This window comes from Barbus barbus (assembly GCF_936440315.1).
Source record: "Barbus barbus genome assembly, chromosome: 26".
Taxonomy (NCBI): domain Eukaryota; kingdom Metazoa; phylum Chordata; class Actinopteri; order Cypriniformes; family Cyprinidae; genus Barbus; species Barbus barbus.
This window is the reverse complement of record NC_136754.1, coordinates 977,033-1,121,211: the sequence shown is the minus strand read 5'-3', so window position 1 is coordinate 1,121,211 and position 144,179 is coordinate 977,033. Positions and strand designations below refer to the sequence as shown.

At 34.6% G+C, this 144,179-nt stretch overlaps 5 protein-coding genes and 1 pseudogene across 14 annotated transcripts in view; 2 read left to right on the top strand and 4 right to left on the bottom strand.

Annotated features, from left to right (window-relative positions):
- The window catches only part of LOC306845555 (phospholipid hydroperoxide glutathione peroxidase-like), a 6,556-nt pseudogene extending 80 nt beyond the window's left edge, over positions 1-6,476 (bottom strand). Inside the window, exons 1-8 of the transcript XR_013785999.1 lie at positions 6,357-6,476; positions 4,864-4,958; positions 3,859-4,003; positions 1,828-1,979; positions 1,665-1,689; positions 1,494-1,553; positions 795-1,018; positions 1-172 (exon numbers count right to left, since the gene is read on the bottom strand). The exon at positions 1-172 is cut by the window's left edge and continues 80 nt beyond it. The product of XR_013785999.1 is annotated as a phospholipid hydroperoxide glutathione peroxidase-like (transcript). The remainder of the gene's footprint in view (positions 173-794; positions 1,019-1,493; positions 1,554-1,664; positions 1,690-1,827; positions 1,980-3,858; positions 4,004-4,863; positions 4,959-6,356) is intronic.
- A 1,440-nt stretch (positions 6,477-7,916) lies between these two features.
- Positions 7,917-10,486, top strand: LOC306845761 (DNA-directed RNA polymerases I, II, and III subunit RPABC1-like; the record flags this gene model as incomplete). The annotated part of the gene is made up of 5 exons (XM_079378740.1): positions 7,917-8,045; positions 8,969-9,143; positions 9,219-9,352; positions 9,447-9,527; positions 10,427-10,486. Exons 1-5 carry the CDS (start codon positions 7,989-7,991, stop codon positions 10,484-10,486), a joined length of 507 nt encoding a protein of 168 aa, XP_079234866.1. The 5' UTR covers positions 7,917-7,988.
- Positions 10,487-11,612: 1,126 nt separating this feature from the next.
- LOC306846687 (rho GTPase-activating protein 45-like) lies at positions 11,613-38,599 on the bottom strand. 2 transcript variants are annotated; one of them, XM_079380239.1, is made up of 23 exons: positions 38,379-38,599; positions 35,839-36,202; positions 30,135-30,281; positions 29,731-29,815; positions 27,707-27,779; positions 26,159-26,231; positions 25,383-25,514; positions 25,149-25,210; positions 24,529-24,639; positions 23,818-23,898; positions 23,520-23,699; positions 22,762-22,899; positions 20,515-20,705; positions 20,238-20,362; positions 19,933-20,034; positions 19,750-19,848; positions 18,751-18,914; positions 18,376-18,564; positions 17,396-17,533; positions 17,082-17,308; positions 14,635-14,854; positions 14,429-14,480; positions 11,613-13,221 (listed from the first exon to the last, which is right to left on the bottom strand). In XM_079380239.1, the coding sequence occupies exons 1-23, from the start codon at positions 38,457-38,459 to the stop codon at positions 12,968-12,970; spliced, it is 3,288 nt and encodes a 1,095-aa protein (XP_079236365.1). In that variant the 5' UTR covers positions 38,460-38,599; the 3' UTR covers positions 11,613-12,967. The 2 variants fall into 2 exon arrangements, with proteins under 2 accessions (XP_079236365.1, XP_079236364.1); XM_079380238.1 differs by having other exon boundaries at positions 35,839-36,217; positions 38,379-38,597.
- Positions 38,600-41,222: 2,623 nt separating this feature from the next.
- Positions 41,223-92,716, bottom strand: LOC306846058 (protein strawberry notch homolog 2-like). Of its 8 annotated transcripts, none has more exons than XM_079379146.1 (32): positions 92,665-92,716; positions 91,474-91,650; positions 90,065-90,144; positions 88,791-88,863; positions 83,996-84,169; positions 69,049-69,120; positions 68,844-68,952; positions 67,783-67,943; positions 66,154-66,287; positions 65,963-66,053; positions 64,731-64,874; positions 64,314-64,431; positions 63,176-63,281; positions 62,929-63,082; positions 62,668-62,844; positions 61,790-61,887; positions 61,375-61,457; positions 61,080-61,262; positions 60,050-60,171; positions 59,150-59,281; positions 58,937-59,072; positions 58,746-58,858; positions 57,813-57,884; positions 57,130-57,238; positions 54,999-55,070; positions 54,618-54,761; positions 54,408-54,502; positions 48,932-49,024; positions 48,661-48,792; positions 46,798-46,874; positions 45,194-45,384; positions 41,223-44,112 (listed from the first exon to the last, which is right to left on the bottom strand). In XM_079379146.1, exons 2-32 carry the CDS (start codon positions 91,591-91,593, stop codon positions 42,914-42,916), a joined length of 4,764 nt encoding a protein of 1,587 aa, XP_079235272.1. In that variant the 5' UTR covers positions 91,594-91,650; positions 92,665-92,716; the 3' UTR covers positions 41,223-42,913. The 8 variants fall into 8 exon arrangements, with proteins under 8 accessions (XP_079235272.1, XP_079235267.1, XP_079235268.1 ...); XM_079379141.1 differs by having other exon boundaries at positions 69,049-69,123; positions 92,528-92,708; XM_079379142.1 differs by having other exon boundaries at positions 69,049-69,123; positions 92,669-92,703.
- Positions 92,717-93,574: 858 nt separating this feature from the next.
- Positions 93,575-105,057, top strand: LOC306845624 (transmembrane 6 superfamily member 2-like). Its single transcript, XM_079378530.1, has 10 exons — positions 93,575-93,860; positions 94,985-95,088; positions 96,037-96,134; positions 97,447-97,550; positions 97,868-97,950; positions 98,081-98,205; positions 99,527-99,628; positions 100,150-100,242; positions 100,407-100,526; positions 102,917-105,057. Exons 1-10 carry the CDS (start codon positions 93,769-93,771, stop codon positions 103,124-103,126), a joined length of 1,131 nt encoding a protein of 376 aa, XP_079234656.1. The 5' UTR covers positions 93,575-93,768; the 3' UTR covers positions 103,127-105,057.
- A 3,555-nt stretch (positions 105,058-108,612) lies between these two features.
- The window catches only part of LOC306845760 (neurocan core protein-like), a gene marked incomplete at its 5' end in the record, with an annotated part of 67,765 nt that continues 32,198 nt past the window's right edge, over positions 108,613-144,179 (bottom strand). The window contains 8 exons of the mRNA XM_079378739.1: positions 108,613-111,953; positions 113,117-113,299; positions 115,930-116,074; positions 116,309-116,391; positions 117,090-117,248; positions 123,049-123,162; positions 129,611-129,715; positions 139,745-140,386. Coding sequence (XP_079234865.1) covers positions 111,856-111,953; positions 113,117-113,299; positions 115,930-116,074; positions 116,309-116,391; positions 117,090-117,248; positions 123,049-123,162; positions 129,611-129,715; positions 139,745-140,386 — 1,529 coding nt within the window. The 3' untranslated portion in view covers positions 108,613-111,855. The remainder of the gene's footprint in view (positions 111,954-113,116; positions 113,300-115,929; positions 116,075-116,308; positions 116,392-117,089; positions 117,249-123,048; positions 123,163-129,610; positions 129,716-139,744; positions 140,387-144,179) is intronic.

Genomic DNA, 144,179 nt, shown 5'->3' with positions numbered 1-144,179 from the left:
GTCTATATTATATATTGCGTTTTTGCACATTGCCTATTTGGATTTGTATATATTATTTTATTATCTGTGTCCTGTCCTGTTGCTGTCTCTCTGTTGCGCTGTGGAGCTTCTGTCACTACAACACATTCCTCGTATGTGTAAACATACCCGTCCAATAAAACTCATTCTCATTCTGAAATATAAAGGGAAAAAAGTCATTTCCTTCTTTTATCTCGTTATTTGCCATCAGCCACTCAAATCATTTTTAATGTAAAATGCATGTTATGTCAAGTCTTGTGCATTACGGCTATTTTTGTATTTAATGCTGATTTTTAGCATTCATGATTCCACTTGATTAATGTAAATACATTTCAATTGATTTATTAAGTTATTTCAGGGTTTCCCAAAATGTAATTTGCAAGGGAGGTAATAATAATAATAATAATAATACAAAATTAAATAATTTTAATAACTACAATAAAACATTTACTGAAAAAATAATAAATAATTAAAAACAACAACTGGACTTTTAACTACTACATCTGACTAATAGTGCTGTTATGAATTATTGATGTGGATTGGGTCACATTTCCACATTTATATGACGGTCAAAAAGCAGCGCAATTGACCTGCACTCCCATATATGACATGATTTCATCTGAAAATTCTGAATCTCTAAACATCACTCAGTAAAGGAAAACATTCACACACAGGAAGTTCTGACACTACTCTTTAATCATTAAAGCCGTTCATTAGAAAAGCTTCTTCAGATACATGAGTGTGATTTCAGTGCAGTTCAGCTCCTCTCTGCTCACCCGGCTGGACATCGCAGGGTTTTCCCAGAGAATATGCACGCCGGAGGACATCAGGCCGTCCCCACCTGAGCACAGGCTTGAGGAACGGCCGTCACAGATCTGGGCTTCACCCCGCAACATCCAGCCATCGACCAGAGAGGAGACGGAGAGCTACAAACACATGGGACGGAGATCGGGTTCCATCCAAATGGCTACAGGTACTTGGGAAGATCCTTTTCAATAACCTGATGGAAAAACATTGGACTTTATTTTTTATTAAATATCGAAATGTTAAATTTTATAAAAATTCAAACAAATACAAATAAATGTAATTAATTTTTAAATACAAAACATTTTATGCATATTTCATTTTATAAACTTTTAAACAGACACATTATACAAATTGTATACAATTTTAATAAATTCATATGTTATGCGTATTATAATTATGGTATAAATCCATAATTTAAAATATTTAATCAATGTAATTATACATTTAAAAATTTTTTTTTGTTTTTAATAAAATGTAAAACATACATTAGAAAATTAATGTATTTGTTTAAATGTATTTAGAGCAAATTTTTCTCAGAGTCTATATATTAAAGGACTATTTATTCACCCTTATGCCGCGTCAAACCTATATGACTTTGAATGACATTAGGGTGATTAAATGACGACAAAATTTCATTTTTGGGGTGAAATTCATTTTTATTGACTTACGCTTGGATCGTCCATTGGTCCGTACCTCTTCACAACCTGACCTTCTCTGTCAATGAGGAACTACAATAAAAACAACAGTTATGAGGTCACAATATTACAGCAGAGAATTACCATCTATTAACACACTATTATTGAGAAAAAAAAAAAAGAAAAAAAAAAAAACAGTGTTACCTTAGTGAAATTCCACTTGATGTTTCTGTGAAAAGAAAAAGTTTCATGCCAAATGATCAGTGCATTACAGAATACTTTCATCAAATTCAAAATAAATACATTTGTCTTCAAGTAAAAACGTCATACTCAGAGAAATAAGAATAAACAAACCAGTCAGACTCACTTTCCCAGAGTGCCTCTGCCTTTGGGCTGCTCCTTCATCCATTTCCAGAGCGGATGAGCTCCGTCGCCGTTCACATCGATCTTACTGAAGAGGTCAAACTCTGCCTTGTAGCCTTTGGCAAACTCCTTGATCTCCGTCTCTGTTCCAGGCTCCTGAAGAACACACAACACCTCGCTGGATTACAAAACTGAACCCTTCATCTGATGAGTCTTAAAGCTGAAGAACATGAGCATATGACCACTGTAAGACGATCAAGATCAAGAGGCTGGAAATGGTTAATAACATGCAGCGAAGATCAGAGTCATTCACAGTTCCGTATGCAAATATTGTGATGACATCATCGCCGCTGGTTACATTGTGACAAGCTGAACATTCTGTGGGAGATTTCCTTTGAACTTAAATCTGAATGTTTGAAGAACACTGTAATAGGGCTGTCAAATTGGCTGAAAACCTAAGTTCGAATTTTGTACTAAAATATTATATTCAAATTTAAAAGGCATAATTTCTGTTGGGGGGGGGGGGGGGGGGGGGATTTTGGCTTCTCTCCTGAGGTCACAAGAGAGCGCATCAAGCTAAATATGACCGTACTAATGCATGTTTCCTCAAAGCAATAAAAAACAAGACTAAAACTATTAAAAACATGCTTGGCAATTTAAATAAAGCTGAAATAAAATTACATGAATCAAATACATATTAAATAAACAAACAAATACACATACACACAACACATATATAATCACATGCATATATACACACACACATACACGCACATATACAGTGCCCTCCATAAGTATTGGAACAGTAAAGACAAAATTGCTCTGTTGGCTGTGGAGTCAAGACATTTACAAATATGATTAAAAGATGAATATGACACAAAACTACAGAATGTCACATTTTATTATTAGCCGTTTCAACACACACGTTTTACCAAATAAAAAGAACAGCACTTTTAGAGTTCATCCCACTCAAACGAGCTACTGTGCCCCTCCCTTCCATCCTCTCCCCTCCTTGCTGAATGCGATCGATTTTGAAAGTGAAAGTACCGATAAAACAGCGCACGTAAGAAAGCGATTGCACGATTTAGCGAGCGTCAGCAACTGCACGAGATCACAGATTGCAGACCCTCGATTTAAAAACTGCATGTTGTGTTTACTTGTGTTATCTTTGATTAATATTTAAATTTGTTTGATGATCTGAAACAATAAAGTGTGACAAACATGCAAAAAAATAAACAATCAGGAAGGAGGCCAACACTTTTTCACACCACTGTATATATACACACACACGCATATATGTACACACACACACACACATATATTATATATATAAAATATGAATTATAATAATATTAAATACTAAAAATAATATTAAAACCCCCCCAAAACCCATTTAAATTGACAAAAGCACATATTAAATTACAAAATAATTAAAATTGAAATGAAAACTGATAATAATAAATAAATGTTATAAATAATGCAAATAAATGAATCTTGTATCTCTTGTTGCCAGATTAAATCTCACCCAACACCACAAAATAATCCACTTACAGCTTCACTCGTGTGACCTGCTTACAGTCATGACAGCGAACGCTCTTACAGTCTGGTACATTTAATCAAAGAACAAATGTTCAGGACTGAAAGTGTTTTAATTCACGATATAATGCCACAGTCTACCTTCTTCTGCAGGAATGTGTGCATTGCATAGAATGCTTATTTTCTGTATGCATGGAATACAGTATCCCATAATTCAACATGCTTGAATTGACCGTCCTTTTTCAGTGACAAATGAACCTGAAGCAATGTTAAAGATTTCAATATTTACTGTTTCTTGACAACAATTTTCACACAAAACTGGAACAAATCACTTCTGAGATGCAAACTGAACACCAGTCACTGGATTAAACGTAATCAGGTCATGAGGAGTCACTATATCATACAATACCACTGTTTAAAATACTGCATAGCGTACTATTTAGTACACAGAATAAAGTATATAATGCACTACAAACTGGCATTCCATACCCGTACATACCTGCTTTCCAAACTGGTTGCAGGGGAAGCCCAGGATGCGTAAACCTTTCTCAGCGTACGTGGCGTGCATTGCCGCTAACTGAGTGTAGTTTACGGGAGTCTTACCTCATTTAGAGGCTACGTTAGTGATGATGCACACATAACCCCTGAAACACACACAAACACACTTCAGACACCACGACCCAGATTCACAGAGCAAGATATTTGTTTAGAGCTGTTTTGTCTTGTAAACGCTGCTTGATCTGTGCAGATTTCTCTCCTGATTCAGACCAGAACACTTTTTCACTGGAGGAAGTGTTATGGATTATAGACTCTTATTTTAGTTAAAGGGGTAATATGATGTTGCTAAAAAGAACATTATTTTGTGTATTTGGTGTAATGCAATGTGTTTATGCGGTTTAAGGTTAAAAAACACATTATTTTCCACATACTGTACATTATTGTTGCTCCTCTATGCCCCGCCTTTCTGAAACGCGTAAATTTTTACAAAGCCCATCGTTCTGAGAAGCAAGGCGTGCTCTGATTGGCCAGCTATCCAGTGCGTTGTGATTGGTCGAATACCTCAAGCGCGAGACAGAAATGTTACGCCCCTCACCGTATTGTGATGCCATGTCCCGGTGCGACGACACAAAAACAATAAAACCCATTATAAACAAGGCATTTGTTGCATCCAGTGGGGACATAATTACTGATTATAATGACTTATACCATGTCTGCATTTGTGATCGGAGAAATGACAAACTGTTTAGACTCTCATTCTGACGGCACCCATTCACTGCAGAGCATCCATTGCTGAGACACTGATGCAATGCTACATTTCTCCAAATCTGATAAGAAATCACTCATCTACATCTTGGTCTTTTTTAATATTTAAAGAAACAAGTTAGTTTAATACTTCATATTAAGGGTTTGTTCAGATCACTAGCCCCAAATATGAGCATTAATATAGTAATAAAGATGCTTGAGCAAACTAAATCAAAGTTTCTGAATGTACTCATCTGTTGACCTGTATTTCTCCAGAGACACTTCATTTCCATCGATGTCTTTGGCTGAGAACTCGTATATGGATTTGGCCGTCTGCCAGTCGTTGGCTTGGGCACACTGCGATAAACAGAGAGAGGTCAGAGGTCACAGAGTATGAGGAGTATCTGCCAATCCCATCAAATACTGAGCACAAGAACAATGATAAACAATCATGTGCTATAAATCAGTTATGCAACTTCCTCATGTGACAGCATAACTGATGAAATCTCATATTAAAAGTCATCTTTGCCCTCTGATACAGTTGCTTACGCAAACAACACAAGCTCTGCAAAGCACAATAAATTATGTATTACTTTACAGGCAGGGGTTTCAGCAAAAAGTTGAGCATTAAAATTACATTGACACTTTATATAGTGATAATGTGTAGAGCTCCTAAACAAAGCAGTTTTTTCATCTGTGGGATTGTGTACAGGAAACACTTTAACATCCTACAGCTGACACTAGTCAAAGCTAACCAGATTTAAGAGTAATCCATTACAAGCTTATCTGAGAGCTAAGACTATATAACAGTCCACTCATGGTTTATAATATGTGTGAAATTAACAATTTTAGATATATATATATATATATATATATATATATATATATATATATATATATATATATATATATATATATATATATATATATATATATATATATATACATACATATAGATATATAAAGATCATGCAGTGTGGGTTTATTTATTAGTATAGTTTTTAGGCCTCAAATAGGACACAATCAAGTCACATGGCGTGTGGTTGAATGGGTTTTTATCTCTATTTTAGATAATTCAACACTGATTTTACTATAGATTTGGGACAGGCAAACGAAACTGTGCGATTGTGCCTATGGAGGCACTTTATAATAGTCAACATAATTCATTTATTTCAATAATAACATTGCAAATTTATCCGGAGTGATTTTTATGTTGCATACTAATATTAAGATATCAAATCATATTAATGCATCTGCAGCACCCTACAATAAACCCTTATAAACAAAGAAGTGCTGTATTTTAGGAAACATGCAGTGAGATTTAATGAAACCTTATAGAATACGACTGATAATACCAAATAGTGAATTTATAATCGATAACTCTTAATAAAATCAACATTATCACTGCTTAGTCTTAACAATAAACCCACATCGTAACTGATGACATTATCATGTATCATTTTTCTCCATGTGATTGATTTCGAAAGCCTAACGCTAAAAGTACACTAACAAAACGAATAGAAATAGATTTTAAGGCATAAATAAATCCACAGAGACATGATTACATCATTGAAGCTAACATGCTAATGTTCCTCCATCGGAGTGAATTAACGGAGACACACAGGTGCCACAAATAAACACACCGGACTTTGACCTACTTCCAGCAACTACAATAACTAGCGGTTAAGACAACACAAACTAGTCTAAACACGCTCTTAGACGCGTTAAACAGCAGGTAAAGGTGTGGTATCTTACCATGGCTCTAGCAAAGCTCTTGCTCCCCAGAGCCCCGATCAACAGCGCGCGCTGAAACAACCACATAGTGCTGCGGCACAAAACCACGCCCACCTACGAGAAAGACACGCCTCTTCTGTCAGCCGCAGCCAATCAGAGACGGTGCTTATGCAACTAGTGGAAAGTTTTTTTTATTATTATTGCAAAAACACAAATACAATAAGGCAGAGCAAGATCACAATAGAGCACCAAACAAAATGAAAAATAAATAAATAAACTACAAAAAACACAAAAGAAAAAAAAAATTGAGAATTAATTACACAATAGGGTCTTCTAAAAGTTTAAATTTCTGCAATAAACTAAACAGTTTTCTTCCACTTTTATATTTTAACAATCTTTCCGACTTACAGTACATCCAAAATGTAAAGCACTTACATTTATGATAAAATTTGCCCAAAATGAGAATGATATTCAGTATAAATTGAGTACATCTTCCGTTAATGAACCAAAAATTACATAATTTTTAGAAAACTGAGAAGACAGCTTGACTGAATCTTTAAGCCACTCGAATGCATCATACCAAAAGGCTCTACTGAATGAACAGTCAAAGAATAAATATACAGTCGTTTCAATATCAACATCATAAAAGGTACAATTATTGTGATCAATATTCAATCTATATCTAAGAAACGCTAAAGATGGATAGATATCATTAAAGTGCACGTCCTTGGCTTTGGAGGGTATGGGAAAGGAGAGATACATGGTTCTTAAGTTAAAAATGAACTCTTGAGTCAGGTTATTTCGACTAGCTTGATTAGGAAACTTATCTTGGGTCAATCAATTTCTTATCAATACACCTAATAAAATCTTGCCCATTTATTATTAAAGAAGGTAAATGAAGAGCACTGTATTACTAACCAACAGGACAAAGGCCTTTGGAATACAGTTCAACACCTTACTATATTGCTTGTAATCACAATGCATATTATATTTTCTACAAAAATACTGTGATCCATAAAATAACCATCTTTCCCTAACAGGTGAACAACAGACCAAACACCTCTCTCCCCCCAATCTCTATTAAAGAGTGACTTATTTCTAAATAAAATGTACCTATTATTCCACACTGGTCAATTATGCGGGGGGAAATTATGTTTATGAATCAATTTCCAATATAAAAGAACCTGCTTATGAAATTCTGACAATTTGAGAGGAAGTTTTTGTATTGAAAATATTGTCTTATCCTAACAAACCATACATCAATGGAAAGATTAGTTATCCAGCTTTCAGGTGATGCAAATCTCAATTTCAATTCAAAATTGACCCAGGGTCACATATATATGACTTTAAACAAGACTTTGGAAATTAATAAAAAATATATTATTTTATTACAATTGCAAAACGTATAAGTAACAATACGTAGTAGTAATACGTATGATATTTAGATATTGAATGAATATAAAACTTACTAAAATTAAAAATATGTGCATATGCTCCCTGTAAAGCGAAGACTGCGGTAAAACTGTATTTTGTGCCTGGCAATGAATTCGACAGCAACCAGGGGTCCTTAACCTCCTCTGTGAGCACGTGACTGAGTTTAAAAGCAGATTGTTTTAGGAGTTAGGAAGGTATTATTATCAGTTTAATGCGCTAATGGATGATGAGGAGGAGACTTATCGATTATGGAAAATCCGTAAGACCATAATGCAGGTGTGAACGTGCATTGAGCTGCGTTTAGTTCATTGTTTACATTAAACACGTGATCATAACTAGACAGAACTGTGTGTGTAAACAGAACAAAACAGTTCATAGAAGTCAGATCGTTCACACAGGCATTGAAATGAACAAGACAAGAAACAAAGGTAATATACAGCAATTAAAACAGCAATCTAAAAGAAAACAAAGGATTTAAGGGAGGTTAAATGGTAGGAAATAATGGTGAGTTTCAGTAACAGACAATAACTAGTAGGAGACCTCAAATATAAAACCTGAATCCATAAAAAAATCACACATTTTAGATCTGGGTTTTTAAAGGTGTGTAAAAGAAAGTAAATAAAAAAAAATAAATGATAATAAAACAAATTAAATATTATTAAAATTATTATTTTTTTAAAATAAATAATACATAACAGTGCTGTACTATAATGGATAGAAAACAGTAACGATGCAAACTAAACATTTTCCAAATAATACTTTACGCATGTTAATAATATGATTTTTTTTCACAGTATTAATTGGGTCTTTATACGTTTAAAAAGGTGAATGCACAAAATCTAGAGAATATAAACATCAGTATAAATTTCACACATTTTAGATCAGAGGTTTTTGGGAAAAGAAGAGAAAAAGAGTGTAAACATAAATAATACAAAGAAAGACCTAACCAATTTAATATAAAGTAAATGTTAAAAAAATCTTAAATAAAATTGTTAATAATTATAATAATAATAATAATATATAAAATCAATACATAACAGTACAGCACTTTTAGAAAAACAATTTTTTTTAAATTATATTTTACACATTTATCATATTAATTTTTCACATAAATTACATATAGCTGCCTTTTAAATTCCAGGATGCTTAGCTGCATTTATAATCAACCCTCACATGAATGTTGTCTTGTGTTGCTGTAGCTCTGCCACGATCGAGGATATCTGGTGACCCAAGACGAGCTGGACCAGACCTTGGATGAGTTTAAAGGTCAGTTTGGAGACAGACCCAGCGAGGGTGGACCCAGACGGACAGACCTCACCGTGCTGGTGGCCCACAATGACGACCCCACCGACCAGATGTTTGTGTTCTTTCCAGGTGAGATGTGACGCAGGAGTCCGTGTGACGCCGAACGATTCATGTGTGCTTATCTGAGTGTTTTGTGTCCACCAGAGGAGATGAAAGTGGGCATCAAGACCATTAAGATGTACTGCCAGCGGATGCAGGAAGAGAACATCGCTCGGGCCATTATCGTAGTCCTAAACAGGTACGACACTCAGATCTCTCACCTGAAACATCAAACACAGGTAATTAGGTGCCAGGCAAGCAGAAGGATATATATTTAATGGTTTGATACCTATATCAGTTGACCTCTTTTTCCTGATGATGATTCTTTTGCAGTCTTTGGTTGATATGGCACCAAAATACATCCTGGAACAGTTTCTACAGCAAGAGCTGCTCATAAACATCACAGAGCACGAGGTGAGACGCTTTCCACTGATTGTGACGTTATGTGCAAAAAAATAATAATAATAATTTTTTCTTAATTAAAAAAAAATTTAAACAAAAATAACCCTATTATATTATTTGAATTGTATTATAAGCTTGATTTATTTAAAAAAAAAAGATATATATTGAGAATTGTTATATTAAGAAATATTTTGATTTAAACTGTGATGATAAACATTTAACTGCTGTTAAAATAACAAAACTTACTAAATTATAATGTTATAATTAGTATAATGTTAACCCAAGCTCAAAAATATTTTAGATATATTTAAAATATGAATTAAAATGTTATTAAAAACAATAATATAAATATTATTAATAAACAAAAAATGACATTTAAATTAAAAAATAAAATAAAAATCATATTGGACTTGTTAAATTAACAAAAATTGCAGTTTGAACTGATGATTGAAGATGATGAAGAAAAATTGCTAAATTTTGTCACTCAATCTAATTATGAGTATAATTCTAACCCAAGCACGAAAATATTTTATATTTATTATATTTAGAAAAATAATAAATATAATATAAATATTATTTACAAAAAACATTGAGATGTTATATTAACAAACATTGCATTCTGTTAAAAGAACAGAAACTACTTAATTATCATTTTGTCTTTCATTCTAATTATTAGCACAAAAATATATAAAACTTTAAAATATTGATTAAAATATTTATTTTTTAAAACCTTAATATTATAAATATATTAGAATTTATTTTAAAAGCATATAGAGATGTTATATTAACAAATATTGTAATCTGTTAAAAGAACAAAAACGACTGAATTTTGCATGCATTATTACATTAAAAAAACAACAAAACAGAAAATCTTTAATTTATTCCTAATTGTTTTTTTCTTTGTCCTTCAGTTGGTTCCTGAACACATCGTTATGACAAGAGAAGAAGTGACAGAGCTGCTGGCCAGATAGTATCCATAGCAACAGCTGTGTGAAAAGCAAAAGTGATTTTGTCCAAACAGGTTTCCCAAAATTGAGTTCATTCTGCTCCAAACTCACTCACTGTTGACTATATAGTAAACTAGGTTAAGAGGAAGCATGCTCTCTGTGACGTCAAAACAGCTTTTCTTGACTGTAATCAGTAAACTCAAGGAGACACAGTTACCCAGAATTCAGTGTGGAGATCCCGTGGCACGATATTTCGGGCTGAAACGAGGGCAGGTGAGTCTGAAAACGTTCATTAACTCATTCTTTGTGTTACTTTAAGTGCTTTACGAGCATAGATTGAGATGATTTAGTTTGAAGAGTATCAGCATTGAGAAGCAAACAGTGGTGGAGCAGTATTTTTGGTGAAGATCGACTCGTACAGTGAGGACCAGCGTCTTTGTTTTTATTTGATGTCAAACTCAAGAGCTACAGATGTTTTGCTTTGTGTTTGTCTTGTGACGGGCTTTTCATTGCTGTCTGTTAATTTCTTTTCTTTTTTTTTTTTATAATGGAGGACTGAGATTCTTGTGATCGAAGACAACAATTATGAATTTAGATTTACCTTTAATTTCCATTAAAAAATTTGCTTACTGAATGGTTTTGTTACTATTATTTTTTAGGCATTTTTAATGCATTAATGGCAAAAAGCAAAAGTTAAATCCCAATTTATATTGTAACTTGTGTATATACATGTGTGTATATATATATATATACTGCCCTACAAAGGCAAAAAGCCGTAACTTGCTAGAGTGTGAAACTGAGAAAAATGACTTTTTTATTTGTCCAACCAAATTAATTATAGATAGGACACTGGAAATTTGGCATTCAGATGTTTTAGTAATGAAAATGATCTACATTAAAAAATTGTGTGCTCAAACTAGTTTTTTACCCCTATTTTGAAGTTACTGTACTCTGCAAAAAGTGAGAAGTCACACCAATGCAAAAGGCAGTAACTTCCACATTATCAATATTTGGTTGCTGATCACCATTTACAAAAACGTTATAGTAACACCTGTATAAAAGCTAGTGATCATGGGCTAACTCATATAGGGCATTGCATTGTAATGTGACTGTATTAAACCGTAACAAGCAGACTAAAAGTAAAACATGTGACCGTTTTGCAAACTATTTATTTGCTATGCTCAGTAACATAAGAGAATGCTAGACATAGCATAATTGCTTTTATATTGACTTGAATGAAATAGCCTAACGAACGACTTGTGGATTGATGAGAACGCCTGCAAGCAGGAATAATGCTTGTGGATTAAACATCTCTGACGACGTTCCTCTCCATGGATTGATTTTATCTGGTTACAAGAAAAGGTAGGATAGATCACCACATTTCAGATCCTCTTAATTCAAAAATAACATGAATATTTAAATATATGCTAATTCTAATTATATTATTCCTAATATATATTCCACCACATTACAGATCTGATTAATTCACAAACCCAAGCGCACACAAGTTCACAAACTAAATGATTCATCGCAAATATAGTAGAAATTACAGTTTTATTGCATATAGATGTTTTCTAAAAATATATACAGTTTCAGAATATACAAAAAGGGTTTTGAATGCACTCACAAATGTCTTTTATTTCTATGGTGTTATGCATTTATCAGTCAAGTTAAATGGTTAAAGGCTTTAGTTAGCATGGTTGAGATGAAGCTACAGTCCCAGCATGGTTTAAACTTTAAACCATATTTAGTTTAGTAAGACAGTACAGTGCTGCTGGAACAACACCGGTAATGAAATATAAACACTATTATAAACAAAGCAAATGTTGAGAAGAGAAATATGCATAAACATTTTATAATGCATTACATAAGCATTAAAACCAGCACCGACCAGCAGTCCGGCTGTTGTTAGACCATTTTAACCGTAACATCATTTTCCGCTTATTTGCCCATAAACTCCGGTGCATAGATGAAACTATAATAAATATTGTAAAATACAACGTTACAAGCTCCTAAAAGAGACACTTCTAAACAAAAATGTATCAAAAACTTTAAACAAAGCACTATTAATATCTACAACACACTGACTCCTCTTGAGATCCTATTAAATAATAATAATATTGATGTTTATGTTTGTTTTTGAAAGACAGTAATTATTGTATTCCAGTAGCAGGTTATGAATGAGGTGGTTTATACAGACTAGTGCGCAAACGTATTATAATTGAGGGAATATAACCACCATCATCTGAATACAGAGACCAACATTATATAAACATCCAGTGCATATCGGCTAATACGTGAAACGACATTGATCTCAGTTCTAGAAAAAAACGGCATGAGAGGTCGCTGAGAGGTCATATGAGTTCGCCTGTCAGTCAAAACCTACTTATTCTTAATGTGACTTTTAGGAATTTATGTATATAAAAATAACACTTGTTCTCCTGTTGTACATCTCTAATAGTTGAAATGTATATTGACCTGTTTATATTCCTAATACATCTCGTCTTACTCATCTGAGACCTCTTCTGCGCTGGTTTCCTGTGGGTCTGCACTGACGGTCTGCTCCGGGATGGTCTCTGGAACCAGTCCGCTCAGGTCCAGACTCACTCGGGGACTCATCTGGTCTTCCTCGGTGCTGGTCTCACTCTCCTGACTCACCAGAGGAGGGCGCTGCGGTCGGCTCCCTCTGCCCAGATCCTCCACGTCAGAGTCAGAGTCCAGCGAACGCTCCTGAGAACCAGAGGAACCCACGGAATCACCTGAAGAATGAGAATAACAATTTATAAAAAATCACAGAGAATATTTCAACAAATATTGTGATTGGATACATTATATTATTTTATAATATTCATATGTAAAACATAAAAAAAATATATATTTATTTTTTTTATATATTTTAGTATTAACATTATTTAATATTTTTTTATTCAGTTTTTCTAATATATATGAATACTAACATATTTAAAATATTCCAAATCCTCTTATTTCACAAATGCAAGCAAAATAAAAACATAATAATATTTAAATTAACAAAGATAAAAATATTATTTAACATAATATTTAAAAATATAACAATAGTTAAAAAATAAAAATATTGAAATATTTTCTAGTTAAATATTTCTAATATATATGCCACCAAACTTCACAAACTCAAGCACAGAAAACATTTTATAATATTAATATTTGAAATATTACAAATCACCTGGGGCCTCATTTATAAAGCATGCGTACGCTCAGATTTGATCTTAGATCGTGTGTATGCTTAAATCCACATATTTGTAAAAACGGTCTTTGACGTGGAAACGTGCTTAGCGTCACGTCAAGGTCTAAACAGACGTACACACGTTTTCTTGTTCGAGTGCTGCACGTTTTTGATAATGTAAGCTGTTCTTGCAGCTCGCTGTTCTAAATGAAAGAATATGGCTGATGACTGGTGATCTTTTACATGTTAATGACATTAATTAGGAGTCGTTTACAAGGCAGAGAGCTGAAACCATTCATTAGCGCAAGTTCAAGATCATTTGTGATTCATAGATTTCACATCTGAAAGAGAGGCGTACTCTGTGCGTTTTCTGTACGTACGTTCATTTTATGAATCACACGTAAGCATATTTGAGAAATGATCGTAAGATCAATTTTAGGATGGTTTCTGCGCAACATTTTATATATGAGGACCCTGATCCACTCTGTTTGACTCTTCATGATAAAACCACCCCCAAGCATTAAAAAAATTATATTAATATTTAAATGTTAATTATAATATAAAAAAAATTGTGTCAAACTAATTTAATAAATTAATTTAAATATTTCAAAACATTTTAACTAATTTAATAAATTAATTTAAATATTTCAAAACATTTTATAAAGATACAAAATCAAACACATTTTTAATAATATCAATATTTTAATTAATGTATAAAATAATAAAAACATTATTTAATATTTCTAATATATTTTTTATCTTACCACATTCCAGATCTGCTCTGTTTGGCTCTTCATGAGTTTCAGTCTCACAGTCCTGTGTGAAGGAATATATTACAATCAGAGCTGTACACAAAAACACACACGCACACACACACGCACACACAACATCAGAAATGGGCTGTGATGAAACCCTGTCAATCACTGACACCCTGCATACTACATCAGAGCAGATATGATTCTGTGCAGACCTGGCTCTGGCCTGGAGAGCTGACCAAGGAAGAGGACGAGATGAAGATGTTCTGCTGGAAGACGATCAGAGCTTCTGCGATGCGTGCCTGATGAGGGTAATCCACCAGAGACGACAGGGACACAGTGGCTCCGGTGGGTTTGGGTCTCATCAGGGTCGGGCCGAACACGATGCCTAAATTACTGGCGCTCATTTTATTATCTTGCTCCAACTCAGACACTCTGACGAGAGAAAAAGAAGAATCTTTCATTAACATCATACAAAATTCAGAGTTCGTACAGAAACTGCAAAATGAAATTCCAGGACTTTCAAGGACTTTTCAAGCATTACTTTTTTGGTTTTCAAGGACTAAAATCAGAGATCTCCCTTATCAAACAATATCGTTATTATCTTTCAAATTCTAATAAACTAATAAAACTAATTGGTACAAATAAAGTGCAGCACAAAAGCATGCAATGACTGTGGCAACTTTTACATTTGAAAGGATAGTATGGCAAACTTATCACTTCCTTATTCAAACTCTTTTTTTTAATGAATATATGACTGACCTGAAGAATGAAAGTTATAATCACACACTTGGAAAATTATGAGCTATATCACTGCTTAGCAACACTAGGGGCGTGACAATCCACTTAGCTCACGAGATGAGACAAAATACAGATACTTGATTCACTAGAACGAGACAATATTTTAATGCTATTTTTAAGAATTTTTTATGACAAAATATTTGTCTTTTAATCACACAAAGCAAAACAACGCAGTAGTATTTTGTAACTTAATCTAGGGCTAAAAGTCTAAAAGTCAAGAGATTATTTTATCGAAAAAAATTAATACTAATTTCATATATACTGCCTTTTAAAAATTAAAGTACTTTTCAAGTACCTTCTCAAAAATATAGCTGTTTTCCAGGACTTAAATTTCAAAAAGTCAAATTCAAGTACTTTAAGCACCTTATACGAACCCTGAAAAATGTTTTGTGTTCTCTGATAAACTTCAGAAAATCTAGAAAACTTCAGTTGATATTTCAAGCAGTCACTATTTTAAACAACATTTATATTCATACAGTTAAATGCAACTTGAAAAGGTATATATATATATATATATATATATATATATATATATATATATATATATATATATATATATATACAATCTGAAAATCTTGACATTGAAAATAAAAGTTCATGTTTTATCAACTACCAAATTTTATTGCACACCTTGTTTTTAAATTTGTTTTTGTCTGCTGAACTCTGATGATTTAAATTATTAAAAATGGACTTAAATTAAAATCTAAATACTATTAGATTATTAGACTTAAATTATTAAAATATTAAACGTAAATACATAAACTATCAAATTATTATTAGCTTATTAGAGATAAATAATTAAAATATTAAAACCTTAAAATATAAAAAAAACGTAAAATATTAAATTATTAATTACTTTTATAAATATGCATTTTAGAATATCATTATTAAAACTGTGTTTTAAATTGTTTATGTCTGCTGAACTCCTACGGCTTAAATGTTTACATTTTTAAAACTTAAATACTTAAACTATTAAATTATTATTACATTATTAGACAAATAACAAAAATATTTCAATTGAAATACTTAAACTATTAAATTATTTTTAGATTATTATGCAAATGGCAAAAATATTAAAACAAACTATTACATTATTATTTAAAACATTATTAATAATTAATATTATGATTTGCTTTTATAATGATTAAAATAGTAATATTATTAAATAAAGTACCTCCTAAGGGTTAGTACAGTTATAGACTTTCTATAAATATTTTATGACAAATTTAAAAAATATTTTTTGTAAGGTTCAGAGCAAAAAGTTACAATATTTTGATTTAATATTAATATTATTAATAATTATAATTAACTTAGTATTAATATGCACCTTAGGTTTACCTATACCTTTAATAAAAAAAAATATATATATTAGTGCTGTCAAACGATTAATCGCAATTAATCGCATCCAAAATAAAAGTTTTTGTTTACATAATATATGTGTCTATACTGTGTATATTAACACATACATGTATATATTTATGAAAAATATGCTATGTTTATATGTTAAATATATTTATATATAATATAAAATATAAGAATATAAATATATACATTTAAATACATGTCAGTATTTTCAAAATATTTACTGTGTGTATTTATATATACATAATAAATATACACAGTACACATACATATATTATGTAAACAAAAACTTTTATTTTGGATGCGATTAATCGCAATTAATCATTTGAAAGCACTATAAAATATACATAATTTAATATGGCATAATTAAATATTAATCATAATTTAACATATCTCAAAGAAACATCTTCAGTTCCTCTGTGAATCACTATGGGTTTATAAACCTTGCTGTACATCATAAATGTTTTAAGTTGTTTTGTTTGTTTTTGTAGAATCTCACCTGCACAGGTGCTGCACGATGTACTTGAGTGTGGCGATGTTAGCAGGCGGCAAATGCTTGAGCAGCTCTCTGAGTTTCGCCACTAAGACCAGCACTTCAGGCTCGGTTTCTGACCCGTGATCCACCAGCTCTGGGCCCTTCACGCCCTCGCCGGCCGAGTTCAGGCTTTCCTTCGACAGTCCCATCAGAGCGTTATACATGCGGAAGGGCATGATGGGCTCCGGGAGCTGAGGAGGAGACGGAGATGATGACACCGTAAACACGCCACAACACTGCTTCATTACAGGAACATTTCCTTGCTTTAGGAGACTCACCTGTCTGAGGTAGAGCTTCAGCACGTTGCTGATGTCATGTGGAGATGCCTGAGAGAGCTCCACCAGCTCTTTACCGTTCTCAAACGCCTGGCACAACTTTTCCACACGTGTCTTCACTCCATTCACACGATAGATTCCCTGGAGACATGCAAAGAAAAGCTTTAACCCTATAATGCCTACTGTATCATATGTGACCCACTAAACCAGTCATAAGGGTCATAAGGGTTATATATGAATAAATAAGCTTTTAATTGATGTATGGTTTTTGTTAGAATCGTACAATATTTGGCTGAGATTGATTTACATTACAGGCATCAGAATTTCATCTTTTTGTCCATATAAATATCAGCATCGGCACCAAATTGCATATTTTTGCCCAGTTTGATGCTGAGTTTTCAGTTCCCTTTTAGTCAGTCACGTTCGACTTTACGTCATAGTGACTGACGTAAATGGGATCCCATATATCAGACTATATGAGCCATAAAAGCCTGATGTACAGTATCAAATATTATACTCAACAAAAACACACATGCAAACTTTTTTAAAGATTTGTTTTCATATATTATCTAAAGGTTTAATAAACTGTTCCATTTAAAAAAAAAAAAAAAATTTCCTGACTATTATTTCATGTCTGGCTTAAAAATGTTAAAAACTGTTTTGGGAATAGTGTTCAAATCTGCTAAATGAATAAAAAACAAGTATATAAGGAAGTGATGCAATTAATCAATAATTTATGTGCATATCTCACATGCATATGATGTATAAATATGTTTATTTGCTATTTTACTTAAATTTTTTTGGTAGCCTGCGTGAGAATTAGGAAGTTGGCATCATGTATAGCAGAGGTTAACTGACCAATCAGAATGAATGTGCAAATAACAATACATTTACAATACATTTATCAGACATAAACATTCAAACCAATCAGATTGATTGGTTATAAGAACAGCTTGATTGTTTTCAAAGCTTTCCTCTCGCACCTTCATTTTGAGCGCTCTCCTCTCGATCTCTGTGATGCATTTCTTGATAATGAAGGGAACGCCCTCCATGTCGCCCTGCAGGACCTGAGAGAAATCACGGCCGAAGAGCTGCAGACGGCCCTGGAGCTTCTTATGACCACACTGGATGGCCAGAGACTCCAGACACTTCTTATGGCACGCCAGAAAACACTAAAACACAAACACACATTACACTGACACTATCAGATGATAACTAAAATAATAACACTATTCTAATACATAACACATGTATTCTGTAGACTATTGAAGTTGTTTCGTACGATCAACTTGTTGTATCATAAATCTACAGTTTCATATGATTAAGTCAACAAAATAAATCCACTGAAATGCTCTCACCTCCTCACATTCTGCTCCCTGGAAATAAACGTAGCTGTCACATTCCCTGCACTTTGATGGCGTGCGCAGTTTGCGCAGCCGATGGGTTTTTGCAGCTTTGGACAATCCCACGTTTCTGAAAGGTCCAGTGGGCACCGCGCTTTCCGGTTCAATTCCATTTATACCTAAAACACAACCAACGCCCAGACACACTCAACATATATCACTATGTACAATGTACTACACATTCAAGATTAGGATGAGTTTGTTTCTTCATCAGATTTGGAGAAACGTAGCATTTCATCACTTGCTCAGTAATGGATGCTCTGCAGTGAATGGGTGCCGTCAGAATGAGAGTCCAAGCAGCTGATAAAAACATCACAATAATCCACACCACTCCAGTCCATCAATTAACATCTGGAGAAGCTGTGAAAAGCTGTGTTTATAAGAAACAAATCCATCAAGATGTTTTTAACTTCAAACCGTTGCTTCCAGCTAAAATACAAGTCCATAATCCATAATAACGATTCCTCCAGTGAAAAAGTCTTACTCCTGTTGTCTCTCACATCAAAATCATGCAGCCACATATTTGTTTAGAGCGGTTTTGGCTTGTAAACAGTGCTTGATCTGTGCAGATTTCTCTTCTGATTCAGGCCAGACCACTTTTTCACTGGAGGAAGCGTTATTATGGATTATGGTTTGAAGTTAAAAACATCTTGATGGATTTGTTTTTTACAAACACGCAGCTTTTCCAGATGTTAACTGATGGACTGGAGTGGTGTGGATTATTGTGATGTTTTTATCAGCTGTTTGGACTCTCATTCTGACGGCACCCATTCACTGCAGAGCATCCATTGCTGAGCAAGTAATGCAATGCTACATTTCTCCAAATCTGATGAAGAAGCAAACTCATCTTGGGTGGCTTGAGGGTGAGTCGATTTTCAGCTAATTTTAATTTTGACTGAACTGATTCCTTTAAGTCTGCTGCTTCTCAGATGTTCTCTGAAATCGGTCACTCACTTTGTTCAAACGGGGTCATGGCACAGTCTCGCTCCTCTAAATCTTCATTGGATGACAATGTGGCTGCAGAAACTGGCCTTGAAGGTTTTGAGATATCACCTGAGACCGAAACATTACGCAACATTATTGTTTATAAAAACAATTTATTACCGTATACCAGACTGCTCTGGATTTGTTTCATACCTGTGCTGGAGGTCGGGGATCCCAGTCCACTTCCCGGACCAACACTGTCAGTGTCACTCAGGGTGGATGGCCAGGACTTATGAGCTTGATGATGGTCTCTACCTGCAAAAACAACACATAACCACTCTATTCATTTTAAAATTGCAATACAGACAAAATTACATAAAATATTGTAACTGCAATAATAAAAACAAAGATCTGCAGCCACAAGGGGCTTTTAAACTGACAGCATGTATAAAGTACATGTCCTGTGTATTCGTCCCCTAAAAGCTGATTTCTGTTCATTTATTGTCTATTAAACTGACCTTGACCTCGTCTTTGTTTAACTACAGTTCCTTCCCCAAATCCCGCCTCCTCCACAGTGGGCGGAGTATCATAGCTGTTCTGCCGCTGGTCATTACCGAGACTGTTGTTACATGTCCGAACGTGCCTGATTAAAAAAAACAACTTCATTTCCTCCTGAATTCAAAACACCATGTTACTTCAATATTTTATTAAATTCCTGAAGCACTTAAGTTCCCATTATGCTTTGACCACTGATCTTTAAAGCAAATGATGTGTTCTAATTGGATGTTGTCTTACTGGTGGCTGGACGCGGAGTATGGCTCAAACTGGAACTGGACGGGCAGCTCTGTGCGGAGCTGCAGGTTTTTGACGTATGCGGCGTACTGCTGACCCAGGTCGTACAGCTTACAGCTCTCACAGAGCGTCTGGAAATGCACCGGCAGTGCTGCTGTCTGCACATGCATCGTCTGATAGTACGAGATGGTGCACTGGACAGAGAGGAAGAGGGTGCATCAAACACACAACCGGAGCATAAAATGACAAAATCTCTCTGTCCAGTTGGCTCAAGCTTGAAAACCGTAAGCACACAATCATCTCCATTCCCCATTCCAGCTGTTCTGAGTAGTATGAGAGATTACTTGACTTTGGAAAGAAGTTACTTATGTCACTTTTTCATATGAAAACGATAGGAAGAGATATTTTCTTCTTTTTCATTACGATGAAAAAAAAAAAGTCATGAAAATAATGTTAAAATCCTAAAATGATCCTAGAATATTCTATATGCAATTAAAAAAAAAATAATAAATAAATATACAAAAAATAAAAAAGCAATAATATTAATAAATTATATTATAATATTAATAAATTCATAAATATAAATAAATCCAATAATAATATTATTAAAATTATAGATAAATGTCTATGCAAAAAACAACATAAATAAATGAAATAAAATAATTATTATTATTATAGGAAATAAATATAGAATAGACAAATATACAAAAAAATGAAAATAAAAAAGCAATAATAAAATTATTAACTGAAAAATTAACAATAATAATAGTATAAATAATATATATACACACATACTAGGGGTGGCACGGTACACAGATGTCACGGTTCGGTACGTACCTCGGTTCGGGGGTCACGGTTCGATACAATTTCGGTACAACAGGGGAAAAAAAAGACATCTACTTTGCTCAGTTTCTTTTATTTTGATGTGAAAATGCTAAATATTATTACATGTTATATATATAAAATCTGTTTTGTTTTCATTGTGAGTGTACACAAATAAAAGCAGACCTTTAACTACAAGCAACAGCACAAATAAAAATACAATAGAGTAAAGATACAAATAAAATAATCAGTGATTTTCAGGGGGTTTTTTAGGTACAGAAATTGAAGTACGATTAAAGTAATCAAAGGTAAAACAGCATTGCATATTTGACTGTATAAATTAAAGATTACTCTTTATTAAAGTTACAAAAGCGATTCAATCAAGAGCAGTGAGTGATTTCTTTGTTGTTGCTGTTTATTTAATATTAACTGTCACTTTAAGAGAAAGCACTGATACTGTACGCCCAGCCGGCTATGTCTGCTATAGGATACTTACCAAGACGGGCATTTTGACAGAATTTTGTGTGAATTTATCCATTAAAACACAATACTTCAGAGAGAGCTTCATATTTGCGCGCGTTCTGAGGCGCAGGTTTGTGCGCTTCTGATGAACGCATGCACTAATCTTCTCACTGCGCGCGCGAGCTCGCGTCCTCTGGCTCTTAAATATTTGAGCTTACATGACTTTAGTCTAAACACCGATATCAACGTGTGCTGTTCAGGTCTCACCTGTGCGCGCGCTATCAGCACCCGGGTGATGACGGAATAAATGCTCATATTCCAGCATACGGCACTCGCATTGAACAAGAGTGAATGATTTGTCCACTTATTTTTTTTTTCCTTTCTCATCGCTGTTGTTATAATGTACTGGGAAGCCAGAATGCGCATCCATTAACAGAAACATACATTAGCCGAACCCTATTTGTTTTACGTGTTATTTATAACAAACCACATGCGTTGTCAGAATTCAGTTGAACCGCGGTCCTAGCGCGTGCCGAACCGTGTGTGGAGAACCGTGCGGTTCGGTTTTTTTCCGCGAACCGTGCCACCCCTAACACATACATACATAATATACAATGAGAAAAGTTGTTCAGCATTACAATAAAAATGTCTTAATTGTCATGAAAATATCCTACAAATCCTAAAATGATCCATCCTAAAATATTGTATATGCAAAAAATATATAACATAAATAAATAAAATGCAAATAATAAATAAATATACAAAAAATTAAATAGAAAATAATATTATTGATAATTTATAATAAAAATATATAAAATATAAAAATAATATTTTATACACACACACAAACATATATATATATATATATATATATATATATTATTAGAGAAAGTAAATAAAATGTTAAAATAATTAAATTTATATATATAATAAATATAAAAACAAAAATATATATATGACTCTCACCGCCCGCAGGATCTGGTCCGTCTGTCTAATGAGTTCCTGGATCTGTTTGAGCACGTTCACCTTCATGTCCTCCAGCTCCTGCTGCTGTGTCGTGGCGTCTGCGATGCAGGTGCGATACGTCGCCTCGGCCTCCTCCGCCTGTGAACACAAACCATCATATATCATGAAAATGAATTAATCAACTTGACTGTTTTGTAGACACAATACTGTTATTGAAGGATGGTGCAGTTAAAAACTGCAAAGCCACAGCCCATAAGTACTTGTAACTCAGAATTGTTGCATAAATATTATAAAATCACCCCGACATCAAGTAAAATAAATGATATGATATCTTGCTTGAAGAAAATGAAGCCTATTTTAAATCCATTCAGATGTTTTGCATTGTGACATTATTTTCATGACAGAAATATCCAAAATTCTCATTACTGTTATGCATACTATTGCATTGAAAATGTCTTCAATTGTCATGAAAATCATCTCAAAATCCTGTAATCCTAAAAAAAAAAAAAATATGCAAATTTCTTTATGCAAAAAAAAAAGACAGATAAGAAGAAAATTATATATTGAATAAATTCTGAATGAAAATATTGCAGGGGAAAAAAATTTAATAAAATGTAGTAAATGATAGTGTAATGTTAATCTATTCATCAAAATTTTTGTTCCCTGCACGTGTCCGCAAAAGCAGTCAGAATGAACACTTCACACAAAATGTGTGAAATTTGCTCATGTTAGGCCATTTCCTGCTTGAGCTGGCTGACCTTGTTGCGCGCTTCCTCTTCTAGTCTTCTCTTCTTGTCCAGAGCTTTAGTGGTTGAGCCACTTCCTGTTCCGCTTTGTTCCTCTTCAACCTTATTGGCCACTGTCCTAGCTCTCTCGTACTCCTCACAGCGGCTCATGTACAGGTGACGTGCCTTACGGAGGTTACTCTCGGCATCGGCCTGATGAACACAAACACACACATCTCTAAATGCATGAACACAAATACACATGTTTAACTTTGATTTAGCAGGGTTTAGTTGAGTTGTGTAGTTAGTTCAGGGTGGACTGAATCTCTACCAGTTTTCTCTTGGCCCTCTGCCACTGCTCTTTAATGTCTCTGCGCTTCTTCTCATGTTCCTGTCTGCGCTGCGTCATGGGCTGAACAAGAAAAAGAGAGAAAGAAAGGTTTAATTTTATTTGTTTCTTTCATTAGACCTGCTTGGGTAAATCTCACAAAAGCTGTCAAGAACACACCCAGGTCACCCAAAATGCCAAAGAAATCAATGAAAAATTAAAATGTCATAAGAGAAACTGTATTAGAAATAATGCAAAAAAATTCTTAATGATCCAAAAATTAGGCTTTAATTTTTTTAATTAAATTACATTAAGTATATTAAAAAATATAATATAATACAATAAATGTATAATATAATAATACATTTAAATACAATATTTATTGTATTATTATAAAAATAAAAATGTATTATTTATTTTATCTAGATAATTAAAAACAAAATGATTAATGATCCAAAAATTAGGCATTCATTTTTTTATTGAAATTAAATGTATTACATTAAAAAATATAATATCATACATTTATGATATAATATAATATTATATAATACATTTAAATATAATATTGTGTTACAAAAATATTTTAAATATATATTTTATAAAATATTTATTTCCTTTTTTTCCTCTATTTTAGGTATTTTGAGATGAAACGTGCAAAACTATTTCCACACTGTCATCCTGCTGTGGTGTGTGTTGTCAGATCAGGTGTGGTACCTGTAGAAATGAGTGTGTGTAGATGTTGTTTGTGGCTTGTTGTAAACCGCAGCTCTGCTCTGAGTCCTGCTCGAGAGCCAGAGAGAAGATCGACAGCAACGGCATGTGTTCCTGAGAGAGCGAGAGAGAGAGATAAGATTCAGAAACCTGCTCTACTGTATGTACAGTAAGCACAACAGATTCAGTATCAAAGGTATAGTTGATTTGATAATGATAATTCTGTATTTAAATAAAAATTGTTCTGTCATGATCCATGCACACTCATGGGATTCAAACTCTGATATTTTCAGGAGACTTTTTTATGGATGTTGACGCTGCTTTTTTCAATAAAACAAGAGTCAACAGTAATTGGGCCTGATAGGGTGCAAAAATGGCTAAAAACAGTTTGAAAATACTCTATATGACTTGTACGTTACATTAAATGTGCTTAAAATATACTGTGCAAGTTGTATATTAATATATTTATATTATTGTTTTAATGACTTTTAAGGTGTCTTTTAAGATGTTTTTGACCTTGACGACAGTAATATTTTTTGGAGACTATTTTACAACATAAACACTAGTGTTATTTCAATCTGCAAAAAACAAACAAACAAGCACAAGGGAAGCACACTGATTACCTGTATGATGTTTTGTTTGCAGGACTGGTAGAGTCTCTGAAGACCTTTTGAAAACTCATTCTCTGTTGACAATATGATGGAAAATAGAGTCGTAAAGAACAAATAAAATGACCCAGTCCACGTGGATGAGTTTGAAATGCATTTATATTAAGAGTATATTACCGGGATCCATTTAAAGAGAGACAGACACATGCATTTCAAAAATCACCAAACAGATGAAGGAAATGTCATTACCGAGAGTGATTCTCTTGTCTACGTAGATGATGATGTCCTTCATGTATTTGGCGATAGATTTGGCGTAATTCAGAGCCGAGTCCACGCCACCTTCACTGTGCTGCAGGAGTATATCAACTTCCTGTGGACTCACTGCGGACACACACGGTAAACATCAGCCATCCCATATATGAACAAACAACACTTCAAATTTAAATGAAAAATATACAGCAGCTGTGTTCAGAATGGAATACTGAGCAGTATATACTGTTTTACTCTGAATAAATTCTATGCAAGTATGCAGATGTAAAAAGAAATGTTTCACAATAAATAGTAGTACACTACATTGTTGTCACATGACCATATTATAATTCATTTCAGTGATGTCCGGTTATTATCACAGAAATAAATAATAATTTCGTGATTTTTAAAAATATGGATGGATGGATGGATGGATGGATGGATAGATAGATAGATGGATAGATGATAGATAGATAGATAGATAGATAGATAGATAGATAGATAGATAGATAGATAGATAGATAGATAGATAGATAGATAGATAGATAGATAGATAGATAGATAGATAGATAGATAGATAGATAGATAGATAGATAGATAGATGCCGATAGAGCCGTGTGCTCTCCTGTACACTGCACACTCTGTATGTATTGTGTTCTGTGCATAGAGAAAAATTTGCCTATGGGCCACTCTATGCATACTATGTACTTTCAAAAATAGTAGTCTGTATGCCATTCTATGCATTACTAAAGACAATAAAAGAGGGATTCACTCACTGCAGTCCTGATGGTCGTATTTTCCTCCTTCAGGACCTTGACCTGACGACACCCTGTACAGGTCCTCCATCGACTAAACACACACAGCAAAGAGACAGAGCAAGATATGACATTTTTAAGGAACAAATATGGTAATAATGTGCATTATGAAATTAAATGGTGTGGATTTTGAGGAAGAGGTTAGAGTCAGATACATGTGGTGAGATTGTAGTATATATCACTTCCTTCTCTGAGGGCTGTTGGGTAGATTTGGCTCTTCCATTGTAGTATTCCTTCACCTTATAGCGGCTGAAAGTACTACTGAGGAGGCAGTAGCTGAACACACTCCCCAAAAATACTCTTGCCATTATATGCAACAGCAGAAAATCACATGTCAGCCAAATCCCTTTGACCTAAAATACTTTCTTGAAGTCGTCCTGAGATTTTAAAGTTAATCTTTCAATAATATAACAACATATCTGATTCTGTGATGTTGGTCACATGACATGTAGGTAAACAAATAAAACATTTAATCTTTTTTCTTTGTTTTATTTTGACTGCTTTTATTTTAAATTGTTCATTTATTTTAATTTTACATTTTTATGATAAATTAATTAGCTTTTCATCAACTCAAAATCCCAGTCCAGGAAACCCTGAGCTAGAATGTAAAAAAATATTATATATTTGCATAAGTATTTATTATATTATTATACATTTATTATAAATATTAAATATTTTATTAAATCCTGATGTACATTTCTATGTTTTAGTTAGGATATATTTTAGTAAATAATTCAACTCTTTTATTCAACTGTTTATTAATTTATTATTTTACGACATCAGAATCAAAGGCAGATTAAAAAATAATAAGATTTTTAAAAATTGTCTTAATAACAATACTTCAATAAATTGTATACAATAATTTAACAATATTTTTTACAAACAAACAATAAATAAATACAAATTAGATATTATATTTAATAATATATTATTAAAAACATTCTAATATTTTCACACAAATTATTTTTTATATTTAACTGTTTATCTGTTCAAATTTATGTTGTCAATCTGTTTATTTACTCCAAAACCCTCACTGTTTTTGCACCAAAAATAAATGTATTATATCATTTACATTAAAATAACATCTTCCAGTACTAAGCTACTTTTGTTAGTAGCTTATAGTGTAGCCCTTCTTTAAAAAAGTTTCTTGACTAAAACTGAACTGCTTTAAATAATGAGTAACGCTTGGTAAACTACAGACTCAGAGTAGCATGACAAACACTGTTCAACAACTAAATTGCATTTTAATGAAGGAAGTGAGACTTCTAGTTGTTGTAGTTCTGGGAAATGATTTAAGTGTCTGTTCTGGACATTAAGATGATTAATTTGTCATCAGTGTCATTCTAAGAAGTGTTTCTCGAAGACTCACGTCATCAGGGACTCTGTTGAGTCTGTATAGAGGTGCGGAGGAAACAATATGCTTGCAAGACAACGCAGGAAGCAACCCACACACACGCTTCCAACAACATCCGCACACACACACACACACACACACACACACACACTCACCCTGCTCTTTTCTGTCGGCGGCAGGGACAGAAGAGTAGTGCTGTCAATCTCTCCCATCAACAACTCTGAAACACTGACACAGAGAAAATACTGCTCAGATATCACAATAATAAACAATAAATTGACAATATTTCTCATCTAGTAAAAGCTATAAAATGAATGTGGAGAGTGAATGTTGATGAGAAATATTCAAGTTCATACTGAAAATCACTGACTACTGATTGCCTAATATATTGGTAAATCTGAGCACAGCTTGAGGCACTGTTGAGATCTCTTCTGAAACTCTAGAGCATATATATATATTATAAAAATAAATCATACATCTACAATTCTATAATAATATTAAAAGTAAAATTTATATCTTAATTAAAGATAACTTATATATTTATAGAATTCAAATATAATTATATTACATATAATTACTTACATTATAAGTAGCCTTTAAGGAAATATATACGTACATATATAATATATACACAATTTTACATAAAATAATTTTAATAAAATATATTTTAAAATTAAATTATATATATAATTTAATCATAATAATATATTAGAATTAAAAGATACATTTGAATAATAGATATATTATATTTATATAGAATTAAAATATAATTTATTTACCTGCATTATAAGTGGCCTTCAGGGAAATATGTGTAATATATTAATTAATATATTGATATATTAAGAGAAATAGATATATTTTAATTAATATTAAACGAAACAAATTTAATGTAATATATAGAATAATATTAATATAATGTATAATATATATACATATATACATAATAAAAAATTTCAAACAATATTATATTAGAATTAAAAGTTATATTTGAATAACAGATTTTTACATAAAATTATTTTAATAAAATGTAACTTAATTTAATTATTTTATGTATATATATATATATATATATATATATATATATATATATATATATATATATATGTATATATATATATATAATCCTAATATAATATTATTTTAGGATTAAAAGTTAATATACATATAAAGAGTAATACATAATATTGTATTAGATATATTAGATAAATATATATATTTATTTTATTTTTATTTAACCTTTATTTAACCAGAAGAGACTCTCTGAGATTAAAAATCTCTTTCGCAGGAGTGTCCTGGCCAAAATGGGCAGCAATACATCAATTACATCACAGAATGTTACAACACAAACAAGCTAGAGACACTTAAAAACAGTTACATATCGTTGAGTCGATTTCCATTTGCCGAATGACGGCTTTAAAATTATCCAAAGACAGCAAATTCTGTAATTTCAAGATTCCAGTCAGTCGGAGCTGCGTACATAAAAGCCTTTTTACCTAATTCAGATCGAACAAAAGGAACAGAAAGAGTATAACAATTTCGTGAGCGAAGAAAGTATTTCTCAACGATTTTCTGTTTTACAAGACAGCAGAGATATGAGGGAAACAACCCCAAAATGGCTTTATAACCTGTTATACAATATACAGTGATGAGTTGAAGGTTTACAGTCTGATATAAATCTTAAAGCACCATGATAAACGGCGTCTAAAGAGGAAAGAAGACATGATGGAGCGAACCATAATCAAGCACGGGTAAAAAAGTAGTAGTAACCAATTTCTTTCGTACATTAAATGAAAAACAAAACTTGTTCCTAAAATAAAACCCAAGCTTAATTTTCAATTTTTTTTTTCAGTTGAGTAATGTGAGAGCTAAAAGATAATACATCATCCACAATAATGCCAAGATATTTGTACTCTTTCACTAATTCGATCACGGTACCTTGTAGGGTCTGAAGAGAAGATAAATTATTGTCAGATTTTTTAGAACCTGAGAACAACATGGTTTTATCAACATTCAGGACAAGTTTTAGACTGTAAATCCGTGACTGATACTATATATATATAATTGAATTTAAATGCATATAATTATTATTTATTGACATTTTATTTAATACAATTATATTTTAATTTATAAATAATAAATGAGCAGGTATTCTGTGTGAAAGCAGAGCAGCGGGTCTTACTTGCTGCTGAAGGCCACAGCAATGGTCTCAATGGCCTTCTCAAAGTCTTTCTTCTGAGCGTCAGTGGTGCCTTCGTAACTGAACCCTGACAAACACAGAGAACAAAACAACTTCACGGTCACAAACACGTGCTTCTGCTTTGATAACACATAAAACTAGAAGTGACATCACATTGAGATGCAAAATTAGAAACACCTGTATTTCATGTTTGCATATTACACATGTTTTTCCTTTATAAGATCAGATGCTGCTTCTGTGGTATCTGCTCATATCTAATGTGGGTTTGCTCTTCTGATGCTTGCGCTGCATTATTTGCTTCATGTCATTGCATACATAGGTGAGAGTGAGGAGAAGGACCCAGTGACAGTTGAAGAAGATGAGTTTATCATGGCAGCTGAACTGACCTTTGACCTTTGAGATAAGAGTTCCTGCTGCGGTGAGTGTTTCCACAGTGTTCAGCAGAGGGTACGTGCTGATTACCTGCCGCAAAACACGTAGAACCTCCCCTAAGCACTCGTGAACGGCCAGCCTGCTGCGTGGCTCCTCTTTCACTGCGGAGACATGAGGAAACATCTTGATTCAGTCATTTACGGAGACATCTGGAAGCATTTGGACATAAATAATACCCAACCCAAGTAAATACTATGTGTAGGGACTGTAAATCACTCCAAAACAGCTCTAACACTGTCTTGCCACATGTTAGGAAGTAGTTCTGCCTCTTATTTTCACTAAAACATGTCAGTTATTTATCCACTTCCTACCCACCCAATACCACAATGCACCTCATTCTGCTCAATACCACAAGAGGGAAGTTACATCCGTACACATGCACTGATACTACGTGTGTGATATTACGATCATCTAATGAGTTCATCGGGTTTATCAGATGGAAATGCTCACTGCAACTATTTGACAAACTCAAGCCATGGTCTACAAATTAAATGTTTAATAAATGCATAAATCACAGATCTAGATGAACAACTAGTTGCCACAGTTTGTAAAGAATCTTTAAAAAATAATCATATTGAGCAACTCATTAATGAGTGAATGTGAGAAACTTTTGAACGTTACCATGATTTTACTCCTTTTTGAATAATAATAAAAAAAAATTACTTTTCTTTTATTCAACAAAGAATCCTGAAAAAAGTATCACAGGTGCCAAAAAATAATAAGCACAGCTGATAGTAAATCAGTATATTATAATGATTTCTGAAGATCATGTGACACTGAAGACTGGAGTAATGATGCTGATAATACAGCCTTGCATCACTGGAATAAATGAAGAGTTTATTTGCCAAAACAGATAACTCAGTTTTTTTTTAATTTTCAAAAATCATGTTTTTTATTGTTATCATGTCTTTATTGTGTTTTATCGTGTTAGTTATCTGTATTTTTTTGTTATTTTTTAGCCTAATCAAAATAACTCAACTGCAGTTTAATTGAGATTGGAGGATTTTTTTAAATTATTAAAAACTTATATAACTTATATAAAACAGATAACTTAGAGTTATCTGTTTTTGCAAATGAACTCTTTATTTCTTTACTTTAAAGTATATACAAATAGAAAACTATTATTTTAGATTGCAATAATATTTCAAAATTTTTTCACAATTTTTTTGTATTTTTGATACAGCAAAAAAAATCCTATATGAATGTATCATTGTATGAAATTTATAAGAATGACCCATTGGAATGAATGGAAATTTATAACTCGTGATTGCTCAAAAACTTTATGAAACCTACATATTTATTTCTTAGAAAACTTAATCTGATTTTCACTTTCAGATGAAAAAAGTGAGCAATTTTTCATGCTGCAGTAGTTGGTCAACAGGCGTACATATTCAAGTTTATTAACAAAATTCAGTCCTAAAAGTGTGTGAGATATGGGGAAAAGGCTAAATATATTTTGCAAAAGTTTTTAACACTAATATAACGTCATAGATAATTTAATAAACAAACAAAAATGTGACCTCTAATGGGTCTCGATACAGAAACGGTCCCAAACATGAACCGTTTAACTCTCTTAAAATCCCTTAAAATTTATTTTATCAGGAAAAAAAGTGAATTTTGCGAGTCTTAACGTCCTTGCAAAGTTGCATTCCCTTACTAAAAATTAAACAGTTTTGAGATTTTTTAAAGTATTTCTTACAGGTCAAAACAGACCCGAATGTGTTAATGAATGTCATTTATTTCTGTGATCAAAGCTGTATTTTCAGCATCATTACTCCAGTCTTCAGTGTCACATGATCTTCAGAAATCATTCTAATATACTGATTTACTGCTCAAGAAACATGTCTGATTATCATCACAACTGAAAACGGTTTGCTGCTTCAAATTTTTGTAAATCAACAATGAGAAACCTGGCGTTATCCCATAACGGTTGGGGAAAAGAGCAGGAGTCTGGCTGCTGGAACCGTATCCTTTTTAGCAGGACAATGAAAGCTGTTGTTGTGCATGACAAAAGTCCTTGTGTGTGCGTCTGCATGCCTAAATGCATGTTCAGAGTGTGGGTGTTCTTAAAAATGCAAAAAACACAAAGCAAAACACAAGAGTGTAACATTTCAAACAGTCGTTCCTCTTTGATGCAGCACTGGACTCCTACACACATGTGTAACTCAGACTATTTAATATGTTGTGAAGAAAACACGAGCGTGTAAAACTCCCTGTCACGATGCCAGAGCTTTCTGGGTGGTTGCAAATGCAATGGTGATGTGTTTTACAGGGGAAAGTGAGGGGAATGTTTTATGCACGTACATGTTGATGCATGCATGTCGTGCAGATCTGAACAGATTCCCTCAAGCACATTACTCAAGACTGTCCATCTGAAACTAACTTGTCACTGTCCGGCTCTTCTCAAATCAATCTGCAGGTCATGAGATGATGACAATGACAACCATCATGCCATCTGCCCAAAAAAGCCCCCACTTCTCACTGGCATCATCTTGAGCGTGATTAATAGCTGACTGCTGTTTAAGGAGAAACTGTGAGGACCTGTACAGGCCTGCATGCTGCAGTCGTTTTGTGGCATTGAGCTGTGAATGAATCACCTTCTGTGGCTTTTACAGCTCTGGCACGGCTGACAGTAGCTCCACTGCTAAGGAAACGTGATGAACTCCTATACCTGTGCATCTCAGACAAATCAACATGCTGTGTTTGTCCTGGTATAACTCCCTAAGACCACACCAGAGCGTTCTGGGAGGTTGCAAAATGGTAATAGATATGCAAGTCACTGTGTATAAATTCGAAGACAAACATGATAACACTATGTGACTTCCCACAGAAAGATGTTATCGCTCAGAGTTTGCTTTCATCGCTCATTTCTCAGTTACGCTCTATTTAATATCAACCTCGTCTCAGATGCCTCTCCTGAAATTGATGAGGAAACATCTGAATATTCTAATATACTACATTTTCTTTTGTTTGGGTTTCCCAAACTTCTCGAGTTGATGAAAAGCTATAGTTAACTAAATCACAAAAATAAAATAATTTTAAAATAAAACAATGAAAAAAAAGCCTTTATAAAAAAAGAATATCCACGAATGTGTTGTTAGTGTTATTTTAGTATTATTTATATACTGTAATAACTGTATTAGTATTTTGAATACATGTTTTTTAATTTTAGTTAATTTCTTTGCAATTATGTTATGTGCTTGCCATTTTTTCTTTATTGTCACTATTTATGTTTCTTTTTTCCAGTCAGTAATTTTAATACTTACTTCAGTTAGTTGCCAAGCCAACATTTCTCATTTTCATTTATTATGTTTTTAAATCTAACATTTATATTTTATTTTATTTTCAACAAAAATGTTTGTAATTGTTTTAGTTAACTATAATAACCCTGTTGTTAAATTATTGATATTATATCTTAAAATCTCAGGGAGTCTTCAAGAAAATAGTTTCGGCTGACAAAAAGGTTTGGGAATCCCTGAGTTGTTGAAATAAAGAATTGCCTTGAGATGACATTGGAAACATCACTATTGCAACTCTACAAGCAGGGCAGATATAAACAGGAAGTAGAGCTGATGAAAATAGCGACACTTTAAGGAAGTCCACAAGGCCTGAGGAGACTCAAATGACTTCTGCTCTTTATAAAGCAGACAGTGCTGACGTGATTCATCTCTGTCCTGCCCTCTGAGCTGAATAAAGTCAGACATGGACAAGGTGCACTGCGCTCAGTTTACCAGACATGCAAGACCCATGCTCATTATCTGAAGTCGAACAAGATTTGAGATCTGATCTGAGTTGAGAGGAATACGTTTAGCAAGTGTATTGTATGGTTCAGAAGACTTGAAACTGACTACTTTTATGATGCTGACTTTGTCAACAGTTCCTCTTAAATTTGTGCACCACCTATATCTGATCACATTTCATGAAGTGAGTGTACATGAAGTCTAAAAGAGGAATATCAAAGCCTCACTATTACACCACATCACCACATTTCTGCCTGAGGTGAGCAGCAGCATCGTGAGAAAAGTGCTCAGTAGGTATCTGGCCTTCTCTCTGTAGGGCTCTGCCCGTGAAACACTCTTTTAAGGGAAGGTGGAGGGCTGCAGCTCAGGGGACGTGTGTAATCTCAAACTGAAGGCTGCAAAGAAAACATCTGACGCACGGTTCCTCTTCCTTCCTCTTTCACCATGGAAACCCAATGAAAAAACACACGTTACAAATGGCCATTCCTTAACATGACTCCAGGGGAGTCTGAAGACTTTGTGCCAGTTACATCTGATATAATCTAATGCTAGTTTTCATTTATGTCACACACGGCTTTGAATTGACTTATTCCTTCTACAAACTGAAATATGTTCAAATAACAAAACAATGAACATGACAGTGAATAAATAGTTCAATTAACTAACCAACAATTCTTGACAAGAAATATAATAAACGGTCAGTTTTTGTTGTTGAAAAGCAATATTGTGTGGGGTCACAGGTGTGCATTTACTTGCATTTTACAACAGCTTTAAACACCAAATAAAGCTACAATTTCGAGCCACATTTCTTTAAAACATTTTTAATAAAAAGAAAATATATTTTTTTAAACTTGTATTTATTTAAATATTAAATACTGTAAATATTGTGTATAATAAATTATGAATTATGTTTATTATTACAAAATAATATTTAATTTTTATTTAAATTACAAAAACATTAATTGCAATTTGAGTAGATACTGTATACAGTAAATTCTTCAATACAATATTCACTGATATTACAATGAAAAGTACTATAATTATTTTAATATTAAATATTGCAGTATTTTCAATTGCAATTTAAGTAAATATTGTGTACAAATAAATATTTACCAATATTACAGCCAAACGTATTACATTTAATTTTTGTCTATTTATTTAAATATTAAATATTTTAATTGCAATGCGAGTCCCATTATTGTACACAATATTTACTATTACAATACAATCTTTGTTTATTTAAATATCAAAATGTTAAATATTTGCAATTTGAGTTATTACAACAAATATTTGACAATATTTACTAATATTACAAAAGTACTGTCTTAAAGTTTTATTTAAATATTTAATCTTAATCTCTTTAATCTTAATTATTTATTCATTTATTTGCTTAAATATTAAATATTTAAATTTTTTAATTGCAATATTAAATCTATATTATACTTGTATTATATTTAATTCTTATTTATTTAAATAATTAAATATTGTCTGCAATGAAATATTTACTTAGCAAAAGTACTTGAAAACAGAAAATATATAATATCATTATTTTGGCCAACAGACTTCATTTACAAAACACACAAAAACCAACCAGACTCTTAAATATAAAGGTTCTAAAAGGGTGTTTTTGCAGTGATGCCATAGAAGAACCATTTTTGGTTCCCCAAAGAACCTTTCAGTGAACACTTCATAAAAGAAACATTTTGAAGATTTAAAAAAAAAAATCTAAAGAACCTTTTTCGACTATAAAGAACCTTTTCTGCATTTGAAAGGTTCCATGGATGTTGAAGGTTCTTCATAGAACCATTGATGCCAATAAAGAACCTTTATTTTTAAGAGTGCATCCAAACGTATTTTATCAACTCAAAATGATTTCTGAAAATCCTTCTCGAACCAAATCAACTCACAAATGTCCTACCTTCTCCGAGCACCATGTCCTTCAGCTTCTCCACAGCCTCTGCGAAGCGGGCGACGTCTCGCAGCAGCGAGGGAATGTCATCCACCTCGATGACCGATGTTTCCGCAGCCTCCGCAGCATGTCCGTAGTTGAGAGCGGCCCGTACGTAACCCTTATGGTAGCCCCAGGTCCCAGACGTCTGGAAGGCGAAGCCGGCAGCGCTAGCGTGACGACTGAGACCCGAGGGCCGCTTGAGGGGCCCCACAGGTGAACTGCACACTGTTAGCTTGGAGTGGGAAGACGGTGTTCCTGGGCAGGATAAGGGGCTCGAATCAGGAAGGGCCAGCATGCAGGGGCCATCGATAGTGTCATTGGGAGAGTGTTCCTGAAGGATGGACAACTGGGTTTAACATGGAATGGAAAGGGGTGGAGTGTGAATGATGGATGATTATCGAGATGAATATTATGAACCGGGTTAAAATAAAAACCGGGTAAAAATTTTCAAAGATCATGTTTATTTAATCTGCATTCCAATTAATATCAATCAAACTGCAGTTGGGTTGTTTTGATTAAATAATAATAACTAAATAAATACAGCTAACTAAAACAATAAAACAATAAAAACATGATTTATGAGAATTAATAAAAACTGAGTTTTTACAAATAAACTCTTCAAATCTAGTCTGATTATTTGTTTATTATTTAACGCCATATCAGCAGCAAAGGCTATTTGCTGACAAACATAATCAATTCAAATCATTAGAATAACAACAAAAAACCTACAGTAAGTGAATCAGTGTTATTTTAGTACCTATTCACAAGTTTTGATTAATATTTTGAATAGGTTTTAAAATTTAATTAATACTATTTTTATATTTAATTTTAAAGATTTAAGTTTTAATTTTGTGTTTGTCATTTTTAATAGTTTGTCTATTTAGCTTTTATTAATTTATTTTAGATTTATTATTTATTTATCTATTTTTACTTTTTAATATTTCCTACTTTATTTATCTGTTTAAAACCCATTCTGTGATGATTATATAAATAAATAAATGTGTAACACCTGGAGTTATATAAATTTATTTATAAATTAAAGTATTCATTAAATAAATTAATAAATGTATGAAATGTAATTTAATTTTATTATTATTATTGTGCACTTTTTAATATTACCTATTTATCTGTTTATCATTCAGTGGTGATTATATTTTAGTACATTATTAAACTTAATGAAACCAGTTGAACTTGTTTTTTATATTTTATTTAAATTATATTTTTATGGTTTTAGTTTCAGTTTCAACTATAAAAAACACTGCAATAAATATATAAATTACACAAAAAAGCTCTTTCAGTTTCTTACGTAGTCTGATTACACTCTTAAAAATAAAGGTTCAGCATTGAACCGTTTTACCTCTTTCTTCAGCGAAACACAAAATAAATGAATAAAACATTGTATTTTTTTTTTTAAACCAGTAGCAGTTCGTACAATTTATGCAACATATTCCAAGTCTTCTCAGCTATATAAAATGTCATTATTCACTGAAAATAAGAGTGAACATTATTCAGAATTTCCGCACAAAAGAAAAAGTAAATCATGCAGGTTTGAAACAATGTAAATGACAGACTTTTCAATTCTTTACCGCATTTTAAAGTGACGATATTTCACCCAAAAATGATAATTCTGTCATTTTACTCATGTGTCATGTGCTTCCCAACCTGTATGACCTTCTGTCGTCTGTGTAATATTAAATATGATTTGAATCATTTGATAAAGTGTTTTATTTGGCCGTACAGTGGAGGTCAATGACTTCATTGTATGGACAAATAAAAAATGGTTTCCAATGATATTTGGACCCCAGTGTTTTTCAAAATATCTTCTTTCTTCATTTTCTGTGTACTATCCCTTTAAGTTCTCTCAAGAACCATTTTGACTGTTCAGGTTTCTTGAGTTATAATGTTTCACAGGCTCTTCAGATCATTGAATAGCATCATCTGTTAACAGTAGAAGTGTTCACTTCTATTCTTGAACTGCTCAACTAAACTGCGGCTTGAATAAATGGCTCTTGCATGACTTCCTCTCAGTGTATTTCTGGTATTGTTTGCGAAACAAAGAGCAAGACGTACTTCTTAAGTGTTCTTCAGCAGGCATTGTTCACCACTGACAGTTTTACAGCAATGAGCACACTTGAATCAACTCGCTCTCTCGAGCCGATTCTTTTAAATGATTCAGTCGAACCCAATGCGCCTGAGTGAACCGGTTCACTGAAATGAATCATCCGAACAAATGAATCGTACCTCCAACACATGTCCAATATCTATAAACAATAGAGTACATTTACTCTTTCACACATAATTCTGTTGTGAACTACTAGAGGAAATGAATAGGATAAATGTGAACCCATTTATTAAGCGTTTAAAATAAAGCAGATGTTGTAAACGCGCCAGTTTTCTGGAAGATTAAATATGTTTCTCTTTTAAAACATGTTTACAGTATTAGAATCAACCTAAAGCACTAAAATAAACTCGGTTTTAATTTCCCTCAGAAGTGTTGTTGGTCTTACCGAAGGGTTTTGCGCAGAGTTGCTCTTTTTGGAGGCTGAAGGCGCTTTATTCGTCGTCTCCTTCTTCTTTCGAGAGAACATTGTTTGCACGTTTGCTCCAGATCACTGAAATCTCACCACAAAGTTTTAGGAATAAGCCAAATACTTGTGAAAATGTCTCCTCAGGCTCTTCTGCGACTGACTGACAGTTACTTCCCCATCATGATAGTTCAGTTACTCGTGCACGCGCACGCTCTTCCTGCTGCAGCCTCGCGCGCAAGTCGCAAGACGCTGCTGGCACCTGCTGGAGAGCCACTAAACAAACATCACCTGAGACAACATGACAAATATTCAAATTCAGATATTATATTCAGATATACTCACGCAGGTTTCTTCAGTTCTTTGTGTGAAGGAAGAGCTGGAGTTTCATGCCTTAGACCGGCCTACTTCAGTTCATTGCTGACTATTAAAATAACGCATGAAACGATTAATCGCATCCAAAATAAAAGTTTTTGTTTACATAATATGTGTGTGTACTATGTATATTTATTATGCATATATAAAAAAAACACACATACAGTATATATTTTGAAAATATTTACATGCATAATTTATATTCATATAATTAATATTAAATATAAATATATTTATATAAACATACAATTTTTTCTTAAATATATACTTTCATGTGTGTGTATTTATATATACATAATAAATATATACAGTACACGCATATATAATGTAAACCAAAACTTTTATTTTGGATGCGATTGACTAAAATAATGTAATTAAAACCTCTCTACAGCCTTGTAATTCATTTTATTTTTCTATAGCTTTTTATATATATATATATATATATATATATATATATATATATATATATATATATATATATATATATATATATATATATATATATATATATATATATATATACACACAGGCAGGCACAGAGCAGGCTTAACTCAGCATGTCCATATTCTAAGGTATTAGCATGGCATTTCTTATGCCAAATTTACACTATAAAAGTGGCACAGAAGTGCTTCTGAAGTGGCATTTAGGCGTTTTTGCATTTGTTTAATGCTGCTCAGAGGTAGCATTAATGCATTTAAACAGCAAAGGTAACTATATAATTTGATGCTGGGGCTACGGTGGGTCAGAGCAGGCATAATTTAGTCTGGCTTTTACGCTTCGCACACAATTTTGAGCAGGCACAGAGCAGCCTTAACTCAGATGCTTCTAGGAATAAAACTGACTGACACAGACAAGAAGCATTTTGAACAACGTCTTAAAATTTTATTGTTTGTTAAAAATTATATTGCAGTACAATATATTCCTTCTGTTAAATGTAGAAAACGTTCAGAATGAGTCAAAAGGCACATTTTGTTTACACTATTTACAGTTCCATCTAAACTCATAAATATTGGGATAAAACAAAGAAGCCCAAAGTAAAAGTGCTGAACAGAATTCTAACGGGAAACATTAATAATATAACAATAATAATATCAACAACAGCAACAACAACACATACAATCAGTAGCAGTTTTAATAAAGGTTTTGTTTTTTTATTATTAAAGTGTTCATTTGTGATTTCTTTGTACTTTCTGTATATTCTGGCAAGTTGTCAGGACAAAAGGAGCAGGTAAAACACAAAACAGTGCTTAACCCTTGTGCCCTGTTCGTTTGGGGGAGACACTCGTGCTGTTTGCAGGCAACAAATTGTAATTGTGTAACAAAATAATAGTTTTTTTTGTTTTAAAACAAATGTAATTTTACTCAGTTTATTAATGTTTTTACTCCACATTTGTGCAGTTTTTGGAGGAGTTATGATATTTTTAAAATTTATATAAATAAATTAAATTTATTCAAACACATTTTATGTAAAATTCACTTTATAAAAACTCACATTCCTCATTTTAATCAATAAGGATAACATGGACAGTGTGCCATAGTTAAATAGTTTCCATCTATTTGAAAATAAACAAATTTAAAATAAAAAAACAAACATGAAATTTTAACTACAGCCACCAGATGGCTCTATAGAGCATTACTCAATGGCTCATTTACCATTTCCACATAGGTATACATCTTTTCACAAGTTTTTTATTTAGATTTATGTTAAGAGATTTTAAAATCATTATTGTATTAATATAAAATTAATCTGTCAAAGTTTAGCATTTTTTTTCAATTATGACAAGCCTGTATGTGTGTATATATGTTTGTATTAATTCTCCATCGTGGATGTGCTGTGGTGTCCCATCATTTCTGTGTGTGTTCTTCGTTGTAGCTGATTTTTATTTGACAAATTATGTAAGAAAGAGCCACTCGCGTCAAGTCAGTTTTTCATTTCTTATGAGTGGGTTTTATGGGTTTGGGGGGCATCGGGGGATGAGGTGGGGGTCGTGTGTGTTGCATGTGCTGTGGTGTCACCCCTTCAGTTTTTGTGTGTTGTCTGCATTGTTGACAAATTATGTAACAAAAAAGAAATCAATATATTTTTAGTCTTCTATTGATGTCTATGGGGGGGGGGGGGGGGGGTGTATGTATGTGTGTGAGCGTAATCGTTCTGCATTGTGAACGTGTGCCTCTTCATTTTCGTGTATTTTGTGGTCTGCATTGTGGTGGATTTATTGATTTTATGTGATAAATTAAAAAGAAGAATTGATTTTATCGTTTCCCCATTCATTTCAATTCTCCAGAGACCCCAAACATGACAAGTGTGACTTTTTTTTCCCCCACACTAACATACAACCAGATATCAATCCAATTTAATTTTTTATTTGAAGCGCTACCAAGTGTTGACAATGACAACCGTGCAAAGTCATATAGATAAAGGGAACTTTTTCTTTGTATTTTTTATTATTTCAGCAAACGTCACCCAAACAGTGCACAAGGGTTAAACTGAGTAACTGGAGCCAATCACAGCCTCATGGGAACTGGATTGTTTTTTTGTTCATTACCAATCCAGTTTTGAAACTGTTTGCATAATTATCTAAAAAAATCATATCAGAGACGCAAGTAATACAGAGTAGTAATACTCGAGCAATATTCCTAAATTCGCATTTTCTCTCATATACTTCAAGTCTAGAATACGGCAGCCAGGCGTGTAGAATACAGTAGTCAGTATCACGCGTCTTTATCTGCGACGACGCATTCTTTCCCTCGACTTTTCCTGAGATTAAGCACGGCCGTACGGAGCCTGCAGAAACTGCACAGAAAACTTTGGTGCGATGGGAATCTAGACGCCCGACCCGAAACAGAAAACTGAAATTTCGAGTGAAGGAATAAGTAACACGCAGATGCCAGACAGCAGCGCAGGGCAGTGCAGTTTGATTTGGTGGCAGGTTGCAGGCTTTGATTCTGTGTTTTGGGAGAAGGAGAAATCAAATAAAACCCTGACAAGGCATTGGAAAAGTGTTTCAACTTCTACATGTGATTATAACAAAGACTAACCTCTACTAATAATGTCCCTTGGATATAAATAGCAACAATAATAATAATAGTATTAATAACAATAATAATAATACGAACAGCAATAGCAAAGACGTCAATACATTTGCATCCATTCCAACTACACGAGAATACAAGACCAAAAGGAAAAAAACATTGACCTCATACATACAAACTAACAAACAAATCCATTTCGTTCTCGTAACAAATATAATATTCTTCCAACACAATTAAAAAATATCACTTCTGAACAGATACAAAGAGAATCGCGAGTTGTTTGTGGGGCAGTATTTGATTTTTAGAATAATCGTTTGGTTTTTATTGCCAAGTCTCACTTCCGCGCGATAGAAAGTCGATGTGAGGTCCAGTGGTTCAGCGCTCGTTCACAACTAAGTCTGCTAATATATAATTTGGTTCTCGATTCCCAAAGCTCACGACGACCCATCCGCGATCTATTATATTTTATAAAATAATCTTTCGTTTGGACAGTGATGAGTCTATACGATACCTGAGAAAGTATTCTGCAGAAAGCGATCTGCTCTTGAGCGGCGCCATCGCTATATCATGAACGAATCTGTCCCTGTGTTCGGATTATTGAAATACAGAATATGAGAAATTCACAGGGTTATGGGGTCAAACAGCAGTTTCAGAATCATGCAATCGGGTCCGAACACCCTCTACGAAGAAGCCCATGTAGAGAAGACCGACACCGGAGGAAATAAATAATATAGCACTACTCTGTCTAGAAATATATATATACACACACACGCACACACACAAGACTGCATCTGAAGGAGATAAAGGCACCGATTTAACAGAAGGCATTCATTCGAAAAGATAAACTCCCTTGGACAGGAAACAGTATACACCAATATCTTAATAAATAACATCTCTTTTACCTCAATGTCTGCTGCGATGAAATGGTGGGAGGAAAAGCCCTATTGCTTCAAATAAGGCAAACAAAAACCAAATTGATTTCAAGTGCCAATGTACTTTTAAAATGGTCTTAATTGATCATCAACGAACTGAACGCAACTCTTAGCTTATGGACTGAGAATGACTGGGAAAGAACTAAAAAAAACTTTTGACTGTGCATGTTTGAGCCTCTAGGTGGCATCCCAGTCTGTTGATTTGAACTGGATGACGGACTGGCGGTGATCCGAGGGCGGTCCATGGATCATGTGATCCAGCGTCTCCAGGGCATCCATACTGCTGTGGCCGTTTGGTAACAGATGCGTCTGTTCGGAGGAAGAGGATGACGGCGTGAAGTGTGAGGAGGAGGAGCTAGAGTCCGAGAGGGAGGAGTTTGTAGGTGCTAATGCAAATAAGGAGGAGGAGTAAGGAGCAGGAGGCGGAGTCAAGGATGGCAGGGCTTGTGAGGTGAACGGGTACTGAAGTTGCGAATCGGGGGAGGGGTAACCGAAGTCCAAGTCTTCTAAATCATACTCATCATTCGTTCTTTCTGTAGTAGGCTGAGTGGCATACGATTGCATGGCTTGGGGTTGCGACGGCAGGGATTGCGACTGCAAGGATTGCGACCGAAGAGGTTGCGACCGTGCATGTTCGCTCGCGTGTTGTTTTGACAGCAAGTGCGCATTCGAAGTGTGCATCATGCGTTGACTGTTTGGGTGCAGCGCAGTGTGCGAGGATTGCGGTGACACGCCGGTTTGCATGAAAAGCTGCAGCATGAGCGACGTGTCTTGGCCTCGTTGCATCTGCGACAAAATTGCGCGCGAGCTGCTCTGTTGCTGCTGTGTTAGCACCCCAAACGACGAATGATTCTGCTTTAGTGTGTGAACGTGCTGTTGCGAAACGTTCAAAGCGCCATGCGACAATGACGACGAAATGCGCATGTTCGGGGTTAACGCCACCTGCCTGTTTTTCTGCTGCTCCTTGGAAATCAGATTTTCCAGGTCGAACGTTTCTGGGACAGCCGCGCATGGCCGTCCTCTTCCGCCTAGCATGCCTCTGGTTATCGACACGCCGTTTAGGTCTGGCGTGGGCGTTTTGATGTCCGGTGATGGGCAGGGGCTGATGGTCAGATCCAGGACTTCGCTGATGGCTTCGCTCTTTGGCTTCACTGCAGGCGGCAGAAGGGATCGTGGGTAGTGAAGGTGGTTCTGAAGCGAGTGGGGAGGGTTTGCGATGAGCTTGCGGGCGTTGATCATTTTGGCCAGCATCTCTTGGCGCAGACGCTGTTCATTTGCTAAATGCTCTCTCTCCCGTCGTGCTTTCTTCACCTCCTCATCCATCCGAGAGAGCTCAGCGCGCACATGGGATACGCAGTTCTCTGGGATCTTTATACCTGAGACACACACACACACAAGATTGTTATTTTTTAAAGAACGTGGGTAACCAAACAGATGCTGGTCCACATCGAATTTAATAGCAGGAAAAAAAATAAAAATACTACGGAAGTCACTGTGGACCAGCAACTGTTTGGTTTTCCACATTCTTCAAAATTGCATTTATGTTTATAAACTCATTCAGGTTTAAAACTAATTTTGAGTAAGTCAATGGTGGTATAAATATAAAACACTACAACAGAATCGACAAACAGATGACAGAATTTTTATTCTTTAATGTTAAAACAACAAAACGCAAAGAGAAAAAAAATAACCCACTACTCTTGACTGAAAAAATTAATAGTTGCTTTAATAGGAATCAGTCTATATAGAGTTTTATTTTTATATTTGTTCATTCAATTTCTTGAATGCTCCTGCTAAATATGCCTATTGTACCTGAAAATAAAGCACTGTTTGTTTTACTTGTATATTATGTGTATTTGTAATGTGTATCTGTGTTCTTATTTTTAATAACAAAGATAGAATAATGACACAGATTTTTATCTTTGCCCACTTTGGCCTAAATATCCACCATTCTTTTTTTAATGTTTTGTAACCTTGAAAGGCTTTGTCTTTATAATAAGGAAATTATTTTGGCTGTACTGCTCAGACCAACATGACAAAGAATCATGATAAAAAATTTTTTGATATTTTTGCCATAAGGCCCACCCCTATTTGCCAGTATTTTCAGCTCATGAGCACTTTTTTCATAATGTAGACAGAGTGCATGCCCACAGTTACCAGGTTGAGAACATTTAGCGAACCACTGGGCAGAAAATGTATCAGAAAAATACAGAAATGACAGAAAAAAGCTCTTGTTACCAATATAATACTGAAAATGCCAAATTACAATGAAATGTTTTCAGGATAAATAACCGACAGGCAGGTGTATTAATATTGCAGGTGATTATGTTAAATCGAGAGACGCAGAAATCGTGATGGTGATTAAAATACAATTTATCATGCAGCCCTTTTCATTGCAATAATTATTTTGCTAGGAAACAGGATTGAGAAGTAACAGATAACAAAACGTCAACTCACCAACTTGCTTGCTGTTCTGTTTGGTTTTGAGCCGTACGATCTGCAGGATGCTGGAGTTGGTGATGTCCGAGACGATGTCAGACACTCGTTTCCAGACCCTCAACAGCGCTCCGCACAGCATGTGATACTGCCTGAGACGCATCCCCTTAAAACACTCCTGGCCCTCCTCGATCAGCTTACACTTACCATTCCTACCACAGACACACAGACACACAACACTGTTAAAGCTGCGGTTACATTTAATGTTACTGTGTGAAATTCTGTGAGTGAAATTCAATCATTTCAATGGGAATTTCATCTGATGGTCTTCCATTAGCGAAGAAATTTCCCTATGAGATTTTTGCATTGGGTTCAGGTTCATTAAACTGTGAAACACAAATTTGCAGCAAAGTTGAAGATTCACAATGGACAAGGCGCTCATTCTCGCAGTGTTAACTAAATATAAATTGTTAACTAAAACTAAATCACTTTTGGTTACTGAATTAAAGCTTAAATACATGAAATCTAAAAATACTTCATATAAAGATGTGAAAAAAATAAACCTAAAAAAACTTCAAGTTGAAGTTCTAACTAAATAATAAGTTTAGGTTATTAATTATATTATTAACTTACAAATACCAAAACATAGATATAAATTAAAGAAATCTAAATATTAAAAAACAAATAAAAATGACTAAAGCACATAACAAAATGACTAAAACTCACTTATTGTAAAAAAAAAAAACAAACAAAAAAAAAAAACACTGAAATTTGTTTTCAATAACTGAACAAAATTGCTTAAGTATAACAAAATAAAATTATATGAAATATAAAAATACAGTACATTTACTACAATTACTAAAACTAAATATAAATTAAAGCTAAATATCATAAAAAAATCATAAAATTACTAAAATTAAAACTGAAAATTTGAAAAAACAATTCAAAATATTAATAAACATTATAATAGTATATGAATAATACTAAGACACACTGTTTTGAATCACACTACACATCAATATTATAAAATCATCCATAAAAAAGAAGCTGTTTGGAAAGCAAACAGGGTTGTGGTTCATTTGCTACCTGGCAGAATAGCATCATCATCACCTGTGAAATCTTGCAAGCAACAGTAAATGTAATCACACCTTTAAAGCTGCAGTCCGTAAATTTAGCCTCTTCAGATGCACATTTAAAACTAGAATATAATCACATGTATTTCATAAACACATAATCCTTTCTGGATTACAATCCACCATCAAAATGATACGTTTAATTATTCCAGCTGCTGTAAGAAAAGGCTATAAACGATCAGCCACCTGCAGGATCCTCACATGCGATATAGATTATTATACGGAACAACTTCTTTATGTTTACAGACATGACATAATTGCTCAAATACTGATTTTGGATCATTTGTAACCAAAAAAAAGTTACGGACTGCAGCTTTAAACACATACCCTTCATCAGTTTACAGAGTTGTATTATAGTTGTTAATTAGCTATTAGTGCAAATTACAACAAAAACCTAGCAAAGAAAAATTGTGAGGGTTTTTTCTGGCACATATTGAAATACATTGTCAAAAACAAAAAGTATCAGGGTCAGAGTCTCTAAGTGTCACTCACCAGTTGGCATGCGTGCAGTTGGTGAAAGAAAAGTCAAACTGACTCTTCCAGAAATCCTTTGCTTCATCGGAGGTCACCTTCAGAGTGGGAAGAAAAACACTTGTAGAACATGCTTTGCATTTAGTGTAAACCTGGTCCTGAACCACTAAAAGTGGCAAAAAGTGGCTTTTTTAAATGCTGTTCATCATAACACTTGATATCTTTACAATATTGTATTTTAGGGCTAGTTATGTGTTTAATGCTAGAGGTCGACTGATACGGGTTTTTCTCTGGGTCGATGGCGATATTTAGAAATCAGGGCAGCCGATGGCTGGTATGTCATGCCGATTTTTTGACCGATTTTCTTTTTTTCCCCCTTCATCTCATAAAAGAGAGTTTGAGTAAATGATTATTGCAAGGTACAAGATAGTAAAAGTAGTAGCAGTCTAATTCATAGTAATAATACATGGCTCAAAACTTGTTCTGAAGCATGCTTTTCGTTTATGCTTGTTGACAGACACCAGTGTTTCCTACAGACTTGCAAATGCAAATTCATGCCAGCAGGAGGCGCTGTTGGAGCAGGAGATATAGCGGTTTCCCCGGTAGCGGCTATAATCAAATCAGAGCTGCGCTCAGAAACGCTACTTTATCAGGCATTACAGTAAAGACGAAATGAAAATGACAAATTTTTTGAAGACAGTAGGTTCTTTTCAAAGATACATTCATATAAAAACACCTGAGCTGCATTTTAATTTTCAAACGTGCAGTGCTCAGTTTATTCAACGAAGTATAAGCCTTTTGGAAAATCTATAATGCAAATAACAAATAACTCAATGCATGGGAAACACTGGACACTGCTATAAGTCAAATGGCCATAATCTAAGTGTTAACAAAAATAAAAGAGTTCACACATATTAGACAGCCTGCTGCAAATAACTGTGTGCACTGATGACTTTCTGGCATCAATTATAATGGGGTAAAACGTAATTACGTTTTCAAAACGGTCTGTTTTCCCCTGCGGCTGCAGAGTGCGAGCTGCTCCATCTGACGCAGCCAGTGAGAGATTCTCCGGTACCGCATCCTACAACAATGCTTAGCCGCACGCAGAAGCGCCCACCTATAAATCAGCCTAATTTGCAGCACAATCGGTCTATGCCGATTAATTAAAAAATGCCAAAAATCAATCGGTCGACCTCTATTTAATGCTGCCAGTCAGACATCTGTATTCACAGTCTCAGAGGAGAATGAGATATAAATAATTTTTTTTATTGTTTTAATAGAAAAGTAATCAGTAATCTCTATAATCCTGCCAGCAACTCTGATCTTAATTGTTTTAAACTACAATCTCGATTGTACTCCGGTTTGGACCAAACAATCAAAGCGACTTTTAAATTCAAACATACATGTGTGTTCGTGACAGACCCGGTCTCTACCACTGGATGTCACTGTGCAACAAGAGCTCTGATCTAACATTATATTCAGGGGTGCACATCAGTTTTTCAGCCTGGTTCTTATAAGAGCAAGAGATTTGGCTTGGTCCTCACACTGCACAAAGTGTGACCCATTAATAATAGTGATAATAATATTATTGCACTTTATTATTTAGTTTAAAATAAATTAATAAACATAATAATGAAGTGTGATAATACAATTATATTTTCAAATAAAATTTATTTTATTATTTTATAGTAAACTTAAAAATAAAATGCTAATATATACACATACACATATTAAAAGCAGGGAATGTGTCGTATCAGTTATATCCATTACTTCTGTATTCTGAATCTTGCATTCGATGATGACACACACAAACCAGCTGTAGGGACGGGTTTAAAGGAACTGTAGTAAAGACTGACAGTGTCTGATGGCTTTTGCATGTTATACCTTATAGTATCTAAGGAGCAGGTTGTCCAGTTTCTCAGGATGACCCTGTTTACCGATGTTGGGCTTATACAGAATGAGATTGCGACCCCGACCCTGTTCGGCAAGCAGGACACACGGCTGACTCCCACGCAGCTGAACACACAAACACACATATATGGTGTTAAAATACTCAAAGATGGCTGGTAATTTGACATTTGAATGATTCCGACTGCATAAACATAGGAAGCATGATTTATTGTCAGACATCAGTGTGTGATGATGTGTCATGTACCTTGTTTGAGAGGTAAAAGCCTTCATAGTCCCCAGTGAGTTTCTCTGCTTTACTGCAGGCCTCTTCCCAGGGCATCCCACGATCCACACTGATCTGAAAAACAACACAAAGTCAGGACTTTTATAACACTAACTAAATAGTAATTACATATGTGGCCAAAATGATTAGAACGCCAGTATTTCCAGCAGCTAAAAATGGTTTTAAGTCAATTATTTCTATCTTTTACTGTAGTGTGTCAGCAGGAAATATCAGTTACATTTCCAAACATTCATTTTGCCTTTAATTCTAATAATGCAGTGAGATTTTTGTCTGACAACAGCCAGTGCTCCACACAAAGATCTGATCTGATCATCATCCAGTCTGTCTAGAATGACATGAAGAAACAGAAAAAACTGAGACTAAATTCAGAAGAACTGTAGCAACCGCTCCAAGATGCTTCAAGAAAGCTCCCTGTAAAGCTACAGTACTGTTAAAATTTTAGGCACTTGTGTAAAAATGCTGCAAAATGAGGATGCTGTCAAAACTAATGTCATAAATGCATTTTATTTATTAACTAACTTCTATTAAATAAAATAAATCAACATTTGGTGTGAGCATCCTTTGCGTTTAAAGCAGCTTTTGCCCTCGGTGCACTTGTGCTTTGTGGAAACAAAAATCTCACTAGATTATTGCAATTAATGGCATATTAAATGTTTGAAAGATTAAACTGACATTTTCTACTGACACACTACAGCAAAAGATAGAAATAACTGACATAAAACAATTTTTTAGCTGCTGAAAATACTAGTGTTCTAATAATTTTGGCCACCATGTGTGATGACACACAAACCAGGATGAAGACGAGGGAGCTGACTTTGAGAGAAAAACAAGCAATTTGGATGCTAAAAGAAAAGAGGAAGTCAGTTAGAGCTCTAGCAAAAACAAAGGGCATGGAGAAATCAAGAGTTTGGAAACCACCAGCGACACCAGCAACCAACAACGACCTGATCGGCTGAGAAAACAACAGTAGCTGATGACAGACATCATAAAAGCTGTGAAAATGAACCCTAAAAGACGTGTCTGTAAAATCACCAACAACTTCCAGAAAGCTGGCGTGATGCTCTGACAATCTACTGTCCTCAGGAGACTTTGACACAGAATTACAGATGCTACACAGCAAGATGCAAACCTCTGACCAGCACCAAAAATAGAAAGGCAAGATTAGAGTTCGCAAAAAAGCACAAAGGTGAGCCAGAAGAGTTTTGGAACTGTGTTTATGGACCGATGAGACAAAGATGAACCTTTATCTAAGTGATGGGAAAGCACAAATGTGGAAAAAAAAAGGGAACTGCAATGATCCCAAGCATACAGCCTCATCTGTAAAGCATGGTGGAGGTGGTGTCATGGCATGGGCATGCATGGCTGTCTCTGGAAGAGGTCCTCTCAACTTTACTGATGACTTAATGTATGATGACAGTAGCAGAATGAATAAGACCTAAGACCGACGGAAAATGAAAAGTTGTGATTTTCTAGGCTGATATGGCTAGAAACTTGGGTACCATGGGTGCAGCAGGCACAGTGATATTACGCAGCGTCAGCTAGGTAACTAGTTATAATATAGCTAGGGACTACTTTCAGGCGCTGCGTAATATCACTGCACCTGCTGCACCCATGGTACGGCAGCAAATTTCCTTGATTATTACGTCCGGAACAAGAGTATAGTTCCTAGCCATATCAGCCGCAACTTTTCATTTTCCGTCGGTCTTAGCGCACGATGTAACTACAGAAGTGTCAAGTTTTAAATAGGAAACTTCTCAAAACTCTTTAGTCATTTTTGATGACCAAATGCTAATGGTCTAATCCGATTCAGTGATCTTTGCTAAGCTAAGCTAAAAGTGCTACCGCCAGACCTGGAGATCGGCTGAATGGATTCAAAAACAGTAAAACTCAACTGTTTATCTCTAGGGGAGTTGTAAAATGAGCCTATTTCCAAAAAAAGTGGAGTGTTCCTTTAAATCTGATTGAACATGAATTTCAGCAGCTGAAGAGGAGAGTAAAGGCAGAAACTCCCCAAAACAAGCAACAATTGCAATCGGCTGCATTAAAGGCTGGGAAAAGTCTTTCAAAGGATGAGAGCAAGAGTCTGGTGATGTCTATGGGTCACAGACTCACTGCTGTGATTGTGTGCAAGAGATCTGCAACTAAATACTAGCTTTTAATCTTTTATATCTGCCTTATGTTCAACTGTCCCTATACTTATGCTCCCATCAATGAGTGGGATGAACTCTAAAAGTGCTGTTCTTTTTATTTGGTAAAACATGTGTGTGTTGAAACGGCTAATAATAAAATGTGACATTCTGTAGTTTTGTCTCATATTCATCTTCTAATCATATTTGGTAATGTCTAGACTTCACAGCCAACAGAGCAATTCTTTTCTTTACTGTTCCAATACTTATGGAGGGCACTGTATATACACACACACACACACACACACACACACACACAAACACACACACAAACATATATACATATACATATACATATATACACACACACACACAGTGGTGTGAAAAAGTGTTGGCCCCCTTCCTGATTGTTTATTTTTTTGCATGTTTGTCACACTTTACTGTTTCAGATCAAACAAATTTAAATATTAATCAAAAGACAAGTAAACACAACATGCAGACAATTAATCAAAACACAAGTAAACACAACATGCAGTTTTTAAATGAAGGGAAAACAAAATCCAAACCCACATGGCCCTGTGTGAAAAAGTGTTTATGTTAATCTTTAAATTTGTTTAATGATCTGAAACATTAAAGTGTGACAAACATGCAAAAAAATAACAGATCAGGAAGGGGGCCAACACTTTTTCACACCACTGTGTGTGTATATACATACATACATACATATATATATATATACTGGGGTCGACAATATAATTGGCCCGGTGGCCCGGACGTACTTTTAAAACCTTTTAAAACCGTCAGGGCCACCAGATCGCTCCAACCACTAGCCCGGTGGGGCCAGTAAAAATAATGCCTCGATTAAAAAAAGTCTAATTTCACATTAATTACCTGTGGTTCTGTGTTTTGATTTCTGTTAAATCGTCTCAGTAACCACCGCTAACACGTTACGTGATCCCGACAGCCTTTCACGCTCCGTCTGCACCGCCACCGCCTTGCTCGCTCCCGCGGTTACGCGCGCAAACTGCACACTGCTCAGCACCTACCTATAGCTACTATTAAGCTAGGCTACATGTTTCTGAAACCCACATCACCCGGCCAAACGCCGGGTAAAAAAGAGAAGGCAAGGAAGAGAAAATCACCAGAGGAATTGAGGGAAAGCGAAAGGGAATACGAAAAGAAAAGGCAGAGAAAGTTTCAGCCCCAGTGGCGAGACCGCTGGAATTGGCTGGGCTTAGGGGTGTGCGATATGACGATTTTTGATCGTGGACGATAAAAATGTCTCCACGATCTGCTTTTTAAGAAATATCGTAGTATCGCGCTACCGCGCACATTGTCAAATACAGTTCTGGCGCCTCCGTCTCTATGTACTGTACAACACGACATACAGCAGTAGAGTTACTCTGACAGGACACTGCACTTATTCGCGATCGCAAAAGTACATTATTTGCACACAAGCCTTGCTGGTTAAATGTTTAATTTGCGCGCTGGTCTGTCGTGCGCTTTTTCTGAGCGCATACACCTGAAGCACGCGCACTAAAACGCCTGTCTAACAGTGCGAGCGCCTGATTACTCAACTAACTTATTTTTTGCGCTAATACTGTCAAAACACACAAGGTTTACATACAGACTCAGTTGGTTATCTCTAAAATGAAAGTAAATAGTTAAGAGAGAAACGGATGCGTGCCTGTATATTAGATGCGTGCAGCTCTTAAAGGGACAGGACACTAAACATGCTGTCGACTGTCATTAAAGGGATAGTTCACCCTAAAATTTAATTTCTGTCATTATTTACTCACTCACATGTTGTCCCAAACCTCTATTAATTTCTTGTGCTGAACCCAAAATAAGATATTTTGAAGAATGAGGGTAACCAAACAGTTGCTGGTCCACATTGACTTTGATAGCAGGAAAGAAAAATCCTATGGAAGTCACTGAGGAGCAGCAACTGTTTGGTTTTCCACCTTCTTCAAAATAGCATTTATGTTCAGCAGAACAAAGAAACTCATTCAGGTTTAAAACAACTTTTGAGTAAATGATGGCATAAAAATACAACATTATGACAATTGACAGATGACAGAATATTTATTTTTGAGGGAACTATTAATTTAACGTTAACAAAACAACAAAACGCAAAGAGAAAAATCACTCATTCTTGACTGAAAAACTTTAATACAGTTGCTTTAGGAATCAGTCTATGTAGTGTTTTATTTTTATATTTGTTCATTCAATTTCATTGAATGCTCTGCTAAATACACCTATTGTACCTGAAAATAAAGCACTGTTTGTTTTATTTGTATATTATGTGTATTTGTAATTTGTATCTTTGTTCTTATTTTTTAATAAGAAAGATAGAATGATGACAAAGATTTTTATCTTCGCCCACTTTGGCCTAAATATCTGCCATGTCTTTTTTTTTGTTACCTTGAAAGGCTTTGTCTTTCTAGTTTGGCTGTAATGCTCAAACAACTTGTAAAACCAACATGACAAAGAATCGTGATAAAATCGTGAATCGTGATATTTCTAAAAAAAATTGTGATATGATATTTTTCCCATATCGCCCACCCCTAGCTGGGCTACGATCAAGAAAAAAAAGAGGTTTACTGTGAGCTCTGCAGATCAATGCCCACATATGCAGACAAGTAAGTTAGAGAAACGTTAACGTGTATGAAACCTATGGTATGAACATAATATAATGAATTGCTGTGTGAATACGGAGAATGAATCCTATGCAATAGGTTTATTTGCACTTGTTTCATGTTTTTGCACAGTTTTGCTGCACTTTCCACTAAACCTACCTTAAAAAAAAAAAAATGTTATTCATGTTGTTCAAGCAAACTGTTCTTTTTCGTGATTATTGGGATCAATACCCAACGCGTTGACCTGGGCCAGTGAACTTCAAAAGACACTGGCCCAGAGGGCCAGTGGCAAATTTCCCTTATTGTCTACCCCTGATATATATATAAATATTATTACAATTTAAAATTTCTATGTGACTAATATAGTAAAATGTAATTTATTTCTGTGATCAAAGCTGTATTTTCAGCATCATTAGTCTTCAGTGTCACATGATCTTCAGAAATCATTCTAATATACTGATTTACTGCTCAAGAAACATTTATTATTATTATAAATGTTGAAAACAGTTTTTGAATTGCTTCATATTTTTGTGGATTTTATTTTTCAGGATTCTTTGATGAAGAGAAAATGTAAAAGAACAGGATTTATTTGAAACAGAAATCTTCTGTAACATTATAAACGTCTTTACTGTCACTTTTGATCAATTTAATGCATCTTTTCCTCACATGTACCTTATAGAGGATGACCTGACCCTCCTGAGGGTTTCCTGGAGTTAAAAACTTCTCCTGCGTTTCCTCATGAATCTCATCATTACCAGGAGCAAGATCTGAATACAGAACATGACAGTATTTATCTCAGACACACATACAGCTCCAGCACTATCATGCATTAAACTCTTTTAAACTCTAAATAAGTCTAATGTGCACATTCATATTCCTCACCCAATATTCCCATGTCATATTTTCCCTCTTTTTTGTCCTTGTTGATCAGGTAGTCAAAGTTATTGGTGAAGTACTGGAACAGAGAGTTCTGCTGAAGGACCTCCATACCCAAAATACGGTTCAGAAACTTATTGATGGTGCAGTCTGGGATACAGGACAGAAAAAGGCAATTAGCCACTTAGTGTATTTTGAATTTAACACACTTCTATAAAGTCAGGTTTGAATTATGCATGATCAATAATGTCAAAATGTCCACAAATAGGCACAGACATTATATATCACTAATAAATCGCCCAAGTAAAGGTATGGCTACATTAATCATACGGAATACAGATGAGTAGTAAATCAGCCTTCATAATCAGATCATTGTGTTATATTCACCTTTCTCTGTATTCAGACCCAGACGCGGCTCCCTACAGAAGATTCCCACATCAATCATGCCTTTCTTTATATCTGAAACACATATGAATGTTAAATCAGTACACACAAACATTACACTGTCATGTTCTACTGTAGAGCCCTGCACGGGCCTCAAATTTAGGCCCTAGCCGGCGTGTGTCCGACAACTTATCAGAATTACCGGCCCGAGTCCGACCCGAGCCCGTCTTTTTCCCCCCTTCTCCCAAAACAGATTATAATACTGTTTCAGCTATTAAAATAGTTCAGTTTTGTATGTAATGGCAAAGTGATTATATTTCGTTAAGTTTTTTATTAAGTTAATTTAGAAAAACGTTGTGGATTTTTTTGTTTGTTAACATAAGTTTTTGTTGTTTAAAGTAATGACCAAGGGGCCAGCAGCATACAGTGAGCTGATCATAGTCTATGTTTAATCAATTTAGCCTTTTCAAATCATCACGACTTGCCTAAAACAAAATCTATCTAGATATAAAACAGTTCAAGCACATAACAATGTTTAAAGGTTAAACCTTGATAAAATGTGCACTGTATACAACAGTTTGTGCGGAGAGTGGAAGCTAAAGTGCGCTTTGCAGGACATGCCAGCGCATCACTTGCATTTTTTTCAATGGATACGCCAACATTTTTGCTCATAAAGGTAAGAGTAATACATCATTCGGAACTGTAAATGGTCTACTTTTATTTGTGCACACACATTATCAACAAAACGTTGTGCATTTATAAAATAAACATGAAGCCCTTTCTGCCGTCTTGTCTTAAACAGGTGCGCTTCACAAAAATTAACCGAAAGTCAGCAAATACATGCCTCACAGACATGATAAATATATCTATCTGAACTATGATGTGAAAATTGTCCCGAAGCCCAGCCCAAGGGGCGCAAAAAAGTCGCAGTAGCCCCTCACTGCAGAACAAAGATCCAGGGGGCGGGGTTGGATCCACATCTAGGGGGTGGAGATGGTCGGTTTAGGGGTACAGATGGGTAGGTTTAGGGATCAGGGGGTGGAGACGGGTAGGTTTAGGTATATGTAAGGTGCTGACCTGCCAACCTTTGAAATTTTTTTGGAGTACCACTTGTGTGATTGCAACGGGGGGGGACTAAAAGCCCTAATATTAGGACGCTGTTCAGTGAGTCCAGCTATATGAACACAAATAAACCGCAGCAGATCTGACCGAATAGGAATGTGTGCTTTTATTCTATTTCACAGTTCGTCTAGAATATCAATGCGATCACGTCGACTCCAGAGGATTAAGTTAACTCAACTCAATGTTTTAACTTTCCACATCCACCCCAACCCGTTTACCTTAGTTGTAAGTACCGTGTGTACTGTCCTCTTAAGAAATCAGACGGCGAGAGTAAAAAAGGTACGAGACCGAGCGGGATTTTGTTTTGCTGTCTATTTGCAGTCTCTTTTTAATGATAGGTCTACGCATGTGTCAATCATCCCACTTGCTAGATGGGGAATGAACCCAGCGCTCTGATTGGTCGAAGTGCTCTTTCATTGCTGTTGCTTGATTGGTTTGTGCTGCACAAAGGCGTCACCAGGTTTTTGCGTAGTTTAAAGTGACAAATCGTACCTGCGTACTTTGAGGTCAAAATGCGTGCCCGCTATGCAAAATGCGTACAGGTTGGCAGGGTCTGAAGGTGGGAGGAGTTGGATCTAGATCCAACCACGCCCCCTGGATCTTGTATTCTGCAGTGAGGACCATCTCGCCCGTCGGACCCAGGCTGAAATGCAGGGCTGTATTCTTCTGCATGTGCTCAAACAAAGTGTCTCTTGCTGTGTCCCGATTGACAAACAAATCAAAATAGTAAGCAATGCTAGGATTAGTTTATCCGAAATCACAGTTTGCAGACTTCATGTATTTACTTTAGTACCACTATTGGAGTATAGTATTTTAGTAGAAATGACACTAAATAGCACTATTAGATATATTTAGATATATGTAATTATATTAGATATATTTGAACAAAGGTACACTACTGCTAAAACGTTTGGGGGTCAGTAAATTTTTTTTAAATGTAATTTGAAATGTTAATTTACTACCCTTTTGATCAAACTGGCATAAGCTGCATCACTGAAACAGATGAGAATACCTCTGAAGAACATGATGTCTCCTCCTGGGTAGCCCTTCGGTGGAGGGACTTTGTTGTCGATGTGCCCGAGGATGGCTTTAGTGATCTTATCCAATGCTTTGGTGCCATACTAAGACAGACAGAGGGTAAAAAACTGGTTCAATTCCTTTTCACATTGTTTTTCTGGGTATGAACTGTGGTATATTTGCAACATGGGAATCGGCATGAAAAGATTTCATCCAACTGTGAACCATATTGCAGTTCATAGGTTTCTTCCGAGTTTAAACATCAACCAAACGAATCGAAGGCTTAAGTCAAATGTCCAGTACAATGTGTTGTTAATGTTAAGCTTAAAACTATTGAACTTTTTTCAGTAATTGAAATAAAGCTAAAATAAAAATTTTAAAATAATAATGAAAAAATGAAATAAAAAAATGAACTTGAGTAAGTTCTAAAATAATAAAAGATAATGAATTACAAATATAAACTTTTTAAATAAAAATTATAAAAAGGACAAAGAATTACTAAAAACAATCTAAAATTCAAACGAAAACCGAAAATATAAAAATAAAAACCAATTCAAAATATTAATAAACACTCTAATAGTAAATATATAATCCTAAAACAACACCCTAATAAAGCCAGATGTGAGAACAGAGAATAATCTATTATATTTTAGCTGATAAAGGAGAATATGCTCCTACTTCGTTCTCAAAGTTGTACTGGCTCAGGTCTCTGGATTCAGTGGCTCGTCGGTCCCCGTGCGTTAGCGCCCCCTATAAAACACAACACACATTTTAATGTGGATGCATTTCCATTAACAAGCTCTCAAACATCTGACAACATTTTAATCAGCTCTCAAAGGATTGTAGAATGGCTACAAAAGCTTAAGTACATATACTTTCAATTTCACAGGTAGTAATGTGCACATGTTTAAGTTCATAAGTTGCAATGATTTTTGCTTGGCTTTGACTGTATTTTGGGTAGCTTTGCCCATAGTGAAATCTTATTGGTCCAAAATCTTGCAAAACATAGCTGTATATTAATGTGCTTAATGTGATTAAAAGAGGATGATTTAATTAAATAAATATGAGTGCTGCATGTTTACAAAATAAGAGTCCCAACATATTTCAGGCTTGTTTAAGTACCGCATTATGCAGAACAACTATTTTTATTATTATTCTATTATTTTATTATGGTATTTTGATTACACAGTAAACCGTATCTGGCAATTAATTCAATGTTGTTAACATGTTAAAAATTCCATAATTTTTAAATAAATAGTTTTAAGCAGAAACATTCAAAAATCTGGTGTACTTTTTGTAAATGTCTCCTCATAACCGTTTATTAAGAAAAAACAAATGAATTGATACACTTTCACTAAAATTCTCCAAATTAAGAGCTTGTGTACTTTGGGGAAAAAACGAAGCGTTAAGCCCTGAAACATATAGTTCTCATTAGCAGAGATTTTGTCACCTCAAGCAGTATTTTGCTTTTAGTATGACATGAAAGAAATCACTTGACAGTGCAAGCTTCAAGTCAAATCTAATTATTACATGATGCAAATGTATTATTGTGTACAATGCACAGTGTGTACAGTGCTAGTGTATATAACATCTGAAAAACAGAGACTTTACCAGGCTCTCCAATCTCTTGGCAACAATAGAGGCGAAGCGTCTCTCTCCAGCCAGCTCAGAGATGAGGAAGATATAATCTGGAGCTGTAACCTGATTTGAGCGATGCGTTCGACCTGGTAAGATACACAGCCACAGTATTAGCAACCCCCAAGATGCCTCTCAAACACACACAAACAAGCACAGACACTCACCGAACTGCTGGATGGCGCGGTCTGCGCTCCACGGCAGCTCTAAGGTCATGTGAACACGTCTCCTGCGGTTCTGCACGCGTCTATCTGCCTGTAGAGAGATGCCCGAACTAGCCGCTTCAGAGATGATGGCTATCAGCTGAGAGGGAAAGAGAAAGAGTATTAGTGGTTCGGTCTGGAAGTGGTGTTCTGTGTTTGTAGGTCAGAGGTCGTCACCTTCTCTCCGGTCATGAAGCGCTCTTTCTCTCTGACGTTGACGTGGTCGATGGTCAGGCCTTGTTCCGCTCTGGTCTCATATCGAACGCTGCCATCGGGACGCCGCACTACACGTCCCTTACGGCCCGTCATCTACACACACACACACACTTAGCATTTAACTTGTGTGTCATAACATCACATTGTGATCTAAGTCTAACACACAGATGTGAACAAGCATCAAGTGTCTCAATCAAAACTGAGAAGAGTGTTATTTTTGTGTAATGTTTGAATGAGCATTTATTTTTATATTTTCAGTTTTTATTTCAATTTTAGTTTTAAGTTTTGTATTTTGATGTGTTTTAGTAATTTTGTTTTATAATTTTTTATTATTATCAACACTATTTAGTTTTTTTTTTTAAGATTTATGTTTATTCTATTTGTAATTTTAGTACTTCATACTTTCTATATGAAGCAGTTTCTCATTTTCATTTAAGTTAAAACAAAAAATATTTCTACTAAGCTTTTGTGTGTGTGTGTGTGTGTGTGAGTGTTCATTTTCTGTATTTTTTAGCTTTATTTCAGTTAACAAAAAATATTTTCAATAGTTTTAGTGTACAATAACAACACTGAAAACTGCTGTCATGAAATGTTCATTGCAGCAACCTGGGAACTAGTAAACAGGACTTTGTTTTTCATATTTTTTCATATTTGAGCTTGACAGTTTGAGAAAGCTAGTCATTTTTGTGTGAAATTTCCATCAGAATATTTGCGAATGCTTTGAACATGGCATCAGAGGCTGAGACAAAATGTTAGTCAGAAATATGAAAATTACAATGTTGCTGTCTATATTTAACGTTCCTGAAATCGTGTTGTCGCTCACCAGTGTGTGTGAAGCAATGCATTACAGTGACTCCTCACCTCGGACACCTTCTCTGGTCCTCCAAACCGGTCAATCAGCTCGTCAAGAGTGTTGAGCGGCAGCTCTTTCCCCAGCTCTGCTATTTTACCCAGCAGCCTCTGCTTGAGTTCTTGTAGTTTAGCTGAAAACACACACAGGATGACTTCAGCAGAGTCTGAAATAGACTTTAATCACTCCTGTGTAGTTTAGATGTCTAGACTGAAATTAGGTCTGATTTAATAAGTGTGTATTGTGTGATTTAACAAGTGGACACCATGGTGTTGTGTCAAAAATGTGGGTATTAGTGTCGAATTTTATTATATTATTAATGTAAACATGCATTAAATGTATTGAAGACATATTAATGGAATATAATTACAGTATTTTTTGTGATTAAGTTATAGCGTTTATATTAAATGTATTTAGACTACTGTTTTTCATACAAATACCTACAAGCCATATTACATTTTTACCATGGTATTGAGGTGCTATATTTGTGTTTTAACTGTGATTATCATGATCTTAATGTATGCTACTATGGAAGACCAATGGTTAAAAAAAACACCTCAAAGAGTCAGAATAATTACATTTCACCATACAAAAATGAGATTGCTACAAGTTTTACAGATATAACTGATTTTGATACATAAATGAACATAAATCTACATCTGCATCCTAACTCAAGCTACTATCAAATGTGTATTTCTAAGAGACAAAAAAAGTTAGATTTTTAATATTTTTCTATTAAGATACTTATTTTGTTAAGGAAAAATGATTGGAAAAGTGTAAAGAATTCAAAAAAGTGTCTGTCATGTTCTGACCATAAAGAATAGTTTAAAACCCCAATTAAGTCTGGTTTGAACAACTTTCACATTGGTGCAAAAAATCATGCCTTTAAACTTGAATGAAATAAAAATGTGACATTTATCGTGAAAATGATCAATATAGACTGATATGAAAAAAAAATAATGGTGATAATTTTTGGCCAAATCGCCCAGCCCTAGCATGAGCACATTCTTCTGAAACACAGTTGAATTTCAGTCAACCTACCAGCAGGTCCATTGATGTGGTTCACGAAAATCACATCATCAGTGTCCTGTAGTGAATCAGGGGAGGAGTTAGAGTAGCTGTCAATCTCATCCGAGTCTGAGTCGGAGTCGTCGCTGATTTTAATTACCCCGCCCACTTCCACACAGTTCTTTGGAAATTTTGAAGGCCGTGCTCTGGGTTTTCCTTCAGAAGGCAAAGAATTGCTTTCAGAAAGATTCATGATGCACAAAAACCCACAGACCCAAACCCCAGAGACACAAAAATGTTTGATACAGCACAAGATGATGCGACTCACGTTTCCTCTTGCTTGCGGCGCTTTTCTCTCTTTTAGGTTTCTGTGTTGGGAAGTGTTTCTGAACTAATGACTGGAAAACACCCCTACAGGACAAAAACCCAAAATCTCAATCCAGTTCACCCACAGTGACGCATAACCACAGAGCAATTTATCCTTTTTCTATTGATAAGTTTTTTTTTTTTTATAGCACTTTTCACGATACCAATCATTGCAAAGCAGCTTTACAGAAAATATGAAGTTTCTACATTACATTTAGGAGTTGGTTATTAGTGGTGACTATAAGGTTCTCTGGAATACTTGATTCTGATTGGTCTACTGGTGATTTGTGGGAGATTTCAGTCTTTCCCCACTGAAGAAGAAAGAAGTTGCACTAGCTGCACGTGGGAAATGGACTTGTGGGAATGAGGACACTCACTCAGCAGCGGACACAAATCGGTCCAGGTGTCCGTCGTTCTCGTCTAGGACCTCTCGTGTACGAGCCTCTCCAGTGGACTGCAGGCCAATCACGATGCACTGTTTGAAATGACACGGAGAGAGGGCGGAGCCACATTTAGCACAATTAGTGAAACGCTTAATACAGGGTTCCCACAATGAAGTTAACCTTCCAGTCATCTGTAATTACTGGGAAGGGATGCATGATTTTTGCACAGGGGGAAAAAAAAGCTTGGATTTTTTTATTTTATTTTATTTAGTTTTTTATGTCATGTCAGCAGCAAGGCTAGCTTAATGGCGAAAACTGAATAAATAACATAAGTCATACAATAAACAAGAAACTATATAAGACATTTAAGGTTAATACTATAAAAAATCTAAAAAACATTTAGGTGATTTTTAAATATAGATAAAAAATTCCTGATAAAAAATTGCATTTGCCATGTAAAAAAAAAAAAAAGTGCCAGATTTTCTGTGCTTATTTGTTTGGCCAGAAATTGTGTGATTACATACTGATAACACTATACAATGGCAACAACAACAACAATAATAATATTAATCAATTATTATTATTATATATTAAAATTACTACAAAACAACAATAGTAATTACTGTTATTGCATAATAAATTATTATTACTAAATGTAAAAAAATAAGTAGACAATAAGAAATATCACTATTGTAATATTTTATATTTTACTATCATAATATGTAATATCTTTTATAAAGTAAGAAAAAAAGGGAAATTTAATTATATATTTTTTTTATATTATATATTTATGGGGTTAGGATAAGGATATCTAAAACCCAGTAAAACCTCTACTTAATGAGCAAAAGCACAAATCTTGATCACTGACTCACCTTGCCGTGCTGCAGCTCAGTATGAGCGAGTTCAACCAGACGACGGACTTTAGCGGCGATGCACAGGTACTTAAAAAACCTCTGGTGTGACGACCAGAACTGACCCCACAGAGACTTACGGGAGGCCAGACCCAACGTATCCGCAGCTCTGGTGAACAGATCGAGAGCCTCGGCCCACTAGACAGAGAAAGAAACACTTTAACTACTGCTTAATACATTATTTGGGACAAAGTGATTCGACACAACAAGTGTTTCTCTCACCAGTCTAGCTGCTTTGTTGTAGACCAGTTTGAACTCTTCGTCCAGTGTAATCTCCTCTATGCGGAAGGACACGCCGGAAAAGCTCAGCTGCCGTGCGATGTACATGCCACTCACTTTCATATCCATTGCAACAATCTCCATGGCGCCAACACCCCTGGAACATGAACATGAGTAAATGTTTATGAGAGAAGATGAATATTTTCATCAGATAAAACAGACCATTGTGATCCTGAGCATGAACTCTGACCTCTTCTCAATAGCATGCAGGAAGTCGTCAAATGTCTTGAACGGTGTTCCTAGCCCCCAGATCCCCAGTCGGCTCATGTATATCATATTCTTTGGCTCAGAAGCACCTGGAGAATAAGAATGATGAAGGCAGAAAACTCAGGTCTCATTATTCCTCAGAAGAGCTCAGAATGCATGAAACCATAATCAACCATTTTCAAGGGGATTTGGCAATGGCTTCCTTTGGAAAATAACCAATCTTCCAAATCAAAAAGAACTAAACATAAAAAAACAAACCTTTGTAACTTAATTTTTTTATTTTTAGAAAATACAATATTTATAAATTTTTTATTTATTAATACTTATTTTATTTCAGCTAGTTGTCAAGGCAAATTTTTTTATTTTCATTTAGTTAAACTTTTACTAAAATACCTAAAACTAAAAAAAAAAAAAAAAAAAAAAAGCGTATAGACATACTAAATACTAAAACTAACAAAAATGAACAAAAAAACCCAACAAAATTAATAAAAAAAAATATAATTAAATAAAAACAGAAAATATAAAAATATGCACACCAAGACTGCATTTATTTGATTTAAAAACAGAAAAAAAATATATTATAAAATAGTATTACAATTTAAACAAATTCTATTTGAATATATTTAAAAAATAATGTCAAGTAATTTATTCCTGTGACAGTAAAACTGAATATAAAAAGCTTTTTTTTTTTTTATTAACCCTTTTACGCAGCAAGGATGCATTAAATTGATCAAAAGTGACAGTAAAATCAAGTACAAAAGATTTCTATTTCAAATAAATGCTGTTCTTTTGAACTTTCTATTTATCAAAGGATCCTGAAAAAGAAAATGCATCACAGTTTCCAGAAAAATATTCAGCAGCACAACTGTGTTCAACATTGATAATATTCAGAAATGTTTCTTGAGTAAATCAGTATATTATTATGATTTCTGAAGGATCATGTGACATGAAAATACAGCTGCGCAGCACAGAAATAAATTACATTTTACAATATAGTAAAATAGAAAGACATTATTTTAAATTGTAATAATATTCCACAATATTATTGTATTTTGGATCAAATAAATGCAGCCTTGATGAGCAGAAGAGATTTCTTTAAAAAAACTCTTAGAAACACCCACCTGTGGCACTAGCATACACCACTCTCGCCCGGGGCAGTTTGCTCTGCAAGTCCAGGACTGCTTTACCCATCTTAGTGGAGGTCGCATTTTTAGCCTTATGGCACTCATCAAACACAATCTAAGGTTAAAGGTCAAGGGTCAACAGCACTGTTACAATAGTTTTGTTCATACATATTAAGAGTTAATTAGTATTCAGCAACTTGAGGCGCTCTGAAGAATAACAGTGTGCACTATGATGCTACACGGAAGTTAGCCAATCTTAACGGAGATCATTTGCATATTGTTTTAGTCTTAAAGTCTTAAAGGTACAGAAGCAAAAACAACAAGCAACCTTATAATTTCCAGTAACAACCTAAAGTCATTACTTTCTAAAAGATGCATGCATGTACAATCGGCAACGCTGGAAGTGAAGGATACGACTCCATCAAAGTTGGGTTTGCACCAGTCCAGGATCTGTTTGAGTCTGGTGCGGTGCTGCCCGCCGGCCTGGCTCTCTCCAATCAGCGCGGAGTATGTGGCGAATAAAATGCCCTCTGAGGTAGCCATATCTCCGTATTTAATCTGCATGAAAAAGGAAACGCAGACATTTAATGCCCCAACAAGAAATAATTAACATGACTGGACCAAAGTATCAGTTTCTACCAACCAGAGCACAAAATAAGATGTTAACTGTAATGAAATAGACATACAAGTATATTTTTTATTTATATATTGCTAGTTCATACAAATATAAATGTTTCAGCTGCCTTGCAGTTTTATTCCAGTAAATTTTAAGGAGTAAATGCAAACTTAGCACACAACATTTATAAAAATAAGCTGCATAAGTGGCTCTTGTGATTGTGATGTTCTCATTAGACACTTTAAGATTTGCGGGAGTATTTTTAATACCTTATTTTTAACTTTATGTCTACTTTCTAATGGCATAACAAACATTGTTTTGTCAGCTGAAGCCCTTTAACATAAAATGTACTTCTGAGAGTTTAAGTTAATATTTAACCATATATTTGCAGGTTCAAGGCAGCGTTGTTAAGTGAAACCACAACAAACACTATTAAAAATAAGTGTAGTTGACTGATATATAGCTGAAATAAAAAAAGTAGATGAAAAATATAAACAAAAATAACAAATGTTGCCTTGGCAACTAACTGAAAAAAATGAAGTATTAAAATGACACACTAAAACTGAAATAAAAATAAATGAAAGCTAACTAGAAATATTGAAATATTTAAAGAAATACATAAATTATAAAAACATTTTTTAAAAAGGACATAAAATTACTAAAAACTAAAAAAAAATTATAGTTATATAATTAAAGTTAATGGTCACATAAAATGCAGGTAAACTAATAAAAAAAAAAAAATTCACTATTCTCCTGTATTTTTCTCCTGTTATTATTGTAAAAGTTATTTTTTGTAAAACAAAAAAAATTCTTCTTAATATTTTAAAAAATAAATTATTAAAGTGTTTTTAGCAAGCGTTAAATTTTGTGTTTTTATTTTTAAATTATGTAAATTTTACATTGTTATGATTTAATTAATTATTTGGTTTTCATCAACTCACAAAGCCTATTTAGATCCATTACTTTTGGAAAACCCAGACAATATGTACAATAAAGATGAAAAAAAGCAGTGACAAGTCAGTTCTCAAACCTTATTTAAAGCAAACACAGGGATGTTGGGAGCGTCTATGTCTCTGAGATCTCTCTCAGCATCGTACTTCAGGTCATTTGACACACTGAACCTAAAACAGAGCAGATTCCCAGAAAAAGATCCCTTGGTTAGATGAACGGTCAGATGAGTTTGACTGAACGTGAGCGTTAGAGATGCATGCAGGTGTTTACCACAGAGCTCTCTTCCGTCCCTTTAAGAAATTCTCCAGTATGATTCCGGCCACAGTGCGGCCCTTCCCGACGCCGGCTCCGTCTCCGATCAGAAACCCCGCCCGCTGACCGTTCTGAAGAATCACCTCGTGTTGCTGAAGAACATGAGCACAAAGGAGATTTTATACATTCTAGGGCTGGGCAACTTTTCAGATTTTATGGATTCTTATGAATTTAAACATTTTATGAATTTAATGTTTTGCCACGATTTTATTTTGTAGAAATCGAAGAATCGTGATTTTGGAATGGAAATATTACCAAACGTTAGAATTATGCCAATGATAACAATAAAGAGAAATTTTGAAATTTTGAGAAAAAAAAAAAAAAAAAAAGCATTTTCCTCGTATTATTTCTGAACATATAATATGTATTAGGGTTGGGCGATATGTCAAAAATATCTTATCGATAATCGCCGTTAAAAAATATTGCGATATCTGATAATATTGTCTAACCAAGCCCCACCTCCACCACGCCCCGCCCGCCTCGGCCCGGCCGAGACAATATTGCCGACATGTACCATAAACACACGTTCAGTTTGGTCTTAATTATTGCCACATTAAAGTTTCGGTTTTACTTTTTCTTAGTTTGTGTTTAAACTAACAGAAAACATTAGCTTTACTGTTATGTTGGTGTTGCTAATCATTTCCATTCTGTTCTTATCAAATTTGTGTTTGAAATGAATTTCGTTTTGTGAGGAGAACTGTCGAGGAACAATAATAGAACCCAATTTTAAGTTCATCATGGTGAGGTTGGACATTCTGGCAGTGATTGTAAGAATGATAAATGCATGTTGATGTAATTAAAAAAAATGCCTCATTCATTCATTCAATATCTTGAATAAAATATGCCTATTTTCCGATGTTTCTCTTTCTTTTTGGCATTATCGCCTGTGTAGACATTTCATGATGGTAAGTTTAATTTCCTTGAATATAACAATTGTTTCATTGTTTTTAAACTTGTAGTCAAGCTATAACGTAGGCTATATGATATTTATCATGAATGACTAAAATCATGCAGGGATTAAAAATTAATTATGAGTTTTTCTTTTTCTGGTAGCCTAGTTCTGAGGTCTCTTTTGGCCCGTTTTTAACAAAATAAAAAGAACTGCTTTTTAATTAGAAGTAATTTTAAATTATTTCATTCTTGCATGCAAAAAGACCTGTATGGTGACTATGGGGCCATGTAAATTTACTAGGTTGCTAGGTTTATCATGTCTTTTTTTTTTCTCGATAAAATCGATAATTGTCTTTTACCTGACTGTTGACATCGACATCGCGATATATCGTCATATCGCCCAGCCCTAATATGTATAAGACAAGTTTGTACAAGATGTAGTTGTAGCTTATGCATTTTTTCTGCAAAGATATTTAACAAGTGATTTGTTCAACATTTAGAGGGTTTAACAACTAGAGGGTTAATAAAGTAAAAGCTACTTGAATCAGGTTGTAGTTCAATTTTCAAGTTGACTAGTTAAAAATTGTTAAAAAAACAAAGAGAGATTTTAATTTTTTGCCATATCACCCAGCCCTAATACATTGACACTAAACTCATCTGTGAGAGGAAAGAGAAGAGCAGAGAGAGCAATGGTACCTGGCAGGCGTAGATGATAGCCTCCAGCTGCAGGGCAGACAGCAGGCCGGAGTTAATGCTGCGGTCTGGAATGGACAGTGTGTAGGTGATGTCCGGAGGAGGAACGCTGGACAGTGTGTTGGTCTCCACCACAATATCAGGATGAGAGATTCCTATAGTAGCTGCACACATGTGAACAGAGTATTGATTTGCCACAGAAGCACCACAAACTGTGAAAGTGAGTTGAGTTTCTGCTGTGTACGAGGGATGGGCAGCATGATTTTTTATTAAATTTAAATGTTTTTTTAATATATATATTTATATATTTTTACATTTAATTCACTTATAATTCAAAAATTAAACAAAAAAAAAAAGCATAAAAAAATTAAATTAAAATGTGCTTCACCAGCATGTTTCCCCTCCTTTTTTTCCCTACTATACATGGTGGGCCAAATAAAATCATATGTCATATGGGGGGGGTTATGCATAATTTATGACTTTTAATTAAAAACAAGTCCAAAATACACATGGACTCTTATTCTGAAATGTTGCTACTTCCAGCTGCTCATTCAAAAAGATAAAATATGGACTTTATCAAGCATCTACAACATATTACACTATAAAGACTATAAAGTAAACATTGTCATTATCCATTAACAGCAATTGTTTGGCATAAATGCATGGTATTAATTGATTGCGAGCCTGTAGAATTTGAAACAGCACCGCGTTTTGACTTTGAACGTGCACCGCTTGGACTAATTTAATTAAATTGTTTCTTTTGAAGTTTAATAATTGTATCAGACTGTATCATAACTACTGTTATTCCATTTCTAAATTTAAGCCCTCTTAAAATGATAATTAGGACTTTTGCTATACCATTTTAAATATTTATGACCTTTAAAATATTATAATATAGCATTTAAAATCATTTTAAATTTGAGAAAACTAAATGCAAGACTTTTAAACACTTGCAAGGATCCTACACACACTACAACATGTTATAACTGTGATATAAAAATACATATCTGGCTCATATTGCTCACTCATGTGCTGTAGATTAATATAACCGCATGTCTACTTACATTTGGATGGCTTGTATTCGGCGTATGTGTCCGCATGCCCCAACTCCTCCGTCTCTTCCTCATCTGCCTCCTCCTCTTCCTCCAGTGGCGGCGGCGGCGGAGCAGCAGCCTGTGGAAATGAAGGAATGAAGATGCAGAAAACAAAAGATGATAAAATGTAGTGAAACAGAGGACAGAGTATTACAGAGAAAAGGAGAGGACCTACCTTAAATCCTGTGACTGATGCAGACAGGAGAGCGCTATAATCATTCGACCCAGCAGGAAACGCGCTCAGGTTCTGCTGAAGAACACAGATACAGAGATGTTGAACATGCTTATGGAATTACACAAGAGAAATCAGACTCTACATTGTTACAGGTCCCGGGCAGTCGGGAAGAGTGTAAACAGTAATCTTAGTAGTAAATGAGAGAGACAAGAGTTAGTGGTTACATTCACGGTCCTCTTTGTTGTCTTTTAATACACATACACATTTGTATTTCAGAAGACACTTTGAATCACAAAGTAATTCATAAACATGTTGGAAAAAATAATACACACTGTATAGATACTTAAATCAAATCACAATAAATAAATGAATAAACAAATAATGAAATCTTAACCATATGCACAGAAATGCTCTAATTCTTATACAAAACTAGCTGAATTAGTGTCATATACAAATATACAAATAATTTAATTTGTGACCCAAACTATATGTGGGGTGGTCACACTCTCCCCTACAAAGAAGCTAATGCATCCAAATATTGTTTAAATAACCATATTGGTTCGTTGGTTCCTTTTTTTCTTTCAATAGACAAATATTGGGTAATTTATTGGTGTCAGTGTCTGGTATGGTATGAAAAGAGCAGATATGTAGAATGATGATATGTATGTTGGTGTTGGATAGGTGTAGTATTGTGTTACTTCTGTCCCATTAAACCCTAAAGTATTAACTGATGTGTGTGTCTGTAATAATGGCTGACCTAAATGTGAGTAGGTGAGTCTCTGTGCTGGTCTTCGATGTCTTGTAGATCTTTTGGGTTCTATTGAGGGGGAATTTTGTGTAGTTGTGTGTGGGTTAGTTAAGACAACAGGAATGCCTCTGTCATGGATGCTTTCTGGTATGAATGTCTCCTCATCTACAGGTAAGTATTCTTCATCGGCTTGTGATTCTGCAGGTAAGTATTCCCTATTTATACTCTCTGGTACGAATGGCTCCTCATTTACAGGTAAGTATTCTTCATTTGCTTGTGTTTCTGTTGGTTGCTCTTTTTGCTTGCTTTCTCTCTTTCCTCTTACAGGTCCTCTGAGATCTTACATTTCACTGCTGGTTATAACCGTGTATGTGACAAATAAAAATCTTGAATCTTGACTTGGAAGTGTAAGTTCTTCCTGTTCTCTTCTCTCCTTTGACAACATAGGTTGTAGATTTTGAGTTCTTTTTGGTGTATTTTCTGGCATCCTTATCCAGTAGGATGTATTTTCGTCTTCAGAGTCAGTCGTATCACTGTTTAATGAAGTGTCTCTCTTTTTTTTAGACCTTGTCTTTCTCATCATTCTGTTCTTACCCTTTTCTGCTGCAGATGGCATCTCTGGTACAGGTGACAAAACAGGTAGGTCAACAGGTAAGTCATTTACAAGGTGTAGCAGGTTTCTATGTAGGGTACGAATTTTTGCTGGATCATTTTCTGGACTGACTCTATAAACTGGGCTGTCATTTAGTTGTTCTTTAATGATGTATATTTGTTTCTCCCAGTAAGACTTAAGTTTTTCTGGTCCACCTTTTCTCATCATATTCTGGACAAGCACTCCATCTCCAGGATGCAGAGTTATACCCTTTAACTGATGGTCATAATATTTTTTTTCCTTTTTCACTTGACAGTCTGCTGTTTTCACTTGCAATTCTTTATGCCTCCTTCATTCGCGCAGCCCATCTGTCAGCATATCTTGTCGGAGACTCATCTGTTTCTTCTAAGTTCAGTCCAAACAGTAGATCAACTGGCAAACGTGGAGATCGACCAAACATTAAGTAGAAAGGTGAGAATCCAGTTGCCTCATGTCTTGTACAGTTATAAGCATGGACAACACGTGCTAGATGTTCTTTCCAATTCTCCTTTTCCTTTTCTTGGCGTGTTCTCAGCATTTGTAGAAGAACCCTATTGAATCACTCAGCAGGATTGCCTTGCCTTGTGATAAGGGGTAGTCCTTGAATGTCCAACTCCAGACAGTCTACTCAAGGTCTTGAACAGTTAATTCTCAAACTCTCTTCCTTGGTCGTGATGCAACTTATTTGGATATCCAAATCGTGGAATAAAATCATTGAATATCTTTTCGGCTGCTGTTCTTCCAGACTTGCTATTGGTTGTATAAGCTTATCTGGTAAAGTGATCGAAAACAACCAGTATGTACTCAAAACCACCTTTACTTTTCTCCAAGTGGAGATAATCTATGGAAACGAGTTCAAGAGGAAAAGTAGTTGTGATGCTTCCCATTGGAGCCCTCTCATGTCTAACAGGCTTCTTTTGCTTAATACATGAATATGTTCTTGTGACATAATTTTCAATGTCAACTTTCATATGTGGCCAATAAAATCTCTCTCTTGCCAGATGTATCCCCCTTTCTGTGCCCACATGACCCATATCATCATGAAGATGCTTCAGGACTTTCTTCTTAAATTCTGCAGGTAAGACCAGTTATTTCTGATGAGTGGTCTTGCGATACAGCAAGCCATTGTCAATATGCAGTTTTTGCCACTCATGTAATAGCTTCTTGGCTGGGCCATGCAACCCTCTTCTGACTTCCCTGGTGAGAGTTTGGTTGTTTTCTTTAAGTTTGATTATTTCCCTAATAGCAGGATCTTCTTTCTGTGCTCTCTGTAACTCACTGTGATGTGTTGTCGACAGAAAATCATGGTGAGATAATTCTGGGCATGTGTTTGTAATTTCAGAGTTTTGAGCTGAAATGAGAATAGCTATCCAGGCTACATCCCATTTCTTTGGTACCTGGCTCCCTTCCCAGATTGTACAAACTGCATCAAAGGACATTTCCCCTGAACACGAGGCCACATACTGTTCTACTTCCAGAGGACAAGGAGAGAGAGTGTCAGCATCTATATTTTCTTTTCCTGGTCGGTACTTGATGTCGAAGTGGAAATCAGACAGTTCTCCCACCCAACGATGACCCACAGCATTTAGCTTGGCAGTGCTCATCACATAGGTCAGGGAGTTGTTATCAGTGTATACAGTGAAGTGAGGTGCATAAAACAGATAATCACGGAATTTCTCACATCTACCCCACTTCAAAGCTAGGAATTCAAGCTTGCCAGAGTGAAGATTGTAATTTTTCTCTGCTGGGGTAAGAGTTCTAGATCCATAAGTGATAACCTTTAACTTTCCGTTCTGCCATTGATAGAGAACTGCGCCTAAACCCTTCTCAGATCAGTATGGAGAGTAAATGGAGAGTTGAAATCTGGATAAGCCAGAACAGGTAGATGGGTAAGAATGTCAATCAGTGTTCCCAGGGTGTACTTGTGTTCTTCAGTCCAGACCACTGGTGTTTTAGAAGGCAGCTGGTTACCTTTCCCTTTGGTTTTGTTGATTCTTTCCATCACTCCTTGTGCATTATTGTTCTTTACTTGCAGAAGATCATATATGGGTTTGGCAATTCTCGAGAAGTCCTGGATGTATGTTCTGTAATAACTTAAGAATCCCAGCAATCTTTGTACCTCTCCAATGGTGCTTGGTGACTTTTCTTTCAGTGACAAAATGGCATTGAGGTCCTTGGGGTCAATGCGAACACCTTCACCAGAAACAAGCCATCCCACATAGCGAACCCCTCTGTTGAAGCGTTCACATTTTTTTGGTCTGAGTTTCACCCCATGTTGTTGTAGTGCTTTTAATACCCTTCTAAGTCCTTCAAGGTGGTCTTCAAAGGTCTTTGCATAACAGAGTATGTCATCCAGGTAAGGTATGCAGCAATCATCTCGAAGGGAGTCCAGCATCTCTTCCATGCTTCTTTGGAATGCAGCAGGTGCATTGGTCAGCCCAAAAGGAATACTTACCCACTCATATAACCCCCATGGTGTAATGAATGTCGTCTTATGTCTGGATCCCTCAGCCATAAACCCTTGATGGTATGCCTTCCCTTGATCAAGGATGGAAAACCAGCTGTAACCCCCTAAAGTATCTGTTATGTCTTGTATACGAGGCAAAGGGTGTTTGTCTGGTACTGTCTTCTTATTAAGTGAATGATAGTCAATGCAAAGTCTAAGTGAACCATCTTTTTTTCTTACACATACAACAGGAGCAGAGTATGGTGCCTTGGACTTAACAATCCAACCTCTAGCCAACAAGTCTTGAATGTACTCCTTGACTTCCTGATAAAGTGGTTTAGGTACAGAGGGCGTATGTTCTTTGCACAGGTATGTTATCCTTTAATGTGATTGCTATCTGCAGGCTAGGAATGCATCCAATGTCATCATCGTCACTTGCAAAAGCTGCTGACTCTTCATAAAGCAATTATATTACCCGCTCTTGCTGTTCTTTACTGAGGTAGCTAAAATCAACTGGAGGGTGCCAAAGTGTTGTAGAATTTCTTCCTTCATTCTTGGTACCAGTCAGGGTGTCCATACTGTTCACTTCCACAGACAAAGGTTGAAAATCTGCTTGATCAGTTTCAATTACTTTTCTGACTGTCTGAATGCTCCCTAGTGTGGTCTTTCGGGGCAGTTTGATGCTATTGCATGATTTGGGGCAGTCGTGGCCTAATGTATAGAGAGTTGGACTTGTAATCCGAAGGTCGTGGGTTCGAGTCTCAGATCCAGCAGGGATTGTAGGTGGGGGGAGTGAATAACCAACACTCTCTCCATCCTCTCTCCGGGCGCCGCAGCAATGGCTGCCCACTGCTCCGGGTGTATGTTCACTACTGTGTGTACACTTGGATGGGTTAAATACAGAGCACAAATTCCGAGTATGGGTCACCATACTTGGCCACACACCACTTCCCTTTCCCTTTGATTGCCAACAGGTATTTGAACATATGGGTTCTGTGGATTTAGAATTTTCAAAAGTCCCTAGGCAACAATCAACTGGTCCAACTGTGGACACTCCATGACAGGTTCGAACAGCACCATCTTTTGGAACATGACACTTAACATGAGTGACACAACCTGAGTGGATAATAACATCTTGCGGTCCAACATTTATCGAGACCCGAATATCCAAATCTAGCTCATTTGAAGTCTCCTGGTATTGAATGAGATTTACAAGAGCATTGGCCTTATCTTCTTCAATTTCCATTGCTGTCCTGAAGAGGTTGGCTAGAGTGAAAAAGGCTTAAGTTCGATTTTCACCACCTCTTATAATATCTTGTACAACATTAAACCCCAGAATGGGTCTTTCTAAGCCAATTCTGCTTACCAGAAAAGGAACATGTATAGCCAGTCTAGGGTCTTCATTCCCAAGAAGGTTAAAAGTAATCTCCACCCAACCATGGAAGAGCTGATAAAATGTAAAAACTGTAACTTGAATGCAATGTAAGTCGCTTTGGATAAAAGCTTCTGCTAAATGCATAAATGTAAATGTATTAGGTCCTTTTTTACATCTCTGACCTCCAGTTCCTGTGAGTCAGTAATCTCTGTGAGTGGGCGAAGCTTTGTGTGAGGTAAGTAAATTTCTTTCCAATTCTAATCCATAATGCTGACCTGGGCTCCTGTGTCTAATAAAACACTGACAGGATAACCGTTCACTGTATATTTCAACAGACACTTTTCTCCTACAAGCTGAGCAACTCTCATTTGATTAGACTGGTTTTATAAGTATGGAGATGTGATGTTGTGGATTTGTTTTGACAAAGTCGAAGTAGCTGTAGGAGCTTTTAATATTTCATATTGGGACGGATACTTTACTTCGATCACTGGTTGTCCCTCTGCAGAAATCGTTCCCCATTTCCCTGGTTTCTTGATTTCTGAAGGCAACTTCCCACTCTGTGTCCCTCTGCGGGAACCAGTGGCTGCAAGTGGTCACATTTTTATCTATGCATTCGTTGCATCTTGACTGTCACTGCCTTTGAAGAGAACATCTACTTGAAGAGAATTGTGTTTGGGGTCTTGACCTGTATTGATGCTGTGATGGATACTGGGTCTGAGACTGCACCTGTGTATCTGGATTGTCCAGTGGCATGGCAGATGGTAGGAATGGGCTGCTGAGGTGGTTGCTGATGTTTTCGAGGTTGTGACTCACTATACTCGTGCCATGAGTTAGGAAATTTTGCCATTCCAGACCATTTCAAGGAGAGCACTGCAGTAGTTCCTGTAGCTCAAATAGTAGAGCATGGCGCTAGCAACACCAAGGTCATGGGTTCGATTCCCAGGGAAAGCAAGAGCTGATAAAATGTAAAAAAAAAAAAAACACTGTAACTTGAATGCAATGTAAGTCGCTTTGGATAAAAGCGTCTGCTAAATGCGTAAATGTAAATGTAGTTAAAGCTTTGATTTATACCCTCAGCTGCCGAATGGTGTCATCTTTTGTCATCTCATCCACTCTCACCATTTCTATAGCCTCACTGTCAGACTCAAACTGTGCGCTGTGTGCATGTACCACCTTATGGCGAGTAGACTGACCCAGCCGGAGTTGCATCTCACTTTCATCACTTGTAATTCTTATTACTTGTCTCAGCAGGGTTTCATCAGAGACACTGGAATCTAAGAGGAAAGGTCTCAACTCTCACCGAATGTCACTGTGTTTTAGGCCGATGCCTTGTGAAACGGTATGGATAAATACACTCTGAACTGTGTGTTTGTCATATCTAATGTCTGAATTCACTTGTCTAGAACAGAACAGTATCTTCTGCTTTAGGCTGATCATGCGGTACAGGAACTGCTGTGGTGTCTCATGGTCATGTTGCTTGGCAGTCATGAGTTCCTGGAAAAGTTCAGTACTGCTGCTTTCACCTAGATGAGACTGGAGAAAACTCTTCAATTCTGCAACAGTCATGTCATCCTTGGTTATTAACATATCTTTAAAATGTCCAGGTTTAATCATGCGGAACACCCCTTGAATTACTTCGCTTTCAGTGTAGCCTTCCTTAATGCCTTCATCAATTTGCTTGCACAGGTTGCTGAATCTTATGTCAGATACACTGTCTCCTATTTGTCCCCCATGGATCTTGAATTCTCGACACTGCAACATTGCAATGTCTCTGATGGAGACCATGGTGTCAGAGTGAGATGTGTTGTGGTCACTAAATTCCTGCCTTGAAATGCTAGAATATACATTATAAGAATATTATTATTGTTTGGAAGATGTGTGTGTGACGTGACTGTGGATGTAGGAAGTGTGGTAGGTTTAGTTCTACTGGCTAAAAGTTTTCTACCTAACTCCTCATAGTGATAACATTCTCTGGTACTCATCCAATGATGTGTCTGTGTTATGAGGTGCAATAAATGGCTGAGTAACCTTTTCAGTCCTAATAGCACGTTGCTCTACAATTTCATCAATGCATTCATTTAAATTCATTAACACCGTTATCCCTTGGTCAGGTAGCCTAGATCAGGGGTTCCCAAACTTTTCCATTCCATGACCCACCTAGACAAGTACAATCTATTTCAAGACCCAGCTAAATATTTGAGATCAAAAAACGATTGACATTACTATAAGCTTAATCATAATTAAAAGCGTAATATGGCAGAAATTAAGTATTTAAGAAAAATAACCATTTTATTTTATAGTACCACTTCACTACTAATATTTAAGTTTTAATTTCTTCATTTACAGACGTTAATGAGTCTATGAAATATGTCCATAAAACTTCGAAACGCGCTCACTCCGGTGTGGCTATGAACTGTAATCTGCGAGTGTTGTTAAACTCATTGCGGGGTTCAGCGCAGAAAATGCCTTCAGAACCCAACACTTTTTTTTTTTTGCAAAGCATAAGAAGCGAAGCAGAATTATCTCAAACAGTTTGGAGATTAAAATAATTGTGAGATAATTGTGAAAAATAATAAACAGATGTCTCATTTTAAATAAACAAAAACTAAAAACTGAAATGACATTTACTTCAGCCAGAAATTTACTTTTGCGATGTTAAATAAATGTTCAGCTATATCTTCAAATGAATTTTTAACTTTGGCACACTTTTTTCCCTCTATATAGTGATGACATGGCAAGGAAATAATAGGAAATTTGGTAAATTCTGTTTATGGATTAAATGCATATGAACAAACGAAAACAAAGAACTCTTTACATCTCTCGGAAAGATACAGCGCCGAGTTCAAACAGACGATAGAAATGCATGAACATAAATATAGGCTACCTGAAACAGTTTTAGCAACATTTGAATTTCCCGGTGTATGCAATCTGATGCAGGACACAGCGCAGTGAAATGAGCGAGTTTCTTCTCATTAATAATGCGGACTGAGCATTTTAATAATCAAGCGTTGCTCTGAGACCCTCACTGTTATTACAACTCATGCGCGCCCGCGCTTAAAAACAGGCAACGCATGTTTTAAATCCCGGCCTTTGCGATTTGGAAATCGCATTGAGCAATATCGCAATTCGTAATTAATCTTTGTATAACGTCCAGCCCTAGGAACTGTGCATGTATCATTTAGCTGCCGCCAAGTGGCTTTGTGCGACCCACCTTGTCCCACTCTGCGACCCACAGTTTGAAAACCCCTGGCCTAGATGATTCCCAACTATGCATGTAAGTGACAATGTAATTAATGTAGCTCTCTTCGTCACCATCCTTTAATGGTGTAACATCTGCAACTGGTGCTGGGTGAATGTCTTTTGCCAACTGGAAGAGTTCACCTGCGTTCAAAGTACAGACTTTCTTCTTGATGTTCCAGATAAGTCTCTTTCTTTCTTCGTCGGACATGATGCACTTTCAGGTAGATCTGGTTATGTGGTGATGCTCTTGGTGAGGATGATGCTGGTCACCTTCTCCCCTTAGCCTCTCACACACGCGTTGCTCTCTTCCTGAGGAATGTGCTTTGCTGTCCCTCGGTTCAAAATCACTGGACCAAAAGTCGTCAGAGTAGCGCTGATCCCGGACGAGCCCCCAAAAAATCTGTTACAGGTCCCGGGCAGTCGGGAAGAGTGTAAACAGTAATCTTAGTAGTAAACGAGAGAGACAAGAGTTAGTGGTTACATTCACGGTCCTCTTTGTTGTCTTTTAATACACATACACATTTGTATTTCAGAGTCAGTAAGACATCACAAAGTAATTCATAAACATGTTGGAAAAAATAATACACACTGTATAGATACTTAAATCAAATCACAATAAATAAATGAATAAACAAATAATGAAATGAAAACTTAACCATATGCACAGAAATGCTCTAATTCTTATACAAAACTAGCTGAATTAGTGTCTCAGGTAAGTAATTGTACACATAAATTACTCAGGTGAATACATGACAAACTTCTGTGTGACAAGCATCTTAAAATTCATAAAATAAATAATCAGTTGAAAAGTTATTTGTGCATTAAAGCATGTAAATTACAGTTTAATAAGACATTTAATTAATTTAACTCACCTTAGTAGTAAATGCGAGAGACGAGAGTTAGTGGTTGCTTTCACGGTCCTCTTAGTTGTCTGAGGATGTGCTGCAGTCATCACGGTAACTCAACTCTCTCAACTGATGCTCAGAATTCAGAAAATGCTGCTGAACTGTTCAGTGTAAACTCATTATAACACATTAAGGTCATTTAAATAAAACTTAAATATGTATACAGTACAAATAGAAATAAACAAATAAAAATGAAATGTATATACAAATAATTTATGACCCAAACTATATGTGGGGTGGTCACAACATGCTAATAATATCGACTGCACATATATACTTTACTGGTGATGAGTATTAAAGGGATAGTTCATCATTTACTCAACCTCAAGTTCAACCTGTATGACTTACTTTCTTCTTTTGAACACAAAAGAAGATATTTTGAAGAATGTTGGTAACCAAACAGTTGATGGCACCCACTGAATTCCACAGTATGGAAAAGAAAAATACCATGGAAGCCAATGGCTATTGTTTTGGAACAACTTGAGGTTAAGTAAATGATGACAATTTAAATTTTTGGATGAACTACCCCCAAAGACAAGAAAAACAAGGAAAACAACAATATTATTATTATTATTATTAAAGATATATTTTTAATTTCATTATTTAAATTAGAAAATATAAATATTATAATACAAAAATACATAAATATTAAGATTGTACTGTAAAATGAAAAAAAAAGAATAATTAATTTTATTGTAACAGAAAATAACTAATATTTATAAATTTCATTACTGTCAAACTTTAAATTATAGAGCTTTTATTTTGGCAGAAAACTTTTTTCTCTGATTTATGTAATTAATCTGAGTCATACTTTTCAGGTTGGAAAATACAGAAATCTGGGGGGGGGGGCATCAATGACTTATTAAACTTGAAATATAAAAAAAATTAAAAAGCTTAAAAGATTTACTTGCTCAGGGCTCTACATTAAATAGAGTACTGAACGTTGATCCGTTTACTAGCACACCAATACACTGATGAATACTAAACATCAGCTCATTAAAATAACCCAATTTATCAATTCACACTGAAAACAATAACCTTGCAATGCCAGAAACCTGCATTTAAAGGAGTTTCTCTAATAGTGACATTAAAATGTAATCCTTCATGTATCCAATTCCAAGTATTCAATTTGTTTTGTGAGTTAATGAAGCATTAAAAACCCCTTAGCATTTCAAAATATCAGCAGAAAAGAAGCTTAAGCAACGCCACATGTCCATGTTTAGTGATTAAACACGTTAACGCACCTTTAAAGTAGCTTGCACAGCAAACTGACCTGAGGCTTAAGAAATAACGTTTGTAGCAAGGATATCTTGCCATTTTGAGACAGCAAAATTATACAGTACACTTCAAGTCAGGCTTAAGCTACAGAACGGCTTGAGTCAGAATCCTTCAACAATCGAATGAAAGCCCATTCCAAATACTGTAATCTCCTGTTTGCATACATTACGGTCTCTACCAGAAGGATCTTTCAATTCTGCACAATAAAAATGATCTCTGGCAGTCAAAAGACTAGGGCTGCCACTAACGACTATTTTTATTTCGATTAATCTATTGACTAATGTTTCGATTAATCGATCAATCTAAACTACTAATTTCCCACAAAAAAAAATCAACAATTTTACTTAAAAATATTTTATTAAACCAAATGCAAATTTCTATGAAATCCTTTTTTAAAGCAAAAGTGAAGTGCAACAGAGTTAAAGTAGCAAGTGTCCATCTCAGTCAAAATCACTGAAATTTTGTTGAAAGTTCAGTATTATAGTGTGAGAATGACAACATATCCACGTGTTCTAGTCTAATAATAATACAATTATAATCAAAAAACACTTTTTAAAGGAGTATTCACTAGAAAATATTATTTACCAGAATTTATTTGGGTGAAAAATGTAAATGTGCAGTATTTCTGAAAAAATACTTTCTTTTTTTACTATGAAATCAATTAATTGGAGATGCTTTTTATTATTAAAATTTAATGGAACAATTCAAATGGAATCCAGAAATAATGGAAAACAGAATTTGGTACAGATAAAACTGTAAAACTCAATTAATTAGACAGGGTTTTTGATTAATAAAATTTAACAAAATTGAATTTGGAAATAAAACAGATTTCATAGGGCCCTATAATTATAAATTATTTCTTTTTTGTGGTAATGAAAATGGATTTAAGTGAAAAATAGCTTATTTTAATTTAAAATGGCTTAAAGTACATATATAATAGCAATAATGCAATAACAATTAGTTCAAATAAAGTATCAAAAGCAAGAAATCATATGGTTTTATTGAACAAAAGTGTTAAAATACATAATGTATTATAAACAATAGAGCTAATATAGATTACGCATTACAACAAAGGCCTGCAGGGGGCGCCGACGACCACATTACTGTTTAATATTGACCAAGCATCAATTAAGTCAAACGTACATTTAATCTTTAATATTTGGCCATTTCTTTAGGACAGAAATGCTACAGCCGCTGTAATTACATGAATATGTGGACATCAAACCGTGTAAACAGAGTGAGGGTTTGAGCTTTTATTTTGAAATCGCGATGTATTCTCCTGTGTTTGTGTAGATTTATAAATGATTTACCTCACAAATCTGATGAAATGGCGCGTGTTGTGTTCCCAGATGAAGGTTATAATAAACACATACTCCATCTCTGCATGTTGTTGTGAGATTGAGTCGCTCCACATGTAAATGATAAGTTTCTGTGGAGCTACTGTGAACGGAGCCGCTGTGAGACGCACGTACTTAACCTACACGCATGCAAATAATTAAAGAGCGTATACTGTGTAAACTGCATTGCATATAATTATTTAAATCATAGCGTTTGTGAATTCACAATTATGCTTAATTATGATTTTTAAATGGGTTTAATATATCATGCAGCCTTGGAAAATAGTCTAATAATGTATAAATATTCTCGTCTGTGAAATGCACCACTTCCGGTATTTTGCCGGTTAGTCGACGTGAGCAAAATGAAGTCGACGATTTTTAAAAATCGACTAGTCGACTAAAATCGACGAATCGCGACAGCCCTACAAAAGACTAAGAAATTGCTTTGCATTGTTCTAGCACAGACTCATATTGTGCTCTTACGGTTGCAATTTCTAAGACTGTACCACTTCTCTTTTGAGAGTGGAATATAAGAATACATTTTTATAATTTGTCAAAGTGTACAATATTTATTTTATTTTCCAATACTGTGAAATAATTGCAATGGCTGGATGTGTTTCAATTAGTGATCGACCGATATTGTTTTTTTTATAACCGATACCGATACCAATTATTTGCATGTCTATGTGCCCGATAACCGATATGCAGAACCGATATTTATTTCCTGTTATAAAGTAAATAAATGACTGCGTGAAGTAAGTCCATACTTCACTTTGGTTTTTCCTCCTTTCAGTCATCTTAACAAAAAATGTTTTGAGAATTAGCAGTCTTTCATGCAGGGCTCTAGACTCATTCTTCCCACTGATCTCACTTTTGCGACTAACTTTCTCAGTTGGTCGCACGAGCACATAATTTGGTTGCAATTTGTTTTTGCACATTTGAACATTTGATTAATCAATGCATGCTGATGAACTTTTATCATAGTTTATAGTTATATGGTAACGAAAGTGTTCAACATTCAACTCGTTCTTTTTTATCAGTATTATTTGTGATTTAAATTTTGTGAACAGGAATTCCTTTTTTCATGCGCTTTCACTTTCAAATTTGCGATCTTGGTGTCACATTTTACAAGAAAAGATCATTGTCTGTTTAGCTTATATCTATACACCTTTCATTTTTTAAGACTAAAACAAAAGATGGATTCATTGTTATTCTTAATTAAAAAGCACAACAACAATAAAACAGTAGGTTACAATGACAAACTAGCTTACATAACATTTATCAACAAAAACTAATAAGACGAGGCATGGCACAGGACACATCACATGCTGTATTATATACGTCTAATAAATTACAGAATGTTTAGCAAACACTGAGGAATCAAATAATAAAAATAGAAAAAAATTAAGGAAAGCCTCCATAGTGTAACGTGAGGTAAACAACAAAGATAACAAGCTTCTCAAAACGAAAACAAAAAGAAAAGTAAAACTAAACTGGCTGTAGCTGACAGGACTTACATGTTTTTTCTACAAGAATACCACCATGTTCACCTTCTCTGGTTTACGAAGCGGTCTTTTACTTTAGTTTGAAAACCAGCTCCTCCGTTGCGCTCCGTCCGCGACGCGCACCTTCGCGCTCGTGCTGACGCACCGAGTATAAACCAGGCTCTACCCATGAAGCACTCGAGCTGAAAGCACCTCTCTTCACGTGATCAGTGAAATCTGACATCTATAATGTATACAGCACGCGCTGTATGAAGCAGACACTTTGGAGCAGCGCAGACCATGCACTCGTACAAATGCGACCACGTCAAATTTTAACAAAAAATTACCATTTTGGTCGCAGTCTAGAACCCTGTCATGTTAAATTTAACCTTCGTATTAGAACAAAACATTTTATTTTATTTATAAAAAGCTTTAGCAGCAACACTAATATTAGCAGTAAGCAAAATAAACGTAGAATGTCTAATGTTTTCAAATGGAGAAAATAAATAAAGGACCGGAGTCATATCAACTTCATTTGACAGCGCAGTTTATCTATGCATTTACACAGAAATATAGGCTACTCAAACTGCAATCGATTGCAGAGAATTTCCATAGAGTTGTATTAATTTAGAGGTTTATAAACGAAATAATGGTTATATAGTAAGTGTTAATACAATTTAGGGTGCTTCAAAAAAGTGAATCTTGTTAAAAGTTACATGCAGTGGCCGTGCTGAGCATTTCTTGAGCATCAACCGCTGAGTGAACTGCAATATGAAAGCGGCTTCACGAGACTAATGATGAGCATATAGACAACAGAGAGAGAATTAAATTCAATGCTTTTATTTCCAACATGCAATCATTCATGGCTGTATTATTTAATTCATGCAAAGTTATATCTTTATAGGGACAGGGCTTGACTGAGTATCTTATCATATTTCTTAGAGCCAAGTTGCATAAACTATATATCAGGCATTTATGTAATACATCTAATTTGTGTATTAATGACTGTAATATTAAATAGTTTACTAACTACAGCAAATCAAGTACCTGCACAACGTTGTTGTTGTCTAGTCTCCCCTCAGATGCGCTGCAATTGCGATCCTGCGCGCAATTCTCAAAACACCCACAAGATGGCTGTGTTTATCGGCGAATCCGATATTACAAAACCGATATCCGATTATGGGAAAATGCTTAAATATCGGGAAAATATCGGTAAATCGATATATCGGTCGATCTCTAGTTTCAATCTGCAGTAAGGATGCTTTCCTGTCACGTATGACACACACAGGTGTTCACAATGCTGGCCGAAATCAGGGTAATCAGCAAAAATCCAGCTGGATCATTTAAGATGTTTACGCCGATACAGGAAAATGGATTAACGTGCTTACATGAACACAAGCTTTGTTGGCTTATTAAGCATAATAGGTTTAAAAACATGCATACAAACATCTGTGGGACCATTGAAAACGGTAAATATCTGAGAGAAAAGTAGTGCATGAATACCTGTCTCTGACTGTGTCCAGGTATATCCCAGTACATGGGTGCCGCAGGGCCCTCGGTGGGTAACTGTGCCAGGCCATCGACGGCAAATCCAGAAGGGTCTGGATACTCCGACAGAGAATCAGATGGCGAGGGGAACAGCGATTGGTTGGACAACTCATCTATGAATGGCAGATCCTAAAAATAACCACAAAAAACATGTTCAGAAGTTGACACATCAGTCACTAACATCACTTTAGTGAAATACACATAGCAGTTTTAGTTTAGCCAAATTTTGTGTCTAAATGTGTATTTATTTATACATTCTTCAGAGAAAAACAAAAGAAAACATTTTAATAATGTGCTGTTCACCAGGGTTATTTTAGTTACCTAAAACTAAAACCATAAATATTTTTGTTCCTTGAAATAAAATTAAAATTAACTGAAATATATATATATATATATATATATATATATATATATATATATATAAATATATATATATATATATATATATATATATATATATATATATATATATATATATATATATATATAAAAACTTTAAACTTATTTTATTTCTGCTAGTTGCAAAGGCAATATTTATCATCTTCATTTTGTTTAACTTGAAGTACTAAAATAACTAAAACAGAAATCAATTCATAAAATCGATATATATACAGACAAAAAACTCAAACTAATATAAATGACAAAAACAACAAAATCACTAAAACTTTAACTAAAATTAAAATGAACACTGAAAATTAAAATAATCTAAAATATTACAAAAAATACTAAAATAACTAAAAAAATATATAAATTAAAAAACTCTTTCCTATGCAATTACAATAAATGGGGCCACAATTCTTAAAAAAAAAAAAAAAAAAAAAAAAAAAAAAAAAAAAAGTCATATGGGTTTGACATGAGGGTGAGTAAATGCCAATTTCGTTAAAAGCTGTGATACTCAGGACCGGAGCTCATAAAATCATCTGATATATGATGTGCGAACTGCGGTTTGTTTTTCACAGCAGCTGTGGACTCGACACATTACTTCAGACATGGCCAATGTCCAAAAGCATTCACTGTAAATCTGTAAAGAGATGGTTTTCATTCCTGGAAGCTTCAGTACTCCTGATCACACTTGAGGAGATAACCTCCTGTTATTCCTACAAGAGATGAAATATTGAAATCTAGACACCGCTAAAGCGAAGCCTCACATCTATGTTTAGGCGTTAAATGCAAATGCTTAATGCACCTTTAAAGTAGCTTGCACAGAAAAAAAAAACCTTTTACTATAGCAAACAGACCTGATGGTAAAGAAATAAAGTTTTTTAACAATAATAGTAATCTTTCAATAATCAATCAATAATAATCTTTCAGCTACAGTAGAAAGCTATAAGGATTGTATATCAACCCAACTATTATGAATCAACCAACTTATTAATCATTAAATTATATTCTTTAAAATGTAATGATGTGGTTGATTTCAAACTTGCACATATAAGTATGAAGCACATAATAATTTACTTGCCAAATGTATTCAGAGGCTGTTTGAAATGAGAGAGTCTGTATAAACTCAATGCATATTATAAAAAAATATATAAATATAAAAAAAAAAAAGAAAAAAAGTACATCTGTCAATGGGGTGAAATAACTGTAATAATGAATTAAAAATGTATTTCACTTTGCAAATTTTAAAATTGTTTAAAAATCAGATTATAACTATATAACTCAAAATTAATAATGTGTACAAATAATTGAAAAACATTGTACTGATTTATTTTAAGTTCATTTAAGGTGACATTTTTGTTTTGTTTTTGTGTGTTTTGTACAGATTAAATTTAGTAGTGGAAGTGACACTTATGAAAAAGGGTAGGTAAAATATGCAAAGTATTCAGTTTACACCTTTTGTGGTTAATATGTAAAATTATGCATACTTATGGAATGAAATAAAAAATCTTGATGACGATGATTCTGAAAGTGCAAACCTCAATTATACAGTAATCTTCAGGCATAAGCTACAGAACAGCTGGAGTCTTTCACAAACACAGAATCCTTCAACAATGAAAGCCCATTCCAGATACTGTAATCTCCTATTCGCAGATGTTACAGCCTCTTAAAAGTGCTCTACTGGATGGATCTCTCAATTTCAAGCTATAAAACTGTTCTGAGTCTCTCAATAGATGATGAAATTGCTTGTATTATTCTGGAAACGACTCTGTTTCCAACAGCAAGTAGTGTAATTTTTCCATTTGCGAGAGTGAAACGGGTAATTTAGCAGAGATAAAGCAGGGTCAGGACTGAATGACGGGACAATAGCAGTAAATTCTGTTGGACAGGAAGGAATGAGGATCAGGGTACGAGGAGAGAGGTCAGAAATGTCCAAACACATCAGGAACTCATATCTGCAGAACAAGATGCTGAAATACAGGAAGCAAACTCACAGCAGTAGCGGGATCACGCACTGTTTCTATACTGTGATTTATCATCCTAACTCACACTACAACAGCTGAAGACTTTCTGCACTGGAAGGGAAGCTGCAAATCACCTCATAATGTTTACTAATAAGGAACCAATCAGCTGTGAACTCAAGTATCCTACAGTATTTTCAATGCAAACACATTAGTATAAAAACTCCCTTTGCATGCGCTTTTTCAGAAAGCATATAATTATTAAAACACACCAAATATGACTTTGACATAATGATCAGAAGTTATTTAAATAAATAAAAAAATTGATAATATGATATTTGTAAATATATTTTATAATGTTCTATTGTGAATAAAATACCAGTTTATGAGATTTGCAAATGATTGCATTCTGTTTGTAATTTACATTTTTCCTCAACCTTACAACTTTTTTTTTTTTTTAATTGGGGTTGTAAAAAACAAAAAACAAAAAAAACACTGCCGTTCACTCTATTCTATGCCATTACATTAAGTGGGGACTTTTATTCTGCAAAGTAGATCAAAAACCCCACAATCTGACTTTGATATATTGATCACTAGGTAACTAATCAGGGGATATCATGGTTTACGTTTCCATTTCCATGTTACAACCATAGCAAACAAAAACACCTGAATGCATCGAGCAGCCTATAATAAAAAGATCTCTGTAAACAATGCAGATATAATCAAAACTGTACCTTTAGCAAGGGCCGTCCTATCTCAGAGTATGAAACAGCATTGGCAACCTGCCAGAAAGACGTTTATTTGAGAAAAGCATTAGCTTAACTGATGCACGGACAAATTCACTTCAACACTGCACCTACCCATGAGGGTCTGACCTGCACCTGGTGAAAGATACACTTCCAATGGGTAACACTGACTCACTGAAACACACTGAGCACAATCCAGCGTGTGTTTGCTCTGTGGTGTGGTGGTCTTTGGTCAGGAAATGATGCTTGTGTGTTCATATTTACAGGCAGCCAAGCCTAATTTTACCGCATGTGCTTTAAGAAGTGTTTACAGCTGCATGTGGCTTCTGATAGTATTCAGATAGTGAGAATGTGCCTGAACAGCAAAATATAAGCAGCATATAACTGATATTTCCCTTTGCAAACATTTCAGTTCAGTGTCAGTTATGTGGATAATATCTGTACAAAGATGACTGAACAATTAAAGATAAAGCTGGAAACTTTTAGCTGGCAAACCTAAATAGTTTCCATGTTCTCATGCACAGAGAGCATAAACTCTTTCCTTCATAAAAAATCACTTTCTATCTAGTGATAGGAGAATGATGGAGAATACACTGCAATGAATCCTATAAATCTTACTATTTCTAATAAGATTGTGAAACTGTGCACAGCATGCAACGCTAACCATTTCAAACTAGGGTTATTATAGTTAACTAAAAAAACAGCTGTGTGTGATGTGAACTCACTGTCAGAGAGAGAGGAAGCATAGCGTAGCAGGTATTGTTTTACTAATCCTGCATAATTTTATGTTGAAAAGAATTGAGGTTTGCCACTGACTTGTCCCTCTGCTTAGAACGCAACTGAAAGCTTCTTCAAACGCCTCCATATTTGAAAAACCGCAGAAAAATGACAGGAAATTACAGAATATTTGCATATATTTTTACAGCTGGTCTATTCGCACGGGATTAGTATTACCTGAGGCAATTTCTCCGGAGCTTTTTACAGAAGGTAAAAGTTGCAGTAATCTTTACTGACATTGTCTAATGATTACTGAGATGGCGCATTCGGACGGGACTAAAATAACTGAGAAGCTCTGGTAATAATTACTTTACCCCACCTTTCCATGTAAAACTAATCATGTCCGAATAGGGCTTTAGTGTGCTAAACACTAAAACTGACATTAGAATCAATAAAAAAAAAAAACTACACACAAACACACAAACAAAAATAAAATTACTAACATTTCAAAAGTAAAATGAAAACAGAAAATATAAAGATAAAACCTAATTCAAACTATAATATTAGCTCAATGACACTGAAATAACACTGTCAAACAACAGTATGCAACATTGTTGTCATGTCACATGACCCGTTTGCAAAAAAATATATATATTTTTTAACATTTTAATATTTTGATCAAATTATGATTCATGAAAGAGACCTTGTTTGATTTGACTTTCAGTTCAGTTCAATTCATTACACAAATAGCATTCTGTGGCGGCGCTGAACTGAAAGTCTCATTAATGTGTTTGCATTAATGCCACAGCTTCATCGTCATAATTGTACGCTGGGCTTTCAGCCATTCAAACCTGTGTTTTTATGCTGCACGGATCAATGGTTCTGGTGAGTTCAACCTCGACCAACACTACAGCAAAAAGCAAAAGAGACGGGATCTGCTCTTACCTGGGAGAAAGAGTCATGAAAGTCTATGTCAGGCAGGTCCAGAGTAACCGAGGACGGGTTTGGCTGGAGCTGCCTGATAAATCAGAGAAGAGAGAGATCAGGAACAATCACACAGAGAGCAGAATGTCTTCAAACACTATTAGAATACAGATCTATTCTGAATATTTTAGGGGTGTAACAATACAAGTATTCATACTGAAAAATTTCTGTACAGGTCTGAAACTTAATTTAAAACTCCAAGTTTTATATATCTTAATTTTAATGGATCAATAATGATTCTTAAATCCCAATATTGATCTTTTAGTCGATGCTGTTTCAGATGATGAGTGAATTAAACTTCACTAGACATTAAAATACTGTGGAAATGGAAATGAGTTTATGGTTTTTTGTGTATGCTATCCTCGGCAGTTTTTGAAATGTTGTTTTGATACTGTATATGGGGCTTTCTTGTACAATTGTATAAAAATAGTCTAATAAAGCAAACAAACCTCCCGTCCAATAATCACAATAAGTTGTTACTTTTCTGTAACATTCGATAAGAATCGATAAGTCATCTTTTGTCCATTTTATCAGGAAATTCAAACAATAAATGCTGTTTTGTATTGATTATTATATCTAATAATAAAATTGAATTGTATAGTTTGTGTTAATTGGAACATGTAATATTATTTATTACATGTTAATAATATATTAATGTGCAAGTAATAGGGTTTCAGCATTATATAGATGTTTTCTCCTAAGAAAATTATGATTATAATTGAATTTATTTAAAGACAGAGACACAATGTGATCAGTAAACAACTGTTTAATACAAAAGAAAAAAATAAGCAATTTTATGTGTAGTTTTTTCCCCTTCTGTACTGAAAATGTACCAAATCGTAATTTGAAAATCCAAGGTACGTACCGAACCGTCATTTTTATGTAACATTTGACCTCTAGAATATATCATATCAGTAAAGACATTAGATAATACAAAAATTCACCTAAATTCATCTATTTTCTTAATGCATATTATTGTGAACAATTAATCCATGTATATCTTTGAATTTAAATATTTTGTATCTTGTAATGTTTAATCAAATCATCACAACTGGATCTTCCAGTGAAAACGTCAGGATGTTTATTTTGCATGCAGTCAGCGAGGAATAAAACACTGTGTTGACTATTTATTGTCAATACATTATTATTGCTGTATATAATGAACAATTCATTATATGTATAATGCATGCTTTTTATTTTTGCTCGCTGAGAGGAAAAGAGTGTGTGCGACTCACCTCCCAGATTGCATAAGATAGTGCTGGTTATATTGAGTTTGCTGTGGGTACGTCCATGAGTTTGACGGATACAGCTGACTCTGGGGAAACAGGAAACAAACAGCACATTTGACACAGGAAGTGGCCCTTTGGAACCACTGTTTAGCAGAGATATTACCCATCAACCCAAATATTTACTGGTTGTGCTGATGGTCTAGTGACTCATCTTGACACGGTAAGACCCGACACGTACAGAGTGAAGACCAACAGTTAAACCACCATAAACCAGGTGACGTGAGATGATTACCATTGGCTACCAAAGCACTTCAGATCTGTCCCATTTTGGACAAAGTTCAAGACCAACTAGAGCAATAATGATGAAGAAGACAGTTCAAAACTGCAGATTTAATCAGATTAAGAAAATCTGTTATCAAGAGTATAACACTAGAAAGAGCAGAATCAAATAAACAGGTATATATATATACACACACACACACACGAGTTCAATCTGCTATCAAACCTGAGCCTGACCTGGATTCAGAAAGGTTTGGGAGAGTTGTTCATGTATAGTTTCAAGTTTGCACTGGGTTCCAGTTTGTAATTTAATTGGAAAATTATATAAAAACATACAAACAAAAAAGCCTGTTTTTAGGACCATTAAGATTTTTTAAATGAAATTATTCTGCAGAATTTAGGCTCATGAAAATATAAATTTTTAATAAACTAATTTTACAATTAAAGTTAACTGGAAATTATATAAAAATATATAAAAACTGAAACATCTATATTTAGGACCATTAAGAGTTTTTGCATTGTGATATTTTCATGATAAATTTTCCAAAAAATTTGGGTTCAAGTTTGTAATTCATGAAATATATTCATGATCTCGCTCTCTCTATATATATATATTATTTATTTTCACTTTCATTTGAACTCATTTTGTACTGAGCATTTGTGATTCCTAGGTGAATAACAAAAACTGTCTAAAAAATTATATTTCACAAGAAATTAAACTTAACAACAAAATATATAAAAACATATGGTATTTTTATGATAATCAAGCAATTGTTTCGCATTACTTTAAAACAACAAAATCACATTACTTAAAAAAAAAAAAAAAAAAAAGTTAAGTAAAATTATTATCAAACATTATTGTAGTTAAATCACATGAAAAAAAAACATCGTTATATTAAAGAAAAGTCCAAAACAGGCAAAAAAAATTTAAAGTCAATTATAACTTTTTTTTCCCCATATGTTCTACTCACTCATTAAGAGAAACAGAGCAATCTGGTTTGGTCTTAACATTTGAGTCTCAGGTTCAGGATTGAAGTTCAAATGTGCAGACCTTTAGCCTGAGACTCTTTGTATTGAGGTAACCTTAACATTTACATTAAAGTGTGTCTTAATGCATTTTAAGGTGCAGTATGTACCTCCATGGAACTTGTGAGAGGAGGACTGGGAGCGCTGAACTTTGGGCTCCCCAGCTGAGGGCCCTCAGGGTGCAGATAGTCCTCCGTGTCCATGACAACAGACGTGGCAAGAGTGGGCATCAGGCTCCGAGCAGAAACACGGTCATGTGTCAAAGCCCTGTCATTCTCCAGCCATCTCTGAGAGAGAGAGAGAGAGAGAGAAGTCAGCATGATAATCATCACAAATAATCTATTTGTTACAGTGTTTATAATTCAGACTGATGAGTCCTGCTGGAAAGTTTTCTTGTACTGATGATAAAGCAGAATGTATGATCATATGATTTCTATAAGCAGCCACAACTAATTAACTGAACCTTCCAGGTTTATTTGACCTATTACTGAATGACTGTGATAACTAGCAAGATAAAGTGAACAGATACAGATAAATGCATGCATATGTATTGAAATGTTTTGTTCTATTCTGCATTTTTATTTATTAAATGCATAAGTTTCCATTAATACATTGTTATCTTACCAGATGATCTGAATGAAAAAACTGCCCTCTTTGTGGTCTTTATATATTATATATACGAAATAAAGCAGTTTATTTCAGACAAATAGAATGCGAGACAGACATATTACAGACAAACAGAACTAATGGGTTAATATAGACTATATTAAATATATGATACAGGCCTTATCTATGTGACACTTTGAGAGAAATTACACTGTAAGTGTGTGTGTCAATTTTATTCTAAGCTCTATAATACAAACGGTCACTAATTCAATCTTAATAAATAGATCATATCAAACTAAAAACGTTTAACTATAAATCAGAGTATGATTAAAATAATCTGACTGAGCGTTTGTCAACCTGAAAACCATCAACCAAACAGCCCTAACCCCTCAAACACATCCCTTTGATGTGATTACCAGCTCATATTGATTATTATAGATTAACATAATTGATTTATTAACGAATTTATCAACTGTCTGCGTGTTTTTCTGACTGACTCAATAGAGCGCTATTGTTTGATTCGTGCTAACATGCTAACCTGACAGAAAACTCACTCACCGCGCGTTAATTAAACCCCCCTGTCCTCGAAACCCCTCCACGAGCACTAACGACCACTCAATCTGGGTTTTTCTTGACCGGTAAACGCGGATTGAAGGGGTTAATCCATATTTTTCTACCCCTGTACGGTTGTTTACCTACTTCCTGGTCGACGTCGCCATCTTGATCTCAAAGACGGAGGACGCTTCCGCTGACGTCATCGCGGAGAGAGAACGGGACGCTTGCAGATTTTGTACGGTAGGTGAATATTGTGCATTAAAAAAAGAAAACAATAACTAATTTGGTCTACTATTCACCCCTGTTCAGAAATAGGTATTTGTAAAAAAAATAATAATAATAAAAAAATAAAATATATATATATATATATATATATATGCCTTTATTGTAAAGACATTTTGCAGTCTAAACAAGTATGCTCTAAAAACTAAAAATATTTATAAACTAATAATATTTTTTTTTTATTAATATTATGGGGAAAACACACACACATTATATATAGGATATATATATATATATATATATATATATATATATATATGGCATGTATTAACATGTATGAAAAATTTACATATATTGCATTTGCATATTGTATAATTAAAATAATAATACAAATAAAATTAAAATAATTATTTAAATAATATGGTACTTGATATTTGTGGACAAGTGGACTGTAAAATCATAATAATTAATTTTATTTAATTAATTAATTAAAAATAAATTTAATTTAATTATTTGTCATATCTATTTATTTTGGTTTATTTTATTTTATTTTATTTATTTATTTATTTGATGGCAGTGGTGGCTAAGACCAATTTATTATATTGCTGTAACCAAAAACTAGTAAATATGATATTTTGTAAACTGTTCTTAGCATGATAAATGTCTGTAAAGTGTGTTTGATCACTGCGCCAGCATGTGGAGGTTTATTGATGGGACTCTTTCTTTAAACTAATGGGCGGTAATAGTTCAGAGTCCATGGACTTTGAAAGGTTTGCCCTGATTTCATGTTGATTCCATCATCATCATCAGTTCTGAGGGAACGCCACGACACACAGCAACACACAGCAACTGCACACTTCAACATCAGGGACATCAAGGCACAGGATGCGTTATTACACTTTCTAGATATTTATTTAATAGCTATTTATTGTTTTTTATATATATTGCTTGTGTATTTTTGCTAGAGTAGTTAAATAGCGCTCAGCTGATTTCATATTCGTGGATTATTCCTGATTTCTCAAATGGATTTTCCTCCAGAGATCAGTGTTTTTATTCTGTCTCTGACAGCACCTTTTATTCTCTACACAATCAACCATGTGTCCTTCTTACAAGAGTAAGTTCACCTCTTATGCCATTATTTTACAATCATGCATGTTAAAGAGCATTTCACTGACATTAAACAATGCAAAATAGATTTCATTTTACACAGCCGTTTTATGTTTAGAATAGTGTGACTTTTCAAATGTTTTTATGAGGTTTTAATGACCTGATTTGGCCAAGAGAGGGCAACCATCCTCTACTTTATTTCATCAAGTCATCCTGATGTGATCTGATCAATGAGCTGGCATTGCTTCATAGATTTCACTGCTGAATCTCATGAAAGCTGTCAAGGTCATTTTGCCAGTCAGATTTTTCCTATTGGGAAATGATTTCATGAAAAAACATCAATACAGTTTCACCCTCATAATAGTGATAATATGTATATTAATATTATTATTTATTGGTATACGTTAATGGGAATATTTTATATTGAAATAGTAAATATATTCTATTTATTTTAACATATATGCAGCATATTTTTTGATTCAATGATTACAATTTTTACTGTAATTCAGTAAAATTGATTGTATTATAGTTATAAGAATTAAATGGAAATGAACTGACAATAATGAGAATTACATATTGTTCTAAAATTTGCTTCATTTTTACTATGAAAATAACTTTTTTAAGAAATGTGCCTCTAATAATCTCATTTACACAGCAGAACTATAGCTTTATTTTTCATTAATGCAAAAAGACGTATTATTTAAATTTACAAAGCATGCAAATATATAATATTTATATATTAAATGTATAAGTATTGAATATGTTCATGTTTATGTTAAATGTTAAAATGTTTTTAAAAAAAGCATTTTTTAATATAATGCAATAAAATCAGCTGTATTACAGTCATAAGAATTTAATGTAAATTAAATTAGACAATAATGAGAATTAAATATAGACTTTCTTTTCTTTATGCAAGTTATAACTCATTCATTCGTTAATTTTTTCCCAGTTGTTTTGCAGGTGAAGTATGATTTGGATTTGGAAGTTGTTGTGAGATTCAGTCTGTTATTGATCATGCAATGAGCCTCTGATATTGTCTTTTGCATGCTTGGATTACAACCTTGCTCTGCACTATGAATGAAATGGCATGCACTCAAACTGATGTTTCAAATGAAGTGTTTTCTCGTTCAGTCCACAGGTTATACTGGCAACAGGCATTGCGGTCCTTACAACGATATTCCTCCTGGCAAACCTCAGCGTCAAGAGTAAAAAATCCACCGACCCTCTCTTCTACGGTAAGACTAATTCTGACAGATAAAGACGCAATGCAACAATACAAAAATACACTAAAATACCCTAAATGAAAGAAAAATCACAAATGAAATCTCTTTAATATCTTAGTTATGTTCTCCTGTAAATTGCTGTAAAAAAATGCTTTTTTTCCCCCAATGTACAAACAATTTTCCCTCAGAAATACACAAATAATTACAAGTTAGAAAGAAACTGCAAATGAGGCATTGAATTAAACTTGAAATTTTGAAGTAGAAAGACTAAATAGTTTTTTCTTGTAAACTTCAAAAACTTTTATTTGCAACTTAGAAAAATAACTTTTACAGTGCAGCAGCAGGGTCGAATGTAGCAAACTGACATTTTTTATATGAGCTCAATTCTGCTCATGTTTTTCTTTCTCAAAACGTGCTCAGATATGTCAAGATACCAAAGTCTGCAATTCAAATATTGCTCAAGTTTTTTAGGAGACAATTTGGAAACTTAAATTCTGAGAGCTTTTGGACCCTCAGAGCAATACATTTTCATGTTGGCCACGTCGCTGTTATTGACAGCTCTTGAGTCGGTGGACAGCCACTAAATCAGTCCGCTGTGATCAATGCATGCGTGATCTCAGCTCCTCTAAAGTTTCTCCAGCCTCTATCTGTCCGGCTGCCAATGCTAATGCATGCTCGAGTCCAAAAGCGAGGCGACTTTTCCACTTGGGAATGAGGAAACTCTGGTCTGAGGGCCGCATGATCGAAATCCACCTTCACCTGGACAACCGCGAGCCATCATTAACTCGCTGTTTGGGAGAGAAATCAATAGCTGGCAAGGAAAAGAAAGTGAAAGCCAGAGAGAGACTAAGAGATGGAGAGGAGAGAGGGGCTGTTTGGGTTTGATGGCATGAGAGAGAGAGAGATGAACGAGAGAGGAATGAGAGATGTGCTGATGTTTCCAATCTGTGTGTGTTTCAGTGTTTGCCGTGTTTTCCTTCACCTCTGTTGTCAGCGTCACCAATGCTCTGCAGCACCATGGATTTATCAAGGGCTTTATGGACTTTTATATAAGCAAGGTTAGATCTCTCTCACACACACACACACACACACACATACACACACACACACACACACACACACACTGAAGTGAATGCCTGTTCAATTCTGAACTGCAGAAAATGATTTTCTTCTTTAGTATTTTGTCTTGCTTTCCAGTACAAACATCTGCACAAGATACTTTTACTTTTAGCTACTTCAAGATACATTTATTAAAAGCTAAAATGACAAGATGTTTCCTGAAAGATGTAGCAAAATTAAGTGGGTTAAGGGACTTTATGCTGTCAGTGCAGGAAGGGAAAAATAAATGATTAATAGTTATTGATATTATTATTATCGTCATCACAAATATAATAATATGATAAGTGAGTTTATGCTTAAAACAAAAAAGTGTTATAAGTTTACTGTATCTAAATAGTTACTGTATCTTGATTTAAGAAAGTTTAGATATTTTTACTGGAAAACAAGACAAAAATACTATGCAAGAAAATCGGTTTTGCAGCGTAAATCATGACGCAGAATTGCAGTTTAAGATGGAATTGGTAACAAAAAATGGAATAACTGCTGTAAATAATAATGCAATTGATTTTTCAATTTCAATTTATTCAAATTATGCATTTACATGTTGTCATAATAACATAGTCTCTAACATTTCCCAAAATGCCCTATTTTACTTCACATTCTTAAAAATGGAGCCAAACAACATGAAATATTGTAATTACACGGTGAAACAGGACTAATATTACTAATATTAATTTGATGATGGTGAGCTTAAAAATATCAGTAGAAAATTTCCATCATGTACATTTTTTTCTACAAAATAAGAATTAAGATTTTTCAAATATATATATATATATATATATATATATATATAAAGTTTGAAAAATCTTAATTCTTATTTTGTAACTCTTAGTTTGTCTTATCAGCTTTATTGCACTTGTCAAAATAACAAAGGTTTCAAGTTTTAATGACAGAAAGAATTAATCAGAATATACCATTTAACTTAAAAATCTGCAAAGGAGTTGGGAAAAATATTCAAATACTTCCTTTAATGCACTTTATACTTTACAAATAAGCTTTTTCCACTAGATCCGTGATTATCTGTGGCTGTTTGGATGCAGTAAAACACTCACAGATGCAGAAAACATCAGGCTCATATTTACGTCTCTGGCCATAATTCTGACCTTGAAATCAGGATTAGAAATAAATGTGAAATGTCATTCATGTGAAAATAGGCTGAGGATTGAACAGATAGTTTCAGCTCTAATGAAGGCCACACACATACACACACACACACACACACACTGACCGAAGTGATGGTCTGTGTTGAAGGGGGAGCCGTACCTGAACACAGCCCATGGCATCATGATGAGCTACTGGGACGGAGTCCTTCACTACGGTCTGCTCCTCATCATGGTCCACCGCATGACTGCAGGGTAAAACCATTATCATTATAACTACATAAACACACAGCAATAATGTCAATACATTTAGGGGTGATGCTGATAAGGGAAGTTGGCATCAAATACTTTTGGTTAAAAAATATTTATCACTTATTTTACACAATAGATTGAAAACAGTAAATAACCAAATCTCAAAAAAATTAAATATTGGTTGATTATTCGGCCTGGTCAATATATTGATCTGTGATTTTTACAGATGGCCTGTTGCTCAGTAATGCATGTAAATATGCACATTTATGTTAAAAGCGATAGTGTTTGAGATGTTGTGTTGTTGGTTTCTCTTTATACAGAAAGCCGTTTCGCAGTTTGGCTCTCGTATGGGCCGGATCAATGATCGCCAGTCAGATCGTCTTAATCACAGGCATTGCAGTAGGTAAGAAACTCAACTTCTTCAAACTAAAATCTGATAAAAGTGTGTGACGCTCAATCACAAATGTGGACGCATCTGTAATCTCTGAGGTCAAACTCAGCTGTATGCCAATGCCTTTGTTTCTGGGTTTCAGGTAAATATGGAAAAAACCTCCTCCCTGCTTTCTGGAGAAACGCCCCTTCTCTGGTTTTACCCATATGGGCGGCGACAAAGCTCTTCAACAGGCCGAGAGAGCTGTCAATCATTCCTGCTGACAAGGTGAAGCACAGTACTGATTCAATCCTATAAGATCCACTGATCAGATCTGAGAATAAACACTCAAACAGATATTTATCTTCAATTACGTGTTTTGGCTCGTAAACATTCATTTATAAATCCAGCCATACATTCAGCCATTTATGTGCCTTGAGGTGATGTCTCTACTAACGACCAGTGTTGGGAAGGTTACTTTGGAAATGTAACAGGTTACAGATTACATTACCCTATTAAAACTTTAATAAGTAGTACTATTTCAATTTCTTTATTAAAGTAATATAACTGATTACATTTGATTACTTTTTGATTACTTCTCTAATCATTTTCAAACATGTAAACCCTTATGAAAATTAACCATTTACCACAAATAAAACCAAAAAAACCATGGTTACTATACTTTTACTACAATAAAACCATCTTCATTTATAGCAATAGCCAACAATACATTGTACGGGTCAAAATGATCCATTTTTCTTTTATGCCAAAAATCTTTAGGATATTAAGTAAAGATCATGTTCCATGAAGATATTTTGTAAATGTTGTGCTGTAAATATATTAAAACTTCATTTTTGATTAGTAATATGCATGGCTAAGAACTTCATTTGAACAACTTTAAAGGAGATTTTCTCAATATTTAGATTTTTTTGCACCCTCAGATTCCAGATTTTCAAATAGTTGTATCTCAGCCAAATATTGTCCTATCATAACAAACCATACATCAATGGAAAGATTATATATTCAGCTTGCATGTGATGTAGAAATCTCAATTTTTAAAAATTGACCCTTATGACTGGTTTTGTGGTCCAGGGTCACATTTATGAAAGAAATCAATTAAATTTGTTTGCGTGTGAAAAAATTCTGATGTAACCCCTTTTGTAATCATTCACATTTTCATGAGTAACTGTAATTTAGTTACACATTTTTTCTCAGTATCTGTAACTGTTACGTGTAGTGCTGGACAAGGAGCACGACGAGGAGCAGGAACAGTTAAACAGTCTTTTAATACACAATCCAGGAACAGATACAAGGAGCCAACAGCACAACCACGAGAACTTCAAATAATAACCGACAAACTCACATTCACACGCAGGAACTTATAAAAGGCAGACAATAAGGACCGACAGGTGAACATAATGACTAATTAGACAACACGGGGAAAACTAGGTCACAAGGGAAGACACAGACATGTTACAGTAACAGATTACAGTTACATTTATTTTGTCATTTAATTATGTAATTCCGTTACATGTAACTAGTTACTCGCCAGCACTGCTAGTTTGGAAGTACTAGTTGAGTTGACAGATGGGTTTGATGTGGTCTGTAGGTGGAGGTGGAGCAGAAGAAAACGCTGCTGTCTCGTCCCACAGACCTGCTGCTCATGCTGGGCCTCACAGGAAGCATCATCTTCACTGCGTTCAGAGGCTTTGTAAGTGTCTACACATCCATCCATGTGTCTGCTTATCCAGACATGTGACCCTGGAGCACAAAATCAAGTCGCTGGGGTATATTTGTAGCAATAGCCAAAAACACATGGGTATGGGTCAAAATTATTGATTTTTCTTTTATGCCAAAAATCATTAGGATATTAAGTAAAGATCATGTTCCATGAAGATATTTAGTGAATTTCCTACCATAAATATATCAAAACTTAATTTTTGATTAGTAATATGCATTGCTAAGAACTTCATTTGAACAACTTTAAAGGTGATTTTCTCAATATTTAGATTTTTTTGCACCCTCAGATTCCAGATTTTCAAATAGTTGTATCTCAGACAAATATTGTCCTATCATAACAAACCATACATCAATGGAAATATTATTTATTCATCTTTCAGATTATGTATAAATCTCAATTTTGAAAAAATTGACCCTTATGACTGGTTTTGTGGTCCAAGGTCACATATTTATTCCATCACTCATTCTTCTGCTGTCATTTTTCTTCAACAGGTTGTTCTTGAATGTTCTCTGGATTTTTGTTTTACCTACATCTTCCAGTATGAGCCATACATGAAAGATAGCGTTGGCTTTCCAAAAGTCACAGTGAGTCTGATGCACGCTTGGGTACATTTAACATGCTATTTTTATGCTTTGAGATGCACTATATACTGCAGATCTGAAAGAATGAAGATTGGCAACCAGTGACATACAGTAGAGATATCACTGAGATGGAAACATGATGGACTGACGGATCTCATGTCTTGTAGATGCTGGTGTTCCTCTTCTATGTTTTGCCGCTCCTGGCGGCGTGTGTTTATGGGCTTCAGGCTCCTGGATGCACATGGATGTTGGACTGGACTCTGGTTCTCGCAGGAGCTGTAGCTCAGGTACATATACAGCAAAACTACTGTCAACTCCACTATTAAAAATCATTTGATGTAAAAACAAATATAAAAATTAGATGAAAATTGCATTTCAAGTTAAAGTACTAAAATTACTAAAACTGAAATAAAAATGTAAAATATAAAAAAAGCACAAAATTACCATTTAAAAAAAAAATCATACTTTTTTTTACACTATAGTTGTATAAAACATTACACAAAATATTACCCAATATTTAATATGTAAATGTATTTTTATTATAAATATAGAAATACAGTAATATTTAAAAATATACACATACAAACTGCATTTATAGTAATTATATTAATCCCATTATATTTACGAAATTAATTATAACAATATTAGAATGTTTATACATATTTTTTATAAATATTTAAAATTGACAGATTCACAAAAATATTTGAAAATGGAAAATGTTTCAATAATTTCAAAATAATCAGATATTAGGTTTATTATTTGGTCTGGTCAATGTATTGATCTGAGATTTCTGCAGATGACTGAAGATAAAATGAATACTAAAATAAAAGATAATTCAAAATATTAATAAATTTTGTAATAGAATGTAAATAATACTAAAATAACACTTTACGTAGGAATTTAGTTTTGAATTATTCAAAACTTGTATGTATAATTGCATAGATGTATGTAATTATATTTATTAGACAGATTCATTGTAGTTTTGATATTCTTTTTTTTTGTACTAGTTACAAATTTTAGGTTGAAAATTGGTTCAGGAGAAAATGTCACGAATCAGAGAAAATTTATTAAATAAAGATGAATGTTTTTGCAGACACCATGATCAATAACTATTTTTGTTATGGTCAATAACTGATAAGGCAGTCCAATATAATACTGTTTTGTTTGAATAAAACTCTTCACAATTAAACTTTGATCTAGAATCAACACATAATATTATTATATAACACTTTACTTTTTGTTAACAACGTTTTATGAAATTTTCTTCCTGAAACAGCCGTAACAAACAAAAAACAACTGTGCAAATTCTGAACCCACCCCAACCCACAGTAAAATTATTTTCACATGGATTCCAGAAAAGATGACACAACATCAAACGCTGAATGACACAAACTTATAGCTTCCACACTAGATCCATGCACACGAGAAGTTGAGAGTTCCAAGGAGACAATGCCCAACAAACACAGTCCAGGTTCTTCTGTCCATTGTGTGAGGAGGACTCCAACGGTTGACTAGCTATTTTTTTGCTGCTGTGAGAGCAGCTAACAGTAAATATCTTTGTTGGACAGACAAGGTGAAGTCCCAAAGGTCATTCATGAAAAAATGGCGCGGAGTCAAACAACAAATATGATAGGTCCTTTGAGAGCTGAGTCCAAAAAAGTGAGAAAGGCACTCACAAAAAAAAAACCCCAATGTGAAACCGTGTCTAAAGATCCTTGCGAATAGAGATTACTCTTAGGAGAAGATGACAGATTCATATTCAGAAAAGAAAAAAAAAACCTTGAGAGCGTAATTCCTTTGGTCCAAATCTATCTAGGATATGCGGCATTACAGAATTCCTATCTGCATCCAATACGACATTTTCAAGAGATAGGTTGACAAATCAGAGAAAAAAGTAGGGTCAGGAGTACAAGGGGCATAAACTGAAAGCAATACAATATTCATATTCTCCTCTATTGTTTTTATGTGTTATTCTACCATCTGTATCACAACCTTTGTCTTAAATAGTAATATTTAAAGTCTTCCGCACCAATATTAGGACACCCTTGGTTTTAGTATCCGAAGATGAGTGAGATAGAACTTCATAAAACTTATTACACCTGCGTATATCCTCCTCTTTCAAATGGGATTCTTGAACTAACACTATATCAATCTTTCTTCTTCGCAAAAATTACAGAAAACCTTTACGTTTATTAAGGCCTATTACAACTCAGAATATTAAGATCGGTCATAGGTATCGAACTAAATTACTGCATAATAAGACAAAATACAAGTTTGAAAATAAAACCAGTTGAGTCTACCATTAAACTACCCCCCACCCTTCCCATCACTATTAAAAAACATATATTAATACATACCCATGAACTATGGCAGATCAAACCAAGAACAAACCTTGATCTGCAAGCATCCCTTAATGTGGTCCGTGGCGTCAACAACCTGCACATTACTGAAGCACCAACATTGGCCCCATAGTCACATGTTGTGAACAATAAAGTGAACAATGAAAGACAGTCACCTAACCATTTAGAGCATCTCTTCTCCGATTAGACAGCAAATGTTTAGGACAAAAATGATCTGTTTACAATTGAGAACAGTGCCAATAACACTAACCCCCCCCTAATACTAGCCTGTATGAGCACTGATATCTCATCTGTGTGTGTATGTGATGTTTGCACAGATGCAGTGGACTCACCTGGGCTCGTCTGTTCACTCGCACACACCGTTCACCTACAGGATCCCCAAAGATGAGTGGAGGCAGGTGGTCACGCTGAACCTGCTGTACGCGGCCGTGCCCGTCCTCCTCGCCGTCCGCTGCTACATGGACCAGACCTTCTTCATGAAGAGCGTTCCTCAGGAACAGGCCAGCAACGGCAAGAAGAAGAATTAAAACCATCTGCATGCGTCCTCTTTACAGGACAGTGAAGCGTTTCAGAAGAGAGACTCTAGACTCATAGATTATTTGTAAAAGCATCAGTATATCAGTGGCTATATCTGTATCTGCCAATATTAGTGGTTTTGAAATGTCCAGCGAAGCCTTTCGGTCTGATTAGGATGATCCCAGCTAACAAAAAGATGTTCTAAGACGTTTTGCTAAAGTTCAAATGTTCAAAACGTCCAGTTAAAAATGTTACATTAATGGAACATTCCATTGTATCACTTTGCAACGTTAAGGAAATGTTACTTTTGAATGTTCTATGAACACTCTAAAACAAGTAACATTTAAAAAACGTTAAACACTACAAAGTTCCATTAAGAATGTATTTTGATAACATTGATAAAGACCAGAAAATTTGGAACATTTTATTAATGTTACTGGAAGAACGTTTGTTTATAACATTGAGAGAACCTTTTCAGAACGTTCTGAGAGCATTCCCTGTTATTATAAGCAGATATTCGGGCTTATTTTTTCCAGTTCAAGCAGTTAATTCTTTTTCTATACTAGGTTATAAAATATTTCAGTCATAACAGTCATGCATTTTTTTATTGTCAGTATCAGTATGATTCAAATACTATTAGAGAGATGCCTGCTGTTATTTATTTTATTATAAGTATGGTACTGTTTGTGAACACAAAAAAAGGGCAAACAGTATGGATTTGACACATTATTATTGACCATGACAAAAAATTGTTGGTTTATTGGGATCGCCCAAAAAGTCAGTCATCTGTTTTTTCTTTTTTTTACATGGTGTTTTGTAGCTTTGCTCATGTGTAAAGTGTGTGAAACAGTTCAAACTACTGATCTCAGCTAGGTTTATCTCTGGTCATTTGGTGAAATCTCAATAAATATGGACTCTGGACTAGTTTACATCACTCTCAGAGACGTTTGAAGGCCGTTGAAGCTCAGGGTGTGTCCTGATCGTCTGACCGTCTGTGTGTTTTGTAGTGTTTTGCTGCGAGGACTGTATTTCATTCACTAGAATTGTTTTTAAATTAGTAGACTCTTAAAAATAAAGGTGCTTCACGATGCCATAGAAGAACCTTTTTTGTCTAAATGGTTTTATAAAGATCCTTTAACATCTGAAGAGCGTTTCTGTTTCACAAAAGGTTCTTTGTGTTGAAAGAAGGTTCTTCAGATTATAAAAAGGTAAGAAAGAGATGGTTCTTTAAAGAACCTTTGACTGAATGCTTCTTTGTGGAACCAAAAATGGTTCCTCTATGGCATCGCTGTGAAGAACCTTTTGAAGCACCTTTATTTTTAAGAGTGTATACATTATTAAAGCGAATCTCACAAATAAAAACTCATCCAGGATGATTTTTTTTATATGAAGTATAAATTATGTTCTTTTGAACATGAACATGCTCTTGGCAGATTCACCCAAATGTTTTACTTGATATCTTTTTCTATGTTGTATAGTGTTTTCCCAACACTTTTCTGCGGTACGTGTGCTCTTTGCCTGTCATGATCCCTCATATCTCTTGTCTTGTGAAATTCGTTGTTTATTATTCTTCACATTGGGCTCCAAAGGGAACGCCGGGGCACGGGTTCAGCAGGGAGAGATATTTATAGCATTGCAACACAGTGAAGCAAGATTCATTTAAAGATATCTAGGCATGAACTGATCTGTCATATTTCTTCCTCGTCCAATCAAATCTCTGACCTTTGCTCTGTAGCTGATGACATCATGGGGATGATTGGCGTGTCGCTGGCCCAGTGATCTTTCACACAGATGAATGAAGCCTGTCAGTGTGTTGAATGAACTGATTACACTGTATCTGCAGTGTTCCTGAGGATAAGAATGTAACTGAATTAAATGGTTTAGCCATTAAGTATCATGATGTCATGCTGCATTATTCAAAAGGGTGGGAATATTTGCTCGGACAATGATTAATTTGCGATTAAAAAGATGACATTTTGCTAAGTTTCCCATTAAACGTTCAAAACCTCCAGTTTTTAAATGTTTTAAAAAATAAAAAACTTGTTTTTATGTTTAAAAAATGTTTAAAAAAAATATATTTAAAAAAAAAAAATTCTTGGTTATATGAAAGTTAGCAACAACATTACGCTAACAATCCATTTTATAGTTTTGTCTGGTGATGAGTTTTTGGTTCAAGGTCTGCATATAAAGTCACACCAGAGGTGTTCAGCTGGGGTCAGGACTTGTCTTTCTGCAGACCAGTCAAGTTCTTCCACACTGACTCAATCAATCATGTCTTTTTGAACCGTGTCTTATACACAGAGACACTGTCATGTTAGAATAGAAAAGGGTTCTGTCCAAACTGTTGCTATAAAATTAGAAGCACACAATTCCCTAGAATATCATTATATGCTTTAATATTAAGATTTGTGCTCATAGAAATTACTAAAGTAGTCACACCTGTTCATTAGAAGGGGGTGACCCAGTACTTCTGGCTATATAGTGTATTTTGGATGAGAAATGAACACATAAAGCACAATAACAACATTATACTGATTTTTAAATAACATTAGCCTAAATAAAACAAATTCTATTGGAGTACATTTTACAAGAAAATACTAAGCTATTTCAGTCTTTTAATTCAATGTCATTAGCCATTTCCTTGTAATTATTTGTGAAATTTAGGCTACAAGCAATTTCTCCATCTTTTATTTTGGGATACACTGTAAAAAAAAAAATAGTTGTTTCGACTTAAAATAATTTGTTACCCCACTGACTTAAAATTTTAGTTTATTCAACAATTCAAAATATTCCAGTTGTCCCTTAAATTAACATTGAGTAACTTAAAACTTCAAGTTGACTAAACTAAAAATTTTAAGTTGAAACAACTTTTTGGAACAATTTTTTTTTACAGTGTAGATTTGTCTGATGTTCCTGGCGTTAATGAACTATAAAGGAGTCCTGAATCAACTCGAATGAACTGGTTTTGAGGATGTAGATTTGAATGCGACTCAAACAGATGTCTCTTTATCATTTCAAGGCTAAATGATGCCGGCTAGTTTTTTCTGGAATTACAAAGAGAATGTGTAACTGTTGCGTTTGATTTGCAAAACGGAACGCTTTGATGTGGGCGGTAACCGTGGCAACGCGAGCTGCCAGCAGATTGGTCGACGAAGAAGCTCATTATCTTAAAGCCGATTCTGCTTTTAATGGCTGATCTTTATCGGGCTTTGAAAACACATGAAGTCACAAACCATCTGAATAAATTAAGCATTTATACCTCAGTTAAAAGAGATGTTTATTTAGATACAGATAACTCTGAGGACAGAAAATGAGACGCAAACATAAGATTTTACCATTAATTAGATAGGCTAATTAAACGAGGCTTATGAATGACATAGGAGAAATGTACATTCACTTCATATCTGTCATTTCTTCTTTCTCATAACCGAGATACACTTAAAAAAATGGAAGCTTGAGCTTGTTTCTGCCACAAAATAAATAAAGGTAATTTAAACTCAATTCTTAGTTTATATCTAAAAATTCTATAAATTCACAATTTCCTTTTTATATATATATATTTGATTCTGTGACGAAAAAAATACAGAATATTGAGATGTAAACCCAGAATTCAAATATTAAAAGATTTAAACTCTAAATCAGAATTGTTATAAATTCGAATTTGCAAGTTAAAAAGAACTGTTTAGTAAAATGTTGCAATTACCTTTTTTAATTTGAGAACTACAGTAAATCAGTATATTATAATGATTTCTGAAGATCATGTGACACTGAAGACTGCAGTAATGATGCTGAAAATACAGCTGCAGATCACAGAAATAAATTACATTTTAACGGATATTCACATAGAAAACAGCTATTTGACATTGTAATAATAATATTTAACAATATTACTGTTTTGTAGTATTTTCAATCAAATAAAAGCCTTGAGCAAAAGAGACTCTTTCATAAACATGTGCCGTTCTCAGTTATAAATTCTAACCCTTTCTCTGTGAGTGTGTGTGTGTTTATGAAGCTCTGATACGAATCAGATCAGTCTCACTGGGCTGGAAATGCAAGCAATGCCTTTGTGTGAGTCTTATACATGGAAGAACAGGCCACTGCCCAGAAGAGAGGACTAAATATAGCAAACGATGAGAGTAACTTCAACACAATCAGATGAACAGAAGCTCATTCTGACCTCATGGACCTGTAGTGGGCGTCAGGATCAGACATGATGAAGGAGAGACAAACAGCAGGACATGAGCCTGTAGATTATTTTATATATATATATATATATATATATATATATATATATATATATATATATATATATATATATATATATTCAATATCTCAATTGTTTCTAGACGGGAGACTTTTGCTTTAATAAACAGAAAATGTCCTCACCCTCAGGCCATCCAAGATTAGGATGAGTTTGTTTCTTCATCAGATTTGGAGAAATGTAGCATTACATCACTGTCTCACCAATAGATGATCTGCAGTGAATGGGTGCCGTCAGAATGAGAGTCCAAACAGCTGATAAAAACATCACAATAATCCACACCACTCCAGTCCATCAGTTAACATCTGGAGAAGACAAAAGCTGGAACAAATCCATCAAGACGATTTTAACTAAAATATGAGTCCATGATCCATAATAACTCTTCCTCCAGTGAAAAAGTGTTCTGGTCTGAATCAGGAGAGAAATCTGCACAGATCAAGCACCGTTTACAAGACAAAACAGCTCTAAACAAATATGGATTTTAAGACATCAGGAGATGGACTTTATCACGGAAGTGTTATTATGGATTATAGACTCGTATTTTAGTTAAAAATGTCTTAATGATGGATGTGTCTTTTGTCTTCTCAAGACATTAACTGATGGACTGGAGTGGTGGGGATTATTGTGATGTTTTTATCAACTGTTTGGACTCTCATTCTGACGGCACCCATTCACTGCAGAGCATCCACTGGTGAGCAAGTGATGCAATGCTAAATTTCTCCAAATCTGATGAAGAAACAAACTCATCTACATCTCGGATAGTCTGAGGGTGAGCACATTTTCATTTTTTGGTCAACTGTTCCTCAAAAGTATGCATGCATAAAGTATGTTTCTGGCCTAAATCAGCAGATGAATGTGTGTCTATGTGACTGCTGAGGCCTAAAATCACATAATAAATCTAATAGAGAAATAATGAGCAACACAACAGCACAGCATACTAAAATTAACCATGCATAAAAACTGCTGTCATGCACTGGCCTTTCAGACTACGACAATCACAAATATATATCATAATCACAAAATATATCATAACATTAGCATTTTTAGAATTGATTCCCTTATACAATTTAAAAAATGCATCAAGGAAACAAGAGAAATTAATTTGTACACGTTCGATTTGAAGTATTATTCATTTCTGTTGCCGTGCATTGAGAATAGAAATGCTTAAATTCAGTTTAAACACGAGGAAGCAGGTCAATCAAACAAAACATCTGAAATGACAGCAGCTTTGATCCAATCAGTTTTATTGTTGGTTTATTTCCAGTTTAATAAAGAACAAAAACACATCAACAAACGTGAAGTGAAGCATAAAAACATCAAAGTTTGACCTCATAAAGCAGACTGATCTGAGCGATTCTCTCACCGGACGACCGTTTTAATAAGGGTTTAATAAAGAGATCCAAACATACGCTCGTTATTGTGTGAAACACACATTTCCATGTCACTTCTGCTAGTTATTCTGAATAGGGTGCTTAAATGTGATCACATACTAGAATTAAAAACTGACAATCATCAGTATTGTCGTTAAAAGCAAGTAAACAATGATCGTTATGAAGGAAGAAATGAGTAAAGAATTTATTTACAGAAGAAAGTGGATCTTATAAGCTCAGAGCTCAGATAGTGGATTATTCGTCATTATGTTCACTAAAGAATACATGTTATAAATAAACACACAGAGCAATCAGACAATACTGAGAGGAAAAGAGAACAGATCCAGATCCACACAGAGTTATTGTGTCTAACAAACACATCTGCTCCAAAACCTAGTGCTCCCTACATAGGCAGCATCCTTGCATTAGATTTATCTGAGCTCGTTTCAATGCATTCTGACATTGATCTCTGTATCAAAGTGATATTAAAAAAATCTTAAGGAAGTTGCATCTTTAAGTTGTCTAGTTAGGAAGCTCACCAGGTTTAGGAACAGATCCTGAACTGCAAAAAATGACTTTCTTAATGAGTATTTGTGACTTTCAGTACAAATATCTAAACATTCTTAAATCAAGACAATTACTTGGGAAGCAAAATGACTTAAAATATCAAGTAAAATATTATTCAAATTAAGTGAGTGTATGCTTAAAACAAGTCAAAATATCTGTCAGTGGTGTAAGAAAATTTTACATTTATTAATAAAACTTAAAGGGAAAACATTTATTTTAAAGTGTATTTGTAAAGTGTTATATTAACCATATTTCAAGGTAGTATTTGTTGTATTGAACTTAATTTATGTGAAATTTATCATTTTAACTAAAAACTTTTTTTTCTGGATAGAATTTAACTCAGATTTTTTCATTTGAGGGGAAATCAAAATTATTGAAATTATTCAGAAAACAAGACATTTTATTAAAATTGAGTGAGTTTATGCTTACATATCCACAAATTGAATTTTAATTTGTCATATATTTTCTCATTTGAAGTATAAACTCACGTAATTTTGATAAGTTTTTTAAGAAAATAAGATGTAATAATTTTGCTTCTGAAGTTACTGTATCTTGTTGTAAGAATGTTTGGATGTTTGTACTGAAAAACAAAAAATACTGAGTATGAAACTCATTTTTGAGACTCATCTGTAGTTTAAAAAACACATAAAACTGCATAAACAAAACCCACACAGAAACACATGCAGTTATCTCAAATAACACACACACACACACACACACATACATACAGAAAGGACTCCGTGACACACACTCTTAAAAATAAAGGTGCTTCAAAAGGTTCTTCACAGGGATGCCATAGAAGAACCATTTTTGGTTCCACAAAGTAGCATTCAGTCAAAGGTTCTTTAAAGAACCATCTCTTTCTTACCTTTTTATAATCTGAAGAACCTTCTTTCACCACAAAAAGTCTTTTGTGAAACATAAAGGATCTTTAGATGTTAAAGGTTCTTTATGAAATTATTTAGACAAAAAAGGTTCTTCTATGGCATCGTGAAGCACCTTTATTTTTAAGAGCGCATGTCGATATGTTACCAAGCAACAGGCGTGTGAAATTAACTCCTACAACACGTCACATTCACCCGTGCTTCAGCAGGTGAGAATAAAATCAGATCAGATCGTGTCTGAATGAGACACGAGAGCCTGGTAAGGTTTGTGAACACTCACACAATTTAAAATGAGTTAGAACGCAATTTATAAAGTATGTGTTCATGCATAAACTTTCTTCTAGGCTCCGTTTTCTCTTTTAGGCCGATGTATCGATCTTTCCGAGCAGGTTAAACTGTTGACAGATTTGTATGAAGTGACCTGATTGGTAATAAAACTGAGATCCGAAGGAAACTCTATCACCCTCTTGAGGACTCAGTGTGTCTGTGTTTGTTTGTGTTCAAAGAGTCAAATCCTTCTGATTCAGATTCAAACAGAAATGATTCACCTGAATCACGCTGAACACAGAGATGAGGTTCATGACGTTCAAGCACCTGTCAATCATCTCTGTTCCAGATCTTTCCGATGCTTCATCACAGTTTATATGAGAAGATAAATTCAATTACAAACTCAGTTTCAGTTCTGTTTTGCTCATATTTCACCCCAACATCAAAAAGAAATAAGAAATTACATTTTGCATAAAGCAGAATTATAGGTGAAGTGAATTTTTTAATTTGAATTTTGACATTATTTTTATGGCAATTAAACATGTTACAATTAGCCATATAACAACAATAATATATTCAAATTGTAAAATCAATTTAAAAGTATTAAGTATATTTCACGGTAGCATTTATTAATGTTAAATTTAGCATTTTAATTAAACTTTTTTTCTGGGCAGGACAAATTTAATCCACAGTGATGAGAACAGGATTTTATTAATGTTTGGATATTTAATTTGAGAGTAAATGTGATTTAATTATTATAATGCAAAAAACAAACAAACAAACACGAATCAATGATTTTAAAAACAGGCTTCATTTGTTTTATGCAAAAGTTTTTCTTTTCATTTTGGTCTGAAATATGAGCTGAAAGTTGCTTTTCTTCATGAAATTCACTCATTTCTGAACGTAAGAGGTTTCACTACAACTCTAGTCCAAAATTTCACAAGCGTTAAAGATTTGCAAAATAAACCAAATCATCAGCAAACACTCAAAACGAAGTCTCATGGGTAAAAAGAATTCATTATTGTGCCATTCAAAGGCTTGAAGAGCATCTCATTTCATGAATATGAATCATTTTGGGCAGTTTGGACATTCAGTATCTAACTATCTAAAGCCGAACAAATATGAGCATGAGCTACCAGACCCTTCACCTGCTGCGTGAGCAAATTAATACCACTATTCTATAATGATGAAGAACGGTCGTCACCGTCCGTCTGTAGGAAATAACCAATACAAAACATTTTCTAACGAAGATGCGAACGGAGGGTTAGTGAAACCTAAATAACACTGGTAAAAAAGAACGATTATTTCTGTCCTTTCCGTCTGCTGCGTTTCCTCTGACATGGAAACACAGGAACAGAGGTCACGGGGTCAGAGGTCACCGCCCCTGCGGCTTAATCCCGCCCTCTGTGCCCAGATCCGTGTCTCCGGTGTCGTCGATGCTCACGCCGAGATCTGTGGTGTTGCCGACGGTAACGGTGAGATCGCCGCGCTGGAGGGAAACAAAACAGTCACATGACTACATCTGATTTGCATATGCATTTAACATTTGGCAGACGCTTGTATCCATCGCACTGAAGGTTACATTTGATTGGTTCAAGTGACAAGTTCTATTGTTCAAGCACCAAATAACCAGTTAATTAAATGCGTCACCAATTACCACAATATTACTATTCAAAATATATTAAAATTAACATTTCATTAGTTCACAAGTCAAGTCAAATGTATTTGTATAGCACATTTCTCAATACACATCGTTTCAAAGCAGAAACTCTTGATGTTAAGGTTTATAATATCTTAATATCTTCATGTCTTATAGTTGCATTTAGCAGATTAGAGCTGTGTGAAAATATCATTCACATTGTGTGACCATACAAGCAATCAAGCCGTTGAAATGTGTTATATATAGTGTTTGTATACTGTATCTACGCTGCAAAAAAATATTTTTTATGTTGTTTTCTAGTACTATTTGTACAAATATCTAAACCTTCTTAAATCAAGATATATTTACTTAAGCAAATTGACTTAAGAAATTAATGCATTAAAAATGCATCAACATTAAGTGAGTTTTTGCTTAAAAGAAGAAAAAATATCTCCTAATGGGGTCAGAAAAATAATCTGGTGTTCCCTTTGGCAGATTTTGTTTTGTTTTATGTATAAACGTCAACAAGACTCGTTAAGTAATTGTGCTTCTCGAGTAAATGTGTCTTGATTTATGAATTAGTACTGGAAAACAAGACAAAAATACTGAGGAACAAAATCATTTTGTAGTTTATGTGAATAAAGTTTGATATACTTATATATCCATATATTATACGTTTTGTAACAAAATAAAGCAATACATAATATATATTGCGTTATGTGGGTGTATGTATGCAGATAAAGTTGGGTATATATCCAACTACATATAAAATGCAGTGCAATAATACAATTCACATTTTTGTGACGATATATGAACAATCACAGAGATGAGACTTGCTATACAGTGTTATGTACTGTATGTATGCAGGAAAAGTAGGTTGTATTATACATGCATCTTTTAATACATTGCTGAGTGATTTTTATTTTTCAGCGATATGACAATAAAGCAGGTGCTACCTTAGTATTTTTAAGTTTCACATTCATCAAAAAGCAGCTCAGTGTTTTGAGACTCACATTTAGTACAGATGATCTTGGGCCTTTCCCAGGTGCCGTTGGGTCGGCAGCGGGCGGTCGGGATGTGTCTCAGGAAGAAGCCGTCGGCGCACTGGTACCGAACCACCGCGTGGATGTCGTAGTGTGAACGTCTGCGGCCCACTAGATAGGCGTTATCGACGGCCGGCGGAGTGCCACACATCACTGCAAACACACAGACATATCACAGATCATAAACCATCTGTGTTTGTCTAACTGAACTGATCTTAACATGCAAAAACTTTCAAATAAAATTTGAACTTTTTTCATCGACATTTCTGCCAATTTGCATGCCACTATTTTACAGCATCACATTTTATTAAGCGGAATAGTAATTTTGGTTAATTCTGGTTATTAAATTAAATGTGATTAATTATAATTTAATTACATAATAAATATAATTTAGTTTATATTTATATTATATTATTTACTTTTCTAAATATAGTTTAATTAATAAATAATTAAATTTGAATATAAATTAAAATACACAAATTATAAATGTATAAACAAATTACTTTAAAATATAAATTTTTATATTTAAATGTAAATTGATTAATATAATTTAAATTTAAATATACATTTAAAAATATAATTCAATTTATTTTTAAATATGAATTTATAAAGTAGCAAGATTGAAATAATGTGCTTTAGGGTTACTGATAAATATTGGCACTTTGCAAGACGGTAAGCACATTATCATAGGGTTGCAAAGAGAACTGCACCGAGATCAAAAGCAGAAATGGTAGTTGTCTTCCAAGTTGTTGCTTTTTAAAAGCGGATATGCAAAATATGGCAATAAAAACAGCAGCTGCAAGCATGATTAAAACAAAAAGGTAAAAAACTAACATCCAAAGTTCTCATGCATTTCATATTTTGTTCTTTGACAAGCTACAATACAGGCTTTCGGTTTTTTTTCACCTGACTCTATGCTGTTCAAAGTGTTGATTTTTGCCTAATTGCATGCAAATCAAAGTAACCAAAATTTGTACAGCCTTTGCATGCACATTCATGTGAAAAAAATGTGAAAAAATCAGTTTAACTAGTGTTTCAAGAAAATCGAATGCAGCTCAAATTCACCTCAACACAATCGACCACAGATAAACCTTTATTTTGTTGAGCGCTAATCTGAATACTTTAGGTTCCAGGAGGGCAAATGCTATTTTTTAAATGTTAACCTTTTCAATTTAAATGAAATGAAATCCTGAAATCCAGGCACAAACGCTCCGTCTCCAGACAATGAGCCTGATTTCCATAGGCAGGAAGCCACCGGCCATAAACCTGTCCTCTGGCGTCGAGATCCTGGATGTGCCACAAAGGACAGCATCGTGGGAAATGTAGTGCAGAGCCCAGATCTTAAACCCACAATCTGAGCCTCTGAATACTCGCACCCTAAAAACTGAGAGCTCGTTGTGTGGCGCACTGAAAGACGGAGTTTAGTCTCTCATTCAGAGTCCATTGAGCTGCCAAACAGAGCCGATGAAGCAGGACTGAGGTGCGACATAACACTGAACACTTACTGAGGAATCAATGGGCACATCAAAATACATTTAATCTGTGTTACTGTCGCGAAGATGACAGTCAATGTAACATTGAGATGTTCATGTAGTTTATTAAGTGCAGCTCACACACACACACACACACACACAGGATGATCGATAACCACTTAAACTGTAAAACCCGCTTGCTTCTGAGGTGTGTGTCCGTGAAGTGAGTGTTGGATGATGCATTAAAGCTTTAAAGGGCCATAAAAGATTACTGACTGCTAATTCAACTTTATATGTACATGGTTTATGCATGTTTAAGACTTTAAGACCAAGTAAAGAAAATTTAAGGAATCAATTGATGGGAACACAAAACCTCCTGACATTCTTCCTCAGTATTTTTGACATTTTCCATTGCAAATGTCTAAAAAAAATGTTGTTTTGTTTTTTTGCAGTGCATGCAACATTTATTACCATGTCTTTATGAACTGAAGACATTCTGTTCTTATACATCATCTGAAAGCTGAATAAATTGTTAGGATTGGACAATATTTGTCTGAGATACAACTATTTGAAAATCTGGAATCTGAGGGTGTGAAAAAATTAAAATATTGAGAAAATCCCCTTTAAAGTTGTTCAAATTAAGTTCTTAGCAATGCATATTAATAATCAAAAATGAAGTTTTGATATATTTACGGTAGGAAATTTACAAAATATCTTCATGGAACATGATATTTACTTAATATCCTAATGATTTTTGGCATAAAAGAAAAATCAATAATTTTGACCCAAACAATGTATTTTTGGCTATTGCTACAAATATACCCCAGCGACTTCAGACTGCTTTTGTGCTCCAGGGTCACATATATATATCTCTTCTGCTCACCAAGGCTGCATTCATTTGATCAAAAGTACAGTAAAATCTGTAAAATTGTGAAATATTATTACAATTTCAAATAGCTGTTTTCTGTGTGAATATTTGTTAAAAAGAAATTTATTTTTGTGATTAAAGCTGAATTTTCAGCATCATTACTCCAGTCTTCAGTGATCCTTCATAAATCATTCTAATATGCTGATTTGTTGCTCAAGAAACATTTCTGATTATTATCAATGTTGAAAACAATATTTTGGAGGAAACTGTGATATATTTTATTTCTCAGGATTCACAGATGAATAGAAAGTTCAAAAGAACAGCATTTAATTGAAACAGAAATCTTTTCTAATATTATAAATGTCTTTACCATCACATTTGATCAATTTAATGCATCCTTACTGAATAAAAGTATTAATTTCTTTAAAACAAAAGTCTCTCACCGGTTCCTTTCTTGCAGACGTAGGGTAGATTGTAGTTGCAGGGCACGTCGTTCCATTTGCCGTCCTCTCTGGTGATCATCACCACACAATCCTCTCCGCCTGCGAAGAAGTTATCCGGCTGATTCTCACGCCAGTTCTCATACACCTGTGAGAGGAACAGACCATGTAAAATTATTACAAATGAGGCAATCTGGAATAAGAATGTGTTCGGAAATCTGAATGGAATAAATAAAGCACATTAGAACAGTTAGATTGCAGCAGACCATGTAAATACAGCCAGTGAGCCAAACACTGAGGTTTGAGTCTGATTTCATCACAGTCTACAGGTGAAGCTAAAAGCAATGTTTATTTGGGACTAATTCATTTCAAAATGACTCACAACATCCATCCCATCAGTCCACTGGAAATCCTCCTCCACTGTACGATCATTCAAGCCGATCCAGACGTTCTCACGACCCAGACCTGAGGACCACACAAATATGAGAAAAACAACAGATTTCCCTTATACTCCCATGTAAATCCTTACTGCATCCAGTAAAAATAGCTTAAATATGTGCTTGAGATTTTAAGTTAATATTTAAGTCATTTAATAACACATACATATGGTTCTGATACTGGATAATGGTCAACAGAGCAGGTAAACAAAATATTACATCTTTTTTGAGCAAGTATTTTGATTATTTTACTTAATTTTATTTTATTATCTAATTTTTAGCTTTTCACCAACTCATAAATTGCTTGTAAATGTTAAAGTAAAAGTTTTACATTTTTATATTATTTTATATTATTTTTTAAAATTATTATTTGTATTAAATATTTATTAATCTTTTATATATATATATATATATATATATATATATATATATATATATATATATATATATATATATGGTAACACTTTAGAATAGGGAATGCTTATTCACTATTAACTATGACTTTTCCCTCAATTAATTCCTAATTTGCTGCTTATTAATAGTTAGTAGGGTAGTTGTTAAATTTAGGCATTTGGTAGGATTAGAGATGTAGAATAAGGCATTAATATGTGCTTAATTACTACTAATAAATTGGCTAATATTCTAGTAAGATGCATGCTAGTTAAGAGACCCTAATATATATTTATTTATTTATTTTAAATCTAAGCTCTGCATCTTGTGACGGACCGTTAAGGAAGTCCTGCTCCATGGAGGAAGTGATGCTGGTCAGGTGACTGCTGTGCTCCCTGCAGTCTTTCTCTGCGTCCTCCCAGGTGTGTCTGCGTGGAAACAGATGGTAGCAGTGACCATGAAACTTCTTCCAGCCATGCTCACAGCCCTCTGTGTCTGCAGACAGAAAATAACATCACTGACAGAGTTATTATAGTTAAAGGAACACTCCACTTTTTTGAAAATAGGCTTATTTTACAACTCCCCTAGAGTTAAACAGTTGAGTTTTACCGTGTCTGAAATGAAGAGTTGCGATTTTCTAGGCCGATATGGCTAGGAACTATACTCTCGTTCCGGTGTAATAATCAAGGAGCATTGCTGCCGTACCATGAGTGCAGCAGGTGCAGTGATATTACGCAGCGCCTGAAAGTAGTCCCCAGCTATATCATAACTAGTTACCTAGTTACCTTGATTATTAGTATAGTTCCTAGCCATATCGGCCTAGAAAATCGCAACTTTTCATTTTCCGTCGGTCTTTGTACACGATGTAACTACAGAAGAGTCAAGCTTTAAATAGGAAAATTATCGAAACTCTTTGGTCATTTGGCGTGATGCTAATGGTCTAAAAGCTAAAAGTGCTACCGCCAGACCCGGAGATCGGCTGAATGGATTAAAAAAACAGTAAAACTCTACTGTTTGAAAACTTGACAAAAGTGTTGCTTGAAATAAAATAAATATTAACTGAAATAGGCAAGGCAAGTTTATTTATATAGCACATTTCATACACAAAATGAATGATCTAAAATAATCAAAAAATATAAATCACAACAATAAAAATAATTAAAAAACTTTTAAAATTATTTAAAAATGTATTTAAAATGAATTAAAACTTTAGGGATGAAAACATATGGAAGCTTGTTTCAGCCACAGGTTAAAAAATTATAAAGGTAATTGCGACTGCTTATCTCGCAATTCTGACTTTTTTTTTCAATTCCGAATTTATAGTTTGCAATTCCAAGTTTATCTCTCAAAATTCTAAAACTCAAAATAAATAAATAAAAAAATAAAATAAAATAAAAAAAAAAATTATAAAAAAAAACTGAATATAATGAGACTCAGAGTTCAGAGGAAAAAAGGGGCAAAATTGCAACATGTAAACTCTTAATTGTGAAAAAAATTATTTATTTCCTGCAATTCTGAGAGAATAAAAAAAAAAACAATTTCTTACTTGTGAGATAAAAGGTTATGGGTTTCCATAAAAACAACTACAACTAAAACTGAAATAAATATTAACGATATAGACATTTGAAACAGCAACAACAACAAATAAATGGATAAAAATGTCAAGAAGTCACAACAAAATTCCTAAAATTTCAACTAAAATGAAAATAATAATAAAAAACTCAAATTCAAAATAGTAATAAGCATTATTATATAATTGATACTAAAATACACTGACATGCGTAGTATCGCCATCATAATTTTCCTAAACAAGCATCAGGACTGTTTTCATATTCATGAATCATTTCAGCTCATTGGTGTTTATTATCATGCATCCCATAATCCATCTCTGTGCTCGTGATTCTGCGGTTCCATCAGATTAACATTCATCAAAACATAACCCCCCTGAAAACTCAGTCTACCTGCAGTGTGTGTGTGTTGTGTGGTTAAATCTGAGCGAAGGCCACCAGAGACCTGCTATTAAAGCAGCACATAGATGTAATTAAGTCTCTATCAGTGAAGGGGAGGAAGAAACACTGAACAGCAAGGTCGAGTAAGTGTGTATTTACTGCAAAATAAACCCACTGCAGGGTCTCGGATCACCCAGAAGGGGTTTATTCTGCACATTATCTGACTGAACATTATCCTGCTTATTATATGGATACTTATAAATTAAATAAGATATGAAACATTGATATGAGTGTATAGGATTTATTATGTGAGAAGAAAAAGAGTGTGGAGTGATACGAGAGACATAAAAACATATAGTGTCATTATAGACTGTAAAAATAAAGATATTTTTTAATAAATAATATATAAAATATATATTTTTTAGCTTCAGAATTTCACGCATGTTACTTGCAGGTTCTTTGTAATTATTTGTGAAATGCACTAGCAATTTCTGAGTGAAAATTGTTTAATTGTAATTGTTTTTCAGTGAATAGTATGCTGAATAGAAGCTACTACAGTTTGTGCTGAATTAAATGCCAGATACAGTTTATTGTTTGTAATATACCAATAATAACCAGAAAACTATTTTATGCATAAGGCAGGACTTTTAATTATTAAAAAGCCTGAAATATGCCACGACTCTTATTTTGAGATATCGATGCTTTAATTCTTCCAGCTGCCTTTTTAAAAAGGTGAGGGAGATAAAATATGCACTTTTACAACCATATTACTCGCTATATACAGTATTACAATATAAACCCCATACAGTAAACACTGTCAAAAATGACTTTTTGCTTGACAGAATCCGTTAATGTTCATGAATTTTGTGGTAAAGTTAGTTGAGAGTTAGTAAACCATGCAAGAATTCACATCAAGACTAAAACAGCACAGGAAAGTGTTTTCTGGTTATCATATACATTTTTCTGAATTGTTCTTTAATCTGTTTTACTGTAAATACTGTAAACTTTAAGTAATGCTCATTCAGAAAGCAAATGAAAAATACTCCCAGAGCAAGACAGCTGAACAGTCACTGTTGCGCTGTATTGGAATCATTTCAGATTAAACACAAACATCAAGTGGACTGTGAAAAGAATGTCCATCAGCTGCAGACGCCATCTAAATCTCTACAGCAGCATAACTACGATGGAGCATCTTCCAAATACACACAATAATGCGTCTGATAGAGTGCTGTGACATCACACTCGTGTGTAGCAGTTCTGTGCCATCAGCCAACTGCATTATTAGCAGTGATGCATCATCGTTAGAGTCGCTGTCGGCATGGGACGCAGAGGAGGGCGAGCGATGCTCATGAGTCTGCAAAACCACTGAGATGAACGCCACAATGTGTTACAAAGAGAAAGAGAGAGAGAGAGAGAGAGAGTGGTCAACATGCACAGCACACCTTTGAGACGCTGACAAACAATGTAAAACACTAATGAGAGGAATCAAAAGACCTGGCAGGACTCGCAAACGCTTGTTTTCCTCGCCAATATTACCAGCTGACTGTAATATTGTTACTGGACTTTATTTGACTGATATTGCATATGCAGTATATTCATTTGAATGATTTTTACACAGTGCGAATATGCATATGCAACATATGCAAGATATTATTGCATATGAAATATATTAATTTGACAGATTTTTGCATGTGAGTATGCATATGCAATATATTGCTGCATATGCAATACTGTCACGCCCCTGGACTGTTTTGTGTTGTGTTTTTGCTCCCCATGTCCTCCGTGACCCAATTTTTCCCTCATGTTGATTGAGTTCATTTCATTCAGCTGTGTCTCATCATTTTACCCCTCGCTAAGTTGTGTACTTAAGGTGTTGTATTCCCTTGAGTCCCTGTTCATTGTTATTCGTCTATGTGCTACGTGTGTGCCTGCCTGCCCTGTGATTCCCCGAATTGGAAGATTAATGACTGTGTATTTGTGAATGTTCCTACGTCTCCTCGCTCCACGCTCCCTCACAGTAGTGTACGTGACAGAATACTGGACCGAAACTGTTTATTTGCATTGTTCCCCTCCGTTTTGTTTCCGTGTTTGTTCTGTGTTTTTTTTTCCTCCTGTTGTTTCCTCATGGATCCCCTCATCCACCCTGAATACCACCTCCTCCTCCTGCTGGAGCAGGCGGAGCGTTCGCTTGTGGGCAGCACCAGACTGTTCCTGGTCCTCGCAAGTCTCACCAGCTACCCGGAAGAGGTGCTCTGTTCTACGACGCCAGTTTGAACACCGTGTACAGAGTTTCCGTCGTCCGAGGAGGGTCCTCGAAGCGAATTTCACCACCTTTGTGGAGAGTTCCACTTCCGACCCAGTGCCCAGCCCACCATCTCCCCGCTGCATGGAGAGCATGCCCGAGCCCCACTGCTGACGAAGAGTCGGAGCCCGCCGTGACCGAAGAGCCATCGCCGAATGGACCGTCAGAGCCACAGATCGCCGTGGAGCCAGAGCTGCTGATGACGTCAGTCAAGGTGTGTGAGACGGCAACAACGCCCGCCACGAGGGAGAAAGCCGAGGACGTTGTGAGCGTGGAGAGGAGCTTTGCCCCCTGCAACCACGGCTGAGGGTGAGTATGGCGCGGCGACTCTGCCACAACGAGGAGGAGAGGGCTCCTGTTGCAGAGTTAAACCCAGAGAGGGCTTCCGTTCCTGAGTTCAGGCCTGAAAGCCCGGAGGCTCACCCACCCACACCTGCCACCTCCTCCGCTATCATCTGGCAGCCCTTCTGCTTGCCCTCAGCCCACCATCTATGCGGTGCGAGATCCGCAGGACTGCCATCCTCCTGTGTCGCCGTGGTCGGAGTATCCCTTGACTCCGCCTCCAGCCTCCGAGGTCCGGACTCCGCCTTGGTCCGTCGGCTCCTAGCTCCCTCCTCTCCGCCATGGCCTGGCAGTCCACTAGCTCCGCCGGGCTCCCTCGTCCCTCTGGCTCCGCCTTGGTCTCCTCGTTTCCTCGCTCCCTCACAGTAGCGTACGTGACAAATAAAAAGCCCTGAGGAGCTCCAGTGCTGATGGTGCGGGTGTTGGATGTGAATTTACCAAGCTTTACTAACTGCTGTCTGTCTGTCAGGAAGCTTTTGATCCACTGACAGATGGAGGTGGGGACGGAGAGCTATGTCAGTTTATTCTGAAGGGTGTCCGTGATGATGGTGTTAAAAGCGGAGCAGAAATCCACAAACAGGATCCTCATATTAGTCCCTGGTCTGTCCAGATGCTGCAGGATGAAATGCAGTCCCATGTTGACTGCATCATCCACAGACCTGTTTGCTCTGTGATATCTTTCATACCTGTTTGCTCTGTGACATCTTTCATACCTTTCCACACTGAAGCAGAATCACTGGAAGAGAATTTGTTCCTTAGCTTGTCAAAATAATTCCTCTTTGCCACTCTGATCTCCTTTTCCAGTGTGTATTTGGCCTGTTTATGCAAGACTTTATCCCCCTTTCTGTGAGCATCTTCTTTGGCCTGACGGAGCTGAGTTTTGCAGAGAACCATGGTTTGTCATTGTTGTAGGTTAAATGAGTCCTGGAAGGAATGCAAATATCCTCACAGAAACTGATATATGATGTTACAGTCTCTGTGAGCTCGTCCAGATCGGTGGCAGCGGCTTCAAAAACACTCCAATCAGTGAGAGAGAAACAGGCTTGTAAATCCCACTCTGTTTCATTAGTCCATCTTTTAGCAGTTCTTAATAAAGGTTATGCAGCCTTAAGTTTCTGCAATAAATGCAATAAATGACTGCATATTGTATATGCAATATATTAATTGCACAAATGCATGCACAATATTTCTGCATAAGCAATTTATTAATTTAGTAAATAAGTAAAATAATGCACAGTAAATCAAGTAATAGTAGCAAATAAAAACTTTGGCATACAAACAGAATTGAATGATGCAGTGAAGGTGTTTCCGAAATCGCCCACCTTAACCAGTTAAAAAGTGCCTAAACCCTTTTAAAACCAGCCTGACCAGTGGAAACCAGCTTGGTTAGTTAAGCTTTGCAAGAAGAATAACCTTCATCTTAAAGGTGAAGACCTCCGAAGACATCATAATGATTGCAGGCAAAGAGTGTTTCTGATTGGCTAAAAGGTCTGGGCCACTCCCCTTTGATTTCACTAATACTAGAGTTATTTCATGTGTGCTGCTCCACAAACATCACATCCAGCACCTTTAGGCTGGTTTAAGAGTCATTTCCCAGCAGGGAACGCCTTAAATCTTAAAGCTTGCTTCAATGTGAGTGGTGTTGCAGGAAAGGATCAGACAGAGATGTTTTCTGAGCTCATGTTCAGGCTCGGCGTCTCACCTCTCTCACATCGGTCTCCTCTGTAACTCGGCAAACAGAGGCACACAAACGAGTCCTCTTTATCGATACAGGTGCCGCCGTTCTCACAGGGGTTCGACTGACAGTCATCAACATCTGAAAGAACAAGTCATCACAGAGTCAGAAAGCATCACTCAGGAATCTCTCTCTGTGTCCCAGAGCAAAACTACTTCTGTCGCGCTAATTCTTCAGTCTGCTTTTCTAATTAATCTGCTATCTTTATATATACATAATTATAATGCTGTTCTATTCATAGTGTAACTACACCACAATACATGCTTTAAAGCATTACAGTTAGACTGATGAAACACGTTTTTTTGAGCAATGCTGCTTAGTCACTTTCCCATTGAGGATGGGTAACAAATTTCTATCTGGATACTTTAGATTGGTTGTGGGCCCTGTATCTCAGCTGGTTGCCGGTTGACGGCAACATTAACCAAAGTTGCCCAGCAATATTGCTCAAAAAGCTGCCCCGTGTTTCATCAGCCTTACACTACCATTCAAAAGTTTGGGGTCAGTAAGATTTCATTAGAAATCTTAAAAACTATTTTTTATCCCAAAATTAAAAATAAAGTTAAAGTAGTTTTAAGAGAATTAGGAGAGGCAAGTTTATTTATATAGCACATTTCATACACAGTGGTAATTCAAAGTGCTTTACATAAAAGAAAGTGAAATAGACATTAAAAATAATTAGATTCGAAAGTTGCAGAAAGATTTAAGGAAAGAAATAACTTCAATTTCAAAAACACTATATTTATCATTCATATTTATCATATTTATCATATATAACAATTAATAAATGCTATAGACATAAAAAATAAAGTTTTAAATAAAAACAAAAATTATGAAATTAAATTCTAAATCAAAATATTAACAAACTATAATATGTAGTATGTAACTGACACTAAAACTACACTGGAATATAATGTACATCGTATAGAATATTTAATGTTGTTTTTTAGAGCATAACTAAAACTAAAAAATCTGCTACTTGAAATAAATGTTAACTAAAATAAAATAAAATATAAAAAACTTAAACTTATGTCATTCATTTAGCTTTAGTTTAAGTAAAATAATAAAAATGTATTAATACAATAAAGACATTTTCTAAAAAACAAAACAAAAAAATTTAACTTTTAAGTGAAAAAAGAACATATAAAAATAAGATCTAATTCAAAATATTAACAAATTAATAATAATGTAAATGATACTAAAACATCACTGGAATATAGAGCACGTCATATAGACTATTTTATGCTGTTTTAAGAGCATAACTTATACAAAAAACATAAAAATTACATTAAAGTAAATGTTAAATAAAATAAAATAAAATATATAAAACTAAACTCTCATTTTCATTTAGCTTTAGTTTAAGTATACAGATATTTTTAAAAACTAATAAAAATGCCAAAAACACAAAAAAACTAAACGTTTAACTAAAGTGAAAACAGTAAAATCTGATCAGAATAAATTCAAAATATTAACAAAAACCACAATAATATAATAATGATACTAAAACAACACTGGGATACAGAGCACATTTCAAATAAACTGATGTTGTTTTTAGTGCGTAACAGAATTAATCACCGTCCAATCTGGGTCAAGAGCAGGTCAAAACATCTGCATGTATTTTCCACTGAAGAAATCAAGTCATGCAGGTTTGGGGTGAGTAAATGAACTATCCCTTTCAAAGCTCACAGACGCAGTAGGACTGTAGATCATAGAGCAGTAATATCTCTGTTAAAGTGAGTCGACAGTGATGTAGAGCAGCAGAGACGTGTGGTCGTTTAGCGTCTGTGTAACACAGGCCTGTGTAAGCGCTTTACAGCTCCATACAGGATTACTCAGCAGCAGATCTGAGACTGTTTATAGGACATTAATGCAGATGCTTCCCAATATAGCAAACTCTTCTGAGGCTCAGCGTTTGTCAGGCTTGCAAAAAAGTTGTCATCAGAGGAGCTTGAAAAGATAAAGTGGAAAGTCTTAAAAGTTTGTGTAATGCATCAGTCACAAAGTCCCAAGCTGCTGCTCATGAACTTCTTAGGCTTTAAGTGATATCAGACGAGCAGAGGATCATGGGAAGGCTGTATTCGGAGCTCAGGCTGTTTTAAGAAATTTAATGCATTATGGATTTGATCGTTGTGTTCATCGCATCATTTCATGGGGCTTTAAATGTGACTGGAAGAAAATGTCTCAAGAAGCCTCTCAAGATATATCTGGGTTATATTTTACCATAAAAGTAAATTAAAATTAATTAACCATTACACTTATGTAAATTATGACATACAGCAAAACAAAAACACTTTAATATTAAGTGGATTTCCAATCACGTTTTTCAGTAATTATAAACGTTATTTTCATGACAATTCTGGCTCTCTCCACAAGGCGTAAAAATAATTATATATATATATATACATACATTTTTATTAATTATAAAGTATTTATGTTTAGGGAGCATTTGTTGTACTGCCTTTGAGTTTTTATTAAATAAAAAAATAATTGATTTATATATTTGACTAATATATTGATTTTATATTCAATTTAAAATCCACTGTATTGCAGTATATTTTTATTGTAATACAGTAATTTTTACTGCCATGTGTGAATCTAATGAGCCACTGAAGCAAAAAAAGGAATTATTAAAGAATTACAAAAATAAAAAAGTAAAATCTAACTACAAAAAAGGCATAAAACTATCATTTAAAAAATGGTGATAGTAAAAACACATTTTTCTTTACACAAAACAGAACTGATAAAAAAAAAATAATAATAATTAAATATTAATAATAATCATGGCAATTATTATAAAAATTATATACATCTTAATTAATAAATTACTAATTAGTCATCTAAAAATTAATATTCATATCATTATTAATGAATATTCATTTTTTTTATTAAAAATAAACAAAATAACAACAACAAACTAAGTAAAATAAATTAAAATGAATAAACACTATAAAGACATTAAAAAACAAAAGAAAATTTAAAAACTACAACTTAAAAATTTAAGTGTAAACAGAAAATCTAAAAATAAGATCTAATAAAAAATAAATAAATAAAGCACAATATTAAATTGTTATATATTAATACATTACTAATTAATTAATAATTCATTTAAAAAGAATATCCATATCATTACTGATGAATATTTATAAAAATAACTACAGCTAAGTAAAATAAATAAAGTTAATAAATACTTTGAGTAAAGCACAAAAATAAATACAACTGTTTTATGTAAAGAAATGTTTATACTTTTATATATAACTTTTCATATAATAAAATAATGTTTGAAAATATTTATCTCTAACTATCACATTAAATAAATGTACAGCGCTTGACCATTTTACACTTGATTTGCATGATCGGTCATGTTGATATTCATCAGTAAAAAGGAAAAGCACCTGCTGAGGTCATATCCTGTTTATCCTCGCAAGGTTCTTCAGCTCTTCATGAATATTTGAATCGGCTCATGCATTATGCAGATGATTTCTGAAAGTGCTGCGTATCTACATGAGCTCCAGTTTCCTGGTCCGTTTAACATATGCTGCTCACATCTCAGTCATGAAACCAAATCACACTGCAAACGTACAGTATATATACATCCTCAGAGAGATGAAATACAACAAAACACTCATCATTTACTCACTCTAGGGTTTCTTTCTTCTGTTGAACACAAAGGAGACATCCACACAATGAGAGCGAATGCAGACTGTCATCTCCTTTTGTGTTTCACAGAAAATCATAAAGGTGAACGATGAACTATTATACTAAAACATCTACAAGGAACGTCTGTTACCAACCCAACATGCTAATCTAAAGCAATTAGATTTGTCATTTAATCATAATAAAAGCACAAAGTGAATTAGCATTGACCTTCATCTCACTGTTGGTATTATCAAATGTGAAGAGGTCAACCCGGCAGCTAGTGTTGCTACCTTCAGCGAGCCAAAATAAGGGACACTTATGTTCAACAAAAGAAAGGAATTATTACAGGTTTGGAACAGCTCGTGGGAGTGTAAACAATGACAAAATGTTCATTTTTGGGTGAACTATCCCTTTAAGTCAGACAGTCAAATGCTTCTCTGCAAACTACGCGTTCATTATTAGTTACAGGACGACGCATTGATAACTTTCCCATTCAGCTCTACATCTTGGGATTCTTTTGTTCAAAGGGTGGACGTGAGCTCCTCGATGTTTTAAACCGTGCAGATTTAGTGCATGCTGCGCTCCTGGAGACTACATCACCGCCATGGAAACAAAGACGCCAACTTCTAATGAAATTGATTTCATTATTATTTCTATTAGCATTATAAACAGTGCAACTCTCGTTGATTCAGCTTGTTGGCCTTTGTAAAATACGGGACAAATCGCGTCCGGGACGATTGCGTATTTTAAGGGACGAGTGGGGACCCTACCGTCAGCCTTCTCCTGACCTTTGACCCCCAAACGCCCACCCTAGTGTCTCACATGATGGACTGCTTGACCTCTGACCTCAGTATTGACCTCTGGCTGTATGACAGCTGGGCCAGAATCCTTCTCAATAACTGGATTTGTTCAACACAGAGACTTTATTCAGAGAAAATGCTTTCAGCTTCTCAGGTGAGAAAAAGAGCCCAGTAATCTCACGTGTCTCATCTAGAGTTTCAGAAGACGTCTCAACAATGTCTCAAACTGTGCTCGGGTTTGAAAAGATACCAAAGTCTGTAATCTAAAGTCAAATCTCCAGCATTTCTCATCAAATCATGATGTGAGCTGCTCCGTGTTCATTTTAAAGCTCTAGACTCTTACTGGGTTTTTGTCAACTAAAACGATTAAAAATGGTTTTCAGTAATTTACATAAAATAAAATATTAGAGTAGAGTGAAAAATTTAAACTCGAAAAACTAAAAATCAAAAGTAGCTTTGGAAAAGTTTAATGATTTTTGAATGGCCTTTCAGTTCTTCATAATTACTGGTTACGTTTCCAGATATTAGTGGCTGCTGAAGGACTTTAACATCATATATAGAGATACAAAAAGCTATTTCAGTTCTAAAATAAATTAATCACTATTTTAAAAAGTTTTCCAAGACCTGGGAAATGTGATCCTTGTGAAATCATGCTTGTTTTTGAGATGCTAAGTTGAACTGCAGGCTTTGCTATTTAAAATTATTAATAGAAACACATTACACTTCTTTATAAAAAGTAAAGGGCAAATGGACAAGATTAAACCCACAGCGCAGATGGTTCATGAATCCCCCACTGACACTTTGACCTGCTACAAATAACAATTACACATCCACTTATCCTAGTGTGTACAGAAACACATTTCTGTCAAGGGTTTTAAAGGAATTGTTCACCCAAAAATGAAAATTTGCTGAAAATGTAGTCATCCAAGATGTAGATGAGTTTGTTTCTTCATCAGATTTGGAGAAACGTAGCATTGCATCAGTGTCTCAGCAATGGATTCTCTGCAGTGAATGGGTGCCGTCAGAATGAGAGTCTGATAAAAACATCACAATAATCCACACCACTCCAGTCCATCAGTTAACATCTTCAGAAGACAAAAGCTGGAACAAATGCATCATTAAAATGTTTTTAACTAAAATATGAGCCCATAATCCATAATAATTCTTTCTCCAGTGATAAAGTGGTCTGGCCTGAATCAGGAGAGAAATCTGCACAGATCAAGCAGCGTTTACAAGACAAAACAGCTCTAAACAAATATGTGGCTGGATTTTGATGTGAGAGACAACATGAGATGGGCTTTTTCACTGGAGGAAGAGTTATTATGGATTATGGACTCGTATTTTAGCCGGAAACAATGGTCTGAACAGGGTGTGATTTGTAGGGGGGATTTCCCCTCTCTGGTCAATGCATCCCAGCCTTTGCAGAGTTATTCATGAAACGCACTATGAAGTCCCGTTCTGAATCTAATGATTGGTGATAAGCTATCCGATTGGAGCGCTTCGAATCATTTTGCGACGCAATGGTTTAACTGACTCAGAGTTTCAAAAAGCTCCATTGATAATGTTCTTTGTTCGCTTTCTCTATATAATTTATTTGTTGTTTGAATCACCGGGAAAATGAAATCATTACAATGAATAGGCCTAACTAATGTTCTTATTAAATTGTGATCACGTTAATTTACATCGTATTAAAAACATTTCATGACGTGACACCCATTTGCTTGCCTAAAAAGACAGATTTTGGATGTTCCTCAGAAAAAGCACCCCCTCTCTGCTTTTTTTCACAAATCGCACCCTGGGTCTGAAAATAAAAACTTCATAATAACATAACATAAACATGCAGCTTTTGTCTTCTCCAGATGTTAACTGATGGACTGGAGTGGTGCGGATAATTGTGATGTTTTTATCAGCTGTTTGGACTCTCATTCTGACGGCACCCATTCACTGCAGAGCATCCATTGCTGAGACACTGATGCAGAGACACATTTCTACAAACCTGATGAAGAAACAAACTCATCTGCATCTTGGATGAGTAAGCTTTAAGCAATTTTTTTATTTTTAGGTGAACTATTCCTTTAAACTCTGGATTTTCTCACCGATTTCACAGCTCTCTCCTGTGTAACCCTGTGGACAGAAGCAACGGAAACCCTCTCCGTGAGGAAGACACGTCCCTCCATGCAGACAGCTGCATCTGTCGTCTGCTGTTAAACAGAAAACACACACACAGGGTCTGGTGTCAGTGACGCTCTGGAGGTGATCCATCTCAATCTGCCTGTGATTAGAAAGCTGGCACACACTCCCAGACATACGTGACCCGTGTGACCCGCTGAAAGACGGCTGCGGCGAGTCCTGAACGCCCTAATCAGAGTTTAGACACACGTCAGCGAGGCTCAGCCGCAAAAACCTGCTAAATAAGTCCAGTTTTCCAAACATCATCTGTCTCGCATTAAAGCACTGGCACATTATTGACAGGAACGAGATTTCTACGTTTATTTCTACGCAAAACTCACTGCCATAATGATACCATAAACACTAATATTAGCAGCAATAACAGCGGTGCTTCATTTAGACAGCTCTACATAGCAGTATTCAATGCAGTTTTTGTTTAGGTGTGTTATAAATAAAACCCAATTGCAATATGGATTAGTGTGATTATCAGATCGTAAAGGCTGTGATTTACAGTAAATAAATAAATATATTCACCGCATGAACAAAAGAGAAGCTTAGAAGAGCTGAATGGTGAAATGTTTGAAAATGAAGACAGCCATAAATATTAACATTTAAATGTTAATAATTATAAAATAATTATACTTATTTATAATTATACATTTATATAATAATAATAATAATAATAATAATAATCGTTATTTTTATTATTATTAACATTAGTAGTAGTATATTATTTTTCTTAATGTTTTCTAAATATTGCAATAGTAATATTTTTATTTTGGTTAATATTTTAATAATAATAATAATAATTATTATTATTATTCAAATAAAATTATTATATTTATATTCAACTATATTCTTTATTTTTTAAAATCCATTAAATTATTTAAACCATGTACAAGTTTCCAAGCAGTTACAATTACGCTTTTGAGGAGGAATTACACTGCAAAAAGTGATTTTCTTCCTCAGTATTTCTGTCTTGCCTTCCAGTACAAATATACTAACTATCTTAAATCACAATATATTTACTGCAGATGCAAAAGACAAATTATCCAAATTAATTTATGCATAAAAAAAAAAATCTGCCAGTGAGGTCAGAGAAATAAGCCTAATTCAAAGAGAAAGCAATATTTGTTCTTGTTTTAAGCATAAACAATAAAATATCTTAATTTTTATATCTTATGTCATATTGCATCTGAAGTAACCATCTTATTTTAAGGATGTCCACATACTTATACAAGAAAACCAGATAAAAACACTTTTACAGCAAAGTCACTGGAATGACTAAACTTTTCAGTATCTTTCAAAACATTAAGACACAGCTGCATGTAAGGAACATATTCCAATAAGTTTATGCATGTTAAACTTTCCGTATTAATCATTTCTAGAGCAACAGCAGATGTAGGTCTACTTGCATTTTCCAAGAATTGAGGAATGTTTTTACATTATTTCAGACATGTTGCATGCTGGTTTATTATTGTAGTTTCATCAGTTTTAGATTCACCCCTAAATGTCACATAAAAGACGAGCTGTGATTGGCCAGTTTCCATGTCAGTCAGTTTAAGTGGGTGGATCTTCATCAGAATAAACTGCAAAGTGAAGCAGACGTTCTGATGACATTCAGTCTGAACACACAACACTGTCATTCAGTCCTGCTTTCTCTCTTCATTACTCCTCACACACACATACCTCAGCCGTGTGTGTGTGTGTGTGTGTGTGTTTGTGGGATCATCGAGGCTTGTAATGGGTTTCCAGCAATGAGTTTCAGAGAAGGGCTGATTCTAATACAGCGCTGAATGAGTTTCACCGCTGACCTACGCTGTGACAATCTCACCTCACCATATACATACAGACAGAGAGAATCGAAGACGCAGCGGGGAGAATAAACCCTTCACAGAATCAAGGTCATATCTACGTGCTATACATTTAAAGACACAGTTCATCCACACATTCAGTCCTTATTTACTCACACTCATGTCACTCCAAACCTTATTTAATCCATGCAAAACAAAGGGAGACGTTTATAGTAGAGTAGTTAAGTTGCTCTTTATAGTACAACGAAAATAGATGATGAAAAATTCACTTTTTTGTGAATAATGTTAATTTTCAGTCTGTTTCTAATCACATTTGGACAATTATACAGTGCTTTTTGTCATTTTTGGAGACTGACAGCCTCTGTTAACCCATCACTTTCATTGTATGGAAGAGAACAGCTCAGATATTCATCAAAACATTGTTGTTTTTGCATAGATTTAGCAAATCACACAGCAAACAGGCCTTCACACTCCCCTCTTGCTTATGTGATTTAAAATATTTTTTTCATATTTTTATATATATAAGAAAAAGAAATTTACTGACCCCAAACTTTTGAAAGATAGTGTATATTGTCACAAAAGATTTCTATTTTAAGTACATGCTGTTCTTTTTCTTTCTTTCTTTTTTTAAACTTTTTATTCAAAGAATCCTGAAAAAAGTATCACAGGTTCCAAAAAACAAAACAAAAAAAACAAACAGCACAAGGGTTTTCAACATTGATAATAATCAGAAATGTTTGTTGAGCAGTAAATCAGTATATTAGAATGATTTCTGAAGATCATGTGACACTGAAGACTGGAGTAATGATGCTGAAAATACAGCTGCAGATCACAGAAATAAATTACATTTTAACATATATTCATATAAAAACAGCTATTATAAATTGTAATAATATTTCACAATTTTACTGCATTTTTGATCAAATAAATGCCACCTTGATGAGCATATGAAACTTCTTTAAAAAAAACATTAAAAATCTTACTGATCCCAAACTTTTGAATGGCAGTGTACTTTACTAATGTGTCTTTACTAAATGTAGCATATGTATTTAAAATATATATATATATATATATAAATATAAATAAGTATGTATGTGTGAACGTATGTATGTATATACATATGTATATACAGCTCCAAATATTACAAGAATACAATTTACAAAGACCACAGTCCAGGATCGGTTCACTGTTACTGTCATTTACAATCCCTGAACATGACATTCTGTGTGAATTAACGAGCCGCTCAACCATTTGTATGAGTTTAGAGTGGAACTATCAGTATAATTCTATTTCTTTTCTTACTCTGTTTGTCTGTCTTTTCCTCTCTGTATTACATTGATGGGCTTTATGAATACTTTTCTCTTGGATGCACTCAGGCTCTGTTGTCATGGCAACTGTGCTACGAGTGGCCGCCAATCATCCTCTCACTCTGCAGGCCACGCCCCCTCCTCCATCCTCTCCTCTCTCAGGCCTGTTTCCCTTCATTACCGCAGCAAACCGTCAATTCAGCCCTAATTGCTTCATTGGATGTTTTTACCACACATGCAAATAAGCCACATTCTTGAGGTCACACTAGCAGGGCATGATGGGATATACACAGAATACTATATGTGACACTATATAATTGCTTTGTGAGGTTAAGAGGGCGACTGCAAATGTGCGAGGTGATTTTTAATAGAGCGACATGCAAATATTGCACGAACAGAGAGAAAACAGTGTGTGATGATCAGTAAACATCAGGCAGACTGATTTAATTCAGTGTTTACACAGCTGCAAATTTACTTACACTTCATCAAATTATCACAACAATCTTCCTTAAACACTTCAAATATATTACTAACACACCGCTTATAATTAATACAAAAACCCTGTTATTTAGATTAAAATATCACACTTCAACAAATACAATATTTATACTCAGGAGGTCTTGATCTTTTGAGATAAAACTGATCTAAACATATCGTAAGTTTTAGACCATTGATATTGATATACTATTATAGTTTCTATAAATATTTTTCATCTTTATATTTACTGTTTTCCTTTTAATTTTAGTTAAATAGGTAATAATTTTGAGGGTGTTTTTGTCATATTCATTAACTTTTAAAAAGTATAAATTATGGTAATTTTTTTTTATTTTAGTCCTTTATTATTAACTTTTTAAATATATATTTATACATAACATTAATTTTAATTTTAGTTAAATAATTTAAGCAATTAATTAATTTAATAATTTTTTGGGTGTTTGTCATTATACACACACACACACACACACACACACACACACACACACACAGATTGTATTTCAGTTTTCGTTTTTTTAGTACTTCAAGAGAAACTAAATAAAAATGAGTAATGTTGCATCAGAAACTAGCTGAAATACATTTTAATATTTTTAAATATTTTAAATATTTTAATTTAAATATTTCTATTTTAAATGTTTTATTTCAAGCAACACATTTTATGTTTTAGTTTTATTTTATTTTATACTATATTATTAGTATTATATTATTTAAATACTCAATTTTTGTTAAATATTACAATTGTAACTGTTTATTTTGTTTAATATTTTTATTTAATAATAATATTACATAAAAATATATAAATTATTATTGTTGTTGTTGTTTTAAATATAATTCCTATAATTATATTACAATATATTTAATACAAAAATTTACAAATTTAAAAAACTTTAGTTAATAATAGTTTGTTAATAATAATAATATTAATTGTTGGGTTTAATAATAATAATAATAATAATAATAATAATAGCTTTTTATATAATACTATTATTATTATAGTCAAGTTGAAACAGATCAAAAAGCGCTGGATATGATGCGTCACATTACTAGTTAAGCATCACTATTACTATTGCTCAGAGCAAACGCATGTATTAAAACACTGGTGTGTAGCTGCTGGTGCTACAGGCGCTTCCTGTATCAGTTCAACTGTCAATCAGTTCAACCCACAGGCCTCAAGTGATTGACAGCTGCTGTAACACTGAAGGTCAAATCCGGCCTTCTGCAGGACGACAGACGGGAGACGCCAGAGACATCAGTTTGTGTCAGTGCCACTGCTTATAACACCAGCAGCTAAATCAATCCTCATGGACGTGACTGCTCTGATCTGAACCCTACTGAGCCGTCTCGCTGTCTGAGGTGGAAAAGCCAGTTAGAAGCAAGATATTCTTCAACACAAGAGTGAATGACTGGAGACCAACATAAGAGCTGGAGTTAAAACACCGACAGAGATGATCACCGAAGATGCTGAATACTGAAGTGGCACACACACACACACACACACCTCCCGCTGTAGCTTCTCACATATTCAAGAGCCCGATGAAGTGCTAAACTGCTGGGAGCTCAATAATGACTGAAACACACACATACACTAAAACACACACTGAATCTACAACATGAATTAGTGCAGCACTGTGACCCTGAGGCACAGCAACCACTTAAGATTATTTTCAATAGTTCAGAAATGTCCAAAATCTCCCAACCATTGTTTTTTGGAGATAATATAATATAATATAATATAATATAATATAATATAATATAATATAATATAATATAATATAATATAATATAATATAATATACTGTATTTAAAATATACATAAAATGAAAATATAATTATATATAATACAGTATGTTATTTAAAATATATATAAAATAAAAAAATACAATTATAATGCATAGTAATATATATATATTAAATTATTCTTATATCAATCATTATATCTTATACTAATTTATAAGCAGGGCTGTAAATCAATGAAAAAACATTTAATCAAATTACATGATGTGCTCATTAATAGATCAAATTATATCACAAATAAAAGCATATGTCAGTATTTGCTGTTAAAATCCATAAAATGTAAATCATTGTGGCAGACGAGAGACTGAACAGACATACACTGTATATCATCTAGATTAGTCAATATATCATAGTTTCTTTCCAATCAATGAACAAAAGTTCATCATTGACCTACAGTCCACAACAATCCAAGTGTTATTAATATTCATGAGCAGAGCTAATAAGTTTTATAATTATCTCCCATGTCCTCACCAATTATCAAGGTTTGGTTGCTACGCCAACATCCATTTTGACATCCAAATATCCCTAAACGACCATAAGCCTCTTCACTATAACAGGTCTCACTATTATAAGCAAATCTGTGGGAAACAGCTCGTTAATATTCATGAAGCCAGTATGAATATTCATTTGAGTGAGCTCTCCACCCAAGCACACACTCACCACATAATTAAAGTCAATAAGAGTCTCTTTCCCACACCTGGACATCCAACCACCTGCCACATCTCAGTCACAGATTATTAAAAATATGTTTCTTATCAAAAGACTGTATAAAACCACCAGTAATGGAAATCAATGAGAGAAATTGGAACACCAAATATGGTGACTAAGTCCCGCCTTCCATATTCAACAGCCAATCAGCAAAGCCGCTGCCTGGTGTTTACTAAACTTAGAGCATTCGGCTTTTGCTCTACTCTGCACTTGTGCATTGGCTGTTCAGCCTGAAATACATAGCTTTTAACACTATTTGATTTCATGTCAGATTTTAAAGGAGACCTATTATGCAAAAATCACTTTTATAAGCCGTTTGAACACAGTTGTGTGGCCGCAGTGTGTGAAAACAACCAGCCTATAATGTTAAAAATCCACCAACTCATTTTTGTTTTTTTTATAAAACCAATAAATCATAAACAGTCTCTCCAAACGAGCGGTTTCAGATTCTCCCTCTGTTCACGTCACTGAGGGGAAAAAGTCCTGCCCATCTGTGATGCTCTCTGCCCTTTTAGCATAAACACAGCCCTGAGTGAGAAGCAGTAGTCCGCCATTACTGGAGATATATACTACAATGTCAGCACCAAAGAGACTTTACAAGTGTTGTGTTTTGAGATGCACTAATGAACATAGGAGTCGCCATCATCTCCCCTCATCTGAGCAGATGACACTGTCGTTAAATTTCATTTTCACAGGAAATATCGGTAACATCCCCTAAATGTTTATGAATCAATACTAACGTTTCCTGCATGAACGCCAGCTCCAGACAAAGTAAGGATCATGCTTTTGTTTTCCAAACTGCCTTTCTGAACGAGCTTCTTGGCACTCTGTAAGGCTAATAGCTAAAGCCATCATCGTCTCTGTCTGTTTTCACTGATGCTGCCCTCAAGTGCTACCAGAATGATCGTGAATAGGAATGCGGTAGTTAAAAGTTGCATATGAAAGCAATGCGAGTCGATCGTTTGAAGTTGGCGAGCACATAATCAGAAGTGGGACTTATAAAGTTTGTGATAGCATGACACAGCTATGTTGTTATTTTTATCCCGCCATGCTCCCCGTCTGTGTAATTCATAAACGCAAATTTATTATGCACAATATAATCATATGACTGACTTTGAAACAGTAGTTTTCTGTAAAGATAACAGGCTTGTATTAATAGTGGAATGTTTCTTTGCACTGCTAATGCGGAGCGTGTGCTCTTGAAGCTCCGCCCTCTTCTCTTGCATTAAAGCAACATACTCAAATTCAGCGCGTTTTGGCTCATACCCTAAAAGTGGCAATTTAAACAAGCTATAAAAATTTATCTGTGGGGTATATTGAGCTAAAACTTCACATACACGCTCTGGGAACATCAGAGACTTATTTTACTTCTTGTAAAAAGGGGCATAATAGGTCCCCTTTAAGGGATTTTGGCAAGACGGATAAATGACTGACAGCTTAAATAGCCAATCAAATCGCTGCACTGACATTTCTGACATTTTGACTTTAAGCTTTAAAGCTTACTGAACTGTCAGACAAATACAAACCTCCTTTTTTTTGGCAAATTCCTTTAATTATCTTAAAAATGGTGTTATGTCACATGCAATTTGGATAATAGGTATACGGAGTAAATTAAGTTAATTTAATTGAGTTAATTCCGTTCCTAAAATCGGCTGGTAATCTTGAAAAATGCAAGCATTGGTTTAGACTTGTCGTTAAATTGTTAATTTTACACTTAGGTGATTCTGTGATGTTTTCTCCATTAAATAAAAAGACTATATGAACAAAGCTTGTGTGTTTGAGCAATTTTCATTAAAACTAAATGCAATTTAGGAGTTTTTTTCTGGATTTTGTGTTTTATGATTTCATACAAATTTATAAAAAATTATGTCTAAAATGAATTAATAAAACGTTTTTATATTAATAAAAATAATAAAACGATTAAATCAATCTTTTAAAATTTAATCAAGTTAAAAATGAATTAATCAATTTACAACAAACTTTACATTTTTATTTTCTGTCAAATAAGGCGCTGTACAACAGAACTGTGTAAATTAAAACAAGGATGAAATATCCGTTTGTATGATTCCCCCTGTAGTGAAAATCAAGTTTGTTATGCTGTTTATTTGTCTATGTGGTGTTTTTGATGTGCTTTTAGACAAACCAAGTGCCAATCCATTAATCAACACCATTGCTGAGTATTTTCTCCTTAAACAGTAGTTTCCCAAGGGCAGTCCCAGAAACGTGGTTTGAAACAGTCCTTTTTTAGAGCAAAAATAGAGCAAAAGACCCATGAAACAGTGGTTTAACGTGAATTTAGAACCGCTAACTTGAATAATACCCCACGCCAACAGTGTAAAAGTAGCCCGGAGTCAGAACCACCTCTCCTGCATCGGCGGCTGCTCTTCACACGCATTTACTCGAGGGTGCGATTTGGAAATCACAAACTTGGCACTTGGCTGCATTCAAGTCTTCAAGGCATTTTGAGGACAAAACATCGTCAAGTAACTTTACCGCATGTTACAGTATCCACTCTAGCTGTCCACTAGTAAAAACATAGTTTTATCAGTCATTACTCATGGATCAGGAGGCCCTGGCTGGTGTGACTGAGTAGAGGCGGGGCTAATTTGCATATTAATACATCGGCGTATAGTAAATGAGGCAAGGGTGGACAGTTGCATTCAAGCTATTTTAAGGCATGAGAAAATTATTTTCACTAGAAAAAAACATTTCAATATATAATTTTGACGATCAAAGATGAGTTTTAAGGGATAACATTTTTGACTACAGGGGGGCTTTCAAAATATTATCATTATTACTACTACTTTGAGAAGAAGATTTTAGCATAGAATAGTAATATATTTCTGTCATAATTTCTTCAAGTTAAACCAAACTTTTATTTAGGTTTGCTCTTTGAGTTTCAGTAGGGTGACCATACGTCCTCTTTTCCCTGGACATGTCCTCTTTTTGGACCTATAAAAATGCATCCGGCTGGGATTTCTAAATCGCCCAAAATGTCCAGATTCAGCTTTTGCTTTCTACAGTTGCCATTCATTGTGTGCGTTTTTGTATTAAAGCCCTGCGCTGGACTGTTTTCTTAATCCCGCTCCCACTGAATTTCTGACCATTACCACTTGCTCACGCAAACATTCTAATATGTGACCCTGGAGCACAAAAGCAGTCTGAAGTCTCTGGGGTATATTTGTAGCAATAGCCAAAAATACATTGCATGGGTCAAAATGATTGATTTTTCTTTTATGCCAAAAATCATTAAGATATTAAGTAGAGATCATGTTCCATGAAGATATTTTGTACATTTCAATATATATCAAATATATCAAAACTTTGATTAGTAATATGCATTGCTAAGAACTTAATTTGAACAACTTTAAAAGGCGATTTTCTCAATATTTAGGTTTTTTTGCACCCTCAGATTCCAGATTTTCAAATAATTGTATCTCAGCCAAATATTGGCCGATCATAACAAACCATACATCAATGGAAAGATTATTTATTCAGTTTTCAGATGATTTATAAATCTCAATTTTGAAAAATTGGCACTTAAGACACAAGGTTTTGTGGTCCAGGGTCACATATTGCCTATAATTTTTGCACATCAGGGAGCTGCTGTCAGTATGCGGAGCATTTAAATTGCTTTGGATGCAGGGTTGCCAAATCCGTATTTTTTGCACGGGATTGGGCTGATTTTAAACTGTTGCGGAAGGTTCATTTTCTCCCGTGGGTTAAGGGTTTGAAATATTGCATAAATTACATTTGACTGAAATGCTTGTATTGAAAGACTTTGCATTCTACCTATGATAAAACTGTGGTAGGTCAGATATCAAGTTTTGCGAAGGAATGCCACTGATAGGAAGCATTTTAGCTGTGTTTATGTGTTTATGATCAATCTGCATAACGGTGGCTGTACAATATATATTTTAAAATGATGAATTAGATCAGCTACCTTCTCCAGTGGAGCTGTTCTTCCTGATGGCCTCGGCGGTGCTCAGGTCCTGCTCTACGCTGCTGGGAACCGTCGTGACGAAGCTTGATGTCTGAGTGTCGTCTGCAGCTGTCGAGAGGGTTGTTGCAGTGTCTCCAGTGCTGGACATCGTGGTGGACGGAGTCATCATGCTCGTGGTCATCTCAGTGGTGCTCTGGTTGAGTCGCTTGGGTTTGTTTCTGCGTCTGTACTGGATTTCTCCGCGAGCCTCGAGTCCATGTGCAGCGGTGGAGAAGGAAACTGTGCTCTTGATCTCCACCGTCAGCGGCGTTTGGGACGACGGGTACGTGTCGCCCCACGAGCTTCCCTCTGTCTCTGGCACTTGACTCTCTCCGGAGAAGTTGTCAGTGGAGACGAAGACTTTGGGTTCAGGGGTTTGGGTTTTCTGCTCGGGTATTTCGGTCACTACGACCCAATCGGCCGCCGTCGCGGGACCGTCCTGTGCGGGTCGACTGGTCTGTTTGTCGCTCGGCCCGTCTCCGGTGGCGTTTGGTGGGACTGTCGTCGGTACGACTGAACTCGTGGGAGGAAAGGAGGTGATTAATTTATCAGTGACGGTTGAAGGACCAGGCAACCACGAGCGGCTCCACCATGACATCAATCCTATAGAGACAAACACCAACACAACCAGTGCTGTTAGTGTTAATTATAAAGTTCAATAAAAATATATTTTAAAAAATTTATAAATAATAAAAGCACATATCAAAATGACTAAGATTTTAAATAAAATTAAAAAAATTAAATGTCAGTTCAAAATATTATAGCCTATAAATACAAAAATTATATATATATATATATATATATATATATATATATATATATATATATATATATATATATATATATATATATATATACACACACACACACACACATATATATATAGTAAATAAAAAATAAAAAGTTAGACAGAAATATGAAAAAAAAAAAAAAAAAAAGACAAAAGCACATAAAATGACTGAAACTAAAACTATACAAAAAGCTACCTCAAGCTACCTCAAAATGTTAATAAATACTAATTAAATTAATAAACTAATTGATAAAATATTAATAAATAGTATAACCTACGAATAATACTAAAATAAAACTTAATCCATTACTATCAGACATCAATCATTTTTTGTGTTTGCCATATAGAGTATTCCTGCTAGTGTTGTTGTTACCTAAAAATAAAGCTATTAAAAAGTATTTATTAATTGAAATAAAGCTGAAATAAGATAAAATATTTGATGAAAAAAACTAACTGACAAAACAATGAAAAATGTTTGGGAATCCTTGGGAAATTACTGAAATAAAAGCTGAAGCACAAAAATTACGAAAGACTAAAACTTGTAATGAAAATAAATAAAATAAAAATTTTATTCAGATTATTAATAAATACTATAACAGTGGCTTATAAATAATTCTAAAATAACACTAAAACTTTGCATTAAATGCATTAGTATTATTACAGGCTATACTATTATAGTATTTATTAATATTCTGAATGAAATGTTTATTTTATTTGAAAGTTTTAGTCTTTTTGTTACGTGCTTTTGTCATTTTCAGTATTTTTTAAACATTTCTATTTAACATTATGTTTTTATTTAAATTTTAGTCTTTTTGTTTCCATTATCACCACATTTTTCAACCTTTTTTTCATCTTTTTGCCTCAAGCAAATAAGCAGCACTAACAAGGTAGAGACTAAAAACACACTTTCAGTAATGAGACTGATTAAAGACTAATTTCAGTCTGATGATTATTAATCTGTCTGTGTGGGGTTATTCAATCAGCAGTTGAGCTCTTGTGCATTTAGATGTTGTTGTCTTCAGATTCATTCCTCCGATCTGTTTTTTGTCTCTAGAGAGCGGCGAACCGTCTGCCAGACTCTCATTACATATTCACTTGACTCCAGTTCTTATCTACTCGTTTAAGACTTCAGGCTGCTTGCCTTGTGTCTGCTAGTGGTCAAGATTCACTAATATCATTACTATTGCTCATTTTAAGATTAGTGACCTGAATCAAATGTCAGTGTGTAACTCCATCGGTTCATGAATGATTTCTCAAATCATGTGTGATAAGATGCACCATTTTCATCACTTAAGGCTGGAATAATGGCTTTTGAAATATGAACAGATTTGAAAACACTAGGCATCATATATTTGACATTGTAAACAGTTACAGAGGAAAACCGGTCATCGTGCATTAAACTACAGGGGATCACACACTACCAGACTTTCAAGTCATTCTGAGAACAGCTAGTGTTATTATTCACTAAATTAAAACGATTAATTATTAATAAAAAAATAAATATTAGATGCACATTTTTAATTTAAGAATTTAAGAAATGTTGCCTGAACAACTAATGAAAAAAATAAGTTACTAAAAGTTACTAAAATTTGAAAATTACTAAAACTAAAACTGAAATAAACTAATTGAAGCTAAATAGAAATAATAAACAAATAAAAATGACAAACTAAAAACAAAATTAAAATAGAAAAAAAAAAATTTAATTAAATTTTTCAATTATTTTGATTTCAGTTTTAGTTTAATTGAAATAAAGCTAAAATAAAATTAAATATTAGATGAAAAACTTCAATAAAATAAAAAATGTTGCCTTAGCAACTAACTGAAATAAAATGAGTTTCAGTTTCTAAAATTTAAAACGAACAAAACTAAAACTGATCTGGTCTGATAATAACATGGCACAGCATTCTTTGTTCACATTGTGCCGCTTAAAAAATAAATCCCAAATGTTTTCAATTAATGCACTGAAATATAATTGCATATAACAACAGGAGAACTAACTGATGGCTGATTACATTGCAGTGGGACAAAAGAAATGGATATTTTAAAATGAATGTCTAAAAAAAGTGATTTTACAAAAGAAAGTAGCTCTGTTCCAAAACCTAGTGAGCTGCCCTGCTGTCTAGTATGCAGTTACTATACATACGTACTAGAAACATACTTAACAAGCATAAACACACTTGTATGGAAGCCTGTTTCTGCCATGGAGTAAAACAATAAAAAAGGAAATTGCAAATAACCTTTTTTTTATTATTATTTATTCCATGGCAGAAATAGATTTTTTTCTTAATTTTTGAGATATAAAAATAAAAAAATAAATAAAACCGGTAAATGTAACTTATTTTACAATTCTGACTTTTTTCTGGCAATTCAGAGTTCACATTTCACAATTTTGATTTTATATCTTGCAATTTCAAATTATTATTTTTTTAATTGCAAAACAAAATACTAAATTACGAGATATAAATATAAAATTAAAAGGTAAGTGTAAATAGAATTCTTCGCAATTCTGACTTTTTTCCTCACAATTTGGATGTTTTTTATCCCGTGGTGGAAAAATCTGAAAATGATTTGAAATTTACATTTTGTAATACTGAGTTTATATCTCGCAATGCTGACTTTTCCACCTGCAAAATTGAGAGGAAAAAAAGTCCAAATTGTGAGATTGTCAGTTATGAATTGCATGCCGGCACATATCGCAATGCAATGATGCACAAAATCAATTCTGCATCGCTAGAAGCTAATAACCGATTGGTAGTACGGCCGCAGGCCAAACGCTGTTCCTGGCCCATGGCAGCATCCTAATGTAAATGAACCCTCACAAATGAGTGGTTTGAAACGCTTCACATTATGAAACAACGCGCAAATATTGGGTGAGCTGTCTGTTGCTTTTGGTATGTCTTGTATATCAGCAAAACTAACCACACAAAGCACTGGAGCGTACAGTACAGTACTGTAAGTGTGTTTAAGTGAACAGCGTGGTTGCACTTTTCCAGTTTCTGGCGTCTCAAGCTTTCAACCCTCAATTATGAAGCTTCCACAGGGACAGAGTCGAAATTCTGCCTTCATGGAAAATGCACTTTAATAATGTAGGCGACAGGCCTAAGTTTCCATTTGCCGTTAAACATTAATGCTGCCAGGTTCAGTTTGGGCCAAACAAGGTATCTGTATTAATGAAGACAGGAGGGCAGAGAGGACGCCAACTCAATCCTCAAACTCTAACGCTCGGCCCTCCTCGACAAACAGAGACCACAATCTCAGGTTCTGGTTAAAGTGAAGCTGACAGAATAACATCAATGATCTCAACTTCCTTCTCTTGTTCTCTTGACTTCCTCCCGCTGGACCTGAGCTTGATTTATCTGACTGACTCTCAGCAATGCTGACCAATCATCTCTTAGTCATGACAAGCAACTAAATCACACTTGAGTACACTGTAAAAAAAAAAAATTCCATAAAATTTACGGTAAAAAAACAGAAGCTGTCATTGCCGGAATTCTACTGTAAAAATACGGTAACAACATTTTAGGTTTTATGGTTTTAACAAATTTACAGTTAAATACCGTAATTTCATTAACTGATATAATGTTAATATACCAACCTATTAAAGTA

Excerpts from the sequence above, each read along its gene's own strand:
- LOC306846687 (XM_079380238.1), bottom strand. The coding sequence starts at position 38,459 with ATGTTCTCTCGAAAGAAGAAGGAGACGACGAATAAAGCGCCTTCAGCC. Across the intron at positions 24,640-25,148 it reads GCAAACAAAACATCATACAG|GAACACATGCCGTTGCTGTC; the intron begins GTAATCAGTGTG and ends TCGCTCTCTCAG. Across the intron at positions 18,915-19,749 it reads CATGACCCCGTTTGAACAAA|GTATAAATGGAATTGAACCG; the intron begins GTGAGTGACCGA and ends GTTGTGTTTTAG.
- LOC306846058 (XM_079379141.1), bottom strand. The coding sequence starts at position 91,593 with ATGCCCACTCTTGCCACGTCTGTTGTCATGGACACGGAGGACTATCTG. Across the intron at positions 88,864-90,064 it reads TATCTTATGCAATCTGGGAG|GCAGCTCCAGCCAAACCCGT; the intron begins GTGAGTCGCACA and ends CTGATTTATCAG. Across the intron at positions 45,385-46,797 it reads AACTGCACGCATGCCAACTG|GAATGGTAAGTGTAAGCTGA; the intron begins GTGAGTGACACT and ends TGTCTGTGGTAG.
- LOC306845624 (XM_079378530.1), top strand. The coding sequence starts at position 93,769 with ATGGATTTTCCTCCAGAGATCAGTGTTTTTATTCTGTCTCTGACAGCA. Across the intron at positions 97,551-97,867 it reads GTCCACCGCATGACTGCAGG|AAAGCCGTTTCGCAGTTTGG; the intron begins GTAAAACCATTA and ends CTCTTTATACAG. Across the intron at positions 100,527-102,916 it reads TCGCAGGAGCTGTAGCTCAG|ATGCAGTGGACTCACCTGGG; the intron begins GTACATATACAG and ends ATGTTTGCACAG.